At 39.3% G+C, this 113,567-nt stretch overlaps 1 protein-coding gene and 2 long non-coding RNA genes across 7 annotated transcripts; 1 reads left to right on the top strand and 2 right to left on the bottom strand.

Annotated features, from left to right (window-relative positions):
* Window positions 1-39,843: 39,843 nt before the first annotated feature.
* Window positions 39,844-41,232, bottom strand: LOC111941372 (uncharacterized). The gene is made up of 2 exons (XR_002869984.2): window positions 41,147-41,232; window positions 39,844-39,902 (listed from the first exon to the last, which is right to left on the bottom strand). It is a non-coding gene; the product is annotated as an uncharacterized LOC111941372 (long non-coding RNA).
* Window positions 41,233-46,485: 5,253 nt separating this feature from the next.
* On the top strand, window positions 46,486-60,438 carry LOC111941373 (uncharacterized). The gene is made up of 3 exons (XR_002869986.2): window positions 46,486-46,643; window positions 56,440-56,660; window positions 57,720-60,438. It is a non-coding gene; the product is annotated as an uncharacterized LOC111941373 (long non-coding RNA).
* PIK3R1 (phosphoinositide-3-kinase regulatory subunit 1) lies at window positions 50,732-112,945 on the bottom strand. Of its 5 annotated transcripts, none has more exons than XM_086869273.1 (16): window positions 112,730-112,945; window positions 107,458-108,198; window positions 77,517-77,609; window positions 76,093-76,167; window positions 73,126-73,257; window positions 72,039-72,240; window positions 71,763-71,842; window positions 61,675-61,777; window positions 60,901-60,999; window positions 60,594-60,774; window positions 59,996-60,121; window positions 58,830-58,972; window positions 58,380-58,556; window positions 58,217-58,285; window positions 55,826-55,996; window positions 50,732-55,361 (listed from the first exon to the last, which is right to left on the bottom strand). In XM_086869273.1, the coding sequence occupies exons 2-16, from the start codon at window positions 107,789-107,791 to the stop codon at window positions 55,172-55,174; spliced, it is 2,175 nt and encodes a 724-aa protein (XP_086725399.1). In that variant the 5' UTR covers window positions 107,792-108,198; window positions 112,730-112,945; the 3' UTR covers window positions 50,732-55,171. The 5 variants fall into 5 exon arrangements, with proteins under 5 accessions (XP_086725399.1, XP_023800264.1, XP_023800266.1 ...); XM_023944496.2 differs by lacking the exon at window positions 112,730-112,945 and adding an exon at window positions 108,478-108,532; XM_023944498.2 differs by lacking the exons at window positions 71,763-71,842; window positions 72,039-72,240; window positions 73,126-73,257; ... (2 more) ...; window positions 107,458-108,198; window positions 112,730-112,945 and adding an exon at window positions 65,339-65,829.
* Window positions 112,946-113,567: the final 622 nt, after the last annotated feature.

The raw sequence follows: 113,567 nt of genomic DNA on the forward strand, positions 1-113,567 counted from the left end.
CCTGGCGAGGGCCTTGACTTCAAACTGGAGGGGTGCCCTTAGCTTGGTTTCCTTAAACAAAGCTCTTAACAATTAGAATTTAATTAATTATCTATTATTTGGATCTGTTTACAGCTTAACTTTGAGAGTGCTGAAAATTGTGTTGAACTAAATCCATAATATACTTGATGGAATGGAGGAGAAGGTTAAAGAATGAAAGCAACCTGCACAGGGTTAACTATGTAATCTTTCAAATCAATTTCAAAGAAATGCATTTTGCAGAAGCTGACTGTAATTACAGTAATAATACTTTGTGATCACTATATATATATATATATATATATAATCTTTATATATAACCTTATATCATACAATGATACATTAGGAATAGATGTATAGAGAAGAGAACATTTTCAAAATATTCATGCACTGACAATACTGAAGTAAAGCAAAAATCTTTTAAACTTCTTGGGGTGAATGTCTATCACAATTTTTCATGTTATTTTTAAAAGCAGAACCAGCAGATACCATAAAAAATGCAGCAAAGTAGCCAGTGGTTTAGTGGTAAGGATTTGGCGCTCTGACTCCAACAGGCACTTATACAAAATATGCTTCAGGGTACTGAGGTGTGCCTAGCTGCCTTCTTTTCCAAGGGGATATTGTGACATGAAGCATGGCAGCTCATCAGCTTGAAAGGAATGACTTCATCAGCTTGAGAGAAATACAGGAAACTATGTGACACAGAACACTTCAATTGAGGTAGTTATGAGGCAATTTCAAGAAAGAGGTTAGAAAGAGTCAGAGAACAAGCTGTATAAAAGAAAAAAATTGCAAGTGTTTTTACCAATTGCTCTGTTGGAAAGATAACCAGCAAGATCTTCCTATGAAGACTGGTGAGATGGGATGAGTGGACCAAGGCAACATCACATGTGAAAATAGCCATATAGCAGGAAAAGTTTCCTCTAGGACATATTTGAGCCAATCTGGAACAACATCTGGAAAAGCAGATAGGCCAAAATATCCTGTGGTAGCTTCTGATACAACTGGGAAAATTCAAAGGCAACAAAATACACCACTTGTCTAGCAAACCTGTCTTCACTGCAGAGGTGGAAGCTTTCACTGCAATTTTCTAGTGATCTTCTAATAAATTCTGCTTTTCAGACTCCTAGGGACCAGAGATATGGAAAACATAATCACATCAACTGCCCTGGATAATGCAAAGAACATACAGAGGGCCTTCAGTCTCACAGTGTGGTTACACAGGGGAAAGACAAGTTACACAAAGTGAAGTCACGTGTGTCAGATCACTAGTAGTGGAAGGCCAGCTAAAAACGAGTTTTTTTATGTCCATTAGAAGTTTTAGTGGCTACCACAATTCGCCACTTCTGCAGTAAAATTCACTGAAGGTATTTGATATTCATATCAAACATATGATTGTGACAACCATGGCAGAAAAAAACCACATGCAATTGTAGTCCAAATAGGGGGCTTCCATTTTTTACTGCGGTGGACTTGGGGTTGAAGCTCTTTACCCAAGAGAGAGGACACATTTTCAGCTGTGGCCTCCATATTACAGAAGAACATCTTTAACTTTAACTGGAAACACATCCTGTTCTGAGTCCATCAGAGTTACTCCTGAATTTCTCCCCTTAATCCTTTGGTTTTTCTGCTCTTCTGGGGAGAGGAAACAACTGTTTTTGTTAAGGTAAGGATAGGCTGAAAAATATCTGAGAGCAGTGCCCCTAGAGCAGTGACTAGCCATAGGATATTGTCCCAAGTATTCTCCCAGCCTGAACTACTGCAGCTTTGAGATGTCCTGACTTAAATGTGCATCAGATTATTTGTTTTATAGTGGGCATTTGTCCAGTGTCCCCTTGAGTCCCTGATAACCTTCAGTAGTTACTGCTTTGTCACACTCTTGTTTTATGCTTGTACACTGAGCACAGCCACCTGCCTTAAGCTTTTGCTTGATTTCTCTATGTGGAGAGTTATAAACCACCCTTTTCCTTAAAGAAAATCCTTGAAGTGGCACAAGGCTCATGGTCTGTAGCTACATTAATTTACAGGAAAATCCTTGCCGAAGACAAGAAAAATAAAACATTTTAGATTTTCATTTTATCAGATCACTATACCAACAGCATCTCTTCCAGTTTAGATTCTATACCTAAAAATAGTTATATACTGAACAGAAAGTTACATCCAACAGGATTTATAATTAAATTACGTTAAAACATTCCTTATTAATTTCTTCAAGGTTCTTGGACATCAGCCTCAGGCTGCATTTTTCTGAGGTGTCCTGAACACTAGCTGGCGTGTTCCTTTTTAGGATTCCTAAATCCATAGGTATCCTATAATTCCATAGGTATGGGAAGTTCCAATACCTCTAGTGACAGCCAGAGTGGGTGTGGGCTGAACACAGCTGCCTGGCAGCACACACTCTTCCCCACACTGAACCATCTGCCACTACCTGCACTTCCTCTCCAAGGACAGATTTGAGAAAAAGGTTTGGACCTTAGAGGGAAGGTTGGCCTGGGATTAAGTACTAAAAAGTTAAAAAGGCCAGAACTGCCTGCCATTGCAGACAAGGGACTTTGATATGAATTTATGACAGAGACGTTAGTAACTAACACGGAACAGATTTTTTTCTCAACCTGAGGGAATTTTTAGGCTTTCACAATAATTTTGTAGCTCAGATCAAAGCAGGAAGTTGAAATAATGGAAGCCAAGGCAAATACTCTTCCCTTCTTTCTCTCTATGTCATGCTTTTCAGTGTATTTTACTTTAATTTTTCCTTTTTCTTTTATTTTTGTCTTCAGGAGGATGTCATGTGTCATCTCTGATCTGCTATGCTTTTTCACTGCCCTCCTCCTTCACAGTAAATGCCCACATCTCTTTCTGTGTCCTCTCACCACCTCCCTAAAAACAAAGGCTAAGCTGGTGTAAGGTAATCAACACTTTCCCTCTAACTGCTACTATAATACCTACCCAGCATGATATAACAAATGGTTAAAATTTTAAATTAAAAAAAAAAAAAACAAACTAAAAGAGTTATTTCAAATGTAAAGAGTCTTTTCTGTACATTTCAAGACAGGAAGGTCATCCACTGGGTATATTGTCATAAACATTAAGTTTGGATAAAGATCTGCTTTGGTGGCTGGCTACCTCTCAGGTACAATGCAGTGAAGTTCCAGGACTGATATTTGTAAGAGAGAAGCAGGAGCTGAGCTTTTGCACCCTACAAGTGACTGTAGAGGTAACTGGTCTTGTATTCCAATGCTGGTTACTCTAGCAAGTCCAAATGAGGTTTAGCACTTTTGAAAGTCAAACCTTTTTATCAGGGACTCAAGCACAGGTCCTGGGTTTATCTTTACATGCAAATGTTTTTGCCCTTCTTCTAAAGACACTTATAGGCACAGCCTTCACTAAGATGACTGTGGAAGTGTCTGGACTACTATTGATTTTTCTCAGACTATGACTATGTCATGTAGGGATCTATACAGATGTAAGCTTCTTCTCAGAGCACCATTAGAATTTTTCTGGGGTCTGGTATGCCTGTCCTCTACTTATGCCCTTTATTAACTCCTTTGATTATTTTTCCAGTTGATTAGCTTAAATTTAAATTAACTTGGTTGAATTTCTTGATGCTCAATCTCTATAGAAAAAAAGAGGCAAACCCATTACTTCTTGTTTTACTTCCATCACCAAAGTACTGAGTGTAGTCACGTTCTGTGGTGGACTTACAGATACCCTCTTAAAGCAATATTTAGTGTTCCATACAAAGATAGATAGCAGTTTTATTAAAAAGATATGTGTCAAGCTTAGCAGCTTCTGCCATTTTCTCTCTTTGCTCATACCACAGATGCTGAAGGGTAAACACATCTGCAGGAATACAAATACTTAACATCAATAAGGACTGTCATCCAGGTGGAGATGTGCACATTTTGTTGTCATCAAATGACATTTCCTTAACATGTTGCCTCCTTTCTTTGCTCATTTGCTCTCTTCTTTCATTGCTCATTTGCATATGAAGCAGATTGTAAGGGATGCTTTACAGACAGGAAATAAGTTGTCTTCCTCTTGAAGAATGCTTTTGTGCAGGTACCCCTGATGTGTCACCTAAAAGCCCTGTTCAAGGTCCATGACATTCTGGTTCTTGGGCCAGATAAGCATATCAAATCCGCAGTGCCATACCTTATTTTTTTTTATCTCATCATGTCTCTTTTAATGACAGGACACAGCATTCCAATTAAGACCCCTGGGCTGCACCTTTTCTTGCTTCAGCAATGGCAACAGTGATAGTCAGTTAATCCTGTTACTGCAGGAGCCGGCAGTCGCTGTTGCACCCTGGGAGAGGCAGGCAGTGAACAAGCACAGAGCAAAGGCCCTTTCCCCTCTTGGAGACTGCAGCACAGCAGAAAGAGGAGTCTTTGGCAGGTGGAAGGTGGGGAAGCAGAAGGAGGGAGCTGGCTAATCAGAGAGAGTATTTATATGCATATATATATAGTCAAAACAGCACATGCTGTCAGGTTGTCCATGGACAACTGCAAAAAACAGCCAAGCCTCCTTCACCCAGAAACAACTTTAAAATCAGCTGCACCTCCACTAGTTGCCTTGTGATTCTGTCAGCTATCACCTGAGTATGCAAAAACCAACCAGCAGGTAGAATGGAATTAGAAGTCTGCTTAAATCCATTCATTCCTATGCCTGCAGAGATGGGAACAACTAAGTAGGGCTGGTACTCATGGATGTGCTGAATTCCCTGAAACCCCAAGCACTTGTCACCATGAACCCCCCACAAAAATATCCCAGAGGAAACAACCATGGTCCTAAAAAGTCTTCTGGGCACCTGAATGCACAACTCCCAGGGGTGGCCAGTGTCCTAGAAAATTTTGCCAATGATACCAGGAATAGAAGTTCAAACAGGGACCTGATTCACTGACGTTTGTTCTGTGAAATCTCACACTGATGCAATTTTGAGCAAATGCACATAGATGGAGTCAACCTACTTCTACTTCAGGTAAATAGCACTTATTTATTTTCCATGCCCACAAATTAGCAGAATCAACCTGCTTCCTCCTTTAGCCCCGCATGATAGGCCCAATAAGCTAATCCAGCACTAAAAAGTGATTTTTGCAAACCAACTCGGGCAAGTTTTCAAATCAACTCCATTTTTGCAAGAATCCTAGAAGAATGAATTTGCAAGAGAACATAAGCAAAAGCAATGACAGCAAAATTAAAAAAACAAACAACTAACCTGTTACTGGATTCAATTAAAAAACCTGATTAAGAAAAAGTGACTTTAAGCAGTGTTTCTAATGTCTTGTCTTAGTGTCATGACAGCAGACAGTACGGGAGAGCAATTAGCCTTGCATCCCTAGCTCTGGCCCAGATCAGTCCTTCATGTAAAGAAATCCCTCGAAGAAGCTTAATGAGGAGTGATGGCAAGGACAAGGCAAGGGGGATCCCCTCACCAGATGTCTGTCCTGGTGGATCCCAGCAGGAACACACAGTTCATACACCACAGATACATAACCATGTCATTTACACTTCAGGGCGTGTGTAAAACAGCTTGCTCCAGCCTCTTCCATCTCCTCCACTGTCTTCAAGATGGACAACAAAGCATCAGAACTCAACACGAGAGTGTTGCACATCCCCTGGCATTGCAACAAAGTGCACTTCAAACACAAAAGGTAGCTCTGGTGTTTGCACACAGGGCTGCTGGGCTGACTGCAGCAATGCACACTCTCATCTCCTAATTTGGTCTTCAGCAGGTTTTTAATTTATTTGCTCAGAAGTATTTATCTGCCATTTTAAAATCTCACACTCACAAGGTTTCAGCAATTGAAAAAGCTTTAAAGCATTTTCACCTCCCTGCTTCATTCTGATGTTGAAAGAACAGATACCTCATATACATTATTGAACACTGAAGTCAGGGAAAGAATAAAAATCCAGAGAAGCTAAATCTAAACAAAATATAGTCATCCCTGTTCTTACACAGCTCGGTAAGACCTGGACAAAACTGCCCCGTGATACCCAAATTGTGCTGTGTACCATTTGGAAATCAGAAGCTAAGGAAGATCTTTGGCAATGTTTTGTCAGCAGATAAGCTGGCTAAACATTAACCTCTTTTTTTGCAATCCCTGATCCGAGGTTTCCATTCATACAGCTGCTCTGTACTCTGAACCTTGAGTTAATGTATCTCTATTTTACAGGAAAGCTTTGCTCACATTGCTTTTGGACTCTACAGACTTGACAATGTGACCTCCTGCTGCCAGCTCAGGAGGCAACCTGATGATGCCTTTGCTTAGGTCATGTTAGCAAGTTCATGTTAGGTTCAGTGCTTAGCTTACTAAGAATGACTTGTGGTTTCCAAACCAAGTGCACCATCCTGAAATTAGGATTTTACTGACCGAGAAGAAGCGTGATGATTTGGAAAGTCAGATTAAATATACAAAAATACTTCCAAAACCTGGTGCAGGAGTGCAGCAAGCCTGAAAAGAGTTGCTTGCCTGGAAAAGCAGACCCTGCCCACAGAGCATCTACAATTTCTCAAGAATCTTCTTCCATGGAAAAAGCCACAGACATATGCAGCAGCAGAGCAGGAGCTGCCGAGACCACTGCCTTCCCGAGAGTTCTGTCTCCAGGGAAAGAGGATAGCTCAGTGCACCAGACTCTCATGCACCATGATGTTCTCTTATGCTGATGAAAGACAGAAGGGTTCTTTGTATGGTGTTCCTAGGGAACTTGTTATTCCCACTGAGAAGGGGACCAGGGACAAAGAACCATGAACAGAGGCAGGTCCAAGGTTTTACATTAGTAGGGAAGGGCGGAGCATCAGGTTTGAGGCCCAGTGGGTTGAGGGCACAGGGGGGGTGCAGAGGCATGGTTAAAGGATGGCAGCCAACCAGGGTCCAGGGGAGGAGTGACAGGGAACAGGGACCAGCTGGGAAGACAGGAGCAGACAGAATATTCTGGAACTGGGGTGGAGAACAGGGATGACATAATTCTGGGACAGGGACAAGGAATGACATAATTGGGATAAGGTAACTTGGATGATGTAACTGGGGTACATAAAACAACAAGGGACTGTGGGAAAATTATTCCTTAAATGGGGGTCTCATCCCAGGGCACCCCACTAACAGCATCTCCTGTCAACTCCTGGGATGCAACAGACTTACTGATGTTTATTGATAGTGCATCAGTGTGGTCTATTTTTTACATGTAAATAAGAGAGAGAGAGAGAGAGAGAGAGAGAGACACTAGCTAATTGTTGTCATTTATCAGTATTAAGCATTAAAAAGGAAATGGAGATAAGGGACACAATAGCAACAGAAGTGTTAGATTTGGACTGTGAAGACTGAATTTTAGTTTTGGTATTTTAGAAAGTTTTGTGATTTCTTCTTTTGAAGCAGATGCAGTTAAAGTTAAAGTTAAAGTGATTGTGGGACATATGCAGGGTCTGAGGTCAGAGCAGCTCAGTGTCTCTCTGGTCTGTGATGGAGCCTGGGCAGCAGAATGTGGTGGGCAAGGCTAGAGAATCTGAAGAGGAAGAAGCATCTAATAATACTCTCTGTCCATCCTTGCCTGCCTGAATTCTGGGAAAGTTTTGTGGGCAGTGCTGAGCCAACAAATCCCACACAATGGAACCATCCCATCTCCTCCTCCCAAATTCTCCAGCTCTGGGACTTGGTAAGTGCAGTGAGAGCTTGAGGGATGTTTTGCTTGCAGTGTCCTGGATGTCTGACCCTCATGTTCAAGTATGCCTCTGCAGACTTGGTCTGTCTCTTTTGTATCCTGAGAACCTAGTTTTGGAACACTTTGCCTCAGATCCTGCTTAGACATTTAATTTTCCAGGCAAGAAATATAGCTTAGTCAAAATTCAGCGAACAATTCCTATACCACACAATACTTCATCACATACTTAACTGTAACTTTAGCACTGACCTGAAGGAGATGTGAGCACATACTCAACTTGCTGTCCATGCTAAATTATTTTCCTGAGCAAGGATTGACAGAAGGATCAATCCTCATCTGAACTGAGGCCTTGTCAGATTTTCTTTCTTCTTACATCTGGTTTTGCTGCTGTTTATCCTACCACCTCCCCTCCACACCAACATGCAAAGGAGCATGGCAAGAATTTATTTTGCAACACAAGGAAAAACATGTTATATGTATTCTGTTATATTGTACTCAGTAACAATAGAAGAGACATAGCCCACTAAAATAATTTCTTTCTGGATGGAAATCAGAGATGAACATTTTAAGCTGAAAAAGTGAATGTTTTTCAGATTCACAAAAGGTGAGAACTCAGGGGTGATAACTGCGACCACCTTGTGTCCCTATTTCCGCCTTCATGCTAAAGCTCTTGGGTAAATTAGATCTTTTCACATGCAGTTTAAGGCAGTAAAACCTCTGTAGAGGTTCTTACCGTACTGCAAAGCAGTAGGGTGAACAGAAGACTGGGGATTATAATTATTCTTCTGGTTGCACAGCTCCAAGTATGCTGACATTAGACAAGTGGGGGAGTACAGGGTCGAATACAGACCCACATTAAGAACGCAACACTAGTGATTGCATTAGCTTTGGACTTGAGTGCAAATAAAGATACCATTTTCTGATTGCATTACAGCTGTGTCCAGGATGAGCTCTACACTGGCTCTCAGCAACCACAATTCAAGCCTGAGGATGTAATTTTAGGCTCATGCAGTGAAGAGCAGTAACACTTCCCTCTCACTCCATGTCCTTTCTGTATGCACCATGGTGCTGAGGCACAGTGTTTGCTGCAGATAACCAGCTGTTTGTGTGTGGACCCCTACTCCTGTTCCAGCCACTAATTCTGGCAGGACAGCCCCAGTCCTGTGCATGCAGAAGGGAGTAGACCCTCGACATGGAGCTCAACACTGACCTAATGCCCTGCTCAACTGACTTTCCTGCCCTACATGGCACCCCTCCTGAGGCTTTCCCCAGAGGTACTGGAGTCCTCTAGTGTCCTTCCTATCCTGGTTCTATGTAAAGTAGTTGTCTCCCAATCATCCTTCCCTTACAGACCTCTAGAAAGTCTTCCTAGAAGCTGTTTCTCCTCATCTAGGTGGATCTGTTTCTCTCCAGGACCTTCCTGTGCTCATTTAAGAGACAAAGAAAATAATTTCATCCTAAGAAATCATACACAGCTTTACTCATAAATCCCCTGTGACACAGTACCCTCACAAGCAGATTTCTTTTACCATTTTTGATGTCAGCTACAATCTACCTTTCATTTACATGTGTCCTAGGCTCCTGATATGAAAAGGACTTCCAGCATATTGAAACAAAACCTGATAACTGTTTATGACTAAGCAGAATTATCTGATGTTTTTTCAGTGTCTCAAGAATAGTAGTGTACATTATTCTGCAGTAAAGCCATTATATAATGACCCATCCATGGAAGAAAAATTCTCATGAAACTAGTAGTAAAGGAACAACCCATTTTAACTATCTTTTCTACATGAAGCAGAAGAGTATGGCTAGATTCCCAAAACTGCCTCTTCTGGGAAGGCTAGTGAGAAGGGTAAGTCCATGGATGGACCCTGGTTAGATGGAATACTGTTTAGTATGGACAGGCTGCATTACTACAAATGCCTGTATCTGTTTATATTTACCTTTGTGGTCACTGGGTATAGCAGAATCATATAGTGTCATGTGCAATTACAGACTTCATCCTTCTCTGTGTGGCAGGAGACAACACAGTTTTCATTAAACATCTTTTTTTCCCACACTAAGAACTGTCTGCAACAGATCCATAAAATGGAAAGCAAATGATATCTTTTATTCAAATTAATGAAATCTCAAACTGAAGTATAAGCATAAAGGGTCAGGCTGTGATGTCCTCAAGGCCAGAGAGCAGCACTAAATATCAGATGGTGGAGGTTAATACTGGATGCAAGTGGGATAAGGGATTAGCACTGCCATGAAGCAAAACCAAAAAAATAGAATGAAAGAAAGACAAGTGAAAGGGAGCAGTCTGTCATGGCTGTATGGAAATGAGTGGCTTCTCCTCTGCAGAGGTATGTGAAAAATGTTCGCTGATATTCTGTGTGTTGATGCACTGACCCCTCTGTCTAAATGGATTTTCACAAAGATGTCCCATTTCAGATGAACGTATCTGAACCTATATGATATATACGCTTATTTTATGTGTGTATGTTATGTACAGTTATATGGTATATACTAGAGAACATATAATATGTGTTCTCTCCTTTAGAGTGGCCAGAGTAAGCAGTAGAAAAACAGCAGTGTTGTTTTAGGATATCCAGCCTGCTCAGTAAGCCACCAAAAGTGTCCTCCTGCCCTTGCAGCACAAGGAGTAAGGATTCTCAAGACTGAAGTGGCTCTGCAACTCCTGATTTCACTGCTACTATCTGAATTTCTACCAGTTTACCTGATTTGTGCCTCTCTCAAGGCAACAGTTGGTGATGATGTGAAAGCTGCACTGTGAGGTGTTCTCTGAGTCCCCTGTACTTACAGGTGATCACAAGATTTTAGGCTGTTAGTTTCACTAGTATTTTTTTTTCTCTTGCAATTTCCCTCTTTTGGCTTGTAGGTATGATTTATAGCTCGATTTATTTTTTTTTTTTTTTTTGTGCAAGAGCAATTATTTATTTCCTTTCTTCATGAAAACTTTTATATGCTCTTTTGTGGCCACTTTCCCCTTCAGGTTTGCTGTTTCAGATGATATAATAGGTCCTAACAATAACAGCTAGAACTGTTGACTGCTGGTCAACAGTTAGAACACCTGGGACAGCTGGGCTAGATGCAAGCTGCAGTGCTGATGGGGGGAATGAGCTGAGCAGACAATGCCAACAATGCCCTGCTGTGAGAGCCAGATGCACACACAGGGACAGGCAGGACTGCCTCTGAGGGTGCACCTCTCCCTCCATCTCTGTCTTCCCATGGAGAAGACCTCGGGGTGATTATTTGCAGGACTTGATAAGCCTTCAACTCTTTGAGGAGCTATTCTCTTTAATCAAGAGAAGATGTAAGGACAGGCCCTCAGCACACAAACAGTCAATGATGTTAATCTGCCCTTTGCTTATTTTACACCAAAATTACTACCTTAATTATGTATGTCAAGTCAGACATCCTCCTTCCTCTCCAGCTGGGTAGGTACTGTCAGCAACTGCCAGAATTGTCCCTGAAGGTGACTGATTCATTGAGAATTCTTTTGAAATCTAGTCCTACAAGCTTTCTGCTTTGCCACAAAGCATAAACTCTGAATTATCTTCATGACCATGCACAACTGCAAGTATAACTGACTGTGACAAAAATAACCTCCTAGCACCCAGCCCCAGCTTTTAACTCTATAGCCATGTTTAAAGTGTGAGCCACACATAGGAACAGTTCTGCTGCAGAAAGGTGGGGTTTGGAGGCCAGTGTGTTCTTCTGTGTAAACAGGGTACACAGCCCAAAATAACTGACCATCCTACCCTTTCCTAAGACAAAGTCTCCCAATAAAAAGAGGAAGCAAATTACATAAAAAAAATAGATCTGGAACATTCAACTGAAGTTGAGTTTGTCTGTCATAATTCCAGAAGCATGGCCTGTTCTTGCAAGCATGTGGAAAAAATCTATGGGCACCAGGGGTATGAAGTGATTGACTTGAGGTCCTGCCAAATGTGGTCAGTTAGTAGTAAGGTACTTGCATTTTATGAATGTATCCTCACATTCATGCAATGCAGCTCTCCATTCTGCTGTTCACAGTGCACTTCACAAAACTTTTGCATTTGCATGATCTCTAAGCATTAACAGAAATTCTCTTATTTCCACGGATGAGGAAATTACATCACAGAAAATTCGAATGATTTTCCCTCAGCCACTTAAGTAAGAAACTAATTGCAGGAACAGGTGATTCATCTTTCTGTCCTGAACCATCAGATGACATCTGCTTGGGATGAAGAAAACAGGCTGCTTTTTCAATAGTAGGTCATAATTGCTGCACCACAGGGAAGACTGTAAAGCCATTTTTCCTGATGTTTGTAGACCTTAAGGACACCATTTTAAGCATTTAACAAAATGATGTGAACTATCATTATGATCCATTCTTTGTCCTTCTTGGTGCTAGCATTAAAAATGTAATCTTCTGTGCAATTCTAAAACCATGCAATTTTTGTACTTACTCTATTCTAAGGACTTACCCCATGAGCTCTGTGGATATTTTTGTTATTTTTGATAAATAGTTTGGGGAGGGGTCTTAGATAATGAATGCAGTTATCATTCCCAACTGCCTGTATATGTGCTTCCAGAGCCTTTCACAAATCAGGAGGATAGCATGCCAATTCCTGACAAAGACCAAAATTTGACTAACCAAGTTCTTTGAGAAACTTAGAGGGACACTGCACAGAATAGGTGTTATCTTTCTTTCCTGAAGAGCTCAATTTGAGTCAGATTTAAAACACAGAAAGCAAGGAGAAGTAAAGAAAAGTATTCTAAACCTATGACCTAAATAAGGAAATAAAGAGAAATTAGTAGAGCATGGAAAGATTTAAATAATGCAGGGATCCAGTTCTTCAAGTAGAAAGAGGTTTAATCGATTTTAAAATATTTAAACTAGGAAATCTACAGTAGGAAATATTTCAGATTATTCATTGCAGTAGAAAAGAAATATTGCCAGAGACAGGTGTGAAAGAAATCTAGAATGATTCAAACCCAGGGATTCATAGAAGGCTCCCTGTTATTTTCTGGGCCAATACTTCTTATCATTTCCTGAATCCAGCTTTTTTCTAATTCTGTTGCCAGTTGCCATGCAAGCAAAAAGAGTGAGCATGCTGGCTGAGGAGACAAGCAGACTGGAAGAGACAGAGGCAGACTGGTTGTCAGGAATGTATCTGCACATGAAATAGCACCAGGAAACTAGAGAACTTTCTAGAAGAGAAGAGACAGGGGGAATGTTGCAGGGACACTGCTGTTTTCCTTGGATGAGCTGGCCAGAACTTCACTCTTCATTTCTGAGACATGCTCTCCTCTTTGTGCTTTGCTTTCCTGTATCATTGAGAAGGGTAAGAAGGAAAACATTTTGACACAGCTTGATTGTAAATAATGCCTTTTATACACTCACACAGGAAAAAAACTTAGTTGAGGCTCAGAGCTAGTGAAAGGAGTGCAATGCTATTTTATCTATTTACAATGGAACATTTGGTGGAAAATCATCACAAGAAAGTATAACTTCCCTAGAGGAAGTGTTTTCTGTAGGCTCTTCTAGTCTTGGGACTATAAGAGAAAAAGCTTTCAAAGAAGTACAAAAGAAATCATCAAATCATAGAACAGTTTGGGTTGGAAGGGACCTTAATGATCATTTAATTCCAAATCCCCTGCAATGGGCATGGGTGCCACTCATTAGATCTGGTTAAATGAGAAATAGCTTGTCTGTCAAATGTAATGCCATTTGTCTTGTAATCACTATATATTCAGGAGTTTCTTTGCTTTCTAAAATCTCTTCTGGGTTCAGCTTTTTGGGGGAATGAAGTCATTAGGAATATCCAAAATTATTAAGTCATCTACATTTCCCTGAACCTTTTGCTTTGCCATCCTGTGGCACATCTGCAGTGTGGTGAGACAGTGAAAAGTGGTTGGCACAAGTAGAATAAGTCTCTTAAGTACGGTACCTTAGGATGGCTTTTGCTTGTTTTCTTCCAAATGCAAGATCTTAAATGCATTTTGGGGTTGCCATTACACATTAAACACAACACTCACTGCTCTTCATATGAATCCAGTGTTCATTTAACACTCAGTGTTTGGCTCAGGCAAACACTCTGAACAGTCTGAACGAGACAGCCTGCTGAATTATAATCTATTCTGATGCTGTTGGAGCAAACTCTTTTGATGTAGAGGTATGTCATGATGTTTTCTCCTCTACAGTATTTGTACTCATGTATTTTTATTACTTCCATTTGGTCTTTTCTCAAAGTTCACCCCCCTCCTGTTATTTTGGTACTAATCAAAACTAATGTTTTTCAAAACTTTCTCCTTCAGCCCTTCCTGAATGGAGATCAGTATCAAGTCCTATGAGCAAAAATAAATATTTTTTAACGGACTGACTTGTTAGCATCTTAATGTGTCACAAAACTATGATTTAGTCTCAAGGGTTTACCTGATGGTCAAAAGATTTAAAGATTTAGTTGCTTCATAATTCCATTACTGAGAAGTAACCTTTGAAGTAAGCTTTGGTGACAGTTTATACAATTTATAAAACCAGTCAGGTACAAAAAGTTTTCCCAGGAGTTTCCAAGCTCTAGTTCAGGGGAACCACCTTCCTTATGGTAATGCAGACAAACTGTGTCAGTAATGCTGTTAAGAGGTATTTTTCATTAGCTGTGGCTGGAATGGGTTTGACTTATATGTGGTCACTCTGATTCTTGCAATACTTCTCTGATTGATGGCTCTGCTAGTGTGCTGAAATGTGAAAGAAGGGGAAACATATTGTTTTGTGTGTTTCCAGTGTGGTCTCCCACATGGAAAGGTCTTCTCCAGTGCCAAGCATGCCTAACACTCGTATCTGCCATGGACAATGTGCAAAGTCCCTGACACTGTACTAAACTCATCTCTGGAGAGAATGGGCAGCACTCAGGGCTGAAAAGTGGATGTAAATGTTGGGAGAATCTGGATTGTGGGAAGGAATTAGACTGCTTCAAAGACAGAACTGAAACTTCACCCTAACTTTGACAAATCCATTTTAGAGGATGTGGGGAACATTTGAAGCATGACTGAATCTGGTAATCTTTTCCATACCTTCTGTTTTATTCTGCTTTTTCATGTTTAATACTGATTCCTTCTGAAGGTGTGGTTTGGGGACAGCTTGCACTCCAGCAATAGCAGTCCTTGTTGGTATTCAGCCAGAATCAGTTCTTAGGTGCTTCAGGGGGCAACAGTCCTACAATGCACACTTCAACTGTGAAGCAGTGAAACACTTTGTGGCTGAAGATGGAAGAAGAAGTTAACACACAGAGAGAAAATATTACTCTGGTGAGTTCTAAGGTGCAAAGGGAATAGTGCTGTATCATACATCTTGTTATTCTCTTCCTGTAGTATAAAATGTCCTAACTGTCTCTGTGCTTCTCTTCTTTTTGGAAAGTATATAAAGAAAAACAGAAAATTATTAAAAGAGCCCTGGTGCACTAAATAAATAACTAAAACCCAAATCAAAACAAAAACTCAACAACAACAACCAAAACAAAAATGAAAATAAACCCCAAAACCCAAACGAAGTGAAACAACAAAAAAAAAAAACAACCAAAACAGCAAAATCAAACCAAACAAAAAAACAAAAAAGTAAAAATTTAACACTCTAGGATTGTTAGGAGATTGTTAGGAGATTGTTAGGTTAATTCTTCCTGCCTTAACATTCTGAATACCAATCCTTTCTGAGTACACAGAAGAATGATGGTCATCTTCTTGTTCAAGCAATTACACAAGAAGCTTTTTGGTTTGGCTGGATACTTAGGGTATTCTTAACTGAAAAGAGTCATACACAGATGCTGAGAGTTCAGTGAAAAAGTAAAGGTTGGGATGATGACCTGGGTTGTAAATTAAATTTGGATTACCTGAAAGAGTGAAAGTCTTGGGAGAAGCAGAAAAGCTTCATGTGAACTTGCACACTGACTTCATCCAGTAAATCTGTTTCTTATAAATACCGTCTTTAATACACTTTTCAATAGTGATTTCATATTAATGTCCCTCATCCTACTGTTCCTTTGCTTTTTCAGTAGAGGGTCTAGTCACCTGTGTTAATGCAGTAATTCATATCTTGTGCCTCTTGAGCCTGATCAAGCCAAGCCTTTAGCATAGGGTCTAAGACCTCCAAAACACAAATCTTCCCTTCTGCTTGGTCCAAATAGAGTCCTTTCCTATATCATGAGAAAGACAAGCTCAGTTCTCTTTTAGGAGTCTGGTCTTTGGGCTGTGTTCTGTTTCCCTGCAGCACTTTGCTTCCTGCAGTGCTGGTGAATTAAAGGTTATGTATCAGTCAACCAGTACAACTAGTGCCTAAAACCTTCCTCAATAAAAAATTGTCAAACTGGCATTAAGGTGATGCACCTGCTGCCTTGAGAACAATAAAGGATTCGTTCATTCACATATTTTAGACAGAAGGCCTTTTTTTAATTGAATTAATTAAAATGTAATCATTCCATCATGAAGTTTCACTCAGAAATAATGTTGTCCTTAGGAGACCTGTGGCTCCTAACCAAGGCTCTTAATAGCAAAGAGAGTAACCAATCACAGAAGCCTGTATAGAAAGGTGGAACTGCCTGTGTATTACCAAGCTGAGAAATTAAAAAGTGACTGATGAGGAGTTGGCAGTTAGAGATTTTCCCTGTTATTGCAACATCTCACTACTTTTATGACAAAGAACAGTTTGATCGGGGTTTTCAAGATAGAATTAATTCATCTGCAAAACTTCTCTCTGAAGGACTACAGGTGGCTTGGGCAGATGGGTGAGCTTTTAGCATCCACTGGGAAGAGGGAAGATGCCTCCTCCACATCAGGGTTAGTTGAGACAGTGCTCTGCCTGAGCAGAGCTGGGGATGGAATGCTCTATTCCAGGTAGGAGAGACGATACAGTGGTCTGTAGACAGCTGCAGCCATGGAAGAACATGGAAGAACAACTCAGAATGAATAGGTAAGTAGGAAAGACATTTTCTTGAAGGAAAGCGCAGGTTCAGGAGGGGCACAGAAAATTTGAAAAAAGGAGTGGAAAAGGCGTGTCTCCCTCAGCAGTGGTATTGTGAACAGCTAGTGAGAGGAGACATCTATGCAATGAGCTCTGAATGAAGCCCAGGTTTGGCTTTGCCAACATCCTTTGTGTAATAACACCCAAAAAATTTCATCTTTCCTCTGTTTTTTTCTCCTTCACACCGTGGTAATGTCTCTTGCTCCAGGTTTGCATGTGTCCTGGTTCCAGCCAGGATATAGTTAATTGTTTCAGTGACTTTAATGAGGTGTAGACAGAACACAGAGGTTATTCTATACCATCTCATGTCATTGCTGGTAGCGAGGAACTCTCACTTCCAGAGAGAAGGGGTTGCTTCTAGTCAAGAGAATGTGGCAGAGTGAGCTGTCGAGTATTTTCTATTATTGGGGATGTTTGTCCACGTGAATAACTTATTTTCCTATATCCTTTGTTAATAATATTTTGGCCGTTACTGTTTGTTTTCTTATCTCATTGCTGTTTCCGGTAAATTGTTCTTATCTCACTCAGCCCATGATCTTTGCCTTTTGCGCCTCCAGTAGAAGCAGCATATGTTTGGGAGAGTCTCCTTGAGACGCTGAACTGGCAAGTACCATTCCTAAACCACAGCAGCACAGGGGAGGCTCAGGTTTCCTAGGGCCTCCAGACACCATGGCAATGAAATATTACCTTACTGAAACAGAAATAATAGAAAGGTGCTCAGGTCCAAGAACAACCCTGGAAAATGAGAGTAGTAGAGCAGAAAGAAAACACTGAATGTCCAGAACCTTTTCTAGGAAGGAGGGGTGCTCATGGCCTCTGAAATGTCTGGATCTCCTTCTTTTGTCCACCCTTTCCTTCTTGTCATTCCCCTTGTATTGTGCCTTCATTTTATAGCTGTCAGCCAACATCCAGCAGCTAAAATCTACACGTGTAATTTGCAAGTTGCACACTGCTAAAAACTGCCTCTCTGTTTCCATGGAAATGAAAGCTAACAGCATGACAACAAAATAGGAGAAAATCATCAAAAGAGAGCAGTTGAATACCTTTAACTTACTTCTGCTTTGTAGTAGCAAGAAGACAAATGCTTTCCATCTAGAGCAATTTCCAGTGGCGGATCTCAAAATTCTTCCCAAGAGCAACTTCAGGTAGCCTCAAAACGTCCTTGAGGAAATACTTCTCTCCTTTCCTAGTGGAAAAATGGTCTTTTTGGGCTCCCTTCCCACATAGGTGTGAACATCCATGTTTGAGACTGCACCTTTCAGATGCTACATAGCAATGTCATATAGCATGTGACATGACAGGATTGTATTTATATGATCAGGAGTAGATTCCTGTGTGAGATGCCTATCTCACCACATCACTTTCCCTCAAGAACAATTTTCTTCCTGGGTGCAGAAGGAAACAAAATGGCCTTTCCTGGATTTATGGAATACAGATTGAAATTAAATATCACCAAAAATAACAACTAGCCTGACTTTTATTCCCACCACCATTTTCAGACAAAAATTAGACCAGGGAATAATAAAGGTTTTCAAACTCCTTTAAAACAATTGCCTGACCTTCTTTCTCCCATTTCCATGGAAACAGAGCAGAAAAAATGCAATAGAATGGGACAGAGGACAATTATGCCAAATATATATAATAGTTCTCACTGATAGTTCTTACTGCACATTCAGGCTGGGTGCATTTTAAGGAAGAGGAAAGTTAAAATTTGATGGGTATCTGAAGGTGGATTACTTACCAATACAAATTTTCTGCAGCTAGTCATATCTCTTTATCATTCACATCATGATAAACTTTATTGCACTGATGTGAGAGTGATTGAGCACGGGAATATGTGGCCCAAAGAGGCTGTAGAGTCTCCTTCCCTGGAGATACTCAAAACTTTCTGGGCACAGTCCTGAGTAATGTCATCTAGGGCACTCTACTTGAGCAGGCAGGTTGGTCTAGATGACCTCCAAGGGCTCCTTTCAACTTTAACCATTCTGATCTTTGAGACTGATAAATCTCTTCAGCTTGGTTCTTTGTTGCACCAAACTTGGCCTTATGGAACAAATATATTAGAACAGGCACAGATAAACACCACAGCCTTAAAACAAGTCTCAGACACATTGGAAATAAGCCTGTCTATCTATTTGTGGGTCCATGCACTTTTGCAATACCTGTGCATTTCTGTGTTTCCTCTGGGTCAAGCATGTAGCACTGATTTCATATGCCAAATTCCATATAATTCTCTTTGCTCTCTGGGGTGATACAAATGCTCTCATGAATTATGTTAATCATCCTGGATGGTACCACAGCTTAATGGGAACACAGCAGCATTTTTCCTGTTGGTGAAATATGCACAAATGAAAATTTGTGCATCCATCAACAATCCATGGGAGGCAGCAGGCTCTAAATTTTGGCTTCTGGTGGAAAAAGCATTCAACTTCCTCCTTTTTTTTTGGCAGAGATGAGGAGAAATTTGGGATCATGAGTTTGCACACACTTGTTTATTTTGTGTCATTTACAGAAGCAACAATTCCGGAAAAGTCAGTAATTTACAGCTGTAATAATCTAAACAGATGAAACTGACACTAGGAAAAAGGGAAGGAAAAGGTCTCAAGAATTTTTTGATGTTATCCTGGCATGGAGGTGGTCCTGCATGTGCATGAGATCTGACATCTGCATGATCTGACTGTTGTGAAGGTCTGTTTTGGCTCAGAAGTTTACATGTGGGCATCCTTTTGCAAGTTAAACCATTCAAGAGTTTTCCAATGAAACTCTCCTAAATGACATATATTCTACAGAAAAGCATGTGATCTTACACAGAAGGAAGAGGGCGACAAGGACTGCTAGGACTTTACCCAACTAAACAGAGATCAATCTCAGGAAAGACTGAGCAAGAAGACCAGGTGACCTTAAACAAAAATTTTTTAAGATGCTGTAATTCTTCGTAACAGCTGCTTCAGAACAGCTTCATACTCTCTTCCATCCTCACTATGGACCATTCAGTCAGAAAACAGAGGAAAAAATGCCCCGAGGCCAGTAGCAGCCTCCAAAGTCTCTTATTAAAATACCCAATATTACTCAGAAAAGGAGGACAAGGATTTCAGTGAAAAAAGGGGAGTTGCTGAGGACATGAGATGGAAAGACTTGGGGAAGAAGTGCCATTTAAAGCTCTTACAAAGAAGAGTCTGCTGGCAAGAGAAGTAAGGGAGCAGGTCACTGAGTATAGTCTTGCAACATACTCATTGGGAAAATGCAAACAGAGTAAGTGAGGGGGAGCTGTGGTCTGCTTATGGGTATTCTGGAAGCAGTCAAATTGGCTTATTTAACTGGATAAGTTATTAACCATAAATTGCTCTTTCCACCTGGACGATTAAAACGTCTGTTTATCTTTGTAGCCCATTTTGTATTTCTTCACAGATCTCCCAGGTAAATGCAGAACTGGTTACTTAGGTAAGGCCTTTTGATAAAGGGACAAGGTAAATTAGTCAACTTGATTACAGTGGCTTCCTGCCCAAGGGCATTTGACAAAGATTACATTACACAAAGAAATAATTCAGATGTGCCTCTGAAACAACCACATGACTAGCTCTGACCCTTTATAAGAAACCTTGTCAACTGCTTACCTGCACAATTAAAAGTCTGTATCTCACTTTGGTCTGAATAAATCCAGTTCCACTCTCCTTTAACTTTACTCAGAAAACTCTGAGTTTAGGCGAAGTAAAGCAGATGTATCTTTACTGACAAAGCTGAGATGTTTTTGCAAGGCTGAGCTGAACTCTATAGAGCTGTTAAGTGATCGTGTCCTTTCAGTCCAGCAAAAGAAAGCAGGAACTGCTGGCTAATTTATTTATCCAAAGATATCACACGGAAAGAGAACTGCTGTCCTGGGAGAGCCCTACCTTTGGTGCTAGAAACAGTCAGGTTGGTTTAAAAAAAAAAGGTGCAGCATTAAATTCATCTCCTATTTAAACTGTTTTGGAAAGCTTTGCTTTCTGCCGCATCTAACTTTGCAATAAAGTGAAATCACAGCAAATCAAACAGCTTTTGCCTGGAAGTCAGGCCACCCAGAGCAGTCTGCTGCTTCTGAGAAAGGGAAGACAAAACTTTGCTCTTGATCTGATTGCCATGGCTATCTGCCTTCTAGCCTGCTACACCTGCCTATACTTCTATGAGAGACAACTCCCCGCAAAACATCTCTTCAGATCCAGTTTGTACTCGAGGGTCTCCATGTGGCTTTTCAGCCTGCATAGCTCATGTTAGTACTCCTTCCATTATCACATCTCTCCTGTGCACTGGCCTCCTTTGTTGCTGTACCCCACACTGGCTGCAGAATTGAATATATAGCTCCCACCACCACCAGTGCTATGATTTTTTAGTTGCTTACCAGAATATTTTAGATCTGGCAACAAAGATTGTTCCTGTATGCAAGATGAGGGTGGATGACTGATGATAGCTGCTGTGGTTCTCAGCCTCCCCACTCCTTGCTCTACACCCATGTTTCAGTTAATACTTCTTTTTTTGTGGGCCAGCAGTTTCCTGGTTTCCCTGTCTCTTTTCTCCCAGCTACCTTAAGAGGAAAGTGCAGGGAGTCAGTACTACAGGGAGGAAGGCTGATGTCCACCCTTATGGGCCTTCTTTTCCATTGCTCTTGGTTAATACTTGGGTGCAGTACTTACCCTTCAGACCTTCAGGTGGTCGTGTCTCTGCTCTGTTTTGGGGGAGCATGAACTTCTTTGCCATGGACAGCTCAGGTCCACTCCTGTGGGGAAGGGGTGTTCTGCAGTGGGTTCTGTGCTGCAGAGTGAGGCTGCTCTTGGTTCACTAGGTCACTCTGCATTTGTGCCTTGCACAGGATTCTGCGAACCTATGACAGGTCTCTTTCTCAGAAAACTCTCAGACATAAGTTCTGGCTTTCTTCCAATGACCTGAAATTAATCCACCAAAACATCAAAGAAGGCATACAGTGGAGTGAGGTATAGTAAAGTTGAAGGTGTTTTTGCTTGACCCTATTTTGGAAGTCATGTGGCTTTCTTCCAGGAAATCCTTTGGGTCTTTTGAGGAGAGAGTTGGGTACTTACAAAGAGGGTCCTGAACATCCCTGGACCTCAGGATCCCATGAGCTGTTTTCAGAGCTGTCTCTTTGTCCCTGAGACCAGCTCAGTTCTAACCCCTCTGTGGTGCAGTGCCTCCTAGACATAGTGGAAGGTGGGGTGGTCCTGCTGGGAGGTGGCACCAGTGATACCCCGCTCAGAAATCACAGCTATCAGACTTGGGTGAATGTGGCTGTGGGGCCATCTCCTTAAAGAGATATAACTGCAGCCTTAATACTTTGACTTTTCTGCTTATGAGCTCAGGAATGTAACCTTGGAAATGCTGTTCAGTTTTCCAAATATTACCTTTTGCTTCCAAACATTCTTCAGTAATCTTATCAGCAATGCTGTACAGTTTTTGCATTGAGCTAGACTGCCAAAATAGCTGTTTAGTTGGGTTGTGACTCAAAAGATCTGATGTCTGTTCCACACTCTGCTACCAAGATCATCTGCAACTGTGAGCAAATCCCTTCTTCTGGCTGTAATGCAGTGAGGTGAACTAACAGCAAAGTGATGGGAATTTATCAGCTAATGTTTTGCTTGTGCAGATGCAGAAATGCCCCCATGACATAACAAGAAGCAATGCAGTGAGTGAAAAACAGAGATAAATTCTGCAAAGCTTCAACATGGCATCGGAGAACACGGAAAAAGAAGACACAACGTTCTAAAAAGTTCCATCTATTCTTTCAGCTGCCTGGAGCCTGTTAAAATATTTCAGCATGTATCAGAACGAGCTGATATTTAAATTTCTTTATAAAAAAAGCTGTATAGTTATATAGTTGTAATTATAAACATAGGTTGCAGTTTTAAGATTGTTTAATGCTCAATAGTTTATATATGCCTATAGTGCTACACAAGAGAATCACACACTCTCTCAGATCTGTTTCTTTCTGTTTTAAAGGAGTGAAGACCACTTCTAGTATAATAAAAGTCTGGAATGAAAAAAACTCAAACAAACAAACATAAAATCAGGTCAAGTCTAACTCTCTGCTTTTCTAAATGTGGTAGAAGTCAACCAATCTACTCAAAACATACTGAAGTGACAGCAGACCAACAACATAATCTTCATTACTTTGGGAAACCATGCCAAAAATCAAGATTAGACTTCCAAAGATTTATATGGTACTCACACTCTACCATTTGAATAAGAAAAAGTAATTATTTTGAAACAATTTTACAGAAAAAATGCTCTATCAATTTGTTTGCCTTTATACATTCTAATTTTACTATTTACTGTACTTTTCAGACATGTCTCCGAACCTCTGCCCCTTTACTACTTACTCTTGAAAACAACTTATAAAAGAGCCTATTAAAAGTCAGCATAGCCTCAGACTCAGGTTAGTGATACATTGGATCAGCTGCTCCCTACTTAGCAGCTTTATCTTGGTCTACAAGTAATTTTCAAGCTAAGCTTGAGGACTGATCAGTGACTGTGCCCATCCTGTGAATGGATTATGCACAGCTCCTAAAGAGATCTCACATGTTTCCACGTTTTGATGAATGTCTGTACCCTGAGTCCCTCAGCCATTGTTGTGTCTGTACAAGTGTCCTTGGCCTCTGAGCCACTGATGCATCCAGCTCCCTGTAGTATGGACCCAAACATAGTATCTCACTTTTGGAAAGACTGCCTGATAAAGGACCCAACTTTAAATGAACAACTTCTCAGTTGTCTTTCAGCCAATACTGAGAATCATGGAATTATTAATTTGGGAAAGACTGCTAAGATCATCAAGTCCTAACACACAATGGACATTAAGGTCTTTCCTTATATTGCCCCAAAAATCCACCAAAGAGTACTGTGAAAGTTGGGCATGTTGAGAAACAAAAAGAGATTTTCAGAAACAATGAAGAATATGGGAAAAGGGCAAAAACCACTAAATTATTTAATTGTCTAATTTTGTTTTGACTCAGAGTGTTTATTCCTTCTAATTAATCCTAATTACAGATCTATTTTGCATATTATCTACATGGGATAATTAAGTGTTTTTCTAATTCTCAGGAAAAATGTGCACATATTACTTGCTCTCACAGAGGAAGCTTACCCAAATTCTTGTTCAGATTCTCTGTGAAAGGAACCAGAGCTGTTCCCTCAGCTCTCCAACCCTGCTAGCACATCCTGTCCACCTATTTTCAGCAGTGGTCATAGGACTGACAACATTTTCTGGGGACTCTCTCGCTAAAGAGATCCCCAGTAGTGTTACTTCTCCATCCCACAGAAATTTGTATGGACATACCTCCCAAAAATGGCCAAAGATGCAGGTCTGGACTGCTGACAGACTGTTTGTCACCATCACATATTCCTGAGCACTATCCTGCCAGGGGCTCCAACCTGACTCCAGTGATATTACAGAATATTGAAGGAATTCAGCATCTTGTATATCGGGCTTTGCTCAAATAAAGTATTCATTGCCTTTGGATGAAGCAGTTTAAATTGACTTTTTCTGGAGCATGAAAGACACACTCTGAACAGACTGCTACAGATGATGCAATAGATACTAGACTAAACATGAAAACTGGGAAAATTCTTGTTTTGGAAGAATGTTATAATTTCAAATTAAAAAACTTTGCTTATTCATGAAACTGTCCGTTTTGTATACATTTTTTTTTTTTTTTTAGTGAACAAGGGTTGGGAATACCTATGGCCATTTTCAAAAGGTTTACATTTCTTGTTAACTTCTCAATCACCGGAACTTCTACCTCTGCAAAAGGTTTCTCTTGGTCCCACCCACTCATAAGTATCCTTCCTTTCCTCTCTCCACTCCTCATCTGTGATCCTCATCACCAAATGCAGTTTAATCTGCCAGGGCTGCTTACTCAGCAGCTATAATTCCAGGAATAGGAAAGTCTTTGCAGCCTTCTGTGTGTAATGTGACCATTTATTAAACCCTGTGTGCTGGCCCTGCTTCTGTTTTAGGCAGTTGCTTATATACCGTGCAGGTGGTGGCTTTTGGTCACACCAACATCCTGTTGTAGCCTTTGTGCATTTCACCCTGTCTATTCCTGTTCTCTCCCTCTCCTCCAATACCCTGCCTCAGCTGCAGTGAACACTATATAATGACAGAAAACACATAAGGTACAAATATTTACAACACCTCACAATCTGCCATGGAAATAAAAAGGCCAATTACTTTGCTTGTTATTTTTTTTTCCTGAATCCTATTTCTTTAGATCTTTCTGCTTTTTAAGTTACTTCTGTAAACTTGTAGGGATGAAGATGGCTTTTTAATTCTGATTTTGCATCTTGTTGACGATAGTGGATTGTGTTCACAACAATGATATAGGAGGTTGTTAGTGAGATGACAATGGTTTTATGTGCAGTAGAACAAAATGAAGTTAAACAGTGCCAGCCTGAAATAAATATCACGATTTTTTGAGCTTACTGGTAATCTATCATCCAAGTCATCAGGTGATCAGAACCCCCAGAATAAATTAATTATCAGATTTTGTGGACTTCTCAGTGTTTCAGCAGCTATTCTGTAAACTGCATAAAATAAACTTTTGCCTGAAGTTATTCAGTTACATAAAGAACGATTAACCCATCAGCATGCAGGCTGGACTACTGCAAAACAACCATGTGACACCTCATTTTTGAGGGTATGTGTTTCTCTCATTCTTCTTGGCTGTACTATTAGTCCTCAATCTGACATTGTTTTTGTAATCCAGGCCCAAGGGGAAAAGCAAATGAGGGTATTTTTACATCATGCAATGCTGAGAATTCCTTTGTTATAGTCCAGTTTCTCCTTTTTACAAGAAATCGTTTTCTCTGATTCTGCCTATAAGTACCCATTTAAATAAAAAAACAAAACCCAGTGATCTCTAGATTCAGTTATGGCCTTTTCCATTATGCTCTGGAAGTGTTAGAGTATAGTTTGTCTCCCTTCTATCTAGCTGTGAGTCCTTCAGGGGAAAATTTTCACCATCTTTGAAATGTTGCTTGATATTAAATGGATTTAGGACCACAATATTTAGTGAAATAAAGACTATTATATAAGATTATGTAAACAGAAAATGAGGAAGGGGAGATGAGCACATTCTAACTTTGTAAAAACAAGTGAAATATCTCAATCACTGTGTGGAATAGCACTCAATGGAATCAGCATTCTATTGAAGAATAATTTTTGCAGTGCAGCCTTAGCCTAAATACACTCTCCCTGCTGTTGCAATCTGTATTAGTTGGCCACAGATTTTTCAAAGAAGATGAAACATTGTTCTCTCACAAATGTCATGTTTATTAAAAGATTTCATCTTCTCCTGTGCTATGTTTGCATCACAACACAAATCATCAACTTGCTTTGACCCTGACACCATTTTATAGGCTTAATAACAATAAATCTATGTCCTGAAATAGTTTCTGCAGATTACAGCAATCAATCAAAATTCAGGGAGCCTTAAACCATTAATGTCATTGGCAATGATCCAGCACCCTGGGAATCCATCTAAATCAGCCATTATTACTGAAAATGCTCCTTTTAAGAGCCTTAAGATAAAGGTAGTATTTGGGAGCATAAATTGCAGTTCTATTTTTATCAGCCACTGAGGGATGATTTTCATGGTGATGTTTTTTGTGTCTGTTTAAAACAAGACAAAGCCAGAACAATTCCTTCTTTTGCCTCATGCAGCTCTTTTGGTTATTGTTGCAGAAAAATAGAAGCCAATACATAGCAGATTGCTTTGCCTATGTGAAACGTGTTTGTTATGTAAAGGAGTCTCAGTATTTTTTGAAGGAAAAGAGCTGCTGTCACAAGCCCTTGTTGTACTTCATGGAGACCTTTCTAGTTTGAGGCAGTGTTCTTAAGAGAAGCTGTGCCCACTTTATGAAACTACAGATATCTACAGTTTTGGTAATTTCACACTCTGAATTTCTTTTATGCAGAGAAACAGTGCAAAGCAACTTTTTCACTGGGAGATACATCTACAACTCTTTGTCTCAGGATTTTCTGTAGATGATCATTAGCAAAGTACTTGAAAACCTTTCCAGTTAAATCAATGGCAATTGTGTAATACTGCAGAACTCACATATATTTCTCTTTTATTGGTAAAACTGTTTACTTTCTGATTTGTGTATAGATTTTTTTAATAGTTTTCTTTTACCTGTTGTAATGTGATTTTTTAAATATTATTTTTTGCTTAGATGTTTCAATTGAAGTATTCTTGTGAAAAAGAAGGGCCCTGCGCTTTGGAACAGGGTCTTTTGAAAGTATCTAAACTGTGTCCTGCCGATTATTTTGCTTATTGTGCCCTGGTAGCTTGCTCCCACTCAACTGTAAGCGTACATTGCGTCTCAAACAAATCAATGCAGGCTCTGCAATCAGCATTGTTCTGAGAACATCTATCATTTTATAAAGACCTGATGTCCATCATTAGTGGGAATGGATTCTGGGCACCATTGAAGACTAGGCTGGGATCACAGGTTTTGCTAGAAGATACCTGATTGCCCAGCAGCCTGGCCCTAATGGACAGTGCTGAGGAAATCCAGCCGTCTCCATTTTCAGCCAGAAGTCTCTCAGCCAGACAGCTATACAACATGCTAGCAAGACCAAAGAAAAAATGTTTAGGTCATGTTGCAGAGGACAGGATTGCTAATCAGCTGATCAGACTGCCCTTAGCACAAGACATGTCTGAAAATGGAATAATTTTTTCCCCCGACAGCCTACTTCATCCACAGGTACAGCTACACACTTTCCTTGTTCGTGACTTGAACTTTCTGCACAACAGATCAAATGTGAACTGCATGGATGATTTAGAATCTTCATACCAATGAAACAAAATAAAAGATAACAGATAAAATCCTGTGTTGGAAACCACGTTGTGTGCGACTCAGTGAAAAGCACCTTAAATTTTTATCTAATTCGAAGGAAACATACCTACAGACAAGTTTTAAGCTTCCCATTTCACACTGGAAAGTGGAATATGTAATGGAATAATTTTCTGGTTCTCCACTCCTGTTGTATGTCTGACTTGGTGGCTACCTGCTTTTCCAAGCAGGCTTGGAAAAGTGTCTACTGCTTTAATTCCCTGGTAAGAGACCAGCTGAGTTTTGCATTTGAAATATGACATACACATTGTTGTCTAAACATAGTTCAAACCAAACTTCAAGGCAAAAAAGTGGCAGTTGACCCATCCCCAGTGAGAAATCTCTAAACTTTGCTCCCAGTAAGCAGTAGGTTACTGGGTCAATAAAATTCTGGTCCTATCAGAAGCATGACAAGTTTTTCTACTTGAATCTGGATTACTGCTTGTGGAGCCTATACAGTAGAGAAAGACAGTTGTAAGAAAAAAACAAACAAGTATTGTCCTTTCTCACTTGTTCTGTGAGTTAATGGAAGAATAATCTATGAATATCATTACCTAAGGAACATGCCACTAAATCTTTTCTGGTTCTTCTCTTAGCCTTGTATTTCCTAAAATGCTACACTTGACCTTTTACATCTTTTAAATTTGATAGCAGTATCTTTTAAAAACAGACAGACAACTGTGACCTTGCCAGTGTCAAATAATTTTATCTACCATTAGATGCCAGTCCTTCTCATTTAACTGATTTACATTTGGGACTGCAGCTCTCCCTGAGCTAGGTGGCTGTTAATGGGGCCTGTTGCTGTGGTTGGTGATGCAATGAGCTATAAATGCTACCTTTTATCTTAGCGTTTACTACCCAAGTGAAACCAGTTACTGGAAAACCTCTTTGGTCAAATGGGTGACAGAGCCCTTCAACTGAACAATGTGGCCCATTCTACATCTGAAACTTTGCTACAGGCATTGCAGTTAGACAGGAAAGGTGGGGACTAAAAAAGGCCCCAAGTTCAAGCTGTTGGGGATGGATAGCTGCCACTTTAATTGAGCAGCAGAACAAGAAGCAAAGCTTTTGTCAGGTTATTTCTGAGGCAAGATTTCTAGACTATTGAAAGAAAGCATTCAGCTAAAAAGGAGAGGTACATGAGAAGGGGGAATTTAATTTATTGGAGTTCATGATATTCCCCAGTATCAGCAATTTTTTGGCTGGCCTAGGTTCTATCTAACAGCTGCTACCCACATGACAGGACAAATGCAGGTTTCTCTGAGTTCTTGCTCTTTTACATCTTTCTGTGTAACACTGTCGTGGTTTTAAACCACTAACTAAGAAAATTACTTACTTCTTGCTGTGAGATATGGATTAGAATAAGAGCAAAACAGGCATACAACTTAAAAGGGGAAAAAAAAGAAAGTTTATTGACAAACCACAATAATAAGAACACCAGAATAAACTTCCAGAAAAACCCTTCCATCCCCTATCTACCCACTATTCCTTTGTTCACATGACAACAGAGACAAAAACTCTGGAACTTTGATGGTTAAAACAGTCCCAATTCTTGCTAGTCTTTTTACCAATCTTTATAGAGAAACAGAAGTTTCTTCCTGTTAATTTATGGAGTTTCTCACAAGAAAACTATTTTTGTTATAGTTTTCCATTGCCCTAATGTTAGCTGCCCAGAGCTGCTATTATTAGAGTTCACTCCTCCCATTTTCACATCACTCTGAAGTATGTATGGGCCATGAGTCTAGAGATAGCATTTTTAAGGAGAAGTTATTCAAAGGCAAAAAAAAGTCTTCTTCATCTGTTTTTGTGAGCTTCACCAGAAAACAGTTTTCTCATGGCCTCTCAGGGCTTCAAATCTCTCAACAGTTTTCTCATGGCCTCTCAAGGCTTTTAATCTCTCAGCACCTCACTATACTATAATTACTCTTTACTCAAATTTACACTTTGAACACTATTCTTCTCTAGATCTTATATCATGAATTAAAGGAGTTCTTTTCAAGACTTCATTGTCCATCTCCATAGTTTTAACAGGGAGATATTTCAGCTTAATTAAAGCATCTTCTTAATTCTCTACCTTTCTTGAAGCTTCTTTTCTTTCCTGTTACTGGTAGTTTATAAAGTCTCTTTTCATGTTGATCTCTCTCTCTCTCTCTCTCTGGATAAAAAGATTAATCCGCAAGTCTCATCTGGGTAATGAAAGAGTTAACATCTTGCCCAGGCTTTTGTAGATGGTTCGGAGATCTCTGCCGAACAGGAGCTGGAGCCGTCTGCGATGGGAAGTTCCTCATGGCTGCTCTGGAGCGTGTAGTCGCTGCTCCAACCCGCTGCAAGTCCAGGGCCTCTCTCTTTCTTCACTGGGCAGTTTCTAGTAAATTAGTTACAGCAAAACCTGCAGCCAAGCCAGAGATCGGCTCGGCCCGGGCCCGAGGAAAACCTTCCCCAGGCCCCCCCATCTCCAGGCCGGGAGACGGGGCAGGCCCGGCCCCATCCCCGCCCGGCCGCATGGCCTGGGCAGGGACGGGAGGCCTGGAGCTCCGCCACCCTCCACAGCCAGAAACAAAGAGAGCCCAGAGAGCTCTGGTTTTACACTTTAAGGTAGGGTTCACAAGTTGATCCCACTTTTCAATGACCTAAACTGCTGTCAATTCTCAGCAATGACCGATAATTGGTCAGGAGAAAAGACTCCAAGCACTTCCCAGCAACTCCAACTCCCTTAAAGGTAAAGTAACTCCATAACAAACACCTACCAGGTTGTATGGGATTCTTCAGGCTCTGCTCTACAGCTCTAATTATTTGTTGTGAGATCAGTATTTGAAGTGGTGCTGTGGTGTAGGAATGGTCCAGAACAGATTCCCTGATGATGATGAAGCGCATGGACCTGGGCAGAAACAGAGCTCAGGGATGTGCCAGGTAATGACCTAATCCTCAACTGAGGCTAAAACTAGCTTCTTTATGAGTAGCATTTTATCTTCAGCAGAGCAAGCAAAGGGTAATGAAATACCTATATATGGTGCAAACAGATTTGGAAGATTGAAATCCATGGTAAATTTTGGGATTAACATTTGAACTCTGAACATCTAACTCTTGACACAGTATCTCTGCTCTCAGAGGAAGGTTATCTTATCTAAAAGAAGTGCTAATTTGCACTGAGTTGTGTTTCTATGCAATCTAAACAGGAAGAGGGTATTTCAGAGCTGGGATGTCTGGTGTGTGTGGACTCCCTGTACTTACGAATGTTTACTGTTTCACTTAATGTTTGACCTTCCAGTTCTGACTGTCTGGTTCTGAAAATCTGAGGGGTTTGATCTATGAACTCTCATCTTTTCCCTAAACTGCAAATTAAGACATTGATACCATCACAGCAAAGGGAAAAGACGAGCAGGATCACCTGCATGCAGAGTATCCTATATGGCATAGACTGTTCTTCTGGCAACAGACCCCATCACAGAGATTTCTAACTCTCTTGGTTCATTTAAGAAGCAGCCCAGATTCTGTCACATTGAAGTCTGGTGAAAAAACACAGAGGAGATTTGCTGATGTACTGACAGTGTTTATACTACAGTAGATAAATTAGATCATAATCTTACAAATCTACATCTGATTTTTACAAATATGTACATGTATTCAAAAAAGAGTTCATTGCACTTAGCTAACCATATGCATAAAATGTCTGTAAGAGCTGAACTTCAACTCTTTATTTCATCCTGTTCTACATTCTCGCAGATTTATGCCATCAAGAAAGTGAAAAACTCACAGTTGTGCGATACTCCTGAAGATTAATGAAGACAAATTAGTACAAAAAGACCTAGCTTTAAAGTATATATGTCTTTCTAAGTAAATCAAACATGATCTTTCTGAAGTCGGATTTGTTCAATCTTAGCAGATTTCAGCTTCCTCATTTACAAGCTTCACACTCCAGAAGACTCAGAATTATTCTTTTGCTTCAAAGAGCTTTGTGGGTGTCCTGGTTCTGCTGGTCCCAGTACCAATTAGAAGTCATGCCATAAGGCATCCCTTCCCTTCAAGTGCACTGCCTAGTCCCATGTCTAGTGCAGCGAAAGAGGCTCCCTAGGAATATCCAGTATCCTGTGTAGGACCAGCAAGAGGTGTGAAGTCTTAAGGAACTTGAAATAAAGAGTACAGATCAAAATGGCACTGAGCTACCCAATGATTATTCCTGCCTACAGGAACTAGGCCTTTCAGATCTGCTACAGCTACAAAATAAAGCAATCAAGCCTACAAGTTGGCAGGGTGCGTTAAAGAGAAAATTGGAAAGTGGGCAAAGAGCTAAGTATAGTCATGCAAAAATGTACATAGAAAAAATTTTCAACATTTCTGGAGGCTTTTCTGTTCCTAATCTGCAAACCTAAATCATGTCCTCAGCGAGCTGGTTCTGCCAGAATCCATCTCAGTCCTTCAGATTATTTCCTCACTGAATGAGGACCAGAGAGGAAAAGCAATAGGTGGAGGCAGGCTGGTGATATAGGAGAGACCAGTACTTACACTATTTGCTTTATTGAGAGGATAATTTAAGGATTAATGCTTACTGCTTATTGCTTTTGAAACCATTTCTGAAGCTGAAGATAAGGGGAAGAATCATTATTTTAATTATTATTCTGCTAATTTTTGTAGAGAGGCATTTAATAATCTCCAGACTCTCCATAAGGAGGTATTGGTTCTCTCCAGATTTCCAGGAGATAAGGCACGCTGTCTGGTGTCTGTTTGTTGTTTAAGAATTCCAAGGGATAGGGAAATTATGCAATGAACAGCAGGATTACAGCTCTTTTCCATTAAAAAATAATGAAGATCTTGCATTAAGAAGTTGTTAAAAATGTCTCTGAGTCTTTCATTTCTGTGTAGTTATGTGCCGTCATTCCCATGGGGTCAAGGTAAAGTGTGGATGGGGCAAGACAAAGCTGAGAATACAAAACAATCTTGTCTGCACAGTTGTAGAGTAATGATCTACAGTTAGAAATTATTTTAAGCATTTCAGTTTGATGTTTTAGTGAGGATTAGTACACCCAAGGCCTAATGAGGCCTGTCGAACAGATTGGTCATAATAGAGAAGCAGTTTTCATCATCTCTTTTTTCATCCACATTATTCTAGATATAATGGGAAACAACCTCAAAGAGTTGCAGCTTTGAAGTGTCTAATAAAGACAAGTTTTTCCTTCTCTGAGACAAAATGTCAAGTGGAAGCATCTGTATTGTGGATGATAATTTCTAAGTGCAGTGAGTGAGCAGAGAGCTGACAAATATGTAGTGGAAGGTTTCTGAAAACTAGCCATGGTTTTGAATTGCCAATTGTACATTAAACCTGTACGTGACCTGACATTGTGTGCAGCTCTTAGCAGAGGTGTAAGAGAGAAATATATTGCATTCAGTGTTTCCTCTTTTAGACCTTGCCAACTGTTGTGTAATTCCTAGTGGTGACAAGTCTTTGAATTCCAAGAAGTTAAAAGGAACAGTAGGTGCTCAGAATCTCTTCTCTGAGAGGACTGAGTCATTAGGCTCACTGCAAATCAGAACCCAGGGCAGGGCTGGTAGGGAACTGATAACCTCCTGGTGGGCAGAGGCTGAAAGGTCTATAATCTCCCTGATCAACTTCAGGTAGGCTCAGATGCAGTCCTGAGACAATTGCAGCAGTTTGGCTCTGTGTAATAGAGAGCTGGACGTGGATGGACAGGGAGTGTCTGACTGAAGTCCCATCCAAACATGGTGATCTTATACATGCTAGCTACAAAACAAGTTTTCCATAGTATTCTTCACTGCAGCATTACATAGTACACCACACTTCACTGGCTGTCTAAGGACATGGTTTAAATCCAGGACTAGAAATCTCACTGGTTAGAGCCAAGAGCAAGTAGCTTTTGCACCACACCTGTACGACAGCTAAATCTCACAAACTTTCAGGATCTGGCCTGATTATGTTGTTGGGCAGAAAAGTCAAGCATAAGTTTATCCTTTAATTTTGAACTCTGATCCTTCTTCCTCAGAGATCCTGTTTCAGCATGCTAAAAGGCATAATTTTTCATTCATATTAGCTCAAGCAACGTAACTCATGCAGTTCAAAGACTGTGTTATGTTAAGCTGCAGTCTAATAAACTCAAAAACTTGTTAGCTGCTCATATTCAGGTGGGGGGGGTGTAGTGTAGACTACAATTTACTGATGCCTTCAAACTTTGCTTTTAATGTAGTATAAATAAAACCAAGAAGCAATATGGGTATAAATGTATTCCAAGAGATATAAGTATGCAGATAGATGTACATGTAGTCTCACTATCTAACTTCTCCAGCAACTTTCCAGAGGCATTCTAAATAGTGATATGAGAGCCCACACAAAAGCTACAGGATAAAAGAGAATTACTAAAACATTTGAAAGCTTCATCTGTGTACTGCACAAGGCTTTTCAATCACCCAAAATTAACCTAGCTGCACCTTTTCTACTTATAAAGAAGAATGAAAGACCCACGATTTAAGATACTCTTCCTTATTGCTGACCTGTGATGAATGGCATTCATCTGACTGAATAGTCAGGCTAAATCAGATAGTTGTGTTTTGCTTGAATAAGTTTATATAAGATAAACATTTCCCAGTTGGTCCTAAAGCACATGGTAGTTTGATGGAACTAAATTTGTGCAGGGGTTTGCTTCCTGCCTTCTGATTTCAAAATCAGACTAAGAATCAAGCCTCATTTTTAAAAGGATTTAGAAACATAAATTCATGGAATTTCTGGGATTAGAAGGGATCCTAAAAATTATTCTGTTGCAGCTCCGCTGCCATGGTAAGAAACAACTTTCAGGAGACTGAGTTGCTCAAAGCCTATTCAGACTGGGTTTGAACACTTGTGGGAATGGGGCAAGATATAAAGTTCATTGATTATCCCCTGAACATAAGCTTTCTTTTGTAAGGTTAAAATAAAAATGGAGCTCTTTCGTCCCACTCTGCAGCTCCTGCAGCTGCTCAGACTGGCAGTGCCATCCCAGCACTCCTGCATGTCCCTGTCGTGTCTCCAACTGCATCCTTCTCTGGGTCTGCACTCTTTGCCTGGTTTAACTGGGGCTTCCTCTGCACCTGGATGATGTGTTGAGCAATGCAATCCTGTCCAGCGCCTCTCTTTGGGTGTTCACGTAGCATCTGTGCCTGTAATGTCCTGCAGCCAAAAGGAAAGGCAGGGCTGTCCTTGCTCTGAGCTGGCCAGCCCTCGTGTCTGGGGAGAGTGTGCTCCCTCAGCCTACCTGCTGCAAGGAGGCTCAGGAGGAAGGGCACACAGCTCTCACGCTCTGATGAGAAGGCTTTGCTTGCCACTTAAGCCGTACCTATTGCTGCTGCCACCTCGGTTTATGGACACGGGAGCACTAACACAGGGCTTCAAAGAGCCAGGCCCACTCAGCGCTGGCCCTGGTTGCAGAAACAGGAGTTGCTCGGATGGTTTCCAGACACCCCCTGTGAGTGCAGAGCTTGGAAGGAATGCCAGGCAAGTCATGCTGGCTGGCAGAGCTGTCGTGCACCTGAGCTCGGTGGGCTCACTGCAAATTCGGTCACAGCATCGCCTCGTCACCACCGCAGTCGGAGCCTGGAGGAGCCACGGGAGCCAAGGTTTCCTGCGGCTCTGGGGACACGACATTGCTCGCCACCCCTGCAGCAAATGGACACGCTCGAGCATGGAAAGCTGCCACATCCTCAAGCCCCTTCCCACACAGTGTGCCTCCCCAGCTCAATTTAGGCACTTTATGGTTAGAGCTGCTCCAAAACACAGGTGGCTGCAGCCACGGGCAGGACACAGTGCTTGGCTGCTCTGTATTGGCATCTGATGCGCAGGGCAGGGGGCTGGGAAGGGACAAATAGAAAGGGAAGTTTGTCTGCTCCCCAAATGAAGTGCAGAAACAGCAACATAATTACCATCCACTCATTTCATGGCCCCAAAGCTGCAGCCACACTGCTGTTTTTAAAAAGAGGATGTAAATGGAAGCCCAATTCATGATTTATCACAGAAGGGAATTAGATCTACTCCTTAGTTATAATGGCTTATGTGCATTTTTCCTGACAGAGAAATAAAATGCACATCTATTCTCCAAGTCCTTGCACTGCAGGGTTCCTGGTGCACCTTCCCCCAGCTCCACTCCCTCCCTCCACCCAGCCTCCAACCATTTAGAAAAACTACAGGAGGGGGCCTTTTACTGCACTAATCATCCCTCATTTGTACTGGAAGTAGCTCATGGTCACGGCTGCTTTACATCTTTACATCTTTACATGCTTTACTGAGACCAGGCTCCTCAGAAAATCAAGCAAAGCATGGTTTACTTTTCCCTGGTGCTGTTACCTTTCTGAATATTTGGAGCTGGATTCGTGTGCCCACTGCAACTACCATGTTTTAAAATTTTGGAATATGCTAATGTTTTACTTTTCAAAAGGAGAGGACTGCTACAAACCTAAGTCCCACCTGCAGCATAACCTGACATTGGCATAAAAGACAAGGTGTGGTGTAACCAACAGCTGAACACCAACTGGAAATGGTCCAACAATGACCATGGTGACGGTGCCCATCACGTGCACATGGACACTTTGTTCTTGCCCTCTGAAGGAACTGATTCCATGCACAAATCAGAAGAACAATCACCACAGAGGATTTCATAGTCAGAGAAACAAAGCAGGGCTGTGAAGAGCCACAGGCCCATGGGGCAGGGCAGGGAGAAGCTGGAATTTCAACACTTTATGCATTGTTCCAGTTTCATCCCTGTAAAAGTGAAACGGAGAGCTGGAAAAATGAGGGCCTGGCACTGCCCTCCAATTTTGGACATCTGACTTGCAGGACTACTCTACTCCACTGCTCAAAGGAGTTTTTCTGAAAACTTAACTTACTCCCTGCCTCATTACACTAATATTTATAAATATACTAGGTACCTCATGGGGGGTTACTGAGGCCTGGGGCACAGTAACCACAGTAATCACTCTCTGATTTCTGATCACATATTGGTACAATTTGACTGCCATTTTTACTGGCTCCTTTTTTTGTGCCAATCTTTCAATTTTATTTATTTATTTATTTTTTTTTTTTTTAATTCTGTGCAGTTAAAGTAAAAAAAATAGTGGGTGGCAGATTGCCTAGAGAGGGATGAATTGGAGTATTGGTACTGCTGCAAGCCCATCGCAAGCATAAAACATGATACTGATTTTCTGCCTCCCAGAGGCTTTTTGACAGCTGATAGGGTTTGCTGGAGCAGTGCTTCAGTTTCTGTTTGAGATCACCCTTTCCCTTAAGAGATTCCTGCAGCAGCCCTTTGTGGTCCTGTACCCCTGCCTGATGCCTTGTGCTCATACACACATGACTTCCTCTTTAACACCTCTTCAACCTTCACCACCAGCAAATCTTCTCGAGTGCTTTCTTCAAAAGTCTAACACGAAAAATAGCCAGAGCACTCTTCCAGTCTTTCTTATTAGTCATAGCTTCGAAATACCTAAGCAGTTTATTTTAAGCCACTCCTTCACCTAATTCCATGTCTCTAATCAAATTATCCTGCTGTTAGCTGTTCTCTCAGTAATCCTCAAAAAACTGTTTTCCAGCTAAGCTGATTTGTAACAAAGTCTACTCCAAAAGCCCCAGTGCTGGGGCCAGAGCTCTTGGCCCCTCTACCCTGACCCAGAGCTTGTAATGGCTTGAATGTTTCCTCTAGTGGTTGTTTTCCCTGAACCAGTCAAGATGATGCTACACTGCTCAATTGCTCCACAAGCAAAGCCCATTTCAGAGGATTTCAAAATCCATTTACAACAGTTCTTGGCTTCCTTATACATTCCAGAAAAAAAGGCATCAAATGAGATGAGGATACCTACCAGCTGGGATGCTTCTGTCTTGTTACAGGAACAACATCATTTGGTAGGGGAAAACGCAAGGGAAGGGAGATCAGTCTTCTGCTCACTAGAATGGCTAATTGCTAATGAGCTTCTGTCTCTGAGTCAGTTTAAGGAATCAAAAAACAGCTTATCCACAGAGTAGTGGAGTCCTCTCACCATGATACTGCTACATACTTGAAGTAAGACTTTTCCAAATGAAAACTCTTGTTAGTACTATTAAAGTAGATAAATACTGTCTCCTAGGGCTTATAAATAATTAAATAGATGACAGAGAAGGATCTTGAACCTTGGTCTCCTATTGTCCCCCAGTGAGAGATCAAGCCATTGCGCCATCATATCCCTCCTAATTGCCTATCATTGCCCTGGACCAGTGAAAATTTAATTATTTCCACAAAAACTCCCACAAAAGAGACTGGTATTGGTGGAATCTGGCAATGATATTGCTCTGCTAAACATGGTGTATAGTTATAATATCACAACTCTTCCAGAAGTACTGTGTCCTTGGTCTTTTCTCCCAGACACTGAAAGTGGAAGCTCTGCAGCCACAGAGCCTGGCCAAAATGCTTCTTTTATGAGGATTTTTTTTTCACTTTTTGTGCATGTCTCTAATTTTTAACTTTTCGTTTTCTATCAATTGAGTGTTCTCTCATGTCTTTCCTTCCCACCTCCAAGAAGCTTCTGGCAGAAAGCTAAGAGATCAGTCTCTGCTGAAACAGAGAAAAGAAGGAATGTGACCGGTTGCAATGAGAAGCTTGCACTGGGTAATTTAATAGACACTCACATGAATTCTGCTTGCTTGATATGTTGTGTTACTCAGTGCAGTAGTCAGATGGCCACAATAAAAACAGAAGGAAAAAGAAAGAATATGAGAAGGAAAGAACCCGTCCATATTCCCGGGGAGGGATGAGTAAACTTTTGGTACACACATATTTTTGGTGATTTCTCCTTCCCAGAGTCATCCAGACAAAAGGAGACAGGCTGGTGAAAGTCATCAAGCTTTCCACAAGCAGCCTGGTCTGACAGAAAAAGTATCCTCCCAGTTAACTTCTATTAACATAAAGCTGAAAATGAAGTCCCGTGGCTCTAAGGCTACTGAGTGAGACTTAGGAATCAAGGGATAGACAGAGTTTAACAGGCTCATGTAGCAGAGTGGGTCCATTGACAGAGCTTCATCTAGAGCCTGGAATCAATTCCAGATGTGTCTGCATTCCACTGAACAGGAGGAACTGCGATATCTGCCTTGAAAATTATTCAGGATGATCTAACTTGGTACTAGTATGACTATCTAAAAAGCTGGAGGGAAAAATTGGCTTGTCACTGTATTAATCTGAAAGTTGCTACTTTTTTTTAGCTTTGTCTAAATGAGAGTTTTTTAGTTTTGTTTCTTTGTTATTGTTTTATGTTCATTTTTGGTTTTGGTTGGTTTGGTTTTTGTACCTGCAATGTATGGAAATACAAGGAGATTCTATTTTACTCATGCTTGTTCAGGTAATGAAGAATGACAAGGGAGACAAAGGACAGGAGGGAATAAAAATTTAGAAATTCATCTGGTGGAAATGCAGTGACTAATCTATGATAATTCAGGGATTAATGGGCTGAATCCAGCATGATCCTAGGGCTTTTGGTTTTTCTCCTTCCAGTCCAAGACAAAACTTCCGCTTATGGCTAAACATAGGGAAATAACAACAACAACAACAATAACAACAACAACAACAATAATAATAATAACAATAATTATAATAATAATAATAATAATAATAATAATAATAATAATAATAATAATAATAATAATAATAATAATAATATAAAATAATACTCATATTTATCCTACTTGGTGAGTGTTTTTCAGAATGGAAAGGAGGAGGAAGCCCTGTTTGAATGACTGAAAATTTAAAGAACTAAATTATCAGGAAAATGTTTCTAACCAAGTAAATGATATTTTCATGCAGTATGAATTCTGAATACATGGGCAGGCAAATACTAAATTTATTATAGTCCATTCCATATTGGATGGCAGCTAATGAGCTCTTGGCTTCAACATGTTTGGATAGAGTAGTACCTTAATTCTTCTTCCCCTTCCTGTTAATGGGAAGAACAGCAGCTGGGAGGAACATTTGCTGCAGGCAGAGTGTAGACTGCATTAAGGATCAAACATTTAAGCAGAGCATTTCAACAGGGATGAAGAACCTGTTTAGATTTCAGCTGTGAACATGTTCCATCTTGTTTAAAAATGAGCCTCTTAGAATGCCTCTGCAAAAGCTGAGAAATGTTAGAAATTAAGACTGCATTTACCCTTGAAGCAAAAGGGCATAAGAATGAAATAAGAACATTGCCTTATTTGTTTATGTTAGCAAATACGTGGTGTGATTTTAGTATGTGTAGTTATGGTACTGCATACTCCAGAGTTTGAAAGTGAGTCTCACAGACACTTGTAGAGATGGCATTACTACAGATTCTTCCAGAACTTTTATTAAATCAGTCATGAGCTCCTGGAGACCTAGGGAGAAAAAAAAAAGAAAAAAAGGTGGTACTCTAAATATGAGCCAAAATTCTGGAAAAAAGTCGAAGTATAACATTTCCGAATGTAGAACTATGTGTAGCTGATCATTGCAGGTGATGCGCTAAAGGTTCTAACTCCCAAAACTTTCAAAAATCTGGCATCTAGGTCTGAATTATTTCAATGTCTTTTTATTATATACTTGATTAGTCCCTGTATAATGGCTTCTGTGGTTTATCATTCCGTCAGTTCTACCTGAAGTCTAAGGATCTTACTGTCTGTAGTTGTAGCAGCAGTCTTTCCTTCAGTTATGTTCTGTATTTGACTGCAATGAATTTATCTAATCGCTCCTCAGTATTCACGATTTCCTAAGCTAAAGAATTTCACAGTTCATCTACATACTATTTGTATTCACGTGTTTTAATTAACCACCTCTTAAGTTTGTTTGATGCCCTTGGACCTTGTGTTCTAAGAAGCAGTAGCTAAATTTCCTGTTTGCCTTTTCTCTGTCTTTCAGAAGTGGTTGCACCTATCACACCTCCTCATCAGCCTCTTTTCCGAACTGAAGCACCCTAGTCAAGCTTATGTCCTCTTTCAGTGAAGCTGTGCCACACCTTCGACCACATTTGTCATGCTATCTCTACTTTTGTTAGCTTTTTCATTTGCTTTTAATCTGCTTTTCTTCATGACAAAGAAGACAATACCATATGTAGCCAGAGACTCCCACTGTCTTTGAAACAGCTGAGTTGTTTACCAGCTTATGAACTGAGCCTCTTCAGGATGGGTACTATATAAGGGTTTTCTCACAGGTTCAGGTTTGTTAAGGCAGCACTGAAGTGTGAAGTTGAACTGCCAGCCTAAGAAAAAAATGGTGGGTTTGTACTGGTCTTCAGGTTTATTGTCCTCATGGTGACAGGGGGCTCGCTAGCAGTGATATTTACTTATTCTCTTGTCCTATGTGCCTGAGTAAACATTAAAAACAACCCACAAAAAACCAAACTAAACCAACAAACAAACAAATAAAAACAACCAAAACTCAAGCAGCTTTTAGAAGCATTGCAATTTTAGAGAAGGAAATATACACCTCCCTTTGCCTTTATGACTAATGAAACAACCACTTCCTTCCCACACCCCACCTCAGCTATCTCCACAAAGAAACAGAGACAGAAAATGTTGAACCTTCCAAAATAAGGTAACCACCAAGAGAATATTTTCTCACCACCCCCTGAAATTTGCTCTCATACCAGCTGTTTGCCCCATCCTGAAAGGGTGGGGCTCCTGGTGACCAGGTGAGATAAGCATTGGATCAGACTGTCAATTTGCCCTCTCTTCCACCAATTTATTTTTCTGACAGAGAGATGAACATCCAGGAGAGCTTTAAAAGACAAAATACACCTTGTGTGAACAATGTATAAACAGAATTCATAGTTCAGATTCAAAGGACAAAGAGATCAAGAAACTTGGTCATCTTTAAGCACAGTCAAGCTCTCTAATTAGGAAAGACAAGTTCTCATTTCCATTGCAAATATTATTCAGGTGCAGTAGGTACAATCAGTCAGGCACAGAAGGGGAAAAGGTTTTCCATGACACTAGTACAAAAGCAGTCCACAGGAACTAGTGGCAGAAAAATTAAGTGAAACAGATAATTTATGTTTTCTCACCTACAAAAGCAGTATCATCAGATACAGATAAATTATTGAAAAAGTTGTCAAATAAATAGCCTAATTGTATGATCACCATTTTGCCACTTGAACTGCATTTGAACAAGTGCTCTTCTAACAATCTGCAAAAGGGATTGTCTGAGTGAAGTTTTAATGTGACTTTTCTTCTGCTGAACTTTTTAAAATAAATACCCTTGATGCAATGTTATTACTCACTCATAATTTTTGCACTTTGATACTGCTCCCATGGAAATTATAGGAGAAGACTTTCTCCCTAATAGACTATGCATGTATTCAAGGGTAGGAGGCCTGACCTGTGATTTTAGCTCAGCCACATTTAAAAATGTTGGTAAAGAAAGCAGAAACCATTTAAAAATAATTTAGTATAGCAGGTAGGGCTAAGTACTTTTATTTAATACCAAAAGTAGTGACCTGAATGGCAGCCAGATTTATCTATAGGGTAGATAATTCTAGGGAGACATTTTGTGCTGGGATTAGATGTAATCAGTGAACCTGAACAGAATTTTGGCACACACAGCTCTGTCACGTATATTTGCCCATTTGTAGTTCACACCAATTTCTGTTGTTATTGAAGTAGTGTGGAGGGAAGGGGTCTGAAACAAATAGCAAAGAGTCTTTTCTAACTTGGAGTTTCCAATCAGTAATCAGTAATAGTTATGCTTTATGGTTAGTCTTTTATGCAGCCATAGATGATTCTAACATATTCACTGACCTTTTTTTTTTTAATTGCTGTTTTCAAATGTTTGTGTTTGTCATCTAAAAGACATATTGAGCTTTTTCAGTACAATGGAGCCAAACCAAAACACCTTTGATTTCTGAATGGATAAGGCATATTTATGAGCATACCAGTCCAGTCTGGTGTCTGTGTCATACTGAGAGCTGGCCAGGTTTGGTTTCCTGTTCTGTTTTTAAGTTACATATGTCCAAAGCAGGTGGTCTTTCTACAGTTGCATGCGATGGTTTTTCATTGTGGAAAAATCTCCCAGACTTTGATACTTTGACATCCAAAGCCAGACCCACATTGCAGACAAATTAAGCCTTAAAATGTGAATATGGATCTAAAAATAGTTCTAATCCAGATATCACTTCTTGAGCTGTAATACTCTGTTAAAAAGCAAAGAACTCAAACTGCCTGTAAAAAAACATCATCACCTTTATAACTACAGAATTACCCATATCAGGCAAAGCCTGCCTAGTTTCCCTTCTTTAGACATGCAGTAATCATTGAAGCAGGGAAGTGAATTCAAGATTTGCTTTTCTCTGCTGAGTGACAAAATAACCAGGCTTTATGATCAGTTTTCTTTATCCAAATTAATATTTTTATTTATTTTATGGGTGGACTAAAACCATCAACAAATTGGAACTATTTCCATAGCATGGTGTGCATAAAGCATTCACCTAGAGAATCTACTGACTTCAGCCTCTGCTCACAGAAGACTCTCCAGATCTCACATGCACTAAATGACTACTAGGATGGTCACTGTGTGCTAACAGGCTATATTAGACAGAAAATGAAGTTCTGCTTTTAGTTTTGAACTTTCATATGGACCATTCACTTAAGAGTCAGACTTGATCCTTGTGGATCCCTTTCAACTCAGACAATTCTGTGATCTGTAAAAGAGTTCTGCTGAATTAATAACCCTTGTGAGGATTTAATATGAAAAATGAAATTTCTGTTGAAGAATGATTCTTGATCAACTTTAATATGTGCAGACTGAGCCTTTCCTTCCTAGTCTCTTTCAAGGTTCATGACTAAATTAGTTTCTAGGAAAGGAAGGAGAATGATGACATCTTTTTGCTGAATATGTCATTTATATGACACAGGAATATAACCTTGGATTATCAAGTGCATCAGCACTAACAAATACACTAATAACTTTTTAAGGATATTGGGCTCAAAAACTTTATCCTCAATAATCTGCAGACCAAAATTAAAAAGATAAGTAAATCCAAGGTTTTATAAGACTGTGTGGATACTTGGTCATAGTTTTGTACTTTGACCCTTCTGCTTGCGTTCAAGAAGATCCACCAGGAATATCATCTACTTCAAATGTGTAGCTCAGGAAAACAATGGAAGAAAACTTGTTTTTTCACATCTTGTGGTCCTCTTCTCACAGTGGGAGTTAGCTGTCAAAGCTCCAGAGCTAGGTTTGTATCAGAAGCTCTAGAGGTGAAAATGTAGATAAACTTCAGATGTGAATTATGTGCTGAAGACTCTGAAGATGTCAGCTCAAAGACAAAAACATACATGTTGAATTGGTCATGGACACACACCAGTCAAGGGCTACATTTTTATAACCAGATGGGAGAGCACTTTCTTTGAGCTTCTGGATCAGGCATGTTTCTCACATGCATCATGATTTTATATTAGGTTATAAGTCAGCCACCACCTTCCCTCACAGCTCTGTTGCCATGGAAAACAACTGAGGTGCATGGCTGGGAGTAGCTTTGGCTGCTTCAGCTGGTTTCCCATTCAGCGGCCAGAACACTAAAATTTGAGAGCAATCAAAAAGACAACAGCCCTTGTTTTTTGACTGGAGATAAATACACCAGATATAATCTAGCAATCATAAATATTGTCTTGAAAGACAGGTGTCCACCAAGGAAGGTGGGAACCTCCCTTGAAATGGACAATATGACCCCCTTCCCTCCAGATTATTGTAAATTTGAAACTAAGGATGTTTCAGACAATAATATGGGGAAAGGAATAACAATTCTTTACTGGTATGTATGTATAACAAGGCAAACAAACCATAACAACAAACAAGAACAGAAAACCCCATTAACAGTCTCCTCCCTGCAGTTTAATCCATCTCCCCTTGCTGCAGCTCCGGGCACGGCCGGCAGGGGGCGCTGCTGCTCCCGCCGGAAGGGGCGGGATGGAGCGGGGATTCTGCCAGGCCGACAGGGGGCGCTGTGGCGCGGGCACCACGCCGTCATGGCTGTTCAGCCCAGGCGGGAAGGGACAGGAGAGAGGCTTTGATTCACAAACCCCTGGGACAGCTGGGCCTGGTGCCCCTCTGGATAATGAAATGAGTTTTAGAAGGGACCTCAGAGCAGCCTCTGGAATGGCAGGGATGAGGAAAGTCCCAGAGTATCAGAAACTCCACAGCTGTTTCTGACTCCTACAAACCGTAGGAGGTCTCGGCATGCACGGGGTGTGGGGCTACAGTGTAGTGGGAAAAAAATCCTGGAGCAGTGGCAGAGAAGCAGCGGGGCTGGGCAGGCTCCTGAGCATGGCAGGGAGAGGCTCTCTTGAAGTGGAAAAGGTGCTTGGGGGTCCTAGGGTTTCCCCTGAGGCACCCCAGCAGAAGGTGAAGGGTGAGGCAGGGTGTTAATAAGGCCCCAGTGCAATGGCCGCGCTTACGGGCAGAGCTCCACTCACTGTGGAAGGTGGCAGGAGACAGAACCCTGCAGTGGTGGTGAATTCTACTGACAGCAACCTCTTTTTCCCCCATAAATGCTGAGAGACCAAGACACACTAGGAGCTGCACACAGCCCCTTCCCCCAGTCCCAACATTGTGGTATTTCTGCCCTTCCCTCATCTCCCTCAGTTGCACTCCTACCCCTTCTCCACAGTTACTTTATTTTAAATAACAATTGTTATTGGTTTTTTTAGCAACAAAATGGGAGAAAATGCACTAAGAGAAAGAAAACAAAAAAAGAAAAATCCTAACCTCCAACAAATATGTGCAAAAGACATGGGATCATTCATGCTCCACAAGTGTCTGCTCTGGAAAATCCCTATAGCAATGTGTTTCACCTGGGCAGCATAGTTACTTCTTTACTGAGGCATTGATGTGGATTTCTTTGACTTGTCCAGAGGATTTTCCTCAATTTTATACCAATTACAAAGGATGCTTGAATTTTGGAAATTTGGGGGAGAGTGGCATTTTGAAAGGAAGACAATCCATTGGCACAGCCTGTCTAAGAAGCTGAATGCGTTTTCCATTAGTTAGCTTGTCTTCAGACCTAAGGTTATGTTATTGGGTGTATTCCACTAAGAAATGTCAGGTGAGCCTTAGGTCATGGATATTACAATCATTGCGTTTCCAACAGAGACCCGCTGAAGGGAGCATTTGCATACATTGGTATAGTGAAAATAAGGGAGGACTTGTTCATATAATTGCCACAGCTAACCATCTTCCCCAGTAAAATGAGCTCTCTTCAACCATCTTAATAGAGGATGTGCTCTTTGGTATATGACACCAAAAGGAAAATTCTTACTGTCAAGACTTCAATAGCAGTTTCTTTCTTTTCCTGCCTGCTCCCATACTCTGGAAATGGCTGTTAGGAGCGAGGATTACTCAGGAGTTGCCTCACACAGCTGTGAGAAGAGTACACAGGCAAATTGTGTCTGGTCTCTGGCCACACCCTGCTGGAAGCACATGTGGCCCAGCCAGATAAGAGGCATTTTTTCTGCAGGAGAACCATGGACAAGACCTAGTTTGCAAATTTGACAGACCATGACAAGATTTCAGTTTCAGTAACACTGTTATTTGTAATGAAGATCAAGACATTTTGAAATATCAATGTCATTTAATTGTGTGCATTTGTACACAGGTGGCCTTTTATATTTTTTTTTTTTCATTAAATCAGTTTGTCCTCTTATTCTGTCTGAAATACTCACAGCCCTGCAGGAGAGTGGCTGTGCATATTCACTCACAAACTAGGTCAGTTTGTTTTCACCTAGGAGCAATATGCTCTTGCCCAGAAATCTACAGTGCCTACCATAAAGAGGTGCAATGCTGTGAACCCACTCTGATGATTTTACTCACGTATCCTGAGGAATCCTGGTGCTCAAGGGTTGTTTGTCAATCCCTGGCTTTCTTGTTTATATTGCCTCTTATCAGTAGAGCAACAGGCTGTTTTCATAGCAGCTTCTCTTCTTTCATCTCAAGACTTCTGAAGCTTCTCCAGAAATGTTCCTGCCTTTGACCTGACACTGGATCTGCTCTAGCCACTGAAGCTATTCAAGGCCTGATTTTCCATTTCATTGGATGGGGAAACTCCCCGGGCTGTCTCCAGACTCTTCCCAGTAAACATTCTGCACTGGAAGGTATGGTTTAACTGGAGTAGGTATGCAGACACTCATGTACCCAAAAAAACCACATAGGACCTACCACCTTCTTGAATTTTTCATGTAGTAGATGCCTGGGGGATTTCACACAGCTGTCCTGCCCTGAGGTAGAACTCAGTCTGACTGGAAGGTAATTTGACTGAAGTCTTTCCTATCTTAGTTTTACTATCACAATACCCCAATCTGTGGTCTTGGCTATGAACCAACTGGAAGGAAAGAAAATCAAGTTCCCTAAATTTCCTCTGGATAAGAAAGGTAATATAGATGTAGTGTCTAACAAACTGATCTTACTTGGAAAAAACTAGCAGCATCTTCTTCATCCATGTCTTTTCAGTGACCACATGGCTGGCAAGAGACCAAATTATTCCACAAAAGACAGGTCTATAGCCCTCACAAAGACAAGCTGTTGGGAGGCACTGATAAGCCATATCTGAGGTAGTGCCAGGTTTTTCCCTGAAGCAGTAAGAGAAGGCAGTGGTATCACGGCATTACTGCTTATCTGGATTCCTCTGTGTGGAGTCCAGCATTACATCTCCAAGGAAGATATGGAGCAGCATCTTTTTGAACCTGTCACCCTTGCAATTATTATGAAAAACCCAAGTTCTGTAAACCAATTGAAATTCCAGACCCAAATTAATTGTCCTTTATCATTATGCCTAAGAGCAGGAGACATTGCAGCTGGTACTGGAAAGACTAAAACTGAACTGCTTATCAGCAGGGAAGAGACTGAGTTCATCTAACCTTAGCCACATGAAAGGTGCACATCTAGCATAAACCATTTGCCTGGGCTCTCCTTCCAGTCAGTGGAACAATTCCACAGAGTGATTCACTGCATCCTAAGAATAGTGCCTGAGGTAGGTGGCTTGAATCACTCTGGGGAATTGCCTGTCTCTCTGAAGAGAGGTTTTGCCAGACAGCTTTGATGACAAGCCTTTATGTGCTTAAAATTAGATGAGATGAATCCCACTTCTTAATGTTCAAACTCACTGTCTTTCTGAAACAAGGAAGAGCTGCAAATTGCATGAGAACACAAATAGCTGATGTTTTTAAGTGAGAGCCTTTACCCAAAGACAATCCTGCCTGTATTTCACAGGGAAGGTGGAAGGCAACTGGACGGTGCAGTCTGGGTGAGAGGTGCTTGCTCAGTCTACAGTGAGAGGTGTGAAGCTGTTCCTCTCGCCTTTGCTCCCTGGTCTTGCTCCAGTTCTGACACCTGCTGATTTGCATTCCTCTCGTGGTTCCACATCATGCTGTATGAGGTCTCTACTCCCATTCAGCCTTAACACAAGCTATTAAGAGTAGCTATACCTTTTAGATAGGTAAAGCTTACTGCTCATTGCTCTGAGTGCAGCGACAGGCATGAGGGCCCATGAAAGCCATAAACCACTGCCATGGGTACTGGGTAGGCAGGGGTAATGGACTATCCTGTCACACAAACAAGGCACACAATTCCCTGTGGAACTGACTCCAAACATTGACTCTCAGTGTGTATGTTTCACCTAACACCCCATGGATGACTCTTGAAGGACTTCCACCAGTTACAACATGGAAAAAAAGTGGAAAAGATGAATTGAGCAATATTTGTTTTATACCAAGCACAAGATTTTTGGGGAAAAAAAGTAAACCATGTAGAAACATTTATAGAGGATAAAATGCTCTCAGGTATGAATTAATTATTTTTTCTCTCAGGTCTTCTATATGAGTTAGGAATACCAGACACATGACAGTGAAATCATCATCTGAATTAACTAAATTCATGTCCTGTTTTGTCAATATTCTTTGTTCAAAGGCCTGAGAATGGTAGGCTTTAGATCCTTTTGTGTGGTCCCTGTTAAATTTTACTCCTGTCAATATTTGCACATTTAAATCAGTAGCCCTAAATGCCTCCATTTTTAGTATGCAAAGGTTATTTCTTCATAGAGGACAGAGTGGCACAAGTGATGTCCTTGCAGTGACATCCTGGCAGAAAACAAGCCATGGATGAAACCCTGCTTTTTCAAAGAAGGGCATTTCTGGTTATCTGACTGCTTGATCAGAGGTCAAAAGGCTTGTCCCTGCAAAGATTATCCAAAGTTTAAATAGTGGCTGATCAATTAATATCTGTTTATCTAGAAGGTCCCAGCAGAATTTCTCTTTTTGGTGGTCTATGTATTTGAGGACATAGGCCCTCAGAGACATAAAAAGAGAGACACCAGAACCACGCAGTGCTCTCACAGTTCCTGCTTTTTGTTGTACCAGAGGCAATAGGGAAGGCCTGCTGCCTCTCGTGCAGTCCATGTCTGTCTGGAAGCATGTCTGACCTCCCTCCCTCACAGGCCGTCCTGCAGGGAAAGCAAAACCACTTATTTTTAGCCTTCTTTCCAGTCAGGGATGCTGGAAAGTCTCTGCTGTTTGCTATTTCCTCAGTTTGCACCCTCTAAATGAGGGAATGGGGCCCCTGTGGTGAATGTTAGGTGTGTCCTAATGGCAATCATTTCAAAAGAGTCCCCATATGAACAGGAGCAGCTCTTCCCCCATGACGGCTGGGAATGCTGTTAAGGGCAGTGAAAGGTGGCCCAGGGATTCAGAAGTGCTCCCCTTGCCCTTCTGTGCCTGGCTGCAGGCCTGGGAGCATCTGTTGGTCCCTGCAGAGCCATGGAAATGGCAACAGTGAGTATTAAAACTTTCCCTCCCCTTTTTGGCTTCACAGCTCAGATATAGGGATTTGTGTGAAGTTACTTGCACACAATTTTGCATAAGTCAAGCAACTTTGGGAGAAAAAATTCCAACCCATGTGCATTCCCAAGCTTTAAAAATATCACACCCATTTGTATGTGCACAAGGACAGATTTCAGCGGTTTTCTCTATGGTTCTGTGACCATCAAAGTTTAGCAAGAAAGCAGAGAGGGAAAGTGGAGGAGTGTTTGTCTGCAGACAGTAAAAATAGAATGGCATTTTTGCAAACTACTTTTCTAGTCTGCCAAGAGTGATTCCTATGCAATGTATGATACTGCCAAGAAGTCTGCCAGACCATAGATTTTTCTGGATTATGATCCATCAGTCTTAATTTCTCTCCAATAGATGATGATAGATGAAACATGATTCATCACCTAGCTCACCTTTTTTTTTCTGTGATGACTCTGTGGCTGCAGAAGCCTTTGTGGTCCCCAACATTGGTCCAGGGGGCAGGAGTGAGATAAACTCATTGTCAGTACAAAAGAATCTGCCTTCTGAAAAAAACTGCAACAGATGCAAGTGCTGGAGATCAAGCCCCACTTGCTATTAAGCAGGCTAAAAATATAGTAATAGCCTGTAGTCTAAGTTTCTTGTAAGAATCTCTAAGGGCCTGTGACAATGTTGTGGCTGTTAAAAACTGTTCAAGTCTGTGCTGAGTATCTCAGTCAAATGTATTTCCACATTAGTGTGAGCAATATGTAAGCAAATTTTAGAATGGAAACCTTGGACAGAATGGGAATAGGAATCTCCTTCTTCTTCCAGAGTAGCTGGCTGACTTCCCCGGAGGACCTCCCTTGGGGCAACATATGAATGAGCTTGAAGAAGTCAGATACCATATACCAATAATGAGGGGTAGCAAACAATATTCACAATTGGCCTTACCCAAACCCCTCCCCCCATATTTCCCCCACTTCTTCAGTCTTATGCTGGTTTTCACAATTAGATGCAGTCATGAAGCTGGTAAATGACTTACAGTTGCAAAAGCTGACAGGCTGGCTTCATGGAAATCAGTGATAAAACTCACACTCTTTTCAGGAGAACCATAACTACCTGCACTGCAAGAGGCAGTTCACAGATCATGAGTATTGTACTGTTTTTGCAATAGTATGAGATGAGCAAAACTGTCATTTTGTCACTGTTTGACAGGTTATTTTGGAGCTATTCAACTACCTCATTCAGTTCAAGACACAAAATGGCTGTGAGTCAGCTGAAACTATTTGCTTCCTAGTTCCTCTAATAATAAAAGCATTTGGGTATCATTTTCAAAGAAGGCCACATATAGACAGGACGAGGTAGACAAGGATACTGGTAAATAGACATCTCAGTCCTTATTGAAGCCTCAACAACTGAACTGCAGTTTCAAAACAACCTTTATTCTGCTTGAAGACTTATTACACTTTTTAAAGCAACTCAAAAACAAGACACAGCTCCATCAACTCTACAGCTTGAACAAAATTTTAAGGAGGCATGTTTTCACTTTTGCCTTGTAAAGGCAATTTACAATCTGCTTTACCCTCCACCTCCTTAACGACAATTTTAAAACAAAGTAATCTTAATGTTTTAAAGACATGTAACAGAACAGAGCTTTATTTTCAAAAAACAAGAATTAAAAAAAAAAAAAATAGCAGCATATTGGGCAGCTAATGCAATCTCACCAGGACAAGCGCAATGTAACCTTACCAACTCGTACAGTTTAGTCTCAACTGCAGTGAACAGAACATGATTCTACATAAAATGTCGCACTTTGTAACCTTGTCCCATGGGAGGCATTATGCTTTGAGCTGCCCATTTCTAAAGTGACCCTGAAAAAAACAGTATCAGGATTCACTTTCCCAACTTAATACCATGCATAGCAAAAGCACTGTGTGAAAATCGGCAGTTTTCCCCATTAGAAGCATCTGAATGTTTTCCCAAGCGTTATAATTTCATTGCCAATTACAAGACAAAGCCATTTTTTCACTACAGAACAGTTGACACCAAATAGAAAATCTGAAGATTTGGTTTTACAGATTGCTTGACAAGATAACAGAACCATACAGACAAGCTTTTTTTTTTTTGCTTTTTTTTTTTTAAAGAAACTATCCAACAACACATAAACTCAGTTTTCTAACTGTATCTGGAAACATGCTGCACCCACAAAGGTCTAGTGTGCATGTGTGCGTCTAAACAAAGTTAATGATATCACTTACTGATTTCAGCAAAATGATCATGTTGTGTGAAAATGCATTTATATTGGGAACTGTTCGTACATAAACACAGCAAGTGTGTACGAATACGCACAGATACACATCCCCAACCTGCAAATTCATATTTCAACTTAAGTATATCAGAAACTCTTGATTTTGCTTGTGAGTTTTGGTTCTCTTTGCTATGTCTCATGCCTTTCAAAGGCTTTGTGAAAGAGATGCTGCAGTGCAGCATAACTCAGGGATTGGAAATAAAACAAAAAGTTTCCAAAACCAAAAAAATAAAAAAATAAAAAAAGGTAACAGAATAAAGCCCATCCATGAATTATATTAGATGAAAAAAACTATGCATCAATAGAAATACAGGAAAACACTGTGTTTCTTCAGTTATATCCCCATGATTTTTTTTCTGTATATAGTAGTCTGAGATCAAATCAAAACTGGAGTGAACAATATGGTACATTAAAGACAAACAACTCTGCAGTGAATAGGGCCTTTGGCAGGACTTAGCTCTGTGCATTAAGGAGGGAGAGAAATGCAGAGGCCACAAAATATGTAAGTACCAAAGAAAACCCACTCATGCCAATTTGAGGGCATAAATGATCCCCGCAAATTGCACAGACCCTGTGTAGGCAGAACATCCCCTTAAGAAGCCCTAAGCACTCATCCTTACAACATAGTGCTTATTTCTCATTGTTGCTTGTGCAAGAAAAGCAAGTGTCAAATCTGCACACACAGTATTTTTTTTTCTGCTACAGCCACACACAAAGAGAAGTTGCACAGCACACAGGAACAAATTATATTCCATACTGGGCTGGGCATGCTAAGGATATGGCCCCATAGCAGGGGTTTGCTTAATGTGAGGAAAATTAGATCCAAATGCTTTACTATGATAAAATTTCTTGACAAATGCTACGTGAAACATCAATTCAGATTACATATATTTTGCCTACAGAGAAAAAAATACAATTTTACTCTTAAAATATTTAACATTCAGAAACTAATATATGTCGAAGAATATCTTGGATTGCTACAAGAGTTAAATTGCTGTATATTGAACTAATCTGTAACTTCAAGCCCAGTAGTATAACTGGCATGCTAGAGTAATTGTTGGTGTTTTTCCTACTATAAACCAGTTATTAGCATAACAGATGCACATGGTCCTACAGGCCTGAAAAAAGTGTGGAATGAGGAAGGGAAGGCATGAAGACTTAACTTCTATTCAGGAAAAATATTCAGAATAAATTTCTAAGTGATGACTATCATGAAACAATATTTGTTGAATCTTGTTTCCTGATATAAATTCTAGTAAAAAAATACACCCATAGGAAAGCAAAGACAACCCACCAAAAAAAACAAAACAAAAACAGAAAAAGAGACCATGAAGTCAAAATAAAATCAAAAGCCCTAGAGCCTCAGAACTGAAGTAACAATGCAAAAATGAAAATATAATATAAGGATTATTGGAGACTGGCAAATTTCTAATTATTATTTCCAATAGCTTAAAAAAGCATTGCATACTTTGAAACAAAACACAAGGATTACTAACCTATCTATTATGAGAGAACTATTATGAGAGAACTCCATGGGTCTCACTCTTGTGATTGTGTGTGCAACTCTCTTTAATAGTAATGGATCTTATCTTTTGCATATTGGGGGAAGAATAATTTCATATGTTCACTTAGCCAAATCTTTTCCATGATTTCTCTAAACTTCATTACTTATTGATTTGCAACATGTGAATTTCATCAGTGGTCAGGACAATAAATAACCATTGCAAACCATTAATTGTGAACTATCCCAGGATTATAGGTAACTCTGCTTTAGTGAGAATTATGTTTATGTTTCCTTTAACTGAACCATGACTTTATAAGTCTCTGCTGCCCTGAAATTATGTAAGTGTTCACTTTGATACTGCCTCAGTATACAGACTTTTGAAAATACATATCATAGCCTAATCATTTTCTAAAAAGACATTTTCCAGTCTTAATTAGTTCTATATTGTATCCAAATATTCTCAGTAGAAGTGGAAGTTGGTTTTTTCCCACAATACTAGTACAAAAAACAAACCTAGGCAACAGATTAGAGAAACTTCCTTCATGTGAAATGAAAATACCTTTGCAGGCTGATAAAAATTCTGTCATAGGAGGTCAAGAAGTCATTTATTTACTGTGAAGGTGGACTCATTCTGAGATCCAAACTATCTACACTCTACACTGCAGTAGCAAAATATCCCCATGTTTTTCTGCAGTCACTATCAAAGAAGGATACATTATTTTTCTTGTCTTCCATATACAAAGACAATCATGACAGAAGTTCAAAATGCTTCAAGAAGCAAATGTAGCATGGTACCGTATTCTAAAGTTATCTCTGAAACAGTATTGTTGGACTCAGTGATATTTTGTAATGTTCATATATTTTTTATTGAATTAAGCAGCTTTGAAGCTTATCAGGCACTGCCCAACAAAATATTTAGTCAAAAAAAAATTCACCAACTTTTTAAACTTTGAGCTAGTAGCTCAATATTCTGTACAATGAAAATTGCAAAATATTTCATAGTTTTAATTCTCAGGCCAACTCTTGCTGGCCCCCTGTACATGAAAACAGAACAAAACAAAAACAAACAAACAAAAAAACAACAAAAAATTATTAACAAAAAATAATCACCAGGAAAAATATCCTTAGGTAAAAGAAATAAAAAAAAAAAAAAAAGACAAAAACCCAAGAAAAATAAGCTTAATCTGTAGATATACTTGAGAGAATACTACAGCCTAAAGAAAATTTAGTATTGCATAGCATAGTCTAAAAATTCAGCTTTTAGCGAACAGAAAAGGAAAAACTGAAGCAGTTTGGTATTGACAGTTTCCACCAATTATAGTTAGTCATCCAGTACTATGTACATTATTATACACTGTATGCCATTGAAAATCCTGTTTTCTTCAGTCTTAAATATATTCTTAAAACAGGATTTTTAGTCATCTAAACAAAACGCTTCCTGGCACTTTGCTATTACAATTACTCTGAACAATATACTGTAACTGATGTCCTTTTAAAGTGTCCCTTAGAAATGAAAGTGCCACTCTGCTACATATCATTCACCAGAAACCAAAACAGAACCACAATGCTGTATGTCTGGATCCACTGAGTGCAGCAACACCATTCCAAGTCAGACTGTGACCACGAAATTCCAATAACTGAATGACACAGACCTCTTATACCTTGTGTCTGGATAATCCAATGTTCTAGCTGGTAAAGCTTCAGAAGTGGTCGTAAACAAGCACCATGCTTAAAGGCCTCATTGTCCCTGCAGGGAGATCAGGTTTGGATTTTTCTCTTGTGTTTTTCTTTTATAATTACAAAAAAAACAAAACAAAACAAAACAAAACCCCAAAAAACACTTCAGATTACAAACAGATTCACAGCATAACACTGTGATCTCTCCCACTGCAGTTGTGAAGGAAATCTCTAGTCCCATCTGAAGACAAATAGCTTTGATACTGCAAATTCTTGAGTAAAGCTGAATGGAGCCTTTTCTCTCCAGAGGCCTCAATGTTGCCAAATCATTTCTTTAAAAAAAACAACAAACAACCCAGAGTATTAAGATCTTCATCGCCTCTGCTGTGCATATACTGGGTAGGCTAGTGTGACATTGAGAGAGTCATTGTGCTGCACAAGGGATGTGTGTTGGTAATGTAGCACCAGTTCTTTGAGCGAGTTGTACAAGTTATATGGCTCTGCAAATCCATACCCAGTAGGTGTTTTGTTTATCACACAGTGCTTTACTTCGCCATCCACCCTAAAAAAAAAACAAACAAAACCAACCAATTTTTAGTTTGTGAGTACAAGAAAATTAAGATAAAAAATAAGGTATTAGCAACACATCTTAAGATGCTACTCAGCACATAGAATTCCTCTGTTCTGTGGTGGGATAATGGTAAAAACCTATGTTTAGTCCAAATTTGTGAATGCCATCCTAGCTTAGGGGGGCAGGAGATAGGGAGGACTTAGCAGCTGCACAGAAAGAAGTGCACACATGTTTTGGTTTCCCATCTGAGTGAGGCTCCTCTGTGGGAGTGACACAGGTTGGAGCTGTGTAGGAAATGAAGCAGCAATAAGAACAGCCTCAAGACCCCTTGACCTGCTTCTAAGCCTAAAGAAAAAGATCCAAGAGGAATTGTGCATATTCAAGTGTCTATCTGCCCCCAGCTGAAGGTGGCCCCTTGCATGCTGGTTATACTGCTCACAAGTTAGGGTACATACACAACAGAGCAGGCATAGCAGCCTTGTTTGCTGCTCTCTCGAACAAGGAATGTTCCATCTCGTTTTCCCCGCAGCAGATTTTCAGCTTGGCTTCTATTGATATTTCCCACATTCCACGTTCTCTCGTCATGATGGGGCAAGTCCTCATCATCTTCTACCATAGAGTATTGACTGTCAAAAATGAAAAATGTGTTTGTGAAACATAGAACAAAATCCACTAATTAAATAGTCTTTATTCTGTATTACAGTGGTTAGCAGTATGCCTCCTTGGTAAAACTAGGGATTTAAACCAAGTAATACTCCACCATAATAAGATGATGTGTTATTTTTCAGGATATGCTGTGAGCACTTCAGTACTTCTGCCATTGCTCACTGTTTTGGTAAATAGCAAGCCCAACAAAATCAGTACCCACTGAGTCAGCTTCATTTCCAAAGATCAGAACATTTGGTCAGCAGTGAAAAATCATACAATGTATCAACTACAGCTGCTGCTTGGAGAACCTCTGAGCAGTTGCACAGGGAGACAGATTAATTATTTATAGGGGAATGGCTTTGTGAAAAGGTGCAATAGTGGAGTGCTTTCTCTCTTTCTCTCTCTCTCTCCTTATAAGCAGATTATGAAAATAGCATGCAATACATGCTTCTCTACTAAAGCAGCCACCAACTATAAAGCCGATTCAGAGTTACAGAGAAGCCTCTGAGTAAAAGTCAGCCCTGAAAAAGGAAGCATCTGGTTCAGCTGTGTGGATATCACTTTGGAATTCTGCAGTTCCAGAGCTCCCCAATCCCATAACAGCCTGCACTGGTTGGCCCTGCCTCTCCTGCTCAGCTTGCAGTAAGTCTGTGTTAGGCTGATGGATTTATTCTCTCTGTAATAGACTTTTAATTAGTTTTCCTTGTCTAAGAAAAGATGAATTCTCACTCATCCATGGTCCTGCCTTTCTGAAGATACTCAAGGTAGCCTAAAGAAATCAGGAATTGCACACAGAATTCTGGTTTTCATAAAAGAGAAAGGGTTTTTTGTTTTGGATAGCACTGCCTCCAGGTCCCTTATCCCATCCCTATTTTGACCTGCATGACATACACATACATTTAGTAGTGTCTCTGTTTTCAACTAGCATCTAGAGAAAGCAATTCTTGTTTTTTATCCTGCTTATTTTACTGCAATACAACTTCAGAAGAAAAGCCATATTCTAGAAGTTTAATTTTTCAGCAGTTACCAGACTTGACAGCAAGGAGTATGAGTGAGGGAAAATGAAGATTTTATTTAAACAGTTTCACTTACTATTTTGATGCTACACTAAACCCACAGAGTGTTCTTTGTCTACTGTTTAAGTGATAGGAACACTAGTGGGAACAGGTGCCTACGTATTTTACAACATCTCATCTTTGAGTTGTGCTAAGACTGAGAAAACAACATGGCTTTAAAATGTGTGTGTCTTTTTTATCTCCTGCTTCTACCACAGCAATAAGCACAATTTCCAGGATAACAGTAGGAGACTCAATAAACCAAGCCAAATTAAAATATATGTGGACAAGGCCAGAATGCAAGGCAGAATGCACTAGAGTCATTGTCAGCCTGCTGCTTTCATTGTATATTCAACCAGGTAGCATAAAAGAGATGCACAAGAAACTACATAGGCAGAAAATGTTAATACAATACTACTGAGACAATTTTGATTTTTCTGTTTGTTAATTTTTCACTGTTACTGTGCTTCAGATATTATTTTGTGACTTGTTTTTGTTTAAATTTGGTCTATGTTTACATAACCCAAGCACCTTTTGCCTTTTTTCCCAGGAATGAAATTAAATGTATTCATCAGCCTAGCCTCTGTAAACTTACAGTAAACAATACTGTTTTGAAATGACAGACTACTACCCTGCTGTTTTCCAGAAAAATGAAACAGACCACAAAACCAAAGAATATTCCAGCACATACAAATTTATCATCGCCAACAGCAATGTGACATGATAATGTGGGTACCCCTATACTGGATAACACGATGATACCACAGTTAAGACTTGGAAAAAGCCTGCTCATGCCTAAGAGAACTTCTGAATACTTTATCCATCCGTATGACATCTCTCTAAGGCACTAACACCTTATGAACTTAATTTTGCTGGTAAGAAAAATACACTAGTTACATTTCAGTGCTTTGCTACAGTAACTTGAAACAAGTTCCCGGAAAAAAGGAGGAGAGAAGGGGGTGAGACAGCATCCTTTCTAATACTTGCATTATGTAGGCTGTTATGTCTTTATAGTGTTCATTGTTACTGAAGACCTATGCTTGAGATTTCCTCTGTGTGCTCCAAGACTTAAATATGCTTTATCTCACTTTTGTATTTAGGTGATTTGAAACACCAGAAATATCTAAATCTTGCAATACTTACTCTTCTGCATTTTCATTTCCAAGCCATTCATTTAGTTTCTTTTGCCGAACACCTTTTTGAGTCAGCCACCTGAACAATAATTGCAAATGAAATTAATTTTTAGTCACAGAAGTTGGATACCGTTAAAAAAAACAAACGAAATTTGTTAATTCATGATACTCACATCAAGTACTGATCTCTTGTCTTCCTCAGCTGTATGAGGTCTGGCTTGATGCTGTTCATACGCTTGTCTATCTCTCTATATTCAGCTGCTTGCTTTTTTAAGTCTTCTTCTAATCTACGCCGGCTGTCCACAATTTCACTTATCCGAGACTTCAGCTTTTCATAGTTGTGCATGATTCTAGATGGAACAATGTGGTAGGTTACACTCTGATTTCTTATTTATAACTTTATAGTCTGCTATTTAGAGGCGTAGACACCTAAGAGAACAGATTATTTCTCCAGATGTAGGTAGTTATGCATTTTGCCAGTTTGCATCTAACCTATTTGAAGGTTCTTTGCTTACAACTGAACAATTTCAATTGTCATCTTGCTTCAGTTTCAGGCAGACCTATAGTTGGCCTATGGTTTTTTAAAAAATCATGTCATTTGATATGCAGAATCAAATACTGACCTTTGTATTTCTTTTTCATTTCCTTCCCGTTTAAATTTTTCGATGTATTCCTTACTGTATCTTTCTTGTGTTTGGCACTGCTCTTCAAATATTTTTATTGTTTCATTAAATGCCTCAATGGCTGTTCTTTTCATTTGAATTTCCTGAAAATAAAATAATTGTTATTACAGTTGTTATCAGATAAAGGGGAAGATTTATTGGCTTGTATTACAGAAACACTTCAGTATATTGTAGAAAAATATCCTTTCAATATCCCTTTACCAAAATGTATTCTGTCTGCTGAGCCTCATGGCACAGAGACAACAGGCTTGTGCAAAAGGCTACCATGGTAAGATTCCTATGATGAGGTTTATCAAGAAATAGAAAAATTCTAGTTTTCTTTCTTCTAATTTTTTAAGAATTCTAAAAAAGTAATCAGTTACAATCTTTGCGTTGTATAAATAAATTGATGCTTAGAACCTTATGGCAGTGCACTTTGCCCTTTGTATGAACTTAAGTCCTTAGAGGGACACCAGCTTTCTAAAATAAAGATGGCCTTGACAGGTCTCAGGAGGTTATCTAGCTTACCCTCCTGCCCCTGTATACCTAGCTGGTAGCAAAGTCTTAAGTCATTAGTTCAAGTTGGCAGCAATTCTCCAATTATCTTCAATTATTTTTAGGTGTATTTCCTGCACACTTTAAGAAGCAGTCTTCATTCTGGGTCTGTAAAACTGGACTAATTCATGGCACTTCAAGGCATGGCTAATAATTGATTAAGCTGAAAGAGGCCTCTTTTCATCCATGCATTTTTGTCTACACATGTCATCTCTTTATCTGGCATAAGTAAACCAGACCCTTCAAAAACTCATAATAAAATGCAATGCTTCCCTGCAAATGTGCCTTGAAAACCGTAACTCAGCTTGATGAGGTCAGTAGGCAGAAGTGGTGGTAAATCAAGACAGTTATGTACTTGCTTTGGATGGAGCTATCAGACTTGGACAGAGGGCAGCTTAACTTTACAGGTGGCTGTTCAAACATGAGTAAGCAATTGCATAGTCTGAACAAGCACATCAGGGCAATGCAGTGGTGGTGGAAGAGAGGAGTAGGAAGATGACAATGTGAATTCACAATAATATCCAAAATCTACGAAGTCTTACCATTCTCCCTTTAGTTCAAATCTAGCTCACCTGAGATGTTCTTGTGTAATCTTCATAGAGTCTGTCATATTCTCTGCTTTTTTCTTGGAACTGGGTATTATATTCATGTAATTTCTTTCCTACTGCTTCAATGCTATCCTCTTTTACAACTTGATCCTGGAATGATAAGCAGAGAGAAAGATATTCTGTAAGGAGACAATTATATTGCACAGCTTTTCTGGATAAAACTGCTTAAAAATGCTTAGATAATTACATGGAAATGTGATTCCTCTTTCACCAATATGGAGATACACTAAATGCATAATATGCAAATGAGAAATTAATGACAAAAAGGAATTTTGCATTGCAAGTGTTTAGCTTTATACTGATAATTACATATTTCACCATTGAGTGGGATAATTATTAAAATGTTTATTTCTTAACAGTATATCTGCAGTATTTAAAGTTTTAAATAAAACTCAAATTAAACTCAGTGCAAAGCATGGAGTTGGTTTTAAACAAAAACATCAAGTTTTGTACCCACTTGATTTTTTCAAACATTAACAGAGCTGAAGTTCTACACATTCTTCAAGTTCAGCAATAATTTCTCTGTATTTAAGTGAAATGCAAAGAAAACAAACTAAATTACCTGCTGGTACTTAGATACTGGATAGAGTAATTTTACATCCAGTTTAGGATTATACTGGGCTAGAGATTCATTCCGGTAGTGGTTTATTAGTTCGACCACAGAGTTGAACGTTAATGGGTCAGAAAAGCCGTATTTTCCATCTCGGTGAAAAATTTTGATTAATTTGTTATTTCCTCCTTTCCTGCAAATAAAGTACATTGAAAAGTTAGGCATGCTTCAAGTACTATTTCCTATATAATACTCTGCATTAAGTGCAGTTATTGCATTTTACTATCAAGTATTATGTTTCCAGTGTAACTAGTCTTACCTCAGTGTCAGTGTGTAGTCCCCATGCATTTTGGTTGAAGCATCTCGTACCAAAAAGGTACCATCAGCTGTGTCTCGAAGCTTCTCATTTACTTCTTCTCTAAAATGAAAGCAAAAGTAACCAATCATTTCAATTAGTTCTCACACACTTACTCTTCCACAGTGTTCTAAATTCAAATTCAGATGTTTTGAAATAAGTGTGTTTTAGAAGCCTTCTATGTCTCCATATTAATACAACTATATAATACCTTATTTAAAATTGTTAGAAAACAAGTGGGGTGAAAAATGGCATACTCTGTGCTCTCACTGCTGGACAAAATAATTATTCATGTAAAGCTCTTTCTGCTTGTTCATACAAGCCTATGCAATTGGAGCACTCAGTGGTGGTCTAATATACCTATATATAGTACAGATAAAAATGTTGTTAATATATGGCACTTGTTAGTCTGACTTGCTGACTGTTGTGCCTACAGCTGAGGTTCTTAATGAAAAACAAGAGCAAAATTCTTTCTTAGTGCTATCTTTTCACGCTAGCATTTCATAGAAGCCTTAAAGTAACAGAACAATTTTGCATACTACATTCTAAGTGACAGACAGTAACTTTTTAGTCATATTTGGAATAAAACCAACTGTAATACGTTTGTGGTAGAAACTACCATAAAATTGCTCTTTAAACTTATTTTCTACACTCAAAGCATAATACATATACACAGAATAGCACAGCAAGAATAACACAAAGTCAAACGTAAGAAATACATGTCTTGAGGTGATTTACCTTGAGATATCCCCCCAGTACCATTCAGCGTCTTGCAATGACATGTTGTTATTCATGCTATTGTTAGTTACGGTATTAGGTTTCGGTGGCTTAGGAGGCAGTGCTGCAAATGAAAGGGGGAAAGAGAAGTTGTAACTCACTAAAAACATGACCATATATTCCTTGAAATTACACGTTATTACATACATTTTATAATTCTAGGAGTGCGCTAAAAAAAGAACCGGTTACCAAACAGAGTTGTCCACCGTTAACATTCTTTGAAAGACACTACAGGAATCAAGAAATTTGAAAACAAAATAATTCAAAATAAAGCTATACTGTTTCAAAAAATGATGCTATCTTGCAATAATATATTTTAAGGAAAATATAACACCATAATCAATTCCTGCCCCTGTGAAGAAAGCATTTGACAAAAAAAAATCTGAAGTTTGCTATTACCTTCTTTCACCATCTTTGGGTGAAAACAAGCAATAAAACATGCCACTTTTATTTTTCCTCCTATGTAATGATCTTAGAGGAATTTTGATGTTTTCTTACCTAGAAGCTGAGTAATAAAAGATGCAAACCCATAGCAATACAGTTTATTTCAAGAAGAATCAGGGTTTTGTGATCCTCAGCATTCTGTGTAATGATTTGCAAAAAAAACCACCAAAAAAACAAACCCAACAGTTTAAGAAACCCATCTGTGACCCAAATATCCCGTGTGTTAATCTTAGTATTCTACAGAATAGATTGTGTTCCAAATGCCAGGACTGATTAAAAAACACCCCCCCCTCCCCCCTTTTTTCAATGTCAAAGCTGCATATGTATACCAGTGGGTGCCAGAGAAGATACTGCAGCACTGACTTAGTAACAAGGGGGACTACACTGGAATCAGGATTAAAAATCAACTCAGCTCTTTCAGTTCCCCAGTAAGTACATAATTCCTGTCCTGTATAATATGACCAGGCTCAAAAGACAATATTTTTAAAGTTGCAAGGAATATCAGAATCGCGTAATACTTTCATATGATATGAAGAAATTCTACAACAGGCATTCAATTAGTATTTCGAATTTTAAAAATGTTTTTTCCTTAAACAATCCAAGCCAATGATTTGGAATCACTGTTTCAGGAAATATGAGTGTTACCACAGCATCTCATTTTAGGCACAGTGTGGAACAGAGAGAGCAAAAATAGTAATAAAAGAAATACAATTTTTATATGACAAAATAGCAGGACTAAAACTACATCTGACATAATAAAATCCAAAGAGAAACAGGTCAATTCAGTAAAAATTCAGTCAACTAAGCAGTTAGGTATTTTAATATGTTAAGATTCTAATTACTACAACCATGCACTAATCCACAATTCTATTCTAATTTATGAAAAAAGGAAAATTATTTATTTCAATAATAAAGAAATCCTACACATCCAGCAAGAATTTTTTAACAACTATTGTAAAGACCAAAATTAATTAAGTCTTCTATAATAAGACTGCAGTTTTACCTGGTGGATCCATTTCTATGTAAAACATCAAGTCTGTGCCACAATTTATATCTGTCTTAGGATATTCTATATCCAGTTCTTCCATATTCCAAACAGTATTGTACATTTGTATGAGTTTCACTGAGTAAGCTCAGATACAAGAAAAGAGTCAGGCTGTCTTTGTAATGGTGTCTTGGAATTCATTTTAAAACCTATAAGGGGCTGTACTGTAACCTATTACATCATAATCCTCAGCCAATCATGTCAAAATAATGTCACCAAACCACTCCTGCTTCCTCATTTTGTTCTACATTAATCTTAAAACAATTTCAGTTTTGAGAAGAATCTACATTTAGCAGAATTGCAATATAAAGCTTGTATTACACACAAAAGGAGCAAGTGGGCTCTCCTTGCCTGTGTTCCTGGCTCATTTTCCTGACTTTGCAGCATGGTACAGTCCAATCCTGGCAGGATGACAAAAGGCTGATATGCTGCAGCACGTAGCTCTTACACACAGGCGCACACAACACACACTCTCACACAGGGCAGCTCCCTTCAGAAGCAGGTCGGTCACATCTCAGGTGCATTCTCCTGCTTGAATGCCTGAAGTTTGTCATTCAAAAAGATTTAAAAGGATTCTAGAACTACTGCACATATTAGAGATGCATTAGAGAAGAGCATGACTGTGTGTGTTACATTGCATACTCATTTTACACCAACACAGAGATGTATATATCCACATAATGAAATATGGATTGTATTTTTAAACTCTGCATATTTCTACTATTTTTATGGGCACATAGGTCTGATAGAGTTTATATTACTATATAAAACATGCTTTCTGCAGAGATGTCTTCCTCTCTTACCATTATGTAATAAAACACAATTTGAATCAATCTAGATTAATTAATTTTGAAATCTAAACCCAAAATATTATAATCTTAGATTCAGCTGATTCACTCAAACAATGGAAGAAAATCATAACTGAGCAAGAACTTCAAAAATGGTTTTGCTGAACATAAAAAAGGCTGTGAGGATATAATAAGATTTAGTCTGCCTTTTCACACAGTTTCTCTACCCTATGCTCATTGATATATTTATCAAATTAATTGTTTTTAAAAGCAAGAGTCTCTGGTCAGTGTCTCCTCAGCCCCTTGACTTTATGTCAGCAGCATCCTCCAGCCATTTAGAAATACTCCATCTTAACTACCCCCATCACTGACTGTAACTCTCTCTGGCCTCTTGGAAGAGACATGGAGAGAACAGGCTATTAACTTCAGAGCAGAATGCTATGTAGAGCAATATGAATGCTTTATACTCACTAAAATCTACAGGGGGAGAAAACCAGAGACCAAAAGTAACTACAACAAAAACCAGCTGTAGCAACTATCTGTGCCTTATATCGTAAGAAATTCTGGAACAGCTGAAATGTGCTGTATCTCACAAATACTCATAAAAAATTAACACAATTAGTATGATTTCCAAATATTTCACCCCTGCCCTCCCCTATCACCTGCCCCACTGTCTGTGCCCCTGAGCAGGTTACCCCTTTCAGACAAGCATCAACATACAAGAGTATGTATCCTGGAGTACCAACATATACAAAAAGATGCATGCTAGTTTGCTTTGTACATTAAGAAGCTTAATTTTGAAGTAGACTCTCCCGTTCCTATTGAAGGTAGATATGCTCCAAAGATTCTTTCCATATCCAAAATGAAATACGATACTTAAAATCACCTCAGACACAAGTTTGAACACTGAACTTACAGGTTTAGTCCACCTGCTACCCAAACAGCTACCTTGCCAGGGTGATTATTTAAATTAAGTTATAAAGATTTCCTACAAAAACTGCATTGCTACTTTTAGGTCTCATGTGGGATCAGTAAATTTTTTTATTCCATTGAATAAAGACTTTCAGGAAAAATTGCTTCCCTAGAGTTTCACTGGTGGCCAAATTTAGGACTGAACAAACTTGTATAATCAGGTTAGCGCTCAGCTCAGACTAGCCTAGCCTACAGGCAAGAAAAGACAGAGGAGGCAGACAGGCTATTACCCATTTTGTATATAACCTGGAGAGGTACTGAGGTACTTGACTTAAATTCATGTATCTTAAGATTTTAAAGCTCTACCTGGTAATCAGTTACAGTATAATATTTCCATAAGATTATGAAAAACACACAGAAATTAAAAATCACTTACTTTGTAAATTATGCATCACAAATGATCGCTCTTGTAAAGCAGTAGAAAATAAAATCCAGTACTGGTTTCCTCTTATAAAAATCTTGTTTAAAAAGAAACCCTAAAGCTTCCATTTACGAGGAAGCTTCTCTGAAGCAATGAAGAAAAAGAGGTTGCTCTGCTTTCCAACCAGTGTTCCATAGAACCCCCTAAATTGTTGTAACTTGCAGTGAGAAAATCCAAGCCTTCTCTCTCAACTGCTTAAAGCTCTGTGCTGTGTAGGAGGTATCCACTTACTCTGGTTCATCATTAAAAAGTGAACCTGACTTCAGTACTGTGAAAAAAAAAAGAAACCACCACCCTCAGTAGCTTGCACGTCTCTCTCAGATAAAGATCTCAGTTTCATGATTAACTTGGGTAGGTTCAAATATTTGCTGAGCCAGGGATTTCAGCTGGGGGATGGGAGCCAGATTCAAAGTAAAAGTTGTCATCAGCTAACAAGTGGCCAATGTGAGGCTAACTTTCTCATTTTAGCTAAGTAAATGAGAAGACCATTGTAAGAGACCTTAAAATAGTCCCTATCACAGGCTGATGCATGCAGTATTGAAGATGAGAAAAACATCATGAACAGCCAAACACAGGAAGTGGCTAACTGCAGAAGAAAAATAGAACAATATTTTCCTTGAAAAGAGCTGCATCCCTAGAAGCAGCCCTGTGCAAGCAAAATAGCCTGCTTGCGAGCAGAGCATCACCTTGTACATGCTCATCCTGGATCACAAATACAGGAGATGCTTCAAGCAAGACCCTTACACTGAGGCTGTGAGACTTCTTATCAATTTCCTATACACTAAAAATACTAGAAAAAACACCAGTCTGTATCTGTGGTAGTTTCCAGTATATCACGATTGTTCATTTCTTGGGCAGGCAGGTGGGAAATAGAACTCTATAAAGAGGGAGAAGCTTAGGTTAAATCTATTTTTCTTGCCTTGGTGTTTGGTGGAGATTGAACAGAGCAGCAACTAAAGAGCCTACTTCCTTCTGCCTACAGAGGTTGTCGTCTTTGCCAGTTAAGCTTCTACAAGGAAATCAAAGTAAAAGAAGTAGACACATTAAGAGGAGAGAAGGGGATTAATATTTTCCTCCTGTTTCTTCCAAACAGTGAGAATTTATAATAAAAACACTGAGAATTTCTTTGACATCTTGTTTCTTGTTGCTCTTTAATGCAGTAAAATAGTATAAAAAGGTTTTTGCTTCCTTAATACTTCACAGACCAAAATCCTCCTATGCTGTGAAACACCACTTGCACCTAATAATGAACTCCCAAATATCTGCAGTACATTTCTGATGTTTTGCATTTGATTGATTAGCTTCACCTATAACAATCCTTTGCTTCCCTAGTTTTAGCCTCTGACTACTTGAACAATTGTCAGTTCTAAATAGAATTTAAAGCATCAGAGTCATAAAGGTACAGCCTACTTCAAGTGGAGATGGAAACCTGTGTTTCTGAACTAATTCAGCTTCAGACTGTAGTTCATATACTTCTTTAATGTTAAATTACAGAATGTTAAAATTCTTTAATGTTAAAATTACAGAAGGGGTTGAGAACATTTCTTGGTTTGCAGGGCCACAATACAGATGTATATAGTCAAAAGAGAAAAGAAAACCCAAACTTGGTCCACTGAGCTTTTTTATCAATTAAAAGAGCACAAATACCCAGAGATAATGAGTTCCTCATTATTCTGCAGGAGAGAATCAACTGTCTTGTCAAAAAAAGATACTGGCATGCACACACCTGTATTTTCAAAAATTGCCCTGACTTGTCTATTTATCTAAATTTCAAAATCTTGAGTGGTACCCATTTAATTTGCAGCCTACTATTCCTTGCATTCATACTCACGCTGTTCTCCTATTAACATAGCACATTTTTTCTAAAAAATTATGTCTAAAGCAGGAAAAGAACTGATCAGGTTTGGCATGCTTCCACGTTTTACACATACATAGAAATACCTGCACACGGACATAACAATCTGCAAAAAATGCTAATAACGTCATATGTATTGTTTCACTTTTATCAAATTCTTGCAATTAGGTATTGGGAAATATAAAGCACTGTCAAAACTTAAGCCAAGGAAATAGCATTCCAAAGTACAGTGGTTAGCCAAGCATTCCGTTAGGTCAGGGATAAAGCCTGACTTTATTAGCTTAGAAGGGGAGCCCTCTGCTGGGCAGAACAAGGATGCACACGGTCCCCCCCCGCCGTGGGCACTGCATCTGCTGTCCCTGGCACCAGCAGCCTTCTGCATGCTCCAAACCACGCTCAGTGCAGCTGCCCGTCCAGCCAAGACTCTGGCATGATGCAGGTAAGTTCTGACAACGGATAGCATGCCTACACATTTGTTTATGTCCCCAGGACACTACCGACAGGACTGTGGTTGCAGGCTGATGCCTGTAGCAACACAGGGTACCTTTGAGGAGGAATCAAATTCCAGGAGGAACTGTATCAGCCTACACATTGCCCTGCTCTAGTTGTTATGCCACCACTCCTGTAAATATTTTGTAGCTAAAAGCAAAGTGTCTGCACCTTGGTGATGCTGCCAGGACTTTCACATCATCCCCAATAAGTGAGAAGTTACATATAAGGCAGCCTTATTACCTCACTCATTCTTACCTATGATGCTCTGAGTAATAAAAACTACTTTTTCATGCTGTATTTCAGTCTGAGCTATTATTTACACTGTTACATACAAGCCTGGGAAACAGGGATAAACTGGGATAGACAGCCCAGACAAAGCAGCTCAACTTCTGTCAGTGCACAGGCTATTGGAGTCTGATTTGTTAATAAAAGGCAGCTCTTTCCTTTGCTGTAGCTCTTCTGCTTTTCACCAGCAATGCTACAAGTTCCCCACATCCCCTTGTTCTCTCACCACATTCCACCACATTCCACTTCCTTTTTGCCTTTCTAAGACAGACATTATTCTCAAACACTCCAACTCCAGAAAGAACCCCTATCTCCCTAAACTCCCCACCAAAATTACCTCCCAACTTTCACTGTGTGACCTGCCTTCACAGCTATGAGTGCTAAGCCAACCCTGTTGCTCGGAGAATTTACTGCACCTACTATGGGCAGCTTTGGGATCTGCATCCAGGGCAATCCACTTCCAAACAGAAAAACCAAGAGCCTTTAACATCCTTGACAACTGAAAAACTACCCCAGTCTTCTACACTTATAAATATAGCCTAATATAACATATTTTCTGCTATTTACCTTCAAAAGTCTTTATGATGTGTGAGGTTCTGTGAGACCTGAGCAGCACTATTTGCTAAAACCGGCTACAATTAAGATATTTTCTTCTAATAGTACTGTTTTGGATAGCATATTTAGAGACTTGTACTTTGTTTCTCACTGTACTCTTTAATTTAAAGTCTGTGCAGCTGTACATCAAACTGGAATGTTCAGATGGGATGCAAAAATCCTACCTTACCCCACCAACACCAGCTTTTGTCTCTCCTACTGACAGACTTGACGAATGAGACAAGAACCAGAAAATTGATCTAATATTTTCCAGCCTTCTTTCTCCTGCAACATTACTTTTTTCTTCATCTGCTACACAAAAATCTATGATTCTGTTAATAGGTATTGTTAAAATTAGTATTTTTGTGTAGGACTAAGCACTATTTTAATCCACAAACTAGAATCTATACTTTGCTGATGAACACCGTGGCAGATAAAAAACCCCAATCCAACTGTTCTGCAGTAAGTCAAGTAACGGTCTAGGAGTAACCCTTTGTCTTGTGTTATGACATCACTCTAGCTAAAAGCATCACTCTAGCTAAAAGACGTCCACCTAAAGATGCCTAATTTAAAATACTAATTTTAAAATACAGTAAGATGTTAAGTCCTGCTGCTTACTTTCTAGTGTTTTCAGGTAAGAAGTATAATTAGCGGGTGATGTGGTGAGGAAAAAAAACCCACAGCTATGCAAAGATCTACTTGCTATTCAGATCAGTTATCTCTTAACACTACATTTAATGTATTTATATACTGCGTAAGATACCAGTAGAACTTCATACGCAGCTTGTTTTAGACAGAATATTCTTATCTTAACAAAAAGAATTAAGAAGGAAAGAAGCCATCACTCCGGCCTGTGAAAAAGAGAAGAAACCTGGCAGCACTGGCTTCCCTGTTATCACTCAGTTGTCATGATGTTATTTTCAGTAAGTAAAATTCTTTCTGCTTAAGACCTCTCAAATTCTCCACTTGTAAAGTTCTATTTAATATTGTAATTCTAAAATACTTGCACGACAAATAAGGTGTATTTTATTGTGATCTTCCTATCTAAACAGTCTTTATGGAAAATCATAAGATAAAGCAATAATCTTAAAAATCACAGTTCTGAAAAACACAGAGTGCTTTTTATAGTTCTATGAGAATGATAAAAACAGACCATTTCAGATGATCGGGTCACTGAATGATATTGGTGTGGAAACGGACACATGGCCTAATCCTGCAAACTTACAGCACATTCTATTAAGATTCAACTTTTGAAAATGATTCAAACTCTTTACAGGCCTAAAGGCAGAGACTAGCTAACCAGACACTACCAAGCCTGAAAATTTCTATTTAAAGTTTTTTTTGAGGATATTAGTACACATCCAAAAGTTCTACTAAAAACCATTCTACTAGACATGATGGACTTTGACATGCACAGGGAAGGAGTTCTATTTCTGTAACAGATCACATGAAAAATCCTAGTATGACTGTAAAAGTAAACTATTGCATCATGCTATATTAATTAATGCAGAAGTAATTTTAAAAACTATCAGATGTTCAGTCATAATTATTACTGTAGTGTCAAATCATATAAATCTGATGGATACAATGGCATTTCTTCAAGCACCCTAATGACACTCTCAAAATGACTAGATTCCTTGTCCTCATTAATAGTTCTAACATCAACACCTTTCACTTTTATACTTTTCTCACATGAAATAACTTGGGCAAATATGCAACCAAGTGATTTCTTAAATGCAACTTATAAAATTCTTGCTTTGAAACTGAAGACCCTACCTTTGTAACCTACCAACCAGTGCTTCTGATATATGTAACAACATACATATTTACATACTCCACAGCATTTGCAAATGTGTAACTATAAAAAATGCTATTAGCATTAGAGTATTAGAATCTGTTTTCCTTTTTTAGGCTTGTAACATGTGACAAAGAAAATAATTATTTAATAATTAATAGCTATTTGTTGATTCTTAGTAAAATAGGACAAATACTGTAAGTTTTGACTGTCCTGGTTGTTATGAACCACTAGGCAGAAAAGCACACAAGGTTCTGGAAATCCCTGCTTAAATATTTCACCAAAATTGAACAAAACTAAATAGCAAGCTACAAACAGATGTACACAAAATGTTAGAGAAAGTTTCCTAACTAACAGAGCTTGCAAGATTAGAAAAGCCTTTCAAACAGAGCATTAGGGATATAGAGTTTAGCCATTTTAAATTCATCTTCATTAGCTGATAAAGAAGATTATACAACGTGCCTACCTGAAACACAGGAAATACAGCACTTTTCTGCTGTGTTCTAGCTCTTCAGATCTTAAGTAACCCTACAAATCCTACTGCCAAGAACTTTATTTTGTACTTTGACTACAGAGGTGGGAAAGGTATAGGATGTCCAACGTTCTGTTCACCCTTTCCTTTGTTAGGACATTCTCCGTTAATAAGCCATGAAAGGAATTGCTTTCAGCTAATACAAAAAGTTTGCTGCATTAATAATTTTCTTTGCACATAGCTATCAACTCTGCCTTGCTTCTACCAAATATTTGATTCAAACCCAGGGATTTTGCATAGATTAGAGGAGTGCTTCACTATTTGTTGACTTAATTAGATGTTAACTTACAGAAGCAATATAAATAGGATCTAAATTTCCTGGAAGGGCTCTTAATATTTTTCACATTATTTATTGATATTGATAAACAAATATTTTTCATATCTGGATTAAAAAATACATGTATGTAAATAATGTCTCCATAGGGTATAGCAAATCTAAGAATATTTGCCTGGGAGTAAATTGAGAGTTCAATAAAACCTCGAGAATTAGCCCCCCAGCACTGTATGATATGCATTCTATTGGTTTATGGCTCTTAAAAAACCCACAAAATCCTATTTGCTGTTTATTAAAAGTGAACAAAAGTCCTAAGGCTGTACAAACAATTGACACCAAAATGATTTTAATGAAAAAGACTATTTCTTATAAAAGAAACATAGCACACCACTATAAAACACATAAACAACTTCTCCTTAGCTATGTAACTGTGCACTTTTGTTTTGCATTAAGTTTGATTTAAATAAAAAAATCACAAGCATTTACTGTCCTTAAGTTGAATTTCAATATTTAAGAGAACACATAACTTTTTAAATTAAAAATATTTTTCACCTGGTACGAGCTGTCTCTCATTCCATTCACTTGTGATTAAAACCTCTAGGATTTTTATGTGGTGTTCTGTATTATCAGAGCTGCAAGAGATGGATTAGGCAGTAAGAACTAGGAGAAATACCAAAGTTTACTTTAAATTAGTAAAAAAAAATTGAAAGAATTTACCACAATGCCCTTACATCAGAAAGAAGGTCAGAAAATTATTTAATTAATCTTAATTTGTATATTACTAATTAATATTTACAGTACAAAATATGGTAAAGATGACCCACATACCTTGCTATCTGGAATTTGAAAAGCAGAGGGCTGAAAATTTCAGCCAGAGACCTTGCATTCAAGAGATTTTTGCTGGAGGCTTGACAAACTCTGAGGAAATGTTTGAGCAAATACTGGAGTGTGAGCCAATACTGGGGAGGTATATTTGGAGATCTGATCAGTTTCTTCAGCAACTGAGCATATTCCTCTGAGCTCTGCACTTCTGCAAGCAAACAGATAAATGGTTCTTGAAACCAGCACAGGAACATTCAAGTAAAATGAAACTATATGTGATACCTTTAGAAAGACCAGTTTTACAGAAAAAAAAATAATTCTGTCCTTCATTAGATCCTAAAGATTTATTTCTTCTTTTAAAAGAAATGAAATGCTCAGGAAAGAGTGAAGAACAAGTATTTAAAAGTCAAATGGAAACAGATATGCATTTTGGTAAAAACCACAATCTGTTCAGAGTGTACTGGTAGAAGTCTGTCTTGTGTTTAGTGTCACACATGATTGGGTAATTCTGAGATGCACTAGATAAGTCTCACAGGTGCTGTTCTAACTTTGAAGGTTACCAGTAACAATATCCTGTCCTGAGATATATAACAGAATACTTGGCCCATGTGCTGAAAGCCTATAAGCTGTACTTGTTTGAAATGACCACTGTAGATGACGAATCTCACATGCATGTATTTCTCACTTCATAATCTGCAACCCCAATGTAACACAGCACTACATGACCTCTAATACATTTACTTTGTCAGCACTGATAAAAAGTTAAAAATTAGCTTTCTGTGTACAGGTAAGTCCTTGATTTTTCCCCCCAGTATTTCTATAGTATTTCTAGTTACTAAAATGAAGAGAACTGTGTTATCCCTTATATTTTACATTATGTATTCTTAAATAAATAATGGAATAATGCAGAATGTCTTGATCTGAACTGAAACAGCTTTAGTCAAAATGGGTAAAGGTATATTTATAGCTTCTGAGATGCTGCCAGGTTATGTAGAATTTTTTCTTTTCTGTGGGTGACAGCTGAACCACCAGATACTCAGAATTCTAATAAAAGCCTTTTTGTTTGACATTTGAAATAATGTGATAATCATACCTTGAGCTACAGAAATCATGTCACTGTAAACAGCTGCTGGAATGATGGGATTCGGCAGGTCCAGGATATACCTCTTGAGAGCATCTGATAAAGTGTGGACATCAAATGTCTCTAAATCTAATGAAGAGGCATCTAAGGGGAAAGAGCAACATGCTTTTCAGACTTCAGAAAGTGGAAAAAAATTTTCAAGCTGATAACAAGCCAAAATTGCTAACTTACATCTGGTTCATGAGGAACAATTCCTAAGACTGTAAGACACCAAGAAACATCTTTGAGATGAAGAACACAGAGTTTAACACCATGGCCGGTCCCTTGGCATCTGATAAACCAAATGGTTTCCATAACTGTGTGTGGCCTTCTGTCACATACAATTCAGGGCTGAACTCAGAGTAACAGTAGTGACTTGCTGATTCTTGGCAATGTTATGGAACATCAGAATATTTTTAACAGGTCTCTGTTTTATGTGTAAATATTTTGTATAAGAAGTAAGTACTAATCAAAAGTTTGGTCAAATGCAGCTTCTCTACAGGGAGCTATTTCTATTATGACTGAAAGTTTGATTAACATCTTGGGGATCCAAGTCTGCAAATATTTATGTAAGCAAGCCGAAACAAATACACGTGCAGAACTGTTTTATGCAGCTGTTGGGATTTATCTTGTAACACTTGATATCCTTCCAGGATAGTTATGACTTGGGATAAGGTTTGGGAGTGTCACATAAAGGACTACATGTTAGTGTTGGAGCAAAGAATATTGGCAGCAAAAATAAAAATGGAAGTGTGGAATAGTGGAAGCAAGGTTAGGGTTCATTCTATAACATGAAACTCTGGCACAGTAAAATCCTAAGTGTATATAAAAAGATGCATATTCTGTACAAGAATTTAGAGGCATTAATGCTGATCAACCTTCTATCTAGCAAGATCCCTGGTAAAATAACTATTGAATCTGTTTATCCAGTTTAAACAAAGGTAACAGGGAGGTAGAGAACTCAGATAAATGGTGTGTCTACCAATACTGTGAAATAAGGCAGCCAAGAGGGGGTAGTGAGAAACTTAGTGCTCCACCTCCTTTGTTTTCCCAACAAAAAGCTTGCAGTATGAGCTCAAACCTTATCAGACACCAAAGAATTTGCATGAGAGAAAAGGCATAATGAATGTCTATGATATAAAATGATATAAGACGATATAAAACTTGCAGTGTGGGAATGATTTCTGTGAGAGCAATTATATGTCAGAGAAGCCACAAATTCTTAAAGAAGTAGCTTTTATTAGTTTTTCTGCTCACAGACTATTTTTTATTTAATAAGCCAAGTTAAAGCATGTTTCTTCAGTGTTGACCATTTCTCTGAAGTATGTACCAAATTACTATAATGAATACATGAGTAAGAATATACTTACTCTGCAGCTCTCTGGGTGTAATATCATAAACAGACCCAAACTCTTCCATCTGCTGAGCTGACAAGATGTAAAACAGCTTTGATTTTGGAGATAGATAGTATTGTGTTGATGATAACAGACAGTTATCCAATCAAAAAGTGGAGAGCATCTTAACCACTAGCAGAACAGCATACTAATGCAAGTTCACAACTTTGAGACCAAAGCTGACTTTTCCGTCTGAATTAGCATTCTGTTAATTCAAAGAGAGCAGGCAGAGGAAATGAGATGTGTCTCTATCACTGCACCAGCTCTGTCCTGGAAGATCCTAACCCTATCTTAAAGAGAAGTCAGAAAGGGACACTGTTACTAAAGACAAAAGTTCTGTTTCTGTTACTCAAACCTAACTACATTTCAAGCAAGAATACATGTAAAATATGAATTCTTCATCTCAAGAGAAAGATAAACCTTTCATAAAAGTATAACTCAGTTTAGAGACTTAAGACAGGATTCTAATAAATTAAGAGATACAATCATATTGGTGCCACAGAAAATCTGGATTTATCTGGACTGAAAAACATAAATACAATGCTAAAAATATGACTGCTATCATGAGGCTGCTAGTACCACATGCCTATCTTCTCTCTGCTTGTACACATACACTACTTCACTCCTAGCACGATCAGCAGAGGACAAGATGCTCTTTTGTTTTGAAAAAGCAGACAACTCAAAGTATCATCTCTTATTCAATATGTTAATGTTTGCAATTATTAAAAATGAAGAGACTAAATCACTGTGTGAGCTTGCTTTCTTTGTCCCTTTGGCAACAAGGCATGTAACCATTTTCATTTTCTACCTCTTGTATTTTGGCAGTCTTTTAGGCAAATGAAAGCTCACACCACACATTGCACCCCAGCTTGCCAAGTCGAGGTCGAACTCTCCTCCTACTCTCATACTGAAACAGTGTTGCCATGCCAGTATATTCTGGACTGAAGAAGAAATTAAGTTTACTAAAAAAGAAGAGAAATATATTTAAGGAAACTTGAACGGGTATGTGGCATTAGTGGTGTAGGTGCATTTTACTGCCTGAGAACTCAGCCTACAATATTAATTCAGTTGTCTCTTTCACTTCAGTATCACTCTGTAGCAGGTAGATAATGGGCTGCTATTGACACCACACCTACTGAACCAAAGAAATGCCCCACAGGACTGTATGTAAACAACTGGCCATTTGTTTACAAAATAAGCAGCCCTTCAGGAATAATGTATTTTTACCATGATTCTGGAAAAAAAAAAAATCTTGTTTTTCTCTGTACAGCTAGACTGTCAGTCTTTGAACAAGTGAGAGGACAAGAGATTAAAATAAATACTCTTAGAAAAAAAAAATGTGCAGTGGAACCATGAAAAAAAGACAACTTCTAAAAGTGAAAAATACTTTCTGTACCAAGTGTAAAAGTTAGAAAACTTTTGTGCTTATATATGTCTTTCTAATAGTATATTATTGAGAACCAGCATATATGAGTGAGAGTGATCTGACCACAAAGTCTAAGAGATTTAGAAGGAGAACTGTAAGAAGGAAGAAAACTGTACTTACCACATTCAAAAATTTGTCTTAATTCCACTGTGCTGCTTGAGCCTTGTGTTCCATACAAAGTTGAATACTCCAGACCTTCAAAACAAAATCGATGGAACACGTTCAGGACAATATTAGTATTTTGGTGACTGTTGCCCTGATGCAATGTATTTCTGTTTTCTTCAGTAAGTACTTACAGTATAAATTAGCAGTGCTTTCACCTACCACACTAAAGAATGTGATGGTTTTTTAAGGCTGTAAGCTTTGTGCACTCATGCTGCTGTGTCTGCAGAAAGAGATGACCAAGGAAGATCAGAGATGCCAGTAGTCCTACATAATCTGTACAACTGTCCACTGGCCAACTGTAGAAGGCCAGGACTAGGAAACAGATTCACACTGGTGTCAGAGAAAATATCTGTATGTATCATATAATGTATCTAATAATCCACCTGAATTATTAGAAAAGATATCAATGAAGTGTTTTCAGATGAAATATACTGTTTACAAATTTCCTACATCAGTGAAAATAGAGAAGACACAAGGAAACACACAGGGATGAAGAGCGCTGATGATTTAGCACTGGTGGTGTCTCGTGAAAGCAGCAATTCCTTATGCAAACCGGTGCTAAATACTGGCCCTTCACGTTGATATCAGCAAACTCTTACTCTTTCAGGAAAGGTTTATACTCTTAAAGTGCCAGAGGAGTATGTTAGAACCTATGACCCCAAGGACAGCAGCCTGATTCTCATCAGATTATCACTTCTGCTCTTGTTCCCCAGTTTAAGGTCCCTAAATAAAATGGACTCACTGAGCTGGTCCTTACCTCACCAGGACTATGAAAAGCAAAATCAGAGGAGGTGCCAGAAAGGTAGGAACAGGGCAAAAGAAGTATGACATCGTAGAAAAAAAGAGGGAAGCCTCAGAAGGATGGAGAGACGTCAGCACGGGAAAGCAGGGTAAGGAAAAAACCCATAAAAGCAACACTATCTGACTCACTCTAAAGCAGAAATTAAAAATTGTCTCCTGAAGAATAAAACCAGCTCTTGAAACGTTTTCATTTTTTATTCTTTTGTTTTTTCCCCTGCTTTGGAGCAGAACATTACTTTTTTCTCCGTGTGGCTGTGTACCCAACTCAATGTTATGGTGTCATTTACATAACCAACTAAAGGTCCTTACTAGTTAGAAAAAACAAAATACCAAACACGCTCCCTTACGTTCCAATAATTATTAAATGGCATTTGAGGCAAGCTTTGGTTTTGCTCTTACAGTCCAAATAGCCTCTAAGGGGAAGAAACCAGTGCAACAAACCTTAAAGGAGATTATTTTGGATGTTAAGTAATTTGATGCACTATCCGCTCTAGATAGAGGACATGGCAGCTCTGGATACAATTCTGCAGTCTTGGTTCACATAAGCAACAAAAAACTTTGGTAGATCTTCAGCCTACCTTTCTTTTCAATAGTCTCCACAATCTTGACAAGAATCGGTGGAGCAACATCGGGAGGTGTGAACTGCTCTGTAAGGTCTGGGAGTGAAAAAGCTGTAAAAAAAAACCAACAAAAAATAAGTCAAGCTGCAGATGAATGCAATTACTTTTATGAAAATCATGACATGCAACCAGTTAATAAAAATTATGACAATTGCATTTTTTATAGCATTTTCTTTCAGGGACACCTCAGTCCTGGATTCACTCCCCATATTGTCTAGGAAAAGGAAACACAATAAAAGTGTGCAGCCTATGGATGTGCAGAAATATAATGCAAGTAAGAAAAGAAGAAATCTTGCAGTCTGAGATATTTACATACACTGTGCACCAAGTGAAGGAGCTAAACACGTAACTGTCTGGGAGTGCCTTGCCCCCTGAGTAAAACAGGCTGAGACAAAGGCCTGAAACATCAGTAGAAAAAAGTATTTCACACTCATACACAAGCTCAGTAACTTCTGTGCATTTCAATTTTCAAGCATACTATTAACAGTATCATTTACTTGAAGCAAGAATTTTCTTTTCTACATGGACTGGTTAGGAATAAATAGTATAATTGGAAAGTGACACTTTGCAAAATCAAACAAAACTGCACATAGGTTTTATACAAAGTCTGTTTTCATACAATCTAGTTTCTTCATGGAGAGAACATACTCTCTAAAGGTATGTTCTAGCTTTGTGAGGAAAGATCTATCTCTAATTACACAATTTTATAATTAGACAAATTATGTAATTACAAAACAGTAATTCAAAAGTTTCAGACTGGTCCTGTTTAACACTTGGAAAAAAGAATGTTTACATAAAGAAACATCTGGCATAGTTTGATGGATTATGATTGATAAAGACTACAGAATCACAGAATGATTAGGTTGGAAGGCACCTTCCTGACCATCAAGTCCAGCCCAGCCCTAACACCTCAACTAAACCAAGGGAGTGAGTGCCACATCCAGTCTTGTTTTAAATACATCCAGGGATGGTGACTCCACCACCTCCCTGGGCAGACCACTGCAATACTTTATTACCCTTTCTGTGAAAAGCTTTTTTCTAATATCCAACCTATATCTCCCTTGGCACAGCTTAAGACTGTGTCCCCTTGTTCTGTCAGTTGCTGCCTGGATAAAGAGACTCACCCCCACCTGACCACAACCTCCTTTCAGGGAGTTGTGGAGAGTGATAAGGTCACCTCTGAGTCTCCTTTTCTCCAGGCTAAACTCCCTCACCCGTTCCTCACAGGGTTTGTGTTCCAAACCCCTCACCAGCCTTGTTGCCTCCTCTGGATGTGCTCAAGCATCTCAACGTCCTTCCTGAACTGAGGGCCCAGAACTGGACACAGAACTCCAGGTGTGACCTCACCAGCGCCGAGTACAGGGGTAGAATGTCCCCCCTGCCCCTGCTGGCCACACTATTCCAGGGGCCATTTGGCTTCTCGGCCACCTGGGCACACTGCTGGCTCATGTTCAGCCACTGTCACCAGTACCCTCAGGTCCCTTTCTGCCTGGGCACTGTCCAGCCACACTGTCCCCAGCTTATAACATTGAAGGGGTTTTTTGAGCCCAAAACTCAGGACTCAGCACTTGGACTTATTAAACTTCATCCCACTGGACTCTGCCCATCCTTCCAACCATTCCAGGTCTCTCTGCAGAGCCCTCCTCCCTTCCAACAGATCAACACACACTCCCAGCTTAATGTCATCTGCAAATTTACTAATGAAGGACTCAATAGCCTCATCCAGGTCATCTATAAAAATATTGAACAGGACTGGCCCCAGCACAGACCCCTGAGGGACACCACTGGTGACTGGACACCAGCTGGGTGCAGCAGTGTTCACCACCACTCCCTGGGCCATCCAGCCAGTTCCTAACCCAGCACAGAGTGCTCCTGTCCAAGCCGTGGGCTGCCAGCTGTTCCAGGAGTGTGCTGTGGGAGACAGTGTCAAAGGCCTTGCTGAAGTCCAAATGGACACATCCACAGCCTTTCCTGCATCCACCAGGTGGGTCACCTGGTCATAGACAGAGATCAGGTTGGTCAGACATGACCTGTCCCTCCTAAACCCATGCTGGCTGGGTCTGATCCCCTGGCCATCCTGTAAGTGCTGCACAATGACACTCAATATAAACTGTTCCATCACCTTACTGGGTACTGAGGTCAGGCTGAGTAGCCAGTAATTACCAGGATTCTCATTCCCACTCTTTTTGTGAATGAGCATCACATTGGCCAGCTTCCAGTCATCTGGAATCTCACCAGTGAGCCAGGACTGTCGGTAAATGATGGAGAGCGGCTTCACAAGCTCATCTGCCACTCCTCCTCACCCTGGGATGGATCCCATCTGCTCCTATGGATGTATGAACATCCAAGTGGCTCAGCAGGTCTCTGACTGCCTCCTCTTGAATAACAGGGGGACCATTCTGGCCACCATCTACCAACCCATGAGGACAGTTGTCCTGAGGACAAGCCATCTTCCCACTAAAGACTGAGGTAAAGAAGGCGTTAGGCACCTCCACCTTCTCCTCATCTGCAGTTACTAAGTTCCCTCCCGCATCCAGTAGAGAACAAAGGCTGATCTTACCCTTCCTTTTACCACTAATATATTTATAAAAACATTTTATATTATCCTTATCAAAAGTTGCCAAATTATGTTCAAACTGAGTTTTGGCCTTATTTTTTTTTTCCTACATGCCCTAGCAATCCCCCTAAATACTTCCTGAGAGACCTGACCCTCCTTCCAAAGATGATACATCCTCTTTTTCACTGAATTAATCACTGAAGTAAAAACTGCCAGTTGCCTAAGCAACAGTGATCTCTTCTCAATTAAACTCACTATGGACAAACAGAGAGCAATTCTTGAACATACATACACAAAGGTGCCTTTATAGATATGTATAAATACATATAGGCACACACTCTGCCCCTATTTTCTGAAGACTGAAACAAAATGATGATGATAACTAAGTAGAAGGAGAAAAAAAACCCCAGAAAATTATGAACAGAGAGTTTTTAATGAAAAATTTCGAGATAGCAAAAAAATTGCAATATATATCAACTGATAAAGAGATAGCAGACAATTTTGGCTGGCAATTCACCCTACTTTAGATTACATAACTTCATAAAAATGCAAACAACTTCCTGCGGTTTAACCCCAGCTAGCAACTAAGTCCCATGCTAATGCTCAGGCACGATCTTCTGGTGGGATAGGGGTGAGAGTCAGAAGAGTTAAAGTAATAAATTTAGTGGATTAAGGTTTAGATAGTTTAATAGGGAAAGCAAAAGCCACACACAAAAGCAAAGCAAATCAAAGTATTAATTCAGTGCTTCCCATGGGGAGGCAGATGCCATCTCCAGGAGAGCAGGGTTTCATCACTGGGTAATGGTGACTTGGAAAGGCAAACACCATCCCTTTGTACATCTCCCACATTCTTATTCTTCCCCCAGATTTACTGCTGAGCACAGTGCTTGGTGGTATGGAATGTCTCTGTATCACTTGTGGGCAGCTGTCCTGGCTGTGCCCCCTCTCAACTTCTTGTACATCCCCTGTCTCCTCACTTGTGAGGAGGGGTCTAAAGCAGAAAAGGCCTTTACACTATATAAGCCCCACTCAGCAATAATCAAAACATCCCTGTGCTATTAACATTGTTTCCAGCATGAATCTGAAATGCAGTCCCATAATAGCTACTAAGAAGAAAATTACTTCTACTCCAGTCAAAACCAGCACAAATTTGAAAAACAGTAAGAGAGCAAGGAAAGGACAGAAGTTTGGAAGTGTAGAGAGATGAAGAGTGAGATGAAAGACAATAGTAGTAATGGAAGTGAAGCGTACTTGCAAAAAGAAGAAAAATTATGTTAACATAATGAGAGAAATACTTTCTAACCTATTCATAACTGAGGATATTAGAAAAGCATCTGTTGTAACAGTTTAACTTAGCAGGCCCAGAAGATAACTATTCAGAGTTTCAAAAGAATTGCCTATGCAGATCTGGCCTGCTGATGCTTTTTAATGACTTGAGGAAAATCAGAGCAATTCCCATAGATCTAAAAAGTTCTAGTACCTGACCTGCACTCTGAAAGGACAAGTAACCTGCATATATGCTAGTGTCAATATAGGTCCTGGGAAAAATAAAGAAAAACTTAAAACTAGGCTCATATAAATGCAATAAAAGACAGCAAGCAGCACTGTAACTAAGAATCACCTGCACAGCTTTTTAGAGGATAGGTTCTTTCCTTAGTGGAATCTTTGTGAGCTGAAAAAGGCCAATGAGTAGACATAATAAACTCCAAAATTCTGTCAGATAATTGATACTCTGATTAAAAGCTATATTCAATGGAAGCAAATTATATAGGTGTATTAATGCAGAACAAGCTACTCAGAGAGCAAATGGACTTTCCAACTCTTTCCATCTTCAAATCACTTCCAGATTTGACTTTAAATCTGCTTCAACACAAGATGGGCTCAAGTGGAAAATGCTGCACTCTAAGCAGCCTCTGCTGAGGCATATAGAAATACAGACCAACAGATTTATAATATTAAAATCAAGTAGTTCTTTTCAACTCCAAACTCTGTGTCTATCTTATGATATGGACAAATTTATTGAAATAATAAATAAAAGATAAGAGTAATATCAAATAAAATAAATAAAATAAATACAAGATTAGAGTAATATCAAAGGGTATGTGATGAAAATACTCAGACTGTGAGATACTAATAGACTCAAGAGAATGCTAAAGCCTTAACCTTTATATAACCTTTACATATTTTTACCTATGAAAGTAACTTTCTGGTCCCTTAGAGAGATAGTTACATTAAATTTATCCCTCTTTCATAAAATTAAGAAAATTACATAATCTCTGAACAAAGATGCTCATCTAATTCCAGATGGAGGCAGCATGCAGCCACAGTCAGCAGTCTAAACTGAAACAGAGGAAAAGAGACAAAGACGGACAAATTGAGACAGAGGATTGAAGTCAAAACTGACAGACAGTTCAAATTTATCTAGTGACAGCTTGGCAGCTAAGGGACGGCCCATTTGGGCTAATAAGTACCACAGTGCTTTCTTCCATTAACCAAATTGTGCCTTGAATTGATGGCAAGACATCAACAAATATCTATCAGCAAGGTGCATTTAGAAAAATAATTCCAATTTCCTCTGACGTACGCTTTCTACACGAGTAATGAAGTCCAAGCAAAGTGAAGAGGAGAACCCAGTATCAGGGGAATATGTCAGCTTGGGAAGAAGCCCCTCGCAAGGTGAAGACAAGACAATACAGAAAACAGTTTGTCTCCATGGGACATTAGGATTGGGGTGGCGTAGACTTTACCTAAATTACCTAAGCAGAGAGGGCCTCTTCCTGCAGCCTTTTTGATGCTTTTCATCTCAATTTTAAGGAGAACTTTAGCTTAAAACCAGGTTTGTATCACAATCTGTTACAAATATCAAAAGTTTCCAAAACTTCTCTGTCAGCCTAAAATATGCATTTTAGGAGTACAGAGGATTTCTGATGCCTCTTCCTTACTTCATCCCATTCCTTTCCAAAACTGGAAACTTATATACCCAAATACATTGCTGAACTTTTAGATATGACATGAGACTTCAAGTGAATGACAATTTGTTCCATAAATACATAGTCTGTAAAATACTTGCATATTCGACTGAAAACTCAGGATATTCACCTCTCTTATAAGCACTATAGCAAAAAGACACAAACTACAGAGATATACACAATGGCAGGTCCAAAACCCGCAATTATCAGCGGCAATGCTCAGTTACAATGCTCAGAAATGCAGAAGAAAAACATTCACTTCATCAGCCTGCTGAAGATAGCATGAACAAATTAAAACAATTTAACCTCCCACCTGTTCTAGGATTTCCTACTCATTGTGTCACCTTCAATATAATTAATGCATAACATTAATGTGTACTGACTTTTGAGTCAAATTTCCTAACTTTTGAACAAAATAGAAAATTATGTTCATTTAAAGGTGAGAGGCTTCACAAGACCCGGTAGTCAGAAAAAAAAGCCCAAAAAACTTAACAGTACTCAAAGAACTGAAGCCACTTTAGTATATTTATAGAGAAGGCAGCCCAGTTTGGGAACTGTGCACTTCAGTTTCAAAATGCTGAGTGGAAATCTCAGAAGCTAAACTGAAGAAAAGCACACCTAATTTCTGGGTTGGTTTTTTTTGTTTTTTTTGGGTTTTTTTTACTGTATGAGCCAGGATACAAGTTATGATTAAAGAAGTCCTGATTCTAGATTAGGTGTACCAGGAGAAAACCCAGGATGCATGTTAAGATTTGCAGTGGGAAAGGAAAACCTTTTATATAGGTCAGTAAAAGGTAACTGGAATAAAAACTTCACATGCAACCTGCATTTAGTACCTGATTTCAAAGTAGTCTTTTCCTTTGAAGAACACTGTAGGGCAGCAAAGATGTTTGAAGAACCAAACTCACTCTAAAGGATTTGAACCCACTCTAAAGGATGTAGATCCCTTTGCTAAAATCCCGTATCAGGTTTTCATTTAAAGCAATAAAGCAATTTAAAGCATTTAAAACAGTATTTTGTCCCAAATGCCTCTGTTTTGTTATTTTTTTTTTCCCTTAATCGCAGGGTCTCCAAAATATAATAGTTCTCAAAACTGTCTTCCTTCTAGGTCTAGCAGTGGGTCTCCAGATAGTACAGAAGCTTCTGATGACACTTCATAAAAGCTGGATTTTCCACAAGCTCCACTTTTACCTTGCCACAGTAAGAACCAGTGAGATGAACCACAAATCAATCTGCAAACTCTTCCCTCTTCCTATTACAGACAGGACTGAACAGCTCTAAGGCAATGGCAGTGTGTGGGAGATGAGAGCATACCTTACATTCAAGGGTTGCCAGCACAGCTACAAAGTGCAAGATGAAACCAGCACACAGCTGCACCTTTTGGAAGGGTTCTCAGTAAAAAGATATAGAGTTAGTACCTGGCAATGACAAGTGGAAATTTAAAGCTGCAATTTGGCTTCAGATGCTTCTGAGACATATATTACATTACTGCTAGAAGAAGAATGAAATTGAAAAACATATATAATAAAACATCTTAAAATGTACAGTACATACCATGAAAGGGATTTTAATTCCTAAATATTTATAGACTTACTCTGCTTGAATTTAACTTTGAGTAAACATTACTCCATGAGTGTTCTTATTTTTCCAGAAATGGCATTAAAGTTTGCGCGCATATTTTGCTTCTGATGACAACACAGTTCTATATAAAAGTCTGTTTTAATAGATTTTAAATATTATTTGAGAGCTCAGGTCTTAAGATGATCATAATACTTAGGATGCATGTAGACATAGTCTTTATTTATGCAATTGTATCCACCAACATAACGATTTTCTGTAACTTTACACACGTTCTTGTTTGAAAAATCACACCATAACTCCAGACATGAAAGGTTTTACCAGTACTTAAATCCGCTATATTAAACATAAGCATATTAATTAATCCAGAAGAAGAGATGCAAAGATGAGGATCATGGTCAAGCAAGTTGTGATAATGCTCCAACAAGATCAGACAACACTGTAAAGAAATGACAGCTGCTCAAGCACCTAAAATACTTAGGCCAGCAGCACCATCGGTATAATGCATTATCAGCTTCCTACATAGTTCAACACGCATGGTTGCTACAGAAAATTCTAGGAAATACTGGAGCTTTCTTTATTGAAATACTATTATTTCAGCAGTTATGTACTCTACTAGGTATGGGAAATGGAATTCAAACACTGTTCCACTATTACCACCTGCCTTCCTTGAAACAGAATCTGCATTTCAATAAGGATTCATAATGTCTGAATTCAAAAGCTTATCAGTATACAATGTGGAATTCCAGTGAAGATGCATTGGAAATGAGGGTAGTTTGGCAGTTCTGCAGGGCCTTTCAGGCACTGGCATGTACTGAGCTATCCCATGTACTCTTCCAGGGTGCTGGCTGCTAGTGACTCCCACATCACAAACAGCAGACCTTGAGGAGATTGTGCTGGGAGCACACTAAAAGCCATGCCTGCGGAAACACAAGTTCAGACCCTGGAAAATTGGAAATCACTAGGAGGTACATCATCACACACAGATGATGATGCAGCCTGAAGCTTCTCATGGCCCTGCAGTGGAAGCTGGTAAAGATGCTGAGCCTCAGCCATGGCAGCCTTCTCAGCACCTGCTGTAATCAGCTGGAGAAGAAAAGGCCACATGAGCCTCACAATACATCAGAGCGAAAGGAGCCTTACGGACAAAAAACTCTTAACTCTTAATGAGTGGGAATTCTGTGATCCACTGTATGTTTCTTAACAGTCTTAAAAAGTAGTGAGTTCCTGCAAAAAGTTTCAGTACAACAGTACGAAAGACTAAAAAAAACCTAAACTCTAACTGGAGAAATTTTCCATAGAGATCTGTGCTTTGGGTTAAGTCTCAGACCAACACAAAGGATAAGTCTGGTATAACAATTAAATACCAAAGACCAACTCACTCTGAGATTTGAAGAGCTCAACCTTGCCTTGACATTTGCATTTTCAGATAACCTAATGGTATTTACCAGAACTGTTCAGAACTCCCCAGCTACCATTAGCAAAAGATTTTAACCGGGCAAAGATGAAAGACAAAATGGTGAGGGTTGAAAAAAAAAAAAAGAGAAAGACAGTGTGACAGTGTTACTGTGTGACTCAGATAAATCAAGGACTGCAATAGACAGTAAATTCAGCTGCAACTGTTGGTGGAGAATACCCCTTCTTAGCCTCTACAGAGATGATTTAGTTTGGCTATAGTTAAATGCTACCAGAGGCTGAAAGCACCATCTAAAGTGTCAGGAAGAAGAGGTGCTCAGGGCTCAACCACTTTCTCCAGTACTAGTTTCATTAGAAAGATTTTAAAACACAACATCATTGATGGAAAAATATGAAAGAGATTTAAGCTTCCATGAATTTGACACATCATTACAAGTGGCTTGATAAGTCTGCCAACTATTACTTGTCTCTTACTTTTGTGAGATGTCATCAGTGGAGCAGGCTGCAGATTCGGAATATCACAGAAGCCTTGGCAGTAGAGAAGACTAGATTCGGGAGATGTGAAGACAGGTGAAGAGTACTACAGCACTAGAAAAATAAATGGTCATGCCCACCAACACTGTGAGCCTTTGGGCTCAGAAGAAGCCCATTTATATGGAGGCAAAAAAATGTCTGAGACTCAGGATTTATTGTGATAAGAATAACCCCACAGCTCTGAAGAGAAAAATGGAAATGATGCCTGCTGGTGACTTTAAATTACTGGGGCACAACTGGAAAGCTGAATGAAAATACTACCATTTTATAATCCTTGAATATTATTGTACTCAGGACAGTCTGCTTCCTCTACTGGCCAAGAGGTGTTGGGTATGAACTGAAGGACAAAGTGGTAACTTGATTTACATGTTCCTTGTTAAGAGAACACTGAAGATTTTAGCCAGGAAATACAGATCTGTACTGAGAAAATAGTTTATTACATCTTCTGTCATTCCTCTTTTTACTCTTCTTCAATGGAGGAACACCTGAGTAAAGCAGAACTGAATAAAGCCTTTCGAGGGCATCTCAATGGCAACATTTAACTCTCACAGCAAAACAGTATTCTGGCAATACACTTTCAGACTTCAAATATCTTTGTAAAGCAATCATAGTTCTGCTGTGATACTACATCAGTAACAACGAGTGACAACAACTTATTCAAGGGGCTTATTCCAAGAGGATGACAACAGCAGTTCTCATGAGCATGATCTACTGACTTGTCCCAGTTTGCTGCCCAAAACAAAGACAATACCTCCAGATTCTTCTGTGTAAGACAAGTACCAACAACATAGCCAATACACTTGAAAAAGGGATCGCAAACCAACTTTTATAGAAAAAATGTACAAAACTTGTCATAATATTGTGACACTTAACAGAATAAGGCAGTTATTTTTTTAGAGGGGCAAACACATGTACATTAAGATTGGGCAATTTATAGTCCAACCCAATGGATCTAAGAGGGTCAGAATAAAAAACAAATGTTACTTCATTTTATCTTAGTTACACATAGTATGCCAAAAAGACATAGCTACCTGCATAAATCAGTTCTGTAACTGAGACCAGTAAAATACTTTGCCTAGATACTTCCCAGGGTTATCAACACACATGCAAGCAATGCTCTGGTTGATAAAGTATCATGTGCATGGTGACTATGCAGGGAATTTTGGGGGCCAGGAGAACTAATTCCTCTCTTCATCCCAGTTTAAGAAGTTGTGCCAGCTGCACTCTCAGGGCTAAAAAGAACAAGGGGCAACTATGTGAAAATGGGAGAAACAAATATAGATTAATACAAGAAAATAATCCATATTGAATAGATGGCAGGACCAGGCAGAAAAAAAGCTGATTTGATATTCAAAGTCTTACTCAACAAGATACCAATTCTCTGAAAGAAATACAGGATCTTTTTGCCCTTCTCTGTCATGAAATTGAATACTTGTCCTAGAGCTGCTACATCAATCAACTAAGAATTCCTCTAGGACAAAAATGAAAGTAGGGACAGAAATGACAAAGAGATTGTGTCTGGCTTGAGGAAAGTTTAGTTGCAGATATAAGCAGAAAAACAAAACCACCAAACAATATAGTATAGAGAACTATATTCCTTTATAACAGTTTAGTACTTTCAATAGTGGCTTATAATCATGTTTCACACTTATTAATTTAATATTTTATAAAGCCCTGTTTCTATCATCAGTTGAAAGGGAAGTGATAATGTCTGTACTGGGAAGGAATTCTGTACATAATATTCTATCAGATGAAACCTCAATAACTTTATGAATTATGAGCTGTCAGACACTTTTCTCATCTGCTACAGAACATACTTCTTAGAAATAGAAGCTATAATTAAGACAACAGATGTTCTTTGTTGGCTTCATCTGAAGCATGGATAATTTTTAAAAAGCAGCCTGTAGTTAAAACAGTATTCTGCTTCCCTCTATGGGTGAGTTTTTGCAATACTCTTTTTCCAAACAGAATTGAATTTAATGGCTGCAACTATTTACAACTATTATTAGCATGATCTGAAAACATGAGCAGTACTATTATGAGGGAAAAAAATTAACTAAGTAAAATGTTCTGGCATGAAGTACACTGCATTGTGATGCCATACATAATGCATACATAGTTTTGCAAAAGAAACTCCCTCCTGGAAAAAGCAAGGAAGAGATGGGAAAACCACCTGCTTTTTCAACTCTTCTTTCAAGAATCTGTGAGATAAACAGGAAGAATAAAATAAGAAATAAGCAAGAATGTACTAAAAAATACCTTTCTGCTTCTAGGTAGAGGGGGCACTCAGAAAGCTGAGGAGAATAATGTGGATCAGGAGCTGAAACCCAAGCAGGCTAGCACTGGGTCTTTGACACTGCTGGCTTACAGGAGAGGCACATCTCACCTCCCTCACGTGGTCTGGAGCATTGGCACAGCTTGAGGCTTCCCATGCTTTTCTCAGGCGTGGTAAACTGGCAAGTAATTCTTTCTTACCCTTCACTCTCAGGGATCAACCCAAGCCCTGTGTGACATGCAGAAGCAAAGCAGTAGTAGTGTTCTCACACTCTCTACAAGCATCACTTTAAATGGAAGCACAGGTTAATGTCTCTAAATAGAACAAGCCAGCATGGATTTCAGTGCATGATTCCAATGACAGAGAAAAAAATATTTTAATAAGCCAACACCTGTTTTTCGTGTCTTGTTGACATCTGCAGGCTCCCTGCCAGCAGTTTTCAGTCGCAGAGGTACTAGCAGATGAGAGGTAAGCTGTGATGTAGGTACCAAATTACTGCAACCAAGTTACCCCACATGCAAGGAGATGATGACAGAGAAGACATAAAAGGAAGGAACAGGACAGGAACAACCAAATAGCTGAACCAATAAAGTGCAAAACCGCCTTTTTCATGAAGTGAGGCTTGTTATATTCCCTCCTCTTCCTTCAGGATTGCTGTTCCAGGACTAGGAAAGAGCTGAGATCTGCAAGAATTTGAGTAACTTGGCTTGCTCAGTTCTCCTTAGAGACACAATTTCAGCTTCTGGCAGTGGTTTGACATGAAACCATACGTGCTATCAAGACGGGAAATACATAACACTGAATGTTCAAGTGTAGTGTGGATAGTGCTGGTGTGAGGACAAACAGCACATTCCACTGGCAGCTGCATCTTTTGACTTCTGAAGTTCCTGGTGCTTCAGTGTTATTATTGCCATTAAGCAAGCATCCAAATTTTAGTCGTGGTACATAGAAGTCCTCATTGGACAAAATTTTGACAGTTCTCTAAACAAAACCTCCCTTACTGGTATTATGATTAACTAAGCATTCCCTTAGAACTGTTGCCAGCTGCCTTCCCACAAACTACCTCATCATTCCCAAGGATATTTATGCCATGATTTCTATTAACTTCTGCAATCTAGACTTTTTTTTTTTTTAAATAAAACAAGAGTGAAAATTCACTAAAAATATAATTTATTGTAAAGTGACTAGATGTAAGTTAATATATTTACAAAATACTTTTACTACAGTCACACTCTATAAGGAATGAGCAGCAAAGCTCCCTCTGATGCTTGCTATACTACACAGACACATAAACAAAACTATATATGTTTTGTTAGAGCATCAACAACACCACCATGGTCAAGCACTGAAAACTTAAGACCACTAAGAACTAAGGCTGCATGTGCAATTTCAGTTTGTGCTTTTATCTCTTTTCATATAATGACATAGAATTTTCCCCATGAAATTACACTGCCTATTTCTGTGCACAAAGACCAGAGCTCTCAAGGGACAAAACTCAGCTAAAGAATGGAGTCATTTAGTACCTGGAATATTATCTATACTGTACAAGGATACATGGTCATGCAGAAGGCTTACATTCTCCTGTTTCTTTTCCTCTTCAAACCTGACTTTTCTATCATCTCATCTCAGAATGGCTTCTCACGTAAAAGTACTTTGGTCCACAATTTATTCTTGAGTTCTCCCTAGCAAGTGGGAGAGGAAATACCTATCTGTTTTTTCCTGCACACATCTGACACACCGGAGAGAGGCAGTTGCCTATCTTTTAAGGGAAGGAATGCTGAAGTCCATATCAAGAGGCATTTGAAAATTTTAGTTCTGGCCAACCAGTGGAAAGTCATTGTGAGATTACTTCAATGACTTCTAGCTGATAAAACTTCATAGATAGAACAAGCTCATGTGCTCAAACCATTTTAATTAAAAAAGTAAATTTAATTTAATTTAATTTTAATTTAATTTAAAAAGTAAAACCTATTTTCTTCTGAGTAGTCTGGTGCTACCCTACAAAGATTACTAACCTCAATACCCTTTCCAAATATAAATGGTGATGGTTAGAAACGGTTCTCCAGCAGCATCTGTAACCAAGAGAGGTTTGTGTATGAACCTTCACATATCTTCACATGGTGAGATACCACAGTTACCTGAACACTGTTGAGAATGACTGTCCATCTCTAAAGGATCCTTGTTTCTTATTGCTGTTTTCTTTTTTCTGGTAACATAGTTACTTATGCAAGGCCATCACTGGTTTGTGATATTATCTCTGCTTGAGAAGCACATTTAAAGCATTCTCTTTGTATTCAATATAATACAGAAAATAATACAGAAAAATTCATGGTAGTATGTTGTTTTGCTCAGAAAGAATGCTTTGTTTTGTTACCTTTTTGCTGTAGAGAAACTAATGGAAGAAGAATGCCAACAAATCCCTGTCAAACTATCCACAGACAAGAAATCTAGAAGAAAAGAATAGGCTCTTCACAACTGCAAGAAAAAGATAATGCATATTCCTACGCTTGAGAAGCCAAGCTGTTTAGATCTGGAAGATTTACATAAAAGAACTGGCAGAAGCTGCTGACAGATAAAAGTCAACACTGTTCCTTCATCTTTTGGGAATTATGGGAAACATTTGTAAGTGTACACAGAAAGTTAAAAATAATGAGTGTATAGCAGTCACCCAGAAAAAAAATGCAAACAATGGCAACAGCTCTCCAGTACCATGACTTTTATTCAAAAAACTAATGTGTTTCAAATCAAATCAAATATGTTTCCCCCTCTAAAAAAAAAAAAAAGCAAAAAAAAAAGCTTAGAGCCGTAGCTGTAGCAACAGAATACAGCAAAGCCGAAAGGCAGTCTTATAAGAAAGTAAAATTGGGTTAATCCTTACAGCCATTAAACTATGGGGTGATTTGGCACAGACACAGAAGTACCATTATTTGGAAAATCCTGGATTGAATGTACAGAGTTAATACCCCCATCCTTTTTACCTTCAGATGAAGAAGAAAACTCTAAGTCTATATGTAATAATAGACTTAGAGTCTATTATTCATACTCCTGTTGAGATTTCTCTGCATAGCAATATCAGTGTTATTTTCTTCTGCCGATATATGTCACACTACCAAGATCCTAAACAGAAAGGATGACATGCAATATAAAGGACACTTAATGCATGAACCTAAAGATCTTTCTTTCATAAATTATTGTTTGTTCACACTCCACTGATGAAGTAGCTTTAATTCACACCTTAGCACTTATGGTGACGAATGAATTCCATGAACCTTTACAAAGCCATCAGGGTCCCAACCAGTTAATTGACTCTAATTGGCAAAACACCATCATTTGTGTACTGACCAGCACACTGTGTTACGAAATTCATGCAGTGTAAAACCTGTTTCTAAGAAGCATGTAAGAAAATTGAAGATTACAACAAAGATATTGCTCGTGAAAAACTGGTTATGTTTTTACATGACCACCTGCAAGCCAAAGATTAACTGAAGTAGGGGTAAGAAGGAATGGAACTGGATTTCAGTCTGCAGTGGGGGAATTCATTTGCAAAGAGACCAAAAATGAGACAAAGCCTCTATAAGAAAACCCAAACACTTCAAATCCAAGAAACCTTACAGCCTTACAGTGTTAGAATATCTTGTGGTCTAAAACAAAGAAAAACGTCTCTCTCTTGATAACCAATGGTGTACTGCAAAAGGAGTGAGAGACTGAGCAGAATAGGATGAAATAACTGAAAGAAATATTTTGTAAGTGATCTTGGAAGGTGTAAGCTACAGAAGGGCAAAACTAGAAAAAACATAAATCTGGTTAAGAACTGACAATATATTCCCTATTATCTTTAGCTCAGTTGAATCAAATAAAAGCAGCTCTTTTATGGAGGAAAAAGGCAGAAGATCTTTTTAGGTCCTCTACAGTGACCCAAGAGATAAGCAAGAAGTATTCTGATCCATTGCTTCCATTTCTTACTTCTGTTACTCAGCAGCTGCCCTACACTGACCCACACCAGCACAGTGGAATGTGATGCAGACAACCTCCAACTTCCTTGTAGAAAATTCATGGGTAACAGTATCAATGCTATCTCTGAACTTAGAGGAGTACTAAGTGTATACATGAGAATGACAAGAAAATATAATGTCTTGAATATTTAAGTGCTGTTATTGTACAGACCTTCCAGAGGTCACACACATAAAACATCCAAATCAGTTTTTTCCACCCTTCTGCTCCTGCCTAGAAAGTTAGCTGGTCTTGTAACCCTTCCTTAGCTGAAAATATAGTGGCATCATCTCTCCATATATTTATCTCCATTTCCACATAGGTACAGAGCTTAAAGCAACAATCACTCAGTTGACTTGGAATGCTGCTTATAGGATGCAATAAAGGAGTAAAAATACATTCCTGAGTCGCGCAAGATGTGATTGAACATGTGAAAAGGCCTTCTAGCTATGACTCACTAAGAAATGGGTGGGGGATTGAGAGGCTGAAAGCCTGCTGGTTGACTGGTCTTCCATACTCGCCAGCAAGGACTGAGAATTGACTATTCTGTCAAAATGCCAGGTATATCCTGGTTGTTTTCCAGCTATCCTGCTGGATGTGAGGTGGTGCGGAGGTTGGGGGGGGGGGCAGGGGGGGGCCGGGGCGGGTGGGGGGGGGAGAGAGAGAGAGAGAGAGAGAGAGAGAGAGAGAGAGAAGGAAAGAAGGGAAGTATTACATTTATGGTATTTTCATTATTGTGCTCCAGAGGAATCCCTTGGTCATCCTGCCAGAAGAAAGAACCAGTTACCTTTATTTGGCCCCAGCAGAAGGGAACATTTTTTCCTCATTTTTTCCTCATTTGCCTTTTCAGATTTATTTATTTATCTATTTATTTAAATGTTGGCCATGCTAGAAGGAAAAAGGGTATCTCACTTGACTCTCAGATGGAAAATCATTCCAAAAGAACCAGTTCCCTGCTGAGAACAGGAGAAAGAAGAACACATTAATTTTAAACTGACCTGATTTTTCTAAAACACATATGACTCCTTGTTTTTAAGCATAGTTCACATAAACTGCCTACATGAAGCTAGGAAAACCTGTCTCCTAAATAGCTCAGATGTGGCAACTGCAGAGAACTTTACTGAGGATTTTACAAGACAAACCTCCTCAAAAATGGCAAATGCAGCAGACAGCTAGTCTAACTCACCTAAGCCCTGCTATGCTACCACCAGGTACCAGGTATTCATTACAGGACCTGCTAGCTCTCAAAGGATTCTAGTCTTTCATGGTAAATGTGCCACTAGTAGCCTCTAAAATAATTCAGACATATCAGTATGAGCAATCATCTAAACTGTCGTCTTATTTAAAGGGAAATTCCCTGTTATTTTTGTTTTTTTGTGGTTTGGGTTTTTTCAAATAGCATATTTCTTGATCTCTCAGGGGAGCCAGCCCTTCTGCTTCTCTTTTTCTTGTTTCAGTACTTCAGTCTGCTTTTCACCTGTCAGCTTCCCACATTTCAAACACTGCTCTCAAACCAAGAAGTCTCAGGAGACGGAGCAAAGTGGCTGGTTATTCTATAATGGCATTCAGCTAGGAGTGAACAACACAAAGGACCAAGTGAAAATGCTAATCTGTGTTGCCTGTGTTGAGAAGGAAGACATCAAGAAAGTGCAAGGCCACAGGTACTTCTCTAGATACACATATTCAACTTGTTTGTCTGCTGATTCCAAAATGTTGCAGGACAGTTTTGTTCAAAACTTGTATGTATAAAGACTGGGTTGGGAGGATTTTTTGTTTGTTTGTTTGGTTGGTTGGTTTTTGTCCCAGAATAGCTATAAATTACATATCACAAAATTAAATGCAGAAATTTAACATATAACTGGGAGGCAACATTGTAGTTTTGAGTCATGCTAATAAAGACAAGAACAAAGTTTCAGAACCTATTATAGTGGCCACTTATGTCACAGTCTGACAGTGCTCTGTAAACACCCAAAATAAGCTGCACTTTTTAAAAAAAATTTGAGTCAGAAAATAAGCGTGGATTAAATATTTCTGACAAGTTACAAATAGGTGAACCAAATAATACTTAGCATGATAGAAAATACAGTATTTTCTAGAACATTAACTTGATACTGGAATAAGAGAATTTCATGCTTTTACTTCTGCATGCCTATCAACTTGAGCCCAACAGAACAAACTGGAACCGTATTCAAGTCTATTTTTTCCTGCTACCTTTATAACTTCCCCATGCTTTCTGCACATTACATGTTCCCTCTCTTTTGCTCTCAGCATTTGGACTCTCTCCTTCAGGCATTCTGTAATCCTGCCAGCCAAAGAGCTTTGCTTTTAGTAAGTAGATCTGCCAACTTAAACACCAGTCTCCTAAGGCAATCAAATAATGAAACACACATGTATGTACTTGCACATAATCTGCCAAATACCTCTCTAGCCCACTACAAATGATTTTTGCAATCTGGGGTTTTCATAGGAGCATGCATTCATACTTAGTTTTCAAAGACCAAACACCATGGTTCTCCAGAGTTTTGTGTCTTGTTTGTACACTCAAATGCAATGACCCTGCAATTTCCATATTAATATCTAAAGATATGAAAAATGAAGAACTTGAAAACAGAAAGGCTGTGCAGAAAACTTAGTATGGAGTAAGCATATCCTTCAATTTCTCCAATTTGGCAGCAAGGTCTCCTGCAAGACAGCACAGATTCCTCCATGGCAGAACACTCTTTCCACGTCTCTAGTGTGTCTGGAAAGTTAATGAATAACCATTCCAGGTGTCAAGAGTATTTTTCATACCTCCCCCATTACTCATCTATCATCCACACTTGATGTCTCGACTTCCACTTTCTAAACTAATGTTTCCTGAAAGAGGAATCTAATGTATAATGCTAGCAACAGAGTAACCCAGGAAAAGCTTTGAACTTTGTCATACTAGGATGAAATTGCGCTGCCACACCTGAGGTTGCAGTTTACCACATGGCAAGATTAAGAGGGGAGAAAATAATTTTTCAAGGAAGCAAGTTATTGATTTATGTAAGAAAAACAAAAACCTAGTTTCAAGAATGGTAATTTACTACATCATGTCACCATTTACAAAAATTCCTGCATTGTGAATCATGACTATGATACAATGAAAAAAAAAAAACCCTCAAAAATAATAGAGATGCACTACAAAAACCTAAAGTAAGAGGTGCTGAAAACATGTGTCACTGAAACATGTCTCCTGTGAGACATGCTTTACATGTATAACAAAGTACAGAGAATTTGTGACTCTGGATTTGCAAAATCATGAAACAAGTAAGCTAACACTAAATTATATTATCATATTTGTTGAATCTGTGCACTCACATTCAAGCATTTATTTTGAATTTGATGCTTATATTTTTACTCCAGCTGGTGCAGGAAGAGGTGTGCCAGGAAGATCAGTTCTGCAAGGAATTGTTTTGGACATGCAGTACATAGTAACTGAAGCCAGCCATGGAGTGAGAAGATGGTACTCACTCCTTGGGACAAATAAACATTTACAGATTCAAACCTAATGCATTTCTGGTTCTTAGTTTTAGTTATCTCAATGAAATGTAACTACCAAGGTTTTAAGAGTTACTCCCCAGGTTCACATCTTTTAACTGAAATCTACACTGCCTTCCTATGATGAAGAGATTAAACTTAAACTATCTTAAAGCAGAAGGCTTGTTTGTTTGGGTTTTTTTAAATTGTTTTGTTTACCTCATTCCTTACAGGAACTATGATAGTGCCTTTGCTTACAACAGTGTCCTGAAGATGACTTAGTGTTTGTCATCACGAAGTTCTACGAAACACTAATTAGTCATGTCATTGGAAAGAGCAGAAGTATCAATGAAAAAACCTGTTTCCAGAGAGAAGGCTGAAGGCTGTGAAGAACACCTGGCTTAAGACCACAAACTGATCAACATGAACGAAGCAAATTTAATTCAATGTAGACCTTGAAAAACAAAAAAGCCAGAATAGGTGGAAAAAAGGGTGGGACAACTCCATCATGAAAAAATTGTATCAGATGGTGTACACTGAAAGAAGTTGTACTTATATGTATAAACATAAGTTTTAGATGCAGTTTTGAAACCTTAATGTTCTCCTGCTATAATGTGCAGCTCATTATCTATGCCCACATACATCAAGGTGATAAAACTCTGTATTTATTCTAAATATAATATTTTTTTACAGTAACAGAATATACAAATAAAACTGTCACAATATCACTTCCTCAGTTATAAGAAACTCCTATTACCATCACATTAGTTACCCAAATGGGCAGCCCGAAGGAAAATATCAGCCCTGTCAAAGTATCTATCAGCCTAGAGCAAAATTTTAACATGTGTCTGTGAAGAGTTCTGAATATACTGAAAGAAAATATCTTGGTGAAAGTAATTTCTATACTGTCATCACCAAATACAATTAAATATATGTAGTTTCCCATATGAAAACATCTTACTACTAAATTCACAATTCTTACCATGTAATGGATGTTAAAGGAATAAAAAGTTAAGTAATCTACACTAAATATGTACTAAAGGAAGCAGTTTGGACTAATTAGTAACAGGCTTTAATTCATCTAGAAGTTATGAGCTCAAAACATGAATAACAGGGAGAATTAGCCCAGGACAGCTTCCCTTACTTGTATTCAAAATTTATGAAAGGACAGTCAGATTCTGTCCTTTACATCAGTAGTACTTCATGCACATTCATATCCTATTATTTTAGTATACTGGAATCTCTTCCAAAGAGAGCTAAGATTAGCACTCCAAACCCTAAAGACACTGGGAATTTTGCCTAACAGAACTAAGAGTAAGAACTATGGGATTTTTCCAAATGCTGCTAAATCTTGACTATAGGTCCAATCCTGTTCCTTCTGAAGTTAAGATGGGTTTTGCCACCAGTTTAAGGAAATTAGAATAGTAGCCTATGGCTTCTTGAATGAACAAGTCCTTGAAGAAAAAGAAAGAAAAAACCTCAACCATGCATTCATTTTCAAGAACTTCACTACTTTAAAATAATTTTATTTTTAGTTTGCATCAAAAAGAGGTTTGAATAAAGGATTTGAATACTCTATTTAGAAGAGAGCAGCTCACATTAACAAGCATGGGCATGTTCCATCCAAACTACTAGACAATTCACCACTGTATTTGATTGACTGGCTATTTAGTTCAAACAGACATTGAGAAGGGAAAAATAACAAAAAAAAACCATCACACAAAACCCCCCCAACAAAACAACAAATCTTGTCTAATTGGCATGTTCTTACTGTGTCATAATATAACCCTACATATTTGTCTTAGAGGAAACATCTGGAGAAAAAGTGTAACAGTTGGTAACTGTCTTCCCCTTTTTAGCTAAAGTGTTCATGCAACTCAAAGTCCTGCATCCTAAATCACACTGGAAGGCACCAGCAGTCTGGCTTTTTCAGTGAAGGTTTTAATATCCAAAATAGATGAGACTTTCAACTTGCTAAGAAGCAAGATTTTATGCTAGTTGCTCTGTAGTAAACATTTTTCAACCAGTGGTTTAATATTATCTCCAAAAACTGTCCTGACAATAATGGGATTGTGAAAACGTCTCATTTCATGTAGGGGGCTGCAGTTTACACAGGCTACCAGAAAACTTTTAGAATTGTAAGCATTAAGTTTGATCCAAGAGGAAGTCAGAAAAACATGAAAGTTTCAGGGAATGCACGCTAATCTTTCAGCCAATAGTAATGAATTATAAATACAGCAAAGAGAATTCATCACTCTGCGCCCTTAAGAAGCCCTCGCTCAATGAACAAAGGTCCTATTTTCTGTTATTTCAGAAGAAATTTTTGTTACTTGCTGTTTAGAATGTGTTCCTTAAAGTTCTATCAATTGGCCAGGCAAGAGTACAGGGATGACTAGAAAAATTTTTTGCCTAGAACTGGCTTGCACTGGAGCAAAAGGCGTCCATAAATCTTTTCCTTATTAAGAAAATTGCTTGTTTGGGTTACTGACTAGCTACACTATTCTGGCTTCAGACAATTGAGTACATTTGGACCGGCCAGAATATATTCTAAACTGTACTTAAATATCTGCACAGATTTTACTCCAAAGTACCTAAAATAAGCCTTCACAGAAGACCCATGTACCAGCAGAGACTGAAAGGCCAAGGAACAGATCACAACTGGCTGCACCCCATGGTGTCCTGGCACCTCACAGCTCTTTGCATACCACATCTGGGCAGATGTCTCTCCTGCATGTGCCAGCCAGCAAGGAGCAAAGCAGGGAATGATGGAGGGTTTTGCCATGGTCTCTGTTGCTCCTCACCTGTGACAAGCAGCTGCATCTTGGTAAGGGACAATTCAAGGACAAGGTAAAAAACAGAACAGGCATTTTCCTGTCTCCATCCAAGTGCAGCACACGAAAAATTGCAATGGAATTTGCATGAAAAAATAGTACTAGGACTAGAATATGTGCTCAGTGTTGAACACCATGTGCAAATAGGAAAAAGCCTGAATTTTTTTTATTTTTTTTTTTAACTGCTTATTTCTGGAATGTTCCTGGAGAGAGAGATAATGAAACCAGATACAGCTGTGCAGGCTGATATATCATGATACATAATTAGTGGTTCCTTTCATTAATTCCCTAATTTAAGTGCTTTCATCTACCTCCAGCAAAAAAGAGATGAGGAAGAGGACTTGGACATAAAAAAGTAACCTCAAAAACTAAGAGGCTTCTCTTTGAGATAGACTGCCAGAGAAGCAGTAACATGCTTTAAAACATTGTTTTGCAGTGATTTGCATTCAAAAGTTTCTTTGCCAAGAATAGTCCTCCATGTGCTCCATTGCTATCTACCAATGTTATCCAAGCAGGACGAAGAGATCTTGGCAGAAATACGTGATAGCACTGAAGTTTTCTCTCCTAACCCAAACAAATAAATTCCACTCTTATATCTGTAAACAAGACATACAAACCTGGTACAGCCATGCCTCCTGCTAGGTTGTTGTGGTAACTCTATCCCAGAAAAAAACAGCTCAGAGCTGCATTCCCTCTCAGACTACAGATTTCAGGTTGCGTTGCTCTTCCTTCTTTCCCAGGTGGTGAGCGGGAGGTTATGGAACTGGTGTGTTCAAACATGCTGCATCCAACAAATGCAATCTCACAGACGGGAAAGAGCTAGGTAGAGGCCACTTGAATGATACCAATCAAATGTGCTTGAGTGTAATAGTTTGGCTTTTTGCTACAACCTTTACAACTTTAAGTGTGTATGTGTTTTACAAGGAAGCATCAAAACATTCAAGGAAAGTAGAGTTAACTTTATTTTTCTAAAATATAGACACTAAAAAGAAGGAAAAGGAAAAAAAAAACCACAGAGAAAAATCAATGTCATATTTTACTGAAAAGATACAATAGTTGCTCAAGACGTTCCTGGAACCTGAATGGACTAAAAGTAACCGCCATTCCTGCAAGAGGTCTCCCTTCTGCAGGAGCATCTTCTCATCCCAGATGCCACCAACTGATTTGCCAGCACAGATAGAAACTGGCATGTTTAGACCTACCAAAGGCAGATCTCACTTGCCCTCAATATCCACAATCTCCAGTGAAGAAATTATCTCAGATACTGACCTCTGGGAAATGTTCAAACATAGCAAATGTTGAGGAGCATACACAAACAGAGTAGTGACTTGTATGACAAAATTGTCTGACAGCTAACTGTTAAAGAAGTTTTTCATCATTCATGTCTTGGTTCACATAGTAGTTCTGAAGTATAAGATAGTCTCAAAAGATATTTTTGAAGTGTAGAAACCATATGCAATCACATCTTTCCCTGGATCAGGGCAGGAGTGTGTTTTTGAAAATCTGCCTTGAGGAATTTGTTACCTGAAAAGCCATCAGCTTAAATATATTTTTTTAATGCTGTCTTACATGCAAACTATTTTATAAAGTGGGTCAACCTGTGACAATATCTTTATAATTTATTATTGCAAGATTTGGGTGCTATTATTGTGGATTGCAGCATACAGCATTTATAAAAGAGTGAACAAAAAGCAGTCACATTATTACAAAAGGTTACACCTGATAACAGTTCATTAAAACATTTCAGGCAATGTCCAAGGATGCTGGCATTTCTACAACACTGTGGAAAAAATGAAAACAAACAAAACCCAAACGCCAACAAAAAACCTATGCAAGTGCCTTCTCTTAATGAAACCATCACAAAATAGAACTGCATTTCAGACATGTATTTTGATGAAAGCATGAACAAAGGGTAGCAAATACTAAGCAGAGTTACTACTTGTTTTTTTAAAGCCAGAAGTTCTCTCTAAGTTCTCCCAAGTATTTAGATTCTCACCAAAGTATTCTCAGGACTTAATATCCCTCCCCAGTTAAAATAAGTGTGTCTTTAATATTGTGTAATGCCCTTTGTCATTCCTAGCTATGAAAATAAAGAATTTCTTTGTATTCTAGACCTCAGACTGATTTCATGGTTGTTCATCATGGAGAGCAGCTTTGGAGTAAGAGGCAGATGTGAAACAGTGCACAGCCAGCTGCAGTTAGAATTCTTTCACACTAGAAAATCTGGATGCATATATGGCATCATGCAACTATTTCAGTGGGCACAGTTATTTGCTCAGGGTGCTGAATGAAGCATTCTTGGCAAACACTTAGTACCATGTATTGCTGAAACTCACAAACTGATGGTATCATATGCAAGCCTAAGTAAGAAGTATTTGCTAACAAAAAAGTTTTTTTCAGATATTCCTGGATCACAGCTACAGAACCAGACCAAGATTATTGCAATGAGAGGTATAGGCTAATTCACCTTTGCCATGCTTTACACCTGCCCCAGCTTTCATGTCAGCACAAGGTATTAGCAGACTAAATCAGTGTAATAGAAGGCTAAGAAAAGGTAAGCAAAGTCACTCAACACAGTGCCACTGTTGTAATCACAGAAAGGCATATTAAAATCAGTATGATACAAAACAGATAAAGATTTGTTAAAGCATCAAAAATAGGAGTGTCTTATTCTTTCAGCTTCTTAATGCAAAATTAAGTGTAGTGTAAAAGAAGGCATTATTTTTATTAGATTAATTAGATTGATACAGCGAAGGAAAAAAGATTCATTTCAGTCACACAAGCCTTTTCAGTCTAAGGTCATCTTTGAAGATTAAAAGGGGGTGCTGTGTGCTCCAAGTGATATATCTTTCATAGGAATATCTATTGTTCAATTAAAGTATTATTTTAAAAATATTTCTCTCTCACTTTAATTTTTATCCTGTGAGGATTAAAATGCAACATGGAAGATGCTGGGTTTTAAGGTCCTTCCTCCCTCCTGCTTCCTTCCTCCTGTACCAGCAGGTGGGGCCACGCATCAACCATGAACCTGCCCAGGCCCTCCATCCACGTGCTGTTTTGTACCCGTACTTGTAAAGCCTATCCCTGTGCTTCCTGTGGCGCTTACAAAGGCTTTTTTCGTTATTATCACTGTGAAAAAAATGCTCCATCACACTTCAGTGGAGCTTGCAAAAATCTTTGCAATCATCAGGTGCAATAAAGCAGGTGGCAAGGATTCTGTTTTCAGATGCATGCACTTATCCGGCAGCTAGAAATTTGCCTAGAAATGTGATCAGAAGTAGCAATCGGCAAGGCTTTATGGCAGGAACTTGCCCCATTAGTCAGTGCAAGTCAAACTCAACTGACGTGAAAATTCATGACTGCAACACAGTTCTGACAACTGCAGCAGGGCAAAAGCTTAAACTGGTTCTAAAAAGAAAGAATGCAAGGGCTCTGGCTTGAATGGTAAATGTATTTACTATTTGTATTTGTCATGAGATAGTGACTCATGACTTCATCCCATAATTTACTTTTTCCATATGCCTAAATCAGGCAAGATGACTGTATTCTTCAGAATGCAGGCTCTAGGTTTGCTGTCTTTTACTCACTCTAATGCCCCTCAATACACAAATGAAAATAATTTTCACAAAGGGATTGCTACACTGGCTTTATAGCAAATTAAAGAAACAAATCCTACAACACCTTCGGTTAAACCATGCACAAACAGTTTTATACCCTCTGTCACTTTGGATGTCTGTCAGATATTGCATAACCTGGCTGGTGAAAGGAAAGAGTTTCCAAACGTTCCATGTCATTATCTTTGTGCTGATCTGTATCTGTTCTAGGAGAGGAGTGAAAAGAAGTTTGGGCTTTTTCTTTAAAAAAAATAAATCTGTTTTATAGCTTCACCACAAGTAGGAAGAACTTCAGATTATTTTTAGACTCAAAATCAGCTGAAATAGTACGAAGTGTCAACATAAACAACCCTTTTAAGTTCCACAGGAAATTGCAGGAAGTGCCAAAACATCAAAACAGACAAATTATTCATATAAAGTTCTGGTCTGCCCTTCTGCAATCTTATATTTATTTCAAAGTGAGAATTTAGCATTCCAACTTAAATCTGAAAGTATTTCAGTCCATCAATCAAAGCTTTATGCTCCAAAGTCTGCTTAAGATCAGCCTTCACAAACCAGGTAGGGAAATGATACTGTATGAATCAACTCTAAATGCATGTGGCCATATCAGATGAGCTGAATCAACATTTGCAAAGCATATCTGGACTTCATACAGCTTATGCATTTTCATTTGCAAAGAGTTGAGGAAAACTGGGATAAGCAAGAGGAACCAGCCTAATGTAGCTTCAATTAAAAAAAAAATATCATTCAAAGAGAATCTTTACTGCTTCACATAAACTTCAGATGTCTAATGGGTGGAATAAAGATGACCCTATGCCATGTCTCCTCTCCTGCAAGTACCTCAACCCTCCCAGCAACAGCCAGGCACCCTTGCCTGGTGGGAAGAAAATGTGGCAGGTTGGGCCACTTGGAACCTCAACTGCAAGAGTAATTACATCTGCCTTGCCATAGCTCTGCCATGCATCTGAGACTGGAAGGTGCTATAGACTTCTTGAGGCTTTTGGTTCTCTTATTTTCATATCCTTCCAGATGCAATTAAAAAAAAAAAAATCCCTACAAAATCTGACTAAATCTAGTTTTTTATTGATGAAAATAAGGGGAAGACAGGCAAAATGTAACAATCCTAAAATTTCAGCAGAGGAATGCCAATTCTTGTTTTTACTAATGGTTCTAGAAACTCAGATAAGTCATTAATAAAATAAAAATATGGGGAAATATTTAAGTGTTTCAGTGGCATTTGAGACCACCAGCAAGGGGGTGGGGGATTTGTTTTCAGATTGACTTTAATTTAGGAAGCTCCCTGTTTCTAAGACTGACTGCATAAGCCTGACTGCATGGGTCTGATGAGCAGCTCTGCCCCTGTCACCAGCCTCATTGACTGCAAAGTGTGTTCAGATGTCTATGATTATTTGTGTATGAGTAATACACCATTGTGAGTACTGGCAGCATTGTGCTTAGATACTGCAAATTAGAACTAATACAAAATAATCTGGACATTGACAAGCAAGTGATCAGGCTTAATAAAGCCAAGGGAAAAAAACCATTCAGAGTGAATAATAAAGTTAAAGAGAATTGAAAATATTAAAAACTGTTTTCTTCAAAAAAAAAAACAACAACCTAGGTATAGGGCAAAATTAAAGGAACTTCTTTGATTAAGCATATATATTCTTTTTAATTCTACATATTCAAGTTTCTGATACTCTTATTCAACATATACACAACGGGCACACACAGAATTGACTCTTTACAGAATTAAAAAAGTATACAGATTACAAATAAATGAGGTATATTTAAGAAATCTTAAGTTACAGTTCCTCATTAATTTGTCATTTTAATCCACAGTACTTTTGATTCATCAAGTAGTGAAAATGTAAACTTCACTGCATTTGGTCAGGCAAGTTTCACACTACACATTAATTTATTTGAAATACACTCTAAGGGTGTAAAGAGAAGTATCCTGGGAAGAATCTTTTGGCCTACTGCCCATTACATTGGCTGCTGGACAATGTTACTGTGCTATTCCCTGCCCCAAATAAAATACACAAAAATAGTGAAGCCACTTGGAACTCAAACATATACTGCTGCATTGTTCTTTATCTGAACTATATTTCTGCCCTCACCTCTGGTTTTACCCTAATTTTTGTAGCATTCTGCTAACTTAACAATTTCACCTTCATTTTGATTTTTATCATACTCTTTCAGTACAACATTTCCAAATTTGTTTCTAAGATTCAAAGCACTCTCTGCCTTAGTTCTCTTCATAAAAAAAAGATGTGTAAAGAGACTACTTTTAATTACTTTTCCCGATTTCTTTATTTTAACAGTAATTAAGCCTGAAGTTAAAATTTTTATTCAGGAGTGTCTAATCCCTGGTCTCAGGGCATTATGGAAGTGTCTAGCTTCTTATATGAAGCTTAAAATCTTTAATTCAAAACCAGCTAAGGAAATTTTGTTTTGTGGTCTTTCTTATTCTTTTTTTTTTCATTATTATAAGAAAACAAGGTTGGACTGCAAGCTGATTCTTAAACACTTTAGAGCACAGCAGGATTATGTGTGCAGACTTAGAGATAAAGATTCCCAGTTAAATCAGAACACTTTCTTGTTTCCAATTCCCACAGTCCCATGGTATTAAAAATAAACATATTGCATGTAAATAGTACTTTGTCTAAAGGTAAATAGTACTTTGTCTAAAACCTCTAAAGGAGGTTACTCATAAACAGAGCCCCCCAAATCTGCAGCACAATTTCCCAAAGTAACTCCCAGCAGCAGAAAATCCCATAAATGTCTGTTACAAACACAGTCCTGGGGCAGACTTAGAAACAGCAAGATTCTCTCCAGGACTTTCCCAGCTCAGTGCTGTGGCCAGCTCACAGCATGGAGCTGTGAGCAGAAGCATGGAGCAAGCATGAGCATGGAAACCAAAGGAGCTACAAAGTGCTACTTTTTAACCAATAAACCTCAAAGCTGGGATGCTGGTTGCTTCGCCGCAGCACGCACATGCAAAGAATGGTATTTTCTTTCTGTTCTCTGCTGCTCAAAATGACTTGTCATGTTTGAGGCATCTATCCAAAAAGCCATGTTATTTTGCAGTTACATTGGTTGGTGACAACTATCTCCACAAGTGGATTAAGAAAAGAGTCAGTGCCACCTGGGCAACCCATATTAATATCCAATACAAGGAATGATCAAAGACGTAATAGTTTTTCTTTTCAAAGGAAATACTCCATTTTCAGAACTATATAATTAAAGAGAAAACATAAGGCTCTAACATGAGGCTCTAGCAGTTAAGAGTTCAAGGACTTCAGAGATAGAGACAGTATAAAAATTGAAATGTATTAAAACGCCACTAGATCCTTATCTGCCCTCAACTTCATCCTAAGAATTATTTACATTTAGGCACTGCAGACTTGCAGGTAGTGCTTGCTACAGTGCTTCAGGACACCACTGTATAAACCAGTGCAGGTTCACTCTTTATTAAGTCCCCACAAGCCTAGAAATGCTTCTGCCAGGTTAACTTGGTTGCCACATACATTTTTTGTATACTTCTGCCCTTATCTTTGCTGGTTATCAGCACAGCTGAATATAAGCTTATTATATGGGCAGAGGGATGAAAGTTGATGAACTGATACAACAAATTTGCAAGCGATGCTGCAAACATTTCTGTGTAGACAGTGTCATGATACTATTCATTACAATGGTGTCACTGTGAAAATTATGATCACATACTGAAACTCTCATTACCTACAACTAGAAACCCAGAGAATTTATGAAGTATTAGAATTTGAAGAAAAAAGTCTATTCTAAAATAACTTGGCTTATTGATCTGTAAAACCCAACCATCTGAATTTCAGTAGGTAAAGGAAACAAAATCACTTGGAGAAAGGGTTTTTTTGTTTCCCTTGGTTTTTTACCCCAAAGCTTTTCCAATTATAAAAAGAGAAGACTTACTTCTTCTCTTATCAGAAGAGTTCTGATAAAATTCTGAGTTCTGCCTAACAGACTGCTGTAAATAGATTAAAAAGCAATTTAGGAAGATGTTTCTTCTGTTTAAGCTTTTTTTATATAAGGCTATATTTTTCTACTGCATGCCATACCCCCAAAAGTGAAAAATATTAATTTCTCTTTATTATAATTTAATTGCATATTTTAAAATATTCATTCTTATCTTTAATGCCACAGGTAATTCCCCATAACCAGAATATATCTTTTGCTGCTAGCAAGAAATCTGTGGTAAGAACATACTTTTATTTAGAATGCACAGTACTGGACTCGCCAAGAACTTTCTCGATAGTGAGTCTGATGAACCACAAAAGGAAGCACTTTTATCAGTTTCTTAGAAACCTAAAATAAATGTTAACCAGCTCATTTTCCACTAAAGTTTTTACAGTGGAGAATTGCAACCATACTTTCCAACCTGTGAGATGTACCTCACAGTAAGTCACCTGTGCCTGAGACAAACCACATGAAACTACAATGTGTGTGAGCTAAATATTACGATGTAGAAACAATGCTTAATTGACTGAAATGAGCTGTACACTAAAAGAGCTGACCAGCAGCTGCTATATACATGAACATACACTCAGACAAGACTGTGAAAAAAAATATCTGAAACCATGCACCTTCTGAATACTGACCTTGTTGCTCAGTCTCTGATTCAGCTTTTGCAGGACTTGGTGCTACTGGAAGAGGCCGAGGAGGACGAGGCTTTGGAGTAGGGGGAGATATTTTTTTTCTTCCAATGTATTCTACATAAGTTCCTGGGAAATCCCCCCTCTCCCCTGTGGTTTCATTAAAGCCATTCAACCAACCAATTTCCTCAGGCTTTGCTTCTTCCCCTTCACTGAATCCAAGTGCTAGTAAGGTACCTTTATTCACAGTTAATATATCTCCTAAGTGCAAGTCAATGTCTTCTTCTCGCTCCTTTTTGTAGTCATATAAAGCTCTGTATTGATATCCCTCAGCACTCATCTTGGCAAATGATTTAACATTCAAAAGTGTTATTAAACAGTATTAAAATGCAATTGTCCAGTTACAGTCTTATGTTCAGAGAAATTCAAGATGAATTAAATGGGATGATGAAAATGTCTCTTAAGTAATAAAATCCAACAGAGAATGAAAAAACACCAGTATGCCTTTTCACTGCTGATGTTTTTACCAATGTATTTACTCTGTCACTGTCTGTCGCAGAAGTTAAGTGTTCCAATTCTTCTATGTCTAGCAATATTCTTCCAATGTGTTCTTTTCCTGGGCTTTCCGGCACTTCTGTGTCTCCATACACAAGTTCAGCCAACTCTTTAGCCAGTCACACTTTCTTCAGATGTATTTGCCCACATACCTTAAAGATTCTGCCACCAAACTCTGCACATATGCTTTTCCTGGAAAGAGAAGAGAAATCTGATTAAATCATTTCACATTCTCTTGATGATTGTGAACTTGGTATTCTTCCTATGACTTAAGCTTTCTGCAACCCTGGCAAAGATTGTGTCTCACATAAGAATCTAGTAATAGTAAAATCAAGCAAGAACACAAAAAATATCTCCAGCTAATGTTTGCATTTTTATAATGGCAAATTACTTATTATTTATATGTCAAATTACTTGAACCAAATTTGTACCCCTTGCAGTATGAGGCACATTTCCTTTCCTGTAACTTACAGCTACTGAAAAGTCTCTGTCAGAGGGCTTAGCCCTGGAGCTATCCCTCTAGTGCAGTATCTAACCTGGCAGCAGGATTTTATATACTATCTCCTTGAAGCCAGACAGCCACACCCCTTCTCCACAAAAGGTCCATCAAGACAGAGGAGGAGCTAACTGCAATTAACAGTGACCAATGGAATATTCAGTCTCCTCCTGCCCATGACAAGGGTGAGGATGGGCAACAATCCCCATCCTAAAGCCTGTATTTCAAAAACTGTTTGGAGGAACATGCCTTCTCATAATCTGTGTAAGAAACAAGGATTCAAAAGAGCTTTTACTTGATGATGACCATATTTTCCCTTTTCCCTTTTTTAAAGAGGGACTTTACCCCTCCTCCATCTTCCAGGTTTTTTTAATGTGTTTATAGTATAATACTAGAAAAACAATCAACAACTGTAACAGGCACACCCAGACCACCTAAGCAGCCCTAGCAGGAGTAAAATATCAGGGTGTATGCTTAAATTACATTAAAGGCAAGAGAACACAGGCCTGAACTTTTGGCTCAAGGTTGCTTAACCATAAAGTAGAAGAAAAAATATGACTAAAACCCAAATCTATTAAGAGAATAGTTGTTTGAAGGCATATAGAACAGTGAAAGCTTTCTAAACATTATTTCAACTGTTACTCATTTTCATCTACTTAAAAAGACAAGCCAAATCATAATTTAAAATGCTATACTGGAAACCAAAAAGTACTAACTACTCAAAGTTGCACTGAAAGTCCTAAACTACATCTGAATAAAGAGAGAGCTGTGCAATACCATCAGGTAAAATACTGACTGTGTACTATGTAGTCAGTGTATAGAAAGTTCTTTTTTTTCGTGAAACACTCTTTTTACACTGTAAAGCGACACCAGTAGACAGGGCTGGAACAGGGAACATCTGACAGCTCTTTTCCACACCATTTTTTCTAGTGTCTCAGTCATCAAGTCCTTTGAAATATGACTAACTGGCAAGCTAAGAAGCGTTTATAAGAATGCACATGGACTTTCTGTGCCAGTGAATGAATCTGATCCCTAATTTGTATGTGGCTCCTCTTCAGTCCATCAGGTTCCTGCAGCATGTTGCACAACATCTCTCGTGACAGAACACAAGAAAATCTTAAGTTCTTGAAGAACTTCCTTATCATCCCTTGTAACCAGTTTTTGTTGTAGAAAAGAATTATCTCAGCCTGAATTAGACTTCCTGTTTCAAAAGGCTTGCATGTAAGTATTTGTTTTAACAACTTGAAAATCTATCCACTTGCATTAGGCGCCCAGCTCCCACCAAAGTTTTAATTAGAAATTCCCGCAGCCACTTCTGAAAAACTGAACTATGCTGCCTACCTGATGCTACCAAATATCACAGGTTTTGCCATTAACATGATTAGTTTTACTGATATTTAATTTTGCCTCTTCTACCAGAGAAAAGTCTACTGACAAAAACTGGGGAAAAAGTACAAATATCAATGTATCAACTAAATAGGAGAGAAGCCTTTACAAAAGCAAAGATTTCTCTTGTTTCATGTAGCAAGAGAAAAAAAATGCACTTACACAATTTTGTTCCAAGTGTTATGATTAATACAAATGTTTCCAATCAAAACCAACTATGCACATAGCAAAGCCTTCTAGAAAATTACCACTTTGACTACTTTAAATACTCTGAAATATTTATTTTCTTTTTAAAGAAGGTTCAACAAGTCCTCTGCTACAACTACTTATTTAACTCCTATTGCCTATGGGCATTTTGGCAGCCAATGAAGTCTCCTAAACACTGCATAATTCAACTGACTTGACCTACTCCTCTGATCTTTTATTATCAAATATATCATAGAAACTTTATGGCCATATATTTAAAATGACTACTTCTGACATTTATGCATCTTTTGAAAATACAGAACTGGAAATGTTGTGGTAACATAAGAACTTCTTATGACAATTTTAAAACATATTTTAAAAACTCAAAACATTAGAAAAACTCAGTGAAGTTATGATAGCAAAGTTTCCTTAGATCCATTTTTCCCTGGGGCTCAAGAGCTGCAGTACCTGTTCATACTCACTTATCAGCAGCACCCTGAGTACAGAGTCCCCAGCATCTGACCACCTGATCTGTGGTTTCTGAACCTGGAGACACTCCTGTGAATCAGACATTCTGAACTTGTGGGATTCATGCTTTTTTCTATTGTTACTATGTGTCAGGTTCAGGGATCAACTGAGAGTTCAAGAACCTTGCAGATAGACCTAACACAGGGACAGACATCAGCTTCCACACTGCTCAGTAACACCACACTGTATCCAAAATGCCCTCTTAGAGTGTTTTGCTAAGATCCTGTAGAAAAAAATTTCCTTGACTCCAACTGAAGTAATGCACACAGGCATTTTGACTCAAACTAACTTTAGCTGATTGGTCCTAAAATATATAGCTTGGACACCATCTTAAATAGATTAAAACAAACAAACCTAACACTTCAGGGAAGAAACACTCATATTTGAGATGGTGTATTACTGGATTTCCATTTGGCTGGTAAAATGAAAAAGGAGGAAGAAATATTATAAGAGAACCCATATTCATTTGTTTTTTATTTACTGCCTAAGAGCTTGATGCCACTAAAAGATTCCTAAGTTTAGGCAGAATTCTGGTCTCTCAGCAGAATGTTTTATGTTGGGCATTTCAGCAAAAATTTAAAATTCAACAAAAATACTCAAGACATTCCTATAAATTTAGGTGGAAAAGGAAGGCGACATGATATCTTCCTCTTCTCTCTGCCTTCTTCCCCTGTTAAAAATGACACCTGGCTCCCACTTCACTAGTACCCAAGTGTTTCCTCCCACACAAGCTATCATGCCTTCGGTGCTGGAGAATGAAAACTTCCACACTGCATATGCATGCACAGTGATACCAGAGAGGTGGGCTGGTTACTGGTACAGCATCCCTAACATAACATGCAAAGATTTTCTTCACCTTTGTATGAACAAATTTATTACCCATATCTCCTTGTACTGCAATCTCTCTAATACTAATTCCAAAGAGAACCCACTAGAGAAATAGTGCCTAACACAAGCTTCCCTCCCGCTGCAAGATAAGCTTAGTAGATAAAAGCGCTGACTAACATACTCGGGGATACTCTGAAATAATGAGAATTGAGGGCTGAGCGGGGAAGTTTGCTTGCAGACCGACTCTTCTCCCCACTAGGTGTCTACACACCTGTGACTCAAACTGCAGCTTTCTCTGAAGTGCGCTCTCTAAGCGGAGACAACCAACTACCACATTAGAACACTATTTTCTTCAAGAAAGTGAGGTTCGTGATATACCTTTATAACCACTTCCACTCTGAAATAATTATTTTGAATCTGTGGAGATTTTATCACAAGTCTTTGAACGAGTCCAAATACATGCACATTGAGTAAGTGCTCAGAGTACTCTGAGCACTGTATATCACATCTCATTCTGAAACATCTCAAAGACCTTATAAAAGCTGCTAAGGACGAAGGCAGCTAAGCATCAAGACCACTTCTGTAGAATAATTAAATTAAGAATGATAATTAAAAAACTTAGGAAAGCAGTACAGTCTGAACTTTCGTGCCGCTGAAGAGGCCGGCAGGTTAACCACTCCGGAGCCCTGCACCAACAGCAGCCGCTCGCTCTCCGGGGGCCGGGCAGCCCCTCCACCGCCGGGGCAAGGCTGCACCGAGCCGACGCTCCCCGGCGGCGCGGGGACGATGGCGGAGCTCCCCGCACGGAGGACGCGGCGCCGACCGCTCCCGCACCAGCGCTGCCTACGGACACCCCTTCCGCCGCCCTGGGGGCTGTATCCCGGTGCGGACACCGGCCCGGCTCCCCACACGCCTCCCGGGACCGGGGCTCCCGGGCAGCCCCGCGGTGGCCGCGGCGCGCCGCTCGCCCTGCCCGTCCAGGAAGCGACGGGCCGAGCCGTCCCCGGCCGCGGAGGAAGAGGCTGCACCGTCCACGGAGCTCGGCCTGGGCCACAGCGGCCGGCCGGCCCCGGCCTGTCGCGCCGGAGGGCTCGGAGGCGCCACAGCCCGCCCCGCACGAGGGAAAAAGTTGCGCGGGGCGGCGCTGCCGCTCGGACTGTCACCCCGCAGGGGCGGCCGCTGCCCCGGTTCCGGGCGGCCGCACGGCCCCGTACCGCCCCCTCCCGCCCCGCTCCCCTGCCCCGGCAGCCGCCCGAGGGGCAGCACCAGCTGCAGCGGATGCAGCGGGACTCGCTTTACCTCAGCGGCAGCAGCGGTGGCAGCGCTGGCAGCAGGAGCGACGGGGCCGTCACCACCTCCTCCCACCGCCGGGCAGCAGCTGCTGCCGCCGCGACGCCCCGCTCTCCGTCGTGCACCCGTCCCGCCGCGCTCCCGAACCCGCTACCCCGACCGCGCTCGCCGCCTCAGCGCCTCGGCGATGCTGTGCCCGCCGCCGGCTCTGCCCCCGCCCCGCCCCCGGCGCCTCCGCCAATCCGCTGTGGCACCGCCCCGCCGCGCCCGCTGACTGACGGCCCCACCGCCCGCCCCCCGCTCCGCCGCGGGCTCACCGCAGCCCGGCCCGCGGCCCGGCCGCCGCTGGGCTCCTCGCAGCTCCCTCCCGTGGCCGGGGGCCTTTGGGTCGCCGTCCTCTGGCGCGGCGCCCAGCGATGCCTAAGAGCCTCCGGCGCCGCCTCAGCCCGGGGAGGCCGGTCCAGGCCGAGAGGCGGCAGCGAGAGCAGCACGTGCTTCTGCCTAGTTCCTCGCTGGGGGTTTTCCTCCTCTCTTTTCCTTCCCGCCCGTCCCATATTCATGTGGTGTGTCACGTTGGTGAACTGTGAAGTTGGTGAAGTCCAGAACAAAGCCAGGCACCGTGCCCGGCGGTGTGCGGAGCAGGGCCGTGCAGTCCAGCCAGCCGTCCTCCCTCGATGGCCTGCCTGGGGCTCCCGCCGCGGGACTGCTCGCCCGGGGCCGCCCGGCAGCGCCGGGCAGTGGCCACGCTCCTCCGCATGGCCCTGCCAGCCCAGTCCGCCGGGAGCCGCGGGCCACACGACCCTCAGCCTCAGCCTGGGTGGAGGTGGCAGCTGTCTGCAGCAACACG

The sequence above is a fragment of the Cyanistes caeruleus genome, chromosome Z, assembly GCF_971803275.1.
Source record: "Cyanistes caeruleus chromosome Z, bCyaCae1.hap1.1, whole genome shotgun sequence".
In the NCBI taxonomy this organism is placed as follows: domain Eukaryota; kingdom Metazoa; phylum Chordata; class Aves; order Passeriformes; family Paridae; genus Cyanistes; species Cyanistes caeruleus.

Excerpts from the sequence above, each read along its gene's own strand:
- PIK3R1 (XM_086869273.1), bottom strand. The coding sequence starts at position 107,791 with ATGAGTGCTGAGGGATATCAATACAGAGCTTTATATGACTACAAAAAG. Across the intron at positions 73,258-76,092 it reads AAGACAAATTTTTGAATGTG|ATGCCTCTTCATTAGATTTA; the intron begins GTAAGTACAGTT and ends CTTTCCCCTTAG. Across the intron at positions 58,557-58,829 it reads AATGAAAAAGAAATACAAAG|AATCATGCACAACTATGAAA; the intron begins GTCAGTATTTGA and ends TGTTCCATCTAG.